We start from the raw sequence: 144,179 nt of genomic DNA, 5'->3' as shown, positions 1-144,179 counted from the left end.
TGTTATGGGGTCTGTTAATCTTCTCATTCACCTTGTGTACCTCTCTTTCTAGCATGAGGAGTATTTGGGAATTAGGGTCAATTGCAGAAATCTTATCTGTTAAGGAATTCAAATGAGAAAGAGATAAATTCTGTGTAATCTAACCTGTCATCAGGCATCATGTCACATTCAATGAGAGTGTGAGGTTTTATGTGTGTTTTCCCATTAACAGACTGGACAATGAAGTTACATGTCCTACTCCTAGTTTTTCCCTTAATACCTGAACATGTTTTCAGTGTGTATTTTCAAACAATTTTGAGGACAAGCTTTAGGGGAGTGTCCCCTTCTTGAGGTCAAAGCAGTACTGATCACAAAGGTATAGCAGAATGTAAGAAGAGATGTAGGGGGATGTAAAAAAAAAAAAAAAAAAAGGAAGAGAACAGAGATAAGATACAGCAAAAGCAAAGTCTGGGGGGGGGGGGGGGGGGAACAACACTCACAGAGGCAGTCATGCTTGAGGTGATAAAACTGTTGGATAATGATTGAGGAATCCCATATCCAAATTCAGGCCGTTATCTCTTGTGTCAAATAGAATTATCCTTCTTAGTTCAAAAGTTTCTTTCCTGAATGGATTTGAAATTTACATCCCCTACATCTCTTCTTACATTCTGCTATACCTTTGTGATCAGTACTGCTTTGACCTGAAGAAAGGGACACTCCCCGAAAGCTTGTCCTCAAAATTGTTTGTTAGTGCAAATAAAAAACGTATCACGGACAGTACTCAATTGTTTCTACCACTAATGTTAAACACATTAAAGAACTCTGACTTGGCTAATGAGCATTTACTTTGATCATCTAACACTGCATTACATTTACACATATATTTCACAGAAAAGTCAAGTTTGTTAGAGAGGTATACAGTCACTAAACAAATCTTGGAGCATGATATGGTCCTTGTCCTTCCGCAGTTGATGAGGTAGGTTCATCTTCCTCCCCACCTTACTCTTTGTTGGTCACCTGAGTCTTGGTTGCCCAAGGGGCTGGGCCCGGATGCAGTGCTGAGGTATGCTGATCACTACTGCACTCTGCATCTTATATTGACCTTGCAGTCTTTAGCAATGTGTTTGGTGTATGCCCAACATCTGAAGTAATTAGCATTTTCTTTCAAGTAAGCTTTACATTCATCGAATGCATTGGGCATGAATGCTCTGGGTCCATGGACTTCTTTTCAGAGCTGTTAAGATGTAAAGCTGCATCAGCGACTGACACCATTGTCTAACTACCACCGATGGGCTGTTGCCATGCTTTGCTCCTATATTCCTTGTGTTTGCTGACATCTGGTTACAGCACTTCGAGAATATAAAGCTTGGGTCATTTCTAGTCTTTGCTTGGTTGACGACAGGGGCGGACTGACCATTTGGAAACTCGGGCACTGCCCGAGGGCTCGGGGTCAGTAGGGGGCCCATGAGATGCCCCTGGTACCTTTTTCATAGGCTTTTTTGAGTTTGGGCAAGGACACAGGGGCTCCATGATCCCCTATTGCCCGGGGGCCCCATGAGTTGTCAGTCCACCCCTGGTTGATGATAAACATGGTGAAGAAACTAAATGGTGGGAAGGAGTTGAGATGATCCATTTATCTTGTAGACTGTATGGGAGCTTTTCAATTATTGGTTTAAACCAGGCCTCAAAATTTCCACTTGCCTGCTCGCATATGGTGAGTGGAAATAACGTGGGGGTGAGTTTGCCCCACAGGGCCGCCTGTACATCGGTACTGGCAGCTGTCAGACTGCTGGATACACTGAGCAAAGTGAAAGCAAATGGAGGGGGAGTGTCTGCTGTGCTCTCTACTTTGATGGTAATGTGCTGCAAGTTTTTATAGGGCTGTATACATGTGTTTGTATGTGTGTTTGTGTGTGTACATGTGTCTGAATGTGTGTTTGTACATGTATCTGCATGTGTGTGTGTGTATGTACGTGTGTCTGTATGTGTGTGTACATGTGTGTATATGTGTGTGTACATGTGTCTGTGTGTATGTACATGTATCTGTATGTCTGTGTGTAAGCATATGAGTGGTTTTGACAGGTTCAGGATTATGTGGTTATTATGGGTGGCATAGTTTGGGACATTTGAGGTACTGCTGGGTTGGATAGAAGGTAGGATATGGTTGGTGGAGTTATGGTTTGGTGAGCGAGAGATTATGTGGGGTTATGGTTGTATGTGGTGCATTGTCTAAGTATGATGGAGTTTTTAGGGGGATATTGGGGACCTTGATATAATGTGGGGGGACTCTGATGTAATGTGGGGGGAATCTGGGGACCCTGATGTAATTTGGGGGAACTTTAGGGACCCTGATGTAATGCGGCGAGGACTCTGGTGACCGTGATGTAATGCGGGGAGTCTCTGGGGACCCTGATGAAATGTGGGCAACATTTAACAGTTTAATTTCATGAGATAATTTTGGAGGGCGTGTATAGTGGCGGAATTGGGGGCGGGTAGGACAACTGGTGGTGTGTAACTCTTAAGGCCTGGCTAGTAGCTCAGGACTTGAAATTTTGAGCCCTGGTTTAAACCCATGTGCTGTGTCTAGGTATCCTTCAGTCTTGGCTGAGCTGACCTCCGACAACATGTTACCAAATTCTCTTAACTTCACGTTGTCTTTGTTAGAGATTTTAAGGAAGTCTTCCATTTTCTTCAATAGAGCATTCTCAATAGCTTCAAGACTGCCTTAAGAGTTCTCTAATCTCTGCCATACCATTTTAACCCCAGCAGCTGGATCATGAATGTGCACAGACCTGATTCTCTTGGCCTGTCAAGATGACTCTGGCCTGAGCCACTTTGTTAGCAGACCTAGCTCTTTTCTAGCTGTAAGCTTGAGATCTCTGATGATGCCTTGGAAAGAGGTCTTCCATGCCCAATAGTTCTCAGGGCGATCATCAAATGATATTAGCCTGGTGCTTACTAATTTTTGCTGCATTAGGTGTTTTGCTAGATCAGATGTCCTTGAAGTACCTAATGGATCCGGTCACCGGCTGTGTACTTTGGACACAGCCGATGACAGATCTGTGTACTGGCCTGTTGCCAGTACTATGTGACCTGCTCTGACCAATCACAGCAGGTCACATGACAATTGTAAACAATGGATGGCTTCCTTTCATGCCATCCATTGTATACAATTGTGTCACTAGCTCTAATTGGTCACAGTGATCACATGTACAGTCTGAGCCAATCACAGCCCACCTGTGTCATGTGATTAGCCGTGGCCAATTACAGCTAATCATAAACAAAAAAAACCTAAATTAATCGATTTTATTCAGTGAAATGCTTGCTTATAGCAAAGAAATTCTTTGCTATAAGCAATCATAATGTGTTAAAAAAAATAAAAATATTGATCACTTCCCCAAAGAAGTACAATTTTTTCATAATACACTGTGACCAGAGTAGTATAATAATCTCTTAAAAAAAATTTTTTTTTCTCTTCATACCAGTCACTTTCTCTGATCACCGCCACACCAGTTATATGATGATGGTGTACTGCACTCAAAAACATTTTCCAAACAATTTTGACAAAAAAAATTACAACTTAAAAAAGTCTCGCCATGCGTCTTACTAAATACCTTGGACTGTCTACTTTGCAAAAAGCGGTCATTTGGGGGATATCTGAAAATTAAATTGGCCGTCAGTACTTCAGGATTGATCAATTTTCAGATATACTGTATACCATAGTTTGTGAACTCTACCTTTCCTACAGATGAAATAATAAATACTGATTTGGGTTATTTTCACCAAAGAAATGTAGCAGAATACATCTTGGCCTACATTTATGAAGAACATTTATTTATCTGCAAAATTTTATAACAAAAACAAAGAAAAATGTGTTTTTTTTAAGATTTTCAGTCTTTTTTTAATTAATTTAGCAAAAATAAAACCCTAGTGGTGATTAAATACCACCAAAAGAAAGCTCTAGTTATGTGAACAAAATGATCAAAATTTAGTTTGGGTACAACACTACACTACCGCGAAATTACATAGTTAGTCTGGCTAAAAAAAAAAAAAAAAAAAGACAAAAGTCCATCCAGTTCAACCATAGAAAAAAAAAAAGTTATAATCCTACACCCACAGTTGATCCAGAGGAAGGCAAAAAAAAACAGCACAGAATGATAGTTTGCTCCTGCAGGGGAACAAATGCCTTCCTGGTCCCCCGAGAGGCAATCGGATATTCCCTGGATCAACTTTACCTATAAATGTTAGTATCCAGTTATATTATGTATATCTAGGAAAGAATCCAGACCTTTTTTAAAGCAATCCACTGAGCTGGCCAGAACCAACTCTTGAGGGAGTCTATTCCACATTTTCACAGCTCTTACTGTGAAGAAACCTTTCCGTGTTTGGAGATTAAATCTTATTTCCTTCCAACATAAAGAGTGCCCCCTTGTCCTCTGTAATAACCTCAAGGTGAATAACTCTGCACCGAGTTCACTATATGAACCACTGATATATTTATACATGTTGATCATATCCCCCTTAATCTCCTCTTCTCAAGAGAGTAAATACAGTTCCTCTAATCTTTCCTCATAGCTGAGCTCCTCCATGCCTCTTATCAGTTTGGTTCCCCTTCTCTGTACTTTCTCCAGTTCCCCAATGTACATTTTTTGTGTTTTGGATAGAGTGGAGAGGGATTAGAACAGCTGTCAGTTTTTATTGCTGTCTGTGCCCCTGTTAGGGAGAGTAACCCTCTCTATTTGTCCTAGTGACTATTATCACCAAAGTGAAAAGAAATCCCAAATATTGGGTTGTCACCAGAACAGGAATGGAGGGGAAATCTTCCAATAGGGATACTAGTTCTGGTGAAAAGGAGGGATCCCCTCACTTGAGAGTGATTTCCTCTCAATTCCTGTTTTAGCTGTAGATCAGGAAAGGAAGGTAAATCTCCCCAATGGGACACAGATGGAAAAAAAAACCCTTATTCTACTAATTTAGCAGTATCAATATGGGACACCTTCACCCCCTTCTTGCCCTGGCCAATTTTTAGATTTCAGTGCTGTCATATTTTGAATAACAATTACTAAGTAATGCAACACTGTACCCAAATTAATTTTTAAAAATCATTTTTAGACAGAGCTCTCTTTGATGGTAATTAATCACCACTGGTTTTTTTTTGCTCTATAAAAAGGAAAAAAAAAAAATACAGAAAATTTTGAAATATATGTTTCTGTTAAAAAAATTTTGCAAGCAAATAATCTTTCTTCATTAATCTGGACCATAATGTGTTATTCTACATTTCATTGGTAAAAATACCCCAAATCAGTATATAGTACAGTATTTAATCTGTGTAAAAGTCAGAGTTTACAAACTATGGTATAAATATTTGAAAATTGATCAGTCCTGATGTACCGACTGTCTATCTCTTTTCTTGAGGCCCTACAATGCCAGGACAGTACAAATACCTCCCAAATGACCCCTTTTTGGAAAGCAAGCAGTCCAAGGTACTGTATTTAGTAAGAGGCATAGTGAGTTTTTTGAAGTTGTAATTTTGTGTTACAATTTTTTGAAAAATGAAGAAATTAAATAAAATGTGTTTTTTCATAAATTTTTGCATATACTGTGGACAATTCACTAAAGGTTATCGCATGCGTTATGTCGGTTAGGTGACCACATATCACATGCAATACTGAAAATGTCAGTTCATAGTTACATAAATATTCCGTCTGAAAAAAGACAAAAAGTCCATCTAGTTCAACCAGGAACAAAAAAAAAAAAAAAAAAGTTATCAAGCTATACCCACGGTGGATCCAGAGGAAGGCAAAAAAAAAACCTTGCAAAGCATGGTCCAAATTGCTCCTGCAGGGGAAAAAAAATTCCTTCCTGATCTCGCGAGTGGCAATCAAATATTCCCTGGATCAACTTTATCTATAAATGTTAATATCCAGTTATATTCTGTATATCTAGGAAAGAATCCAGACCTTTTTAAAAGCAATCTATTGAGCTGACCAGAACCAACTCTTGAAGAAATCTATTCCACATTTTCACAGCTCTTACTTTGAAGAAATCTGTAAGGGAATTCCCGTGAGACGGCTGGCGAATAGACGCGCGCATGCACACAGAAATGCACGATCACGCACATGCATGGCGAAGATTGGCGCCAGACGGACTATTTAAAAAGGTACCTCTGCCTGTGCTGAGTGCTGACTGGTCTTCAGCTGTTCCCTGTGTGATTTCCTTGTTGCTGACCCAGCTTGTTCCTGACCTTACTCTGATTACTCTCCTGCTTGATTGATACTGGTTCCTGAATTCGGCTCTGCTCCTGACTTTGCTTGCTTATGATTTGGTGCCTCGCTGTCCGCCGTTGATGACCCTGGCTATTCCTTTGACACTGCTCCTGTCTCCCTTCCCTGCTTCCTGCCTTGCTCTGGTGCACACCTGCCGACCTACCATACCAGCTATGCATTTCGCTACTGTGCCTGAATCGGAGGTTCATCAGTCTTCCAAAGACTCCAACTGCAAGAGCTGCAAACAACATCTGGTGGCGCTCTTGTCCCCCTGGTCCCTAGATACCCTCTGTTCCACTTCCAGTGGGGGTCAGGGCTAGTGACACAAGTGAGGCCGACCTCGTCATTTCAGTCTCCAATCAGGTACATGACAAAATCTTTCCGTATTCGGAGATTAAATCTCTTGTCCTCCAGACATAAAGAGTGCCCCCCTTGTCCTCTGTGATGACCTCAGGGTGAATAACTCTCATCCTCAGCTGGGCGTGCCAAAGGGACGCGACCTGGTTCCAGCTTTCTGTAAGCCCATCCCCACCATCAGGGGCCCTGGTGAAGAAGCAGGCTGGGGCTTAGACTCTGTGCCCTGGGGAATGAGTTGGCAATCTACAAGGGCTCACTACCACAGACACTTGACAGTGTGCCCAGGCCATGAGCTCCTCAGAGACACCACAGCCTCTTCTGGAACAACTTCAGTGTTTGGTGCAGAAAGTTGATGTCCAGAAGTCCTATCAAGAACAAATTATGCAGTGTCTGCAGGACCTGTCGCAAATGTGCGCACCAGAGACTGACGCAGTCCGCCATTTTGTTAAGAATCTTCATTTTTTCCCCTCATTCTCCCTCTCCCCTCACTCTGAGAGTCACAGTGACAGTGTATGTGTGTGTTAAAAAATGTCACAGGAGGGTCATAGGAGCTATAAAGCCCCCCCCCAGGGAGCCGGGGCCTAGCTGTTGGAGAACCTGTGCCATTTCACACCTCGGAAGAAATAAGCCAAGCTTTCCCAAGAGTTGAAAGAGATTCTGACTTAATAAACCTAACTCAGCATAGGTGACAGAATCAGATAACACTTCTCAAAATCCATTTCTCCCCTATGTCTCATATCTTGGAATATAAAAGACTTACATACAAACTGGACAAATCTTCAGATGGACGATGAGCAGGCGAACAGTTTGATGGGTCACTCGCCTTGTCTCGGACACACAGGAAAGCAGAAAAATAGATCTCGTGAACCGTTCAGTGTACACTTTCATAATTCATATCTAATCAATCCTCAGACTTGTCTGCATAATAATCTACCCGCGGGTGGAATGTCACTTGTGCAGATGGAAAGTTATAGGCCAAAATATGAGTTACGGGAGATTTTTGCTCTAGTTGAGGCATCCACCCATATCTCCACGCCCTAAGCGGAGATTGGTCCTTGACTTCAGAGCCACCCCCTGCTGGGGACTACAAAACAGGCTATCAGGCCTAAGAGTGGGAAGTTGAAGACGTCTCCCATTTTAACATCAATACCATCTGGGGAGACCTGTGCCCTTTTGCTCTGAAACTTGGATCTGCTAACCCAGGACTTTGGCAAGTACCTTAACCCTTTCACTTCTCGGATATCTCTTTGCTGTGCTGTTAGTCTCTGTATATATATATATATATATATATACATATATCTCAGTTACATCTTTTTTCTGTAAATATTTTTATTGCACCAGTTTGACCTTTTAGTAATAAATCTTACCTTCTGAAATTGATGGTTTCTATAGAGCTTTATTGCAATTTACGAATTCCTGCCTCTAAAGAGAACACTACTGTGTTTGTTTCACCCTCTGTATAACCGTTGTGGGAACTCGCTTCAAAATGGTAGAGCTTTTCTTGTTAAAGCACACAGCAACTCGCTTCTTTAAGGGCCTTTTGCCCAATTTTATTTAAAAGAAAAGGTTCCATAAACACAAATGCTTCCCACGCAGGGGTATCCACCATCAAACCAATTCAGCCTTCTGGCTCTTTCAGCTATACCGCTTTATATCTGTCTCCTACAGACTCCTTCCACAAGGTTGTTTTTGCACACAGCAAACCTCTAGCACACAGCTATTCTGGCTTCCACCTCTCCTTGGTGAAGCCCACCTGACTCCAAGGCAGAGACCTCCTGTTTGCCAGGGTGGAGCCCTCCTGACTCCTGTCTGCCAAGGTGGAGCCCAGAATCATGGCCTGTCCTCCACAAAGAGGCCTGCACACACCTGTGTAATCAGCGCGCTGGCTGCTCTCAAAACATGGGCCCAGGATTGGAGATTTCACCCCTCCCAAATCTCTTAGAAATCTCCAGGCTACAGGTCCCAAAACAGGCTTTACAAACCAGAGGAAACTTATAAACCAGTTTCCTCTGCATTATGAGAACTGCCTGGAGCCCCTCAACCTGTATGGTTGAGAATCCTGGGTCTCCATCGTGATTTCCACCGTGACAGGATACCGCACTGCCACATATCCCCCCTTTGTTTTGATCCCTTAGGGGGCAGAACACACAAGCCCAAAAACTCTTAAATTTGGCACCTCTGTGCCAGCTGTCACCCATATGAGCCCATTCCTGACTGACATCACTTTCAAAGGGAAACTTTCCTTCCTGTCTTACGAGGCGACTTTCCCTGTGTTCTCCTACTACATGGATGTGGCCACTATAAAGACACTGTGCCTTTTTACGGGTTCGCTTCCAAAAGCATTGCCTCTCTATGTTCCTTGGGGCCACCCAAGTCACCTTCCCATTAAGGAATTTCCAAAATGTGGTACTTTTCTGAGAATGAGGTTGACGCCTGAGTTTTAGGAGTCGGATAACGTTAAAGCTACGCTGCACTTTCAATAGCCAGTTTCCCTTTCCCTTTGAAGGGGTCACGCTTTTAAGCACAAAAAGTGTGGGCTCTTTTATTGAGGTTACCTTAGACCCACGCTGCATTCTATGTACATGCATCCTCTTACTGACCAAACTTAGCTCTGCTTGTTTCCACCCGTACACTGCATGCTTCCTTTTGTCCCCGACATTCTCAGACGACAGCAATGTCCTACTCTCTTTCTGAAGGACAGACCGGTTGTCTTGCCCTTCAGAGGTTTTTATGTCAGGGGACCTCTTTAAATAATCCACTTCCTTCAAGTTTTCCCTCGGGAGAGATAAGCCATTTTAAAGTTTCCCTTCCCAGACTACCCTCCTGACTCTGTAGGGGGCCTAATTCTACTGCAGCTTTTACCTCAGCTGTGTCTACCACATCATATGTTTCAGGGTTATCAGCACGCAGGTCCACATGACCATCAGGTCCATCATTGGGCGTATGGTCACCCACAGAAACTAAATGATCAACATTTACTAGTGCCTCGCACTTTCCCTCATCATATTTAGCAACATTTACCAGTGCCTTGCACTTTCTCATATTTTACAACATTTACCAGTGCCTCACACTTTTCCTCATCATCATAAATATCAAAATTTACAAGGGCCTTGCATTTTTCCTCATGGTCAGAAACATCCACACCTTTGACAGAATTCATTTCAATGTATGGCAGGGCAGTATCTAGAGACCAAGCGCACACAGCGGAGTGGTTGTCTCCCATGGCAACATCACTATACACCAGCTCCACTGGCACATGAACCTCTTCCAGCAACTGTCCTGACACCTGACCATCATAACATAATTCCACATGGTTTACTGACCCCAATCACTTGATTTGTGCCATCCGACACTTCCACCAACACCAGCTCATTTGGTATCACACTATTCATTCCCACACCATTGGATCCTCTGTGGTTTGTGGGCACGATCTCTGCTATGTGCTCAATCTCACTTGGCCCTTCCATTTTGGGAGGGAGACCATCTGGCGCAACAGCAAGTGCGCTCTTGTCTATAAGCTGCTCTGCAGTCCCTCCATTTAGCACAGCAGAAGTCGTGTGCACTCCACTGTTGGAAGCAGAGGTCCCATTCAACAAAGCCAACAGGTTTTCAGCCCATCTGTCCCAGTCTACTTTCTCTGCGCTCCAATCAGGAGGTACTACGCAGTACTGCACCAACTGCCGGAGGAGACACAGGACAGAGTGGCTCAGCAGACACATCACATATATCACTTTTGTTCAAACTAAACTGTGGCACTAAATTTTTAACCTCAACAGGTTGCAATACCACACCCTCACCACCGTACTCTGATGGCGCTTCATTCAACTCAGGAACACTTCCATACATATTGTCAGTACTGACAGACTCAGTTAACCCATTATCACCATGAGCATTTTCAAATATTTCAGTTTTAGCATTTAACTTATCACTAGATTCAAGTACTCTTGTCCAGAGCAGCACCATAGTTTTCCCAGGCAACCTCTGGCTCCAACACACAGAGCTCCCAGGAGGTTTCCATGGACACCTTTGCAGCCCTGGATACTGTTGCCAAGGCCAACAACATATCTTTACTCCTATTCACATCAACACTGTTATCTTTAGTGAGCTGTGCTAGCCCATCACCAACCATAACATTACATTTACCAACAGTAACACTTTTGTCGGCATGACCATCAGCATTCTCATTGCATATAGACATGACTGCGGCTTTTGCGGGTAGTCCCTGGCCATTACCCAGCTTAGCAGCCTGTGAGCCATGCCTCACAGCACTCTCTCTCTCTCTCTCTAAAGTAGCACCATTTTCAGTTTTAGCAGCTCCATAGCTGACCTGGGAAATCCTCTGCTCTGTCACTGTGGGCTCCTGAGAGGTTTCCCTGGGCATCTCTGCAGCACCTATCACTAGGGAACACTGTGCCAGGACAGTTTTGGTCACCCCTAGTCTAACTTCCCTAGCCATCTGCTGGATTATAGTAGGCACCTGCAGAGTCCCCATGCCCTGTTCCATATTTAGTTCTGCTAATCGTTGGGCTGTTCCCTGTGCCTCCCCACTACTCAGGGTAGCACACAGCAGCCAGTCCATGTCCATCTGTATTGTGGAACTCCCTGAAGGACACACTCTCACTTCCTTGGACTCAGTCCCACAAACTGAAACAGTCTTACCATTTCCTGAAGCAGGTGTCATAGTCTTCACTTGAGTGCGTAGTCTCTCCTCTGTGGTTTCTCCACAGGCTGACTTCCTCATGTGGTCACGGGGCAACACTGCAGCCATTCCGGACCAACTTACACCCCCTGCAGGCAACACAAGATCCCTGTTGCTAGGGGTAACAGTAGACTCACTCTCAAAAGGCAATTGGCTATGTAGGTAGCATGGGTTGCATGTAATCAGAGGCCCAGAACTCAGCACCTCTCACCATAGACTTTACATTGCAGCTATTGCTATGAGCAACCACACGCCTCTCAAACTTGTGGTCAGCCTGTCGCTCATTCCTTGCACTCAGAGACAGCTTGCCAAACACAGTCCTTTGCTTTGCAACTTTGCAATGGAGGCTGAGACAAAGGGCATTTGGAGACAGTGTGCCCCCACTCCCTGCCCCACAAGCATCGCTCTTGCCAGCGTGTTTTGTCCAGGCTCCCCACATTGCAGCCTGTTTCCAGCTTAGGACTCTGCACATTCATAGCTGGTCTCCTTTCACCAGTGTTGCCAGGGGCAAGAGCAGCAGTTTCCCACTGTGGCAACCTCTGTTCAGCCATGTATGGGGCTTGTTCTGGTGATAACAACCCCTCCAGCCACTGGGCTCTGTCTCTCATTTTCGCAAATCTTGCTTCTTTTCTTTGCTTTGAGCGCCCCATCTTCACAGTCACTTCACAAAACGTTTGCACAGTCCAGCAACCAAGAAATGAAGCACTGTCCCTTTAAGGCAAGTTCCTTTTCTCTAACAGGTTCTTCTCACCTGCACACACAGATAGTGCTGTCCATTGCACATAAATACAGTTCATATAACTGATGAACTTACTTCTTTTGCAGGGATCTCCAATTCTGCCCACTGCATCCGCCACCATATGTGGGAACTCGCTTCAAAATGGTAGAGCTTTTCTTGTTAAAGCACACAGCAACTCGTTTCTTTAAAGGGCCTTTTGCCCAATTTTATTTAAAAGAAAAGGTTCCATAAACACAAATGCTTCCCACGCAGGGGTATCCACCATCAAACCAATTCAGCCTTCTGGCTTTCAGCTATACCGCTTTATATCTGTCTCCTACAGACTCCTTCCACAAGGTTGTTTTTGCACACAGCAAACCTCTAGCACACAGCTATTCTGGCTTCCACCTCTCCTTGGTGAAGCCCACCTGACTCCAAGGCAGAGACCTCCTGTCTGCCAAGGTGGAGCCCAGAATCATGGCCTGGCCTCCACAAAAAGGCCTGCACACACCTGTGCAATCAGCACACTGGCTGCTCTCAAAACATGGGCCCAGGATTGGATATTTCATCCCTCCCAAAGCTCTTAGAAATCTCCAGGCTACAAGTCCCAAAACAGGCTTTACAAACCAAAGAGAAAACTTATAAACCAGTTTCCTCTGCATTATGAGAACTGCCTGGAGCCCCTCAACCTGTATGGTTGAGAATCCTGGGTCTCCATCGTGATTTCCATCGCCGCAGGATACCACACTGCCACACCCTGTTATGCAGACGATTACCTCAACCATTATAGTGTTAATGCTGAAATTGCCGAGTTTCCTCTTTCTCTGTACAAAAAGGAGGTGGTGGCAGTGTGAAGGGTTAATTGTGTAATTAACCTGACCCAGTAACAATCGCTCAGGCTGCCGATACATTGATTGTGGTCCATTAGCTGAAAAATTGTGCAGGGTGCAGCTGGGTGTGGCATTGTTACGCACGTGACATCGCGGTTTTTAGATTGGCTAGTCCTTCGGTCACGAGTTTGGTGAGAAGTACTGGGGTCTGACGCCGCGTTCGTCAAATATTGAACGTCACGATCGTGGGATTGTCGCAGGTTGGTGGCAGCGATCTTGCGATCGTGAAATATTGGCTGGCAGCGTATGTGGGATAGTTGCATTAACCTCTTGCCGTCCGCCTGCTGTTTATAAACGGCAGGGCGGTGGCAGTCCAGGGGCGGGTTGCCGTTCATAAACGGCACCCGCCTTTTCTAGCTGTGCGCGCTCCCTGGGAGCGCGCAGCACCGCGATCCGGTCGTGGGATCGTCGCAGGTTGGTGGCAGCGATCTTGCGATTGTGAAATATTGGCTGGCAGCGTACGTGGGATAGTTGCATTAACCTCTTGCCGTCCGCCTGCTGTTTATAAACGGCAGGGCGGTGGCAGTCCAGGGGCGGGTTGCCGTTCATAAACGGCACCCGCCTTTTCTAGCTGTGCGCGCTCCCTGGGACACAGTGAAACACCGATCATTGGACTGGACCTCTGTACGAGGTCCCGATCATTTGATCACTGATTGGCGAATCAGTGATCACATGCAAAGTAGTAAGCAAGATGTCACTTGTGACATCATTGCTTACTACGTGTGACTTCTGTGAATGATCACAGAGGTCACATGGTACAAGGCTATTCACAACAGCCTTGTACCACGTGACAAGCTGTGACCAATCACAGCTCACTCAGTACTTCTCAATGACTGCAAGAATGCAGACAGAGAGAAAGAGAAATGATTGCTTTTACATCCTATATGGGTGTAAAAGCAATCAGTGTAAAAAAAAATAAAAAAAATCTTCATCACCCCCCACAAGTAGTACAGTGTCACCATGGTGACACTATACTGCTAGGGTGACAGTATGTAAAAAAAAAACCAATAATAATATAAAAAAATAAAATAAAAATGTAAAAAAAAATGTTTACTAAAAAAATAACGGAATACATTTTGGCCAAGATTTATGATGAAATATTATTTATTTGCAAAATTTTACATTTACATAGTAAAAAAAATAAAAATCCCAGCGGTGAATAAACACCACCAAAATAAAGCTTTATCTGTCTCAAAAAAATGGTAAAAAATTCATATGGGTACAGTATTGCATGACCGTGCAATTGTCATTCAAAGTGTGATAGCGCTGAAAGCTGAAAAGTGTCCGGACAGTGGTTAAGAGCTTCAGTGCAGTGTTAAAAATTGGCTCTGCACTGAAGGATTGTAACCTTTGTGGAAATAGTCCTTGGAAACAAGCGGTGCATATTTTATATATATACAGAGAGAGAGAGAGAGAGAGAGAGAGATAGCAACAGCTCCTTCCTTTTCCTACTTTCTATTCTATCTTTGCTTGCAATCATGCCTGGTGCAGCAGGATACGAGAAAATGAGCAAAGGTGATTTGAAGGCAGAATGTACCTCACGAGAATTGGACGTTGGTTGCAAAAATTGTGAAGATTTGATTAGTGATCTAGTGGAGTATGATATCCGAGCAGATCAGAACTCGGGGGAACTTGAACATGAAGGGGTTCCCGCTACCCACATTCCCAGTGGTTCAGAGACGGCCTCGCAGGATGGGCATACAGAGACTGACACTGGAAGATCACCGAATGGTATCGTCACACCACACACGGGCCAGCACCGGAGTGCCTGTAACCAGCAGAGACTCTCCTCAGATGCAGGAAGCCCTGAAACGCCTCATGGAGACAGATCTTGAGACATACCTGTGGTTCCTTGAACATCAGGCTGACAGAGAAACTGCGAAACGCCAGGCTGACAGAGAGGAACACCAAGGGAAGCTGATCGTCGGCACGAACTGGAGATGGCGAGGCTCCAGCCACGACAGAGCCAGAATCTCGGGTCCCTAGAGCACAGGGACGCCTCTCTGGCCATGGGCGCAGCCAAATTTCCAGTGATGGAAAAAGATAGTGACATTGACACGTACTTACTGTCATTTGAAGAAACGTGCCAGCAGTACCATGTGCCCCCAACTCAATGGGCTCGGTACCTGACACCAGGGCTACAAGGGAAGGCCCTGGATGCATTTGTTGAATTGCCAGAGGGGCAAGACGATAATTACGAAGTTTTAAAAGATGCCATTGTCCGGAAGTACCAGATGACAGCTGAAGTGTACCGCAATCGGTTCAGGTCCATGCAAAAGGGACCTGGGGACTCTTACACGGATGTGGCGAGTCGCTTATGCACCACATTCCGACAGTGGACTAAGGGACTGAAAGCTGACTCCTACGAGTCTTTAGAAGATCTCATAATCCGAGACCAACTCCTACACATCTGCCCGGCTGACATCAGACAGTTTGTCTTGGAGAGAGAGCCAGCATCTACTAAAGCTGCAGCCGATTTGGCTGATACCTAAGTTCATACGTGGGTGTCTGACCCTCGCAAGGCTCCTCCGAACGGCTGGAAAGGGGGGAAATCGCCCATAGCAGCCTCTCCTATGTCGGTGAGTCAAGCTTCCCCTCCGCCCACACTTGCAGCCCCTGGGGCCAAGTCATTCCTGACTGACAACCGCAGATGTTTCACCTGTGGGAAAGCCGGACAACTCAGGATGCAGTGTCCTGAGCAGAAGAAGATGACATCATCGGGCCAACTGGCCCGCAACTCTTCCTCCGTGCTGTTGGTCAGTGGTAAACCTTGGGGACCCAGCACCAACCTACAGCCAGTCATAGTCGGCAACCGGTTTCCATGACAAAGAAGCTGAAGTCACCTTAGTCCGACCAGAGGTGATAGAGGACAAGGACATCACTCCTGACCCTCACTGGAGTGGGTGGAACCCGTTCCCGCATACCCCGTGCCTATGTGTTCATCGATTGGGGTGCAGGGATGGGGATGAGGGAGGTGGGAGTCTCAGATGAAATCCCCACAGCTGTCCTATTGGGGCTGATCTGGGCACCCTTATCTCTTATTATGCCCCTGTTAAGGACTCTCCGGATGCCCCCTGGAACTCTCGGGACCTACCAAGGTACTGTGTGCAGATGTTGGGGTAATATCTGGGCAGCCTGTGGATGGACAGAGGGAGGGGGCTGGGAAGGGAGTGGGGTGGCAAGATTCTCCATTAGCTGGAGAACGAGAAGAAATCCCCTTACCTGGGGAGATAACGAACTCATGTGTCATTGACAGTAGAAGCGCAACTGTTGATAATTATGATGACAATGATGCTGATGTTGATAATGTCAGTAAGGTTGATGATAATGTGGGTAATGCTAGTGATGATGATGATGGTTATGATGATACTACTGGGGCCTCACTAACATTAGTGGTCACCCGCAGTGCGGCAAGGGCGGCTGAGGCACGGGCTCTGGCCTCAGAACAGCAGGAGGATGTCCCTGACCCCTCCCCTTGTTCTGACCCAGTGGACTCTGCCTCCAGTGAGTCTCAACAGCTGGCAGTGTTTGCTACAGGACCGCTGGCTGGGACCTGTAGTTCCACCTTTGAGGCCACACTGCAGACAGTCCAGACTCTAGAGCAGCTCTAAAGTCTGGCTAATCGCCCCCCTGCAGAGAAGGACAAACAAAAGATTTACTGGGAACAGAGAAGGCTGTATAGGGAGGGCTTGCCCACTGAGGGGAGGGGGGCTGACATTGGTAGAAGACAGCTTGTCATGCCTCATCCCTTTAGGGGACAGCTGCTGAAGGTAGCTCATGAAATTCCTCTGGCAGGGCACCTAGGGATCACTAAGACAAGAGCCCGTTTGGTTCATAAATTCTTCTGGCCCACTATGCTCACGGACATAGCGGATTACTGTCGGTCCTGTGTAACCTGCCAGCGAGTGGGCAAGGCAGGAGATTACAACCTTTGCCTGTGATTGACGAACCTTTTAAGAGGGTGGCAGTAGACATCGTGGGGCCTCTAGCCATCCATAGCAGCTCATGCAAACGTTATATCCTGACAGTGGTCGAACGTCATTTCCGGTGAGTGGAACGCACGCCGAGGGATGTGTTCCAGGCGGTCTTTTTTTTGACGAGCAAAGAAAGTTCGTAAGAAAGTTCGCAAGAAAGTTCGTTTGTTATGGAGGCTGTCATCCTGCTGTATACAAGGCTGTGAGTTCCTAGGAGCTGTGGAAATTCGTATTTGTTGCTCGAAAATTCGTATGATGTCCTTAAATAAATGCTGGTTTTTATCCTTTGAAATGTGAGTGGTTTGGCATGAATTAATTATAAAAGGGGCATAACAGTATCACACTATTAGTATTTTTTTTTTTCTCCCTTTTGGAACTTGGTGGTGTGGCGAGGAGACGATTGAAGAATCACCCATAGGTTTGAGGTGGAAAATAGAGGAGTCCTCAAAGGGGGTCCAGGAGCCCTAAATAATCCTGAAAGGTGTTTTACTCACCAATATCTGGTGAGTGTGGTTTATGTTGGTTTTTGGCACTGGTGGATGGTGGAAGAATTATTTGAAGCACTGCAGTTTATTATATTTTTTAAGAAAGTTTTTTTTAGATCACTGGACTTTTATATATATATTTTTTTTAGATTTTTGTGTCACGGTATTGTGGTCACTTATTTTCATCACTGGACTTTGAAAATTATTTTATATTTATTTATTATTTATTAATTGTGTTTTGCGCTGGTTTATATTGGAATATTTGTTTTGGTTTATATACCTATGCACAGCAGCATTTCACTTATAACTGTTTGTCAATAGATTGGTCCTGGTCGCTGTGGTTTTTTCTGATTTAAATTTTAAGGTTGAGGATCTTCACCAGAGTGGGGTTTCCGGCCGAGCTCATTAGTGATCAAGGGCCCCAGTTTGTGTCAGACCTGATGCAAGCTCTCTGTCAGAAGATACAGATGATGCACATCATGGCCAGTCCTTACCATCCACAGACAAATGGCTTGTGCGAACGTTTCAAAGGCACCTTGAAACAGATGTTGCACACCTGGAGTCCCAGGGGAAGGACTGGGAACGATACCTGCCTCATCTGCTATTCGCTTACAGAGAGGTGCCTCAGGAGTCCACCGGGTTTTCGCCCTTTGAACTTCTATGCGGGCGGAGGGTGAAAGGGCCTCTGGACCTAATCCGTGAGACCTGGGAGGGCAAAATTGTTGACCCTGAGGTCTCTGTGGTGGATAACGTGCTCAAGTTCAGGGATAAAATGGAGACGCTGGTGGGGATAGTACGGGAAAATATGGCCCAGACCAGGCAGAAGCGTTGGTATGACCGTAATGCCAGGGAGCGGACATACAACGTTGGGCAGCAGGTGTATGTTCTGCTCCCCTTGCGGCAGAACAAACTGCAGGCTGCCTGGGAAGGCCCGTACACCATCACCCAGAGCCTGAACAATGTGACCTATCTGGTCAGGTTGGGGGAAGGGAGCAGACGGCAGAAGGCCTTCCATGTTAATATGATCAAAGCCCACCATGAACGTACGGCCTATGTCATGCCAGTCTGCAGCCAACAGGAGTCCAAGGAGGCTGACCCCCTCCTAGACCTACTCGCTGACACTAGGGAAGAGGATGCAGCCCTCCTGATCAACCCCCTCCTTACCCCCACTCAGGTACCTGGGCTGGAGAGAGTGCTAGCAGTACATGGGAGTAGGTTTACTGGGAAGCCTGGGAGAACATACCTCGCTGCCCACAAAGTGGACACAGGGGTCCATCCTCCTATTAAACAATCAGCCTATCGTGTCTCTTTAGAGGTGCTGGCTGATATCAAAAAGGAGGTGGAGGAAATGCTGCAGTTGGGAGTGATTCAGAAGTCCCACAGTGCCTGGGCATCTCCTGTAGTCCTGGTCCCCAAAAAGGACTGGACGACCAGGTTCTGTGTGGACTATCGGAATCTGAACGCCATCACCACTGCAGACGCCTACCCCATGCCCCAGATCGATGAATTGTTGGATAGGCTGGCGGCTGCCTGCTATCTCACAATCATGGATCTGAGCAGGGGGTACTGGCAAATTCCTCTGGCGCTTGAGGCCCGGAAAAAGTCTGCCTTCATCACCCCATTCAGCTTGTTCGAATTCACGGTCATGCCCTTTGGGATGAAGAATGCCCCAGCTACCTTCCAGAGGGTCATGAATGACTTGTTGGAGGGGCTGGAACAATGCGCAGTAGCCTACCTGTACGACATCGCCGTGTTCAGCCCCACCTGGGAAGAACATCTGGTGCATCTGTCACAGGTTCTGGACAAACTGACAGCCGCCAATCTGACAGTCAAACCCAGCAAGTGTCAGATAGGCATGACAGATGTCCAGTACTTGGGACACCAGGTAGGAGGAGGCACCCTGAGGCCCGAAACAGGGAAGGTGGAGGCCATCCTGGCCTGGCCTACCCCACAAACCAAGAAACAGGTCATGTCATTCCTGGGGACAGATAGTTACTATTGGAAGTTTGTATGTAACTATAGTAGCCTGGCGAAACCCTTGACTGACCTGACCAAGAAGAAACTACCCAAGGTGGTGTCGTGGACACCCAATTGTCCTGGACACCCGATTGAAGGAGGCGTTGCCCAGCGCCCCTGTGCTACAGGCTCCAGACCTCACCTGTCGTTTCCTAGTGCAGACGGATGCCTCTGAATATGGATTGGGTGCTGTCCTGAGTCAGCTGGATGGTGCAGGAGAGGAACATCCCATCCTCTACCTGAGCCAGAAGCTGCTCCCGAGGGAGGTAGCATACGCCACGATCGAAAAGGAGTGTCTGGCGATCGTGTGGGCGCTCCAGAAGTTACAAATGTACCTTTATGGGTAGCACTTCACCGTGATCACTGATCACAATCCTCTGAGATGGCTAAATCGTGTTGCTGGGGAGAATGGCAAACTACTTCGGTGGAGCCTAATTCTTCAGCAATACGATTTCACCATACAGCATAAGAAGGGCAGCACCCATGGCAATGCTGATCAGTTATCAAATTGTAAAAATGCTGATCAGTTATCAAATTGTAGAAATTGTAGTTCCCTCCCATGCAACCATCTGAGGGGGAGGTGTCGCAAACGTGCGCACCAGAGACTGACGCAGTCCGCCATTTTGTTAAGAATCTCCATTTTCTCCCCTCATTCTCCCTCCCCCCTCACTCTGAGAGTCACAGTGACAGTGTATGTGTGTGTGTTAAAAAATGTCACAGGAGGGTCATAGGAGCTATAAAGCCCCCCCCAGGGAGCCGGGGCCTAGCTGTTGGAGAACCGGTGCCATTTCACACCTCGGAAGAGATAAGGCAAGCTTTCCCAAGAGTTGAAAGAGATTCTGACCTAATAAACCTAACTCAGCATAGGTGACAAAATCAGATAACACTTCTCAAAATCCATTTCTCTAGTTGAGGCATCCACCCATATCTCCACGCCCTAAGCGGAGATTGGTCCTTGACTTCAGAGCCACCCCCTGCTGGGGACTACAAAACAGGCTGTCAGGCCTAAGAGTGGGAAGTTGAAGACGTCTCCCATTTTAACATCAATACCACCTGGGGAGATCCGTGCCCTTTTGCTCTGAAACTTGGATCTGCTAACCCAGGACTTTGGCAAGTACCTTAACCCTTTCACTTCTCTCTGATATCTCTTTGCTGTGCTGTTAGTCTCTGTATATTTATATATATACTGTATCTTAGTTACATCTTTTTCTGTAAATATTTTTATTGCAACCGTTTGACTTTTTAGTAATAAATCTTACCTTCTGACAGTGTTGAACTGTTTCTGTAGCGCTTTATTGCAATTTACGAATTCCTGCCTCTAAAGAGAACGCTACTGTGTTTGTTTAACCCTCTGTATAACCATGTTATGCAGACAATTTCCTCAACCATTATAGTGTTATTGCTGAGATTGCCGAGTTTTCTCTTTCTCTGTACAAAAAGGAGGTGGTGGCAGTGTGAAGGATTAATTGCGTAATTAATTTGACCCAGTAACAATCACTCAGGCTGCCGATACATCGATTGTGGTCCATTAGCTGGAAAATTGTTGTGCAGGGTACAGCTGGGTGTGGCATTGTTATGCACATGACATCGTGGTTTTTAGATTGGCTAGTCCTTCAGTCATGAGTTTGGTGAGAAGGGCTGGGGTCTGACACCACGTTCGTCACATATTGGACGTCGCAATCGTGGGATCGTCTCAGGTTGGTGGCAGCGATCTTGTGATCGTGACACTTTCCTCCCATCCCATTCCCCTCATCCTCTAGTGGAACACAGTCCTTCAAAACTCAAGCTACCTCCACCGCCTTGCTTCTCTGGTTTTCCCAAAGCTTGTAGGGGCTTCATCAATCAGTGCTCAATTCACTTTAAGCTAGCAGCCCACCGTTTTCCTACTGACCATTCCAAGGTGGTGTACATGATTTCACTCCTTTCTGGTGAAGCTCTAGCTTGGGCCTCGCCACTGTGGGAGCATCAAGATCCTACTATTTCCAGTATCTCAGCCTTCCAGCAAGCTTATTGTAAAACCTTCGATGTGCCCAGCAGGACTTCATCTGCTGCGGGAACTCTTCTTCGGCTTTGTCAAGGTAGCTTGACTCTTGGTCAATATGCAGTTCAGTTTCGCATCTTAGCTTTGGAACGCCATGGAATAATGAGGCCCTTTTTGCAACCTTTTGGCTGGGTCTAGCGAACCGTATTAAGGATGAACTAGCTGGAAGAACCATACCCACTACCCTGGATGACTTGTTTACTCTTAGCATCCACATCGATGTCCGTTTCCAGGAGCGAGATCTGGAAAGGGCTAGTCCACCTTGCCCCCCAGTGGGTTGTTTAGCTCCTGTTTTCCAGAAATTCCCTGACCAATCTACCTCTGCAACTGTACCAGCATCTGAAAAGCCTATACAGTTAGGCCGAACATGCCTCACTCCACAAGAGCGATCGCGTTGCCTAAGACTTGGTATATGGCTTTACTGTGGGGCTGAAGGTCATATAATAAAGTCCTGTTCTGTCCGAGAAACTCTTGAGACTAGGTCACTCTGAGGGAAGTGATCTTGACCCGAACCTAAATTCCGCCACCTTCCCTCGATTTATCATACTTGTCTCCATTCATTGGGCATTGAACTCGTATCAGGCTTCTACATATGTGGACTCTGGGGCAGCCGGGAACTTCATCAAGAAATAATTGGCCGCTGAAATTGGGCATTCCTCTTGTCCCCTTGACAACGCCTCTATCGGTATCTGCAGTTGATGGCTCTACCTTGGCCTTTCCTACATTTTCATTCAAGTCCCATTATTCTTGGAGTTCCATGGTTGCAGAAACACACCCTATCTAGACTGGAACTCCGGCCAAGTATTGTCATGGAGGTCACAATGCCATCAGACTTGTCTCTCTAAGGTGCTCCCACCTCTTTGTGTACCCGTGGCTGAGGTCACCACCTCTCCAATGCTTCCTCCACAGTATCAAGACGTCTTTTGTAAAAAAAGCTGTTGACAGTTTGCCTCCTCACCGTCCCTACGATTGATCTTTTTTTTTTTAAATTATATATCTTATTAATTTCATCATTACACAAAACCAACACAATATCCATCATTACAAAAGAAAACATTTTCCTATACATACTTCCCCCATTACCCTCCCTTCATAACCCCAACCCCCCCCCACCAAAACCCCCTGTATTTGCTCTCTATTTTCTCTTTTCTTCGTATTCTTCCTGTTCCTCAAATACTCTCTGTAACTTTCTTCTCCTCATTTCTTTCCTCCTTCCTTTCTTTTCCCTTCCTTTTATGAGATTATTATTTCTTCTCTTCATTCAAGGCTCCTATCAGTTCTACGTATCTCTTTTAAACTCATTCCATCTTTCCCATGTCTTTTTAAATTTCTCCATTTTATCTTCTACAATATGGTATAATTCCTCCATCCTATATATATAGTCCACCCTATATATCCAATCTTTTATTTTTGGTATCTCCTGGGCCTGCCAGAATTAAGGTATCAATCCTTTTGCTGCATTTATTAAATGGAATATCATCATATTCTTATATTGTTTCACTGGGACCTCTGTATTATTGAATAAACATACCCATGGATCCTTCGAAATACTAATACCCACAATCTCCTGTATTTGGTAAATTATCTCCTCCCAATACTCCCGTATCTTGGGGCACTCCCACCATATACAGTTGCAAGAAAAAGTATGTGAACCCCTTGGGATTACGTGGAGTTTTGCATGAATTGGGCATAAAAAGTGCTCTGAACGTCATCTAAGTCACAACAATAGAAGAACACAATCTGCTGAACATAATACTACACAAACATTAGATGTTGCCATGGTTTAATTGCACATAACATGTAAACATTCACAGTGCAGGGAGGAAAAAGTATGTGAACCTTTGGACTTAATAACTGGTTGACCCTCCTTTGGCAGCAATAACCTCAACCAAACGTTTCCTGTAGTTGCAGATCAGACCTGCACAACGATCTGGAGTCATTTTGGACCACTCCTCTTCACAAAACTGTTTCAGTGTAGCAATATTCTTGGGATGTCTGGTGTGAATCGCTCTCTTAAGGTCATGCCACAGCATTTCAATCGGGTTGAGGTCAGGACTCTGACTGGGCCACTCCAGAAGGCGTATTCTGTGCTGTTGCAGCCATTGTTTTGTTGAATTACTTCTATGCTTTGGGTCATTGTCCTGTTGCATCACCCATTCTCTGCGGAGCTTCAGTTGGCGGACAGATGGTCGTACGTTTTCCTGCAAAATGTCTTGATAAACTCTGGAATTAATTTTCCCATCAATGACAACAATCCGTCCAGGCCCTGAGGCAGCAAAGCAGCCCCAAACCATGATGCTCCCTCCGCCATGTTTTACAGTGGGGATGAGGTTTTGATGTTGGTGTGCTGTGCCTTTTTTTCTCCACACATAGTGTTGTGTGTTCTTCCCAAACAACTCAATCTTGGTTTCATCTGTCCACAGTATATTTTGCCAGTAGTGCTGTGGAACATCCAGGTGCTCTTTTGCAAACTTCAAACGTGCTGCAATATTCTTTTTGGACAGCAATGGCTTCCTCCGTGGTGTCCTCCCATGTACTCCATTCTTGTTTAATGTTTTCCTTATTGTAGATGTGTCAACAAAAATGTTAGCATGTGCCAGAGATTTCTGTAGGTCTTTAGCTGACACTCTGCGATTCTTCTTTACCTCATGCAGCATTCTGCGCTGTGCTCTTGTAGTCATTTTTACAGGATGACCACGCCTAGGGAGAGTAGCAACAGTGCTAAACTTTCTCCATTTGTAGACAGTCTGTCTTACCATGGACACATGAACATCAAGGCTTTTGGAGATACTTTTGTAACCCTTTTTAGCTTCATGCAAGTCAACGATTCTTGATCGGAGGTCTTCTGAGAGCTCTTTTCTGCGAGGCATGGTTCACATCAGACAGTGCTTCTTAAAACCAGTAAACCCAAAACAGGTGTGTGTTTTTTAAGGGCAGGACAGCTGTCAGCAACACATCCAATATCATCACACTGATTGGAGTCAAGGTTGGCTCACTCCTGGCTCCAAATAGCTCTGAGAGAAGTCATTAAGCTAGGGCCTCACATACTTTTTCCTCCCTGCACTGTGAATGTTTACATGTTATGTGCAATTAAACCATGGCAACATCTAATGCTTGTGTAGTATTATGTTCAGCAGACTGTGTTCTTCTATTGTTGTGACTTAGATGACGTTCAGAGCACATTTTATGCCCAATTCGTGCAAAACTCCACGTAATCCCAAGGGGTTCAAATACTTTTTCTTGCAACTGTATGTGCCATTGTACCCTTAATCCCATACCCATCCAAAATAAAGGTGATTTCTTTACTTGTTGCTTATGTGCAACATTAGGTGTAATATACCATTTTGCTAAACACTTATAATAATAATTTTTTGCGGTTCATTCAATGGTATTCCAAGCTCCATTTCCCACTTCTCCACAAACAGTAGGGAAGTGGGACCAACTATTGCTGTGAGGATCTTATAATTACAGGAAGTACTATGTTTTCCTATCATACTTACACTAAACATTTGTTTAAATGGATTCAAATCCTCCAAATAATTTTTTTCGGTTCATTCAATGGTATTCCAAGCTCCATTTCCCACTTCTCCACAAACAGTAGGGAAGTGGGACCAACTATTGCTGTGAGGATCTTATAATTACAGGAAGTACTATGTTTTCGTATCATACTTACACTAAACATTTGTTCAAATGGATTCAAATCCTCCACCGACCTTAATGGCTGTGGGAGCATGTCAGCAAAGTGTTGAAAATATTGCCATTCGCCTAACATAAAAAACAATTCCTTTTTATTTTTTAATTCCTGAAAGCTGCATATTTCTCCTTTTCTCATTATATCTTTTAACTGTGCATTACCATTTTTTATCCATTTACCAGAAACATTCTCTTTCCCTGGCGGGAAATAGTTTGTTCCCACCAAGGGTATTAACGGTGAATTATACTTCCAACCCATTTGTTTATAAATTACATCCCATATTCTAATTACATTCCTTGTAAAAGTGCTTGTAGTTTCCGTAAACATACAATCTGTGTCTCACCTAATGTGTTTTCTATTTTAACCCAACTTTTCCCCTATGCATTATATATCCAATCAAATATTTGTGATATTAGTACTGAGTAATAATATCTCTTAAAATCTTTTACGTTTAAACCCCCATTTTCTCTATCCTTGCACAACAATTCCTATTTTATTCTAGGTTTTTTATTCCCTCATATATATCTCAATATTTTTTTAAACAATTTTAAAATAAGTTCCCTTTAGGTATATTTGTAGCATATAAAATTTATATAGGATTTTTGGAACTATCAACATCTTTACCATATTTATTTGTTCTATCCAAGAAAGTGATTCTATAGAGATTCTCTTCAGTTCATCTTTTATCTCATTTATTAATGGAATGTACTTTATCTGGTATAAGTTCTTGAGGGACAAGGCTAATTTTATTCCTAAATATCTTAAATATTCCTCCCCAAGCGAATTCTCTCTGTAAGGCTTTTTTCTCTGTTATCGGGACATTAATATTTAAAATTTCTGATTTTGAGATTAATTTTTAAATTTGATAAATCTCCATAATATTTTAATATTCTCATTAAATTGGGTAGTGTCAACCTAGGGTTTACAACATTGTTGGATGATGGATTGAACAGTGCTCCATGAGATGTTTAAAGTCTGGGATATTTTTTTAAAACCTAACCCTGCTTTAAACTTCTCCATAACTTTATCCCTGACCTGTCTGCTGTGTTCATTGGCCTTCATGATGCTGTTTGATCTCTAATGTTCTCTAACAAACCTCTGAGAGATTCACAGAACAACTGTATTTATACTGAGATTAAATTACATACAAGTGGACTCTATTTACTAATGAAGTGAAGGCAATTTAATTAGGGGTATCAGAGTAAATGGGGCTGAATTCAAATGCATGCTAGACTTTTCACATATTTATTTGTAAAAAATTTTGAAAACCATTTATCATTTTCCTTCCACTTCACAATTATGTGCCATTTTGTGTTGGTCTATCACATAAAATCCCAATAAAACACATTGATGTCTGTGGTTGCAACATGACAAAATGTGGAAAATTTCAAGGGGTATGAATACTTTTTCAAGGCACTATATAGTAGAGCTTACCAGGTAAAATGAATATCTCTAAAACATGCACCGTTTAGGAGGTATTCTCTCTTTTTTAGAGCCGGAGCCTGCGCTCTGAAGGAACAGGATACCCGTGCTATTCCTGCAGAGTACTGTGCCGTGGCCCAGGACTCCCGTGCGCATGCATAGGAGTAACGTCATCGTGGCCCGGCCTGTCAGATGGCCAGTGTTCAAAAACCTGGAAGGAAGACCAGGGGAAGATGGAAGCCTCTGCAGCGGAGGGCTTCATCTTAAGGTAAGTCCTACATAATGTGCTAGTACGCAATGCATATTAGCACACTATGACATTACCTTGCAGGGTGACTTCTTTTTTTACCTACAGTTTACTACTTCTTTAAATCTGCTCTCCCATTGTATAAAGCCTCTTACAGCTGCCAAGGATGTCCTACTAAATTTAACAAAGTCTAGTCATTGTAGTTGAAGAATCCAAACACAGCTACCCCATCTTGATGTTGCCAAATCTCAATAGTGGTTACCCTATCAGTAGAATATTTTTTTCCCTTCCCTTTTGGGCCAGTGCGTCCCACTCTCTTAGACTGGCCTTAATATTTCATGACAAGCCTCTTACCCTTGCACATCATCTGCTGCTGCGTTGGTAACATTCGGATTCGGGTCCTGAAAATGGTATTCCTGTTTTAGTAAACAATCACATGTATAGTCAATGCACTTACATCCTTGTACCTCTTTTGGTAGTTATACATTTCAGAACTGTATTGTAAGTGTGGAGCCTATTTTATTTTCTTTCTTTTACTGTCAGTGTTTGTTTTTACACTGCCTACTGTTTCTTTGTATTGTAATTGCACTTTTACAAAACTAATAAAAAAATGATTTCTCAAAAAAGAAAGAACGAAAAAAGAGTGAGAGCAATAATTATAGTGCTGGTTAAAGTGGAACTAAACCTACCAATTTAACAGTTTTCCAAAACACTAACATTTAAGGCATGCCAAGAATGATGACTGTCATAGTCTCTTGTGCTCTCAACCAAACTGACAAGCCATCAAATAACTGGTATCGTAAATGAGCACATGTGCAGTAACAAAGCAGCTACAGATCAGACAGAGGCTTAGATGGTAGTATCCTTGGTCTGGGGACCCTGATTTAAGGAGGAGGGGTTCTTGGGAACCCTGATGTAAGGTGGGAGGACTCAATTCGTCCCAGAGCTTCTGATCTTTTGTGCTGCCATCTTGCATTTGGTTGCTGGCTAGCACTTCCTGATCACTTACAGATGACCCCCTACTGCACATGTGAGAGATCATAGACTACAGAGAGATTGGACCTAGCCTACTGTTTGATGCGTATCCTAGGAGGCTGCGGGCTGGCCATGGGAACATCATCCTTGCCTAGGCAAGGAATGACGAAGTGGGAGCTACTCCTCCTTAAAAGCATATGATAAGTCCCGAGGAAGCAATTGTGTGAAACACATTGACCATCATCAGTTGCAGTGGAAAAAAAGTGGTTGCACTGTACAGCAAGGATGCCTAGAACACAAGACTTGCTAACAGAATAACATCTAATAAATCTTTAGCAAGAATATGGAAGAGTGGCAACAGGAGCATTAGGAAGCCTGGAGAGTGCTACTATCCATTGGTTTTTACAAAGCCTGTCACTGCTTCCAAAGGGTAAGTATCCATTGTTGCACCAGTTGGAGGAGATCACTTTATTTTTCACCATCATTGAGTGTTCACTACTAGAGATTGGGTATATGGAAATATGACCACAGGAGTGGTATATAGCCTGGAGAGTTATATCACTTTCTGACCTAAGTATTTGGTTAAGCCTGGCATTTCTTCCTTAGGGTAATTATTTATTCTCACTATTTGGAGGTGATCACAAATTTTTCATTGTTTGGAGTTGGAGTGTTCACTATTTGATTATATTCACGTGTGGATTTATATATTGGGATATTGATATATTTAAATAGTTATATTATAATTTTTATATTATCTTTTTTTTCCCTCTCACGTGTGAGTAGAGTGTACACGATATGCAGTTTGCATGATACACTATTTGTTTCACTTTTTGTATTTATGTTTAGTTCAAAGGTAATACACTATCATAAGTTTATATTTTTTGAGGTTCATGAAGAATTTAAAAGAATTTTGGAATTTCTACACTGGATTAATAAAGAGTGATACAATTTTGATTTGGAGGTTGGAAATACACCTTTCAACAGAGACATTTTGGACATTTATTTTTGGGACATTTATTATATTTTGTTATTATTGGGACATTTATTATATTTAGTTATTTATGTATTAGTTCATGTTAAGATTGGGATAGATTTGTTTATGTTGCAAAGAAGAGTTTAGTTACATTGAAGTTGGATCTACTTCGGCGGACATTTATTTTTCGTTTTTTAATAAAGGACTTCTCAAAAACTGGTGGTGTTTTTTCTAACTTTTTACACTTTTTTGGTGAATGAGTAGGATACGTATTCACATGGGGGGCCAGGATCGGGGGGCCACCTTGTTAAAGGGGGCTTCTAGATTCCAATAAGCCCCCCATTCACAAACCCGCACAACTACCGCCCAGGGTTGTGGGGAAGAGACACTTGTCCCTATCAACATGGGGCCAAGGTGCTTTGGGTGGAGCCCCTCTACCCCAAAGCACCCCCCCATATTAAGGGCATGTGGCCTGGTATGGTCCAGGAGAGGAGCTTGTCTCCCCCCTTTCCTTACCTGCCGGGCTGGATGCTCGAATAAGGGCCTAGTATGGATTTTGGGTGGGACACCACGCCGTTTTTTAAGAAAATTTGTTACTATTGTTATTCGGAAATTTGAATGCATAAAAATATCCGAATAACCAAAAATTTGTCCGAATTTAGATTCAGACCTAAACGAATTGCACGTGTCTATTGCTGACAAAATACTGAACAGCATGGATACCTCAAAAGTGATATCCATCCCATTATGCTCTGATTCAGCAAGAGATCTGCTCACGGACACCCTGCTGAACAGAGCAGAGTGTGCTATGTGAAAGGATCCTTACTGTGCAATCTGAGCAGGTGTAAAGGGCATTATTTTGTGTTGGGCAGTGCACTCAAAAAATTTTTTTAAGCTTTTAAAAATTGTGTCATAAATAACTTAAATAAATTATCTATTGTGGATCGCTGTTCAGAGGGCATTTGACAGGTGGTGGGGAGGTATTAATGTTGACTTCTTGATGCTTGTTTTAACCACTTCCTGTCCGGACACTTTTACCCCTTCCTGTCCAGGGCAATTTTTAGCTTTCAGCGCTATCACACTTTGAATGACAATTGCGCGGTCATGCAATACTGTACCCATATGAATTTTTTACCATTTTTTTGAGACAGATAAAGCTTTATTTTGGTGGTATTTATTCACCGCTGAGATTTTTATTTTTTTTACTATGTAAAGGAAAAAGTTCAAAAATTTTGAAAAAAAGTGTTTTTTTAAATAAATAATATTTTGCAAATAAATAATATTTCATCATAAATCTTAGCCAAAATGTATTCCGTTATTTTTTTAGTAAAAAAAAAAAAAAATCCAAATTAGTTTATAACCAAAATTTATCATTTTTAAACATTTTTTTTTACATTTTATTTTATTTTTTTTATATTATTATTTTTTTATTTTTTTTACATACTGTCACCCTAGCAGTACACTGTCACCATGGTGACACTGTACTACTTGTGGAGGGTGATGAAGATTTTTTTTTTTTTTTTTTTTACACTGTTTGCTTTTACACCCATATAGGATGTAAAAGCAATCATTTCTCTTTCTCTCTGTCTGCATTCTTGCAGTCATTGAGAATTACTGAGTGAGCTGTGAGTGGTCACAGCTTGTCACATGGTACAAGGCTGTTGTGAATAGCCTTGTACCATGTGACCTCTGTGATCATTCACAGATTTCACACATAGTAAGCAATGATGTCATAAGTGACATCCTGCTTACTACTTTGCATGTGATCACTGATTCGCCAATCAGTGATCACATGATCGGGACCTCGTACAGAGCTCCCGTCCGACGATCGGTGTTTCACTGTGTCCGGAGGACACAGTGGGCACCGGATCGCGGTGGTGCGCGCTCCCAGGGAGCGCGCACAGCTAGAAAAGGCGGGTGCCGTTTATGGACGGCAACCCGACCCTGGACTGCCACCGCCCTGCCGTTTATAAACAGCAGGCGGACGGCAAGAGGTTAACACTTAAAAATCTGCACTACCGCACTGCAACGCAACTATGTGGTGAATGAGTAGTGTTTGGTGGGTGCTACTGTCCATTGAGATTGGGTACTCCTGTATGTTGCATTTGCAGCTTAAGAGGGAACAGTTGGGGGGTTGGTAAAAAAAACAGTCCAGCTGCAAGCTGAACCCCCCAAAAAAAATTTCTATGGCCCTGGTCCACTGATCTACTGACTGACACTGTCCACTTTTAAGGTAGGCTAAGTTTACATTTTTACAGTGATATGTGTTTTATTATATTTTTCTAAGTTTTCCTTACTATTTAGGCCTTGCTAGTTAATTTCTTAAAAAAAACCCTGGTGATCTTTGATCTCTCATCTTGTTCATGTGGAGCTTGACCTCTCAAAGGCTGCCTACCCCTGGTCTACGGTGTCTAAAGTCATTCTACCACAATGGAAACAATTGGAAGTTCAGAACAATGTGCTAGAAGATTGTTGCGCTTGTATACCTACTGAGCAGAGGGACATCTTGCAGATTGTGGTCCCCCGTCAACATCCTAGAAATCTGTTGTGCAATGTGTGTGGTTATCGGACACTTTGGGGTAGATTGCACAGATGCCAAAGTCAGGAGATATTTTTACTGCCCTGGGTTATCAGAGGTACAGATAGCCTGACAAAATGTAATTTTTTAGCTTCAAAACTTTCCTTAAAAAGTGAGCTCTTTTTTTAATTGTGGTGAGTGGTATTTTTATCTTTTCATTTATATGAAAGGTATATACAGTATTTTAGGGCCTTTCTAAGTTTAGGTCTCTCACAGCAGAACATTCAATTGTTGCACACAAAACAAAGTCTGTATAAAAAAATGCTCAATATGAACGTTTTTCTCTTTTGTGTGCCGGTGTTTTGCCAGTGTTTAGCTGGTTGCTAAATAAACTAATGGGCGAGGGACACCCCATGATGTCACCTGGTGACCTTGCCCCCTTGTGACGGCATTGACTGGGGGCATGTTGAAAACAAACCTGGATACTGGCATTTAGGAGCTTTTATGAGCATTAAGGGATGATTCACACCACATGCCGTCCAGTGTGTTTTTTTATCTGCATCAGGTGATTGTAGCCGTATTAGTGCATTTGCGACAGAAACAATTGAGTACTGTCCGTGATACTTTTTTTTATTTGCACTAACATACAATTTTGAGGACAAGCTTTCGGGGACTGCTTGGACCTTGAAGAAGGGGACACTCCCCAAAAGCTTGTCCTCAAAATTGTATGTTAGTGCAAATAAAAAAGTATCACGGACAGTACTCAATTGTTTTTATCTGCATCAAAAATGCATGCACAGTGTTTGTCATGTATTCCAATGGCCCTAGTTCATGCCAGTGCAGTCAGTTCCAGTCAGTTTCTAGTGATGAAAAAAAGGAGAACATTCTGCTTTTTTTCTGCACAGAACTGTACTGGAACATAGCAAAACGCATCAAAAATGTACGGAAATGTAGTGTGGTATGAACTGTAAGCAAAAATGCATGCGGAATGCATCCAGAGTGCGCTTTTTTTGGTGTGAACTGACCCTCAAAAACAATTCGCTCCCAAAAACATTTTTTCTTCTGCTCTCAGAAGCTGAAGCTTCAAAAATGGTGCTAGACTAAAAGAGTGTGCATAGACACATAGGATAACACTATTTGTTTCTAGAGGGAAGAATACAAAATGCTCAAAACAACTTATAGGAACTTATTTTTAAACTAGTATGCATGGAGCTTCGATGTTTGCAGGATTGCACTGCGTCATTTGAAAGAAAAAAAAGGGAAAGTGCAAAAACAGTGTGCATCTGAACCACCTCACTTTATATCTCTCACATTCATACCCCTCCCCCCCATCTTCATAGTAAAATTAAAAGCTGGACCTATACTGGTTAGACCTATTCTTACTGATTAAAACTGCCACTTGCCACTGAACAACTTTACACGGCTCCAGCAAATACAGGCTAATGCTGTTAATTCTTGCATAAAATACACCGTCCTGTGCTTTTGGCTTTACATTTTGGGTTAGTCTTGCTAATTAAAGCTGTAATGTCACTGGCCAGTTTTTACATCTGAAGTTTTTTTATTCCATCTCCCTGTGCACTTTGCCTCTAGTAAGTTTCAGCTCGGTCTTACTCATTCGATCTGTCCTTTTGCTGGCTGATTTTTACACTGCTACTGTATTTCAACTGTGGTCACTTTATTCTTGAATAAAAACACCTGCCTGTGCCCTATACCTCTATTGCATTTGGGCATGGTCTTGCTCATTATAATACAGGATTTATATAGCACCAACAGTTTGCTCAGCGCTTTACAATATAAATGGGGAGACAGTAAAATTACAATACATTTTGGTACAGAAGGAATGGAGCTTACAATCTAAAGGAAGGGGGAGGTGGTATAGAAGGAGATTGCTGTAGGCAATGATCTGATGGAGGTGGCTCAAGTACAGTTCTTAGGTGGAGGTGGGGTAGGCTTCCCTGAATAAGTGAGTTTTCAAAGATCGCCTAAAGGCAGACAGGATGGGGGCTGACCGGACATACTGCAGTATGGGAGGATGGGAGAGGCTCTGGAGAAGTCATGGAGGCCAGATTGGGAGGAGGTGACAAGGGAGCTATAAAGCAAGATGTCTTGGGAGGAGCGGAGCGGGCGATTTGGATGTTATCTGCGGATGAGGTTGGTCATGTAACTGGGGGCAGTGTTGTGGATGGCTTTGTGTATTATGGTTAGTATTTTTAATTTCATACGTTGGGTTAGTGGAAGCCAATGAAGGGATTGGCAGAGAGGGGCAGCAGTCGCTGATCGGTTGGTAATGTGTATGACTCGATCAGTAGCATTCATAATAGACTAAAGGGGGGATAGCCTGTGTAACGGTAGGCCAGTGAGGAGGGAGTTGCAGTAATCGAGGCAGGATATAACCAAGGCATGGATTAGTTGTTTTGTGGTGTCATTAGTCAGAAAGGGGCGGATTTTGGAAATGTTGTGGAGATTGAGGTGGCAGGATTTAGCCAGTGATTGGATGTGGGGCCCAAAGGAGAGGTCACTGTCTAGGATTATGCCTAGTACCCTGGCATCAGGGGAAGGACCAATGGTTATGCTGTTGATCTTAATGGTAAAGTCATGAGTGGGGGAACAGGGGGGGGGGAGGAAATATTACAAGCTCAGTTTTGGAAAGATTTAGTTTAAGGTAGTGGTGTGACATCCATGCTGATACGTCGCTTAGTATATTTGTGATATGTGAGGAGATTGAGGGGGTGAGCTGGGGAGTGGAGAGATAGATCTGGATGTCATCAGCAAAGAGGTGGTATTGGAAGCCATGGGAGGTTATCAATTGGCCAAGGGAGGAGGTGTAGAGAGAGAAAAGGAGGGGCCCAAGGACAGAGCGTTGGGGTACCCCAACAGAAAGAGAAAGAGGAATGGCGGAGGAGTTGTTGTATGTGATGCTCATTAAGGCTCCACTGGCAGTTTTTATTAAGCTAAAAAAAAGCTGGAAAAAATGCTGGATAAAAAAACGCTGGTAATAGCATTTGTTAGTAGCGTTTTTGGATCGTTAGCATTTTATTAGCATTTTTACAGTACAGATGCATAAAAAGCTAGAAAAAAGCTGTTAGCAGCGTGTTTAGCAGGGGTTTTTTTTTTTAGGCTCAATGTACACTGGGTGTTTTAATAACGCTGGTAACGTTAGCTGTGCAAAGTCATGTTAAAAGTTTTTCAGTGTTTTTGTATTAGTGTTTAGCCGAATTTTTTACAGTTTTTTTGAGAAAAAAATGGTTTTTTTTGGTCAAACGAAAATTAAAAAACGCTGGTTTGCCACAATTTACCACATTTTTCAGCATTAGAGCATTTTACGGCTAAAAAAACTCCTCTAGAAACCCACTAGTTCTGGGTTTTTTTCCCAGCCAAAAAACGCCCCTGCCAAAAAAAGCTGATCATAGTCTATGTGTGCATGGACACATAGGATAACATGTTGGGGAGTTTACTAGCTGTAGAACAAAACGTCAAAAGCCAAAAACAGCAGCTGTAAAAACGTCTAGTGTGCATGAGGACTTAAGGAAAAACAAATTTTTTCTGCTCCTAGACGCTGAAGATCAAAAAACGCTAATATCCTAAAGTAGTGTGCATGAACACATAGGATAATAATATTTAGCTTCTAGGAGCAGAAACAAATGCTAATAACAGCTTCTAGGAGCGGAAACAAATACTAATAACAGCTTCTAGGAGCTTAAAAAACACTAGTGTGCATGGAGCCTACTTTGCTTCTGATTTACTTTCTTGCTACTTATTATATGCAGTCTCCTAATTCTAAAGGAACAAATGCTGCTTGCACTCTTCTGGACAAACATGTCACTAATATTGGAGAATAACATGAATGTACCTGTGTATGGCTTTTTTAACAGTTTAAAATTTGCTATTTGCCAGTGATGTTGACTAAATATGAACATGTGTTTATGTCACTGTATCATGAGAGTACAGTACATATATATTTGGAAACAGGCACAATTTTCATACTTTTGGCTCTGTATGCCACCAGAATAAACTAAAATGAAACAATCCAAATGAATTTGAAGTGCAGTCAGCTTTAATTCAAGGAGTTGAACATAAATATCAAGTACAAATTTTAGGAACTGCAACCATTTTTATACACAGTCCCTCCATTTTCAGCGGCTCAAATGGAATTGAACAAATTAATATAATCCTAAATAAAATGTTCATTTGTAATATTTTGTTGAGAATCCTTTACTGGTAATGACTGCCTGAAGTCTGGAACCCATGGACATTACTAAAGACTGGGTTTCCTCCTTTCTGATACTTTGCCAGGCTCTGACTGCAGCTGTCTTCAGTTGTTTTGTGTTTGTGGGTGTTTCTGCCTTTAGTTTTGCCTTCAGCAAGTGAAATGCATGCTCAGTTGGGTTGAGATCAGGTGATTGACTCGGCCATTGCAGAATATTCTACTTCCACTTTCCTTCAAAAGCTCCTGGGTTGCTATTGCAGTGTGTTTTGGATCACTGTCCATCTGTGCTGTGAAGCATCGTCCAATCAACTTTTCTGCATTTGGTTGAAAGTATATCTCTAAAAACACTGCAGAATTCATCCGGCTACTTCTGTTTTCTGACCCAGTGCCACTGGAAGCCATGCATGCCCATACCATCACGCTGCCTCCACCATGTTTTACAGATGACGTTGTGTGCTTTGGATCATGAACTGTTCCAAGCCTTCTTCACACTTTTTTCTTCCCGTCATTCTGGTACAGATTAATCTGTACATCCAACTAATGCTTTTCCAGAACTGGTCTGGCTTTCGTAGATGTTTTTTGGCAAAGCCTAATCTGGCTTTTCTATTCTTTAGTTTGCACATTGAATGGTTTGCAGCTTGTGGTGAACTCTCTGTATTTGCTCTCGTGAAGTCTTCTTTTGATTGTAGACTTGACAATGATACTCCCACCTCCTGGAGAGTGTCCTTCACTTGTTTGGATGTTGTGAATGGGTTTTTCTTTACCGTAGAGAGGATCTTGCGATCATCCACCACTGTTGTCTTCCATGGACGTCCATGCCTTTTTATGTTGCTGAGCTCACCAGTGCATTCTTCTTTCCTTAGAATGTACCAAACTGTTGATTGGGCACCCCTAATGTTGCTGCTATCTCTCTGATGGATTTGTTTAGTCTTTGAAGTCTTAGAATGGTCTGTTTCACTTGCATGGACAGCTCCTTTGAACGCATGATGTAGCAATAGATTCCAAATGCAAATACCACACTTAGAATCAACTCCAGACCTTTTACCTGCTTAACTGATGAAAAATAACGAAGGAGTAGCCCACACCTGGCCATGAAACAGCTTTTAATTCAATTGTCAAATTACTTTTGGCCCCTTGAAAAAAGGGGGATAGGTACTCTTAAGAGCTGTAATTCCTAAACCCTTCCTCCAATTTTGATGTACATACCCTCAAATTAAACCGGAGAGTGTGCATATCCAGCCCATATCCATTATATAACTATAGCTTGAATATGTTTTGGTAAATACTTGAAAAAAACTAAATTGTGCCTGTGTCCAAATATATATGCACCTAACTGTATATCTAAACCTAAAACCCCATATAAGCCTTAAAATATTGAAATAATTTCAAAAGCTGTTTTCAGTTTTTTTAAAGCTGCAATTTTCACTAGAAGAAAATCTGCTCATCCCATGATGGTCCTCGTTTAGGCAATATTAATTATAGTGTAACCCAGTTATATTTGGGAGTCCCAGTCTCTCCCTTCACATGCCTGGTTGAGACTGTGCCAACACACATTGGCAGGCATGGTCCACCATTGTCAACAGGGAATTCATAACCCCAAACAGCCTGCCCCCCCTCCACCCCACACAGAAAAGGAACTTTAACACCCTCCCGTCCGGCCGTTGTATATAAACGGCTGGACGGTGGCAGTGCAGGGGCGGGTGGTCGTTTATAAACGGCCTCCCTGCCCCCTGCTTGTGCGCGCTCTCTGGGAGCGCGCAGCACCACGATCCGGTGCCCGCTGTGTCCTCCGGACACAGTGGAACACCGATCGTCATACTGGACCTCTGTGTCAGGTCCCGATCATGTGATCACTGATTGACCAATCAGTGATCACATGCAGAATAGTAAGCAAGATGTCACTTCTGACATCATTGCTTGCTACGTGTGAAATCTGTGAATGATCACAGAGGTCACATGGTACAAGGCTATTCACAAAAGCCTTGTACCATGTGACAAGCTGTGGCCAATCACAGCTCACACAGTATTTCTCAATGGCTGCAAGAATGCAGCCAGAGAGAAAGAGAAATGATTGCTTTTACAGCCTTTATGGGTGTAAAAGCAATCAGTGTAAAAAAAAAAAAAAATCTTCATCACCCACCACAAGTAGTACACTGTCACCATGGTGACACTGTACTGCTAGGGTGACAGTATGTAAAAAAACCCCCATAAATAATATATAATATAATAAAAATATATAATATAAAAATAAAATAAAAATGTAAAACATATTTTTTTTAATTATAATTTTTGGTTATAAACTAATTTGGTTTATTTTTTTTTTTTTACTAAAAAGATAACTGAATAAATTTTGGCAAAGATTTATGATGAAATATTATTTATTTGCAAAATTTTATAAGAAAAACACTTTTTACAAAGTTTTTTGGACTTTTTCATTTATATAGCAAAAAAAAATAAAAATCCCAGCTGTGAATAAATAACACCAAAATAAAGCTTTATCTGTCTCAAAAATGCTAATAAATTCATATGGGTACAGTGTTGCATGACCGTGCAATTGTCATTCAAAGTGTGATAGCGCTGAAAGCTTAAAATTGGCCTGAACAGGAAGGGGGTAAAAGTGTCCGACCTTGAAGTGGTTAATTACATGCACGTAGTCCCATCAGCTGTGGCTACCATCAATTAAATTGGTTCACAGGGCACATCAGTTCAGCATCAGGAGCATAGGTCAGAGAGGGGACGATTTTTGGGATCAAGCGGAGTAATCCTTCTCCTATATAAATCCATCCTCCTGATGGATTGATATAGAAAAAAGATCCTGGAACTTTAATTTATTAATGGGAGCTGCAACATTGACAACTACTCTGGAAAATGAGTAAATAGCTCCTCTTTGCCCCTGGCCCCTGCTGTTAAATTGATGGGGCCTTGGAAACTTTCAATTCATTTCTGGAAGCTGTGGCTTGTGAGGTCAATGTGGATACATCCAAAAGTATTTAGAGAGTCCCCTCTCTGCCCCTGGGCCCCCTGCTGAACTGATCAGGCCTGGGCCTGGTACAGGAGGGCCTGCTCTACCCCCCCTAACAATGGCCCTGGTTGGCAATTATTTATGGTAAATAGTGTTTTAACACACAAACCCAGTTAGGATATAGATCTATTTTTATTTTCTGTTCCAAGCCCATAAATATACATTTTTTATTGATAAATAAAGACTTCAGATTATTCTATAGCATGTTACTTTTTTCAGTGGGTGGAAGTCAGAGTGCATTTGTTATCATGAATGTGTCAAAATCATTTATTCAGTATTGTATCTAGACTTGTTTTTATTTATGTTCTCATTGGACACACAGGATATAATCTGGCTGAATAATTTGTATGTACAGCGAATGCCATAGTAAGGAATATATCATCCAACTATAGTATTACAAACAGGCAGATCCTTTCAGCAGGGTCAGGAATCCTTTGGGTTGTTAATTTTCATCCAGAGTTCTGGTACTAAGGGACTTCATGGCTCTGAAAAAACAGAGGTTTGAAAAGTGAATGACAACTAATACAGATATATGCTCCCTCCACTGCTGGCTCTGGCTCCATGTACTCTGATGCTCTGGGATGGCGATGGCAGCCTGCAATTTGAGTTTGCTCAACCACCATTCCAGAGCACGAGGTTGTGGTCTACATCAGAGAGACCTGCAGGCTACAGGTTGAGCACCACTGTTTTAGATAATTTCTAATGTAAGATTCCAATGGCAGGTCATATCTAGAATAGTGTTTCCCAATCCTTTTTTAGTCAAGGCACTCTTCAAATTCTGCACAGTCTCAAGGCACCACATTCTTAAATGTAAAAAACTAAACTAAGTTTTACATAATGCAGCGACATCCACACATCCATTTATTCTTACAAAGCAAATACAACTTTTCACATTGGTATTGATTTGTATTCCAATGTTTCTTTTCTCTCTCAGTTGCTCTTCCTCACTCAGCTAATGTGAACCCAGTGCTGATGTAGAGAGGGGCACACAAGGATGCTGTGCCATTGCCCAATGTCCTTCCTATCAACCAATGATGTTATTGTTAGAAATTGAAAAAAAACCCTCTAGATGTGGGAGTTTAGAGGCACAAGTTGTACACATGTGTATATAAAACAATGAAAATCTTTATTGTACAAAATATAATAAAATCACATAACAGATGGTCAGCAGGTGTAGGTTTTACAGCAAACACCGTTTCTCATAAAAACTTTACACAAGTAGAAGGGCAGGACAGCTGATGCGTTTCAAGACAAACACTCTTTTTTGGTGGTGCCTGTGATAGAAATATATAGTTATATTGCTTATACAATCTAGTAAATATATAGGATACTGACCCTTCTGTGAGGTAATTTATGCAAAAACAACCGCCATATTAAAATATGAAAGTATAAATGTTGCCATCTCAATAAAAAGCCCCTCAGGATTGCGAAAATGCACACTGGGTGGCCCAAAAAAAGGGGCACAACCAAAGAATCTTGGATTTAATTGCTGGCAAATTATTATTATACAGTATTTATAAAGCGCCAATAGTTCGCTGAGCGCTGTACATTACAAAGGGGGACAGAACATGTGACAAAACAACAATACAATGCAAAACATGAGGGTATCGAGGTCCCTGCTCTTTCGAGCTTAAAATCTAGGAGGGAGGGGATGGTGGCACAGGAGGAGATAGCTGTGGGGGACGGGGTGGTAGGAAGAGTGGAGGAGGTTGGCAAGTTAGCAGGGGGTGGGGTAGGCTTCCCTGAAGAGGTGGGTTTTCAGAGTGCGCCTAAAGGAGAGGAGAGTAGGTGATAATCTGATGGGTTGGGGCAGGGAGTTCCAGAGGATGGGTGACACCCTGGAGAAGTCCTGGAAGCGGGCATGGGAGGAGGAGACCAGGGAACTAGAGAAAAGGAGGTCTTGTGAGGAGCGGAGTGTGCGTGCTGGGTGGTACTTGGATATTAGGTCAGTGATGTAGTTCGGGGCAGTATGGTGGACGGCTTTGTACATCAGTGTTAGGATTTTGAATTTGATCCGTTGCGCAATCGGAAGCCAGTGGAGGGATTGGCAGAGGGGGGTGGCGGAAATGGAGCGGTTGGAAAGGTGAATGAGTCTGGCAGCCGTATTCAGGATCGACTGAAGCGGGGATAGCCAGCGGTGAGGCAGGCCAGTAAGGAGGGAGTTGCAGTAATCGAGTCCTGTTATGATGAGGGAGTGGATGAGCTGTTTAGTGGTTTCTAGGGTTAGGAACGTGCGTATTTTGGCGATGTTGTGGAGGTGGAGTTTGCACGGGTTTGTTAAAGATTGGACTTGGGGCTGGTTTGATGGTGGCGTTGTTGGATGTGATGGAGAAGTCAATGGGGGGTGGTGTCTGGGCTGGGGGGAAGACAAGAAACTCGGTTTTGGAGAGGTTCAGTTTAAGAAAGTGGAGAGACATCCAGTCTGATATGTCGCTCAGTAGGTGTGTGATTCGGGCAGAGACTGAGGTGGTGAGGTGGGGGGTTGAGAGATAAATTTGTGTGTCGTCGGCATATAGATGGTAGTTGAAGCCGTGAGAGTGTATGAGTTGGCCAAGGGAGAAGGTGTAGATGGAGAAGAGAAGGGGCCTGAGGACGGAGCCTTGAGGGACCCCAACAGAGAGGGGGAGTGAGGGGGAGGTGGTAGCATTATAGGTAATGCTGAAAGAGCGTTGTGACAGGTAGGATGAGAGCCAGGAGAGAGCAGAATCTCTGAGGCCAAGGGAGTGTAGTTTTTTGAGGAGGAGGGGGTGGTCGACTGTGTCGAAGGCCGCAGAGAGGTCAAGGAGTAGGAGCACTGAATAGTGGCCATTAGCTTTGGTGGTTAGCAGGTCGTTGGAAAGTTTAAGTAAGGAAGTTTCGGTGGAGTGTAGGGGACGGAAGCCGGACTGTAGGGGATCGAGGAGGTTGTTGTCGTTGAGGTGAGAGCTTAGGCGGGTGTAGACTAGGCGCTCGAGGAGTTTGGATGTAAATGGGAGCAGGGAGATGGGTCTGAGGTTGTTCGGGTCATTGGGGTCCAGGGAGGGCTTTTTAAGTATGGCGGATGATGTGTGAATGTTTCAGAGGGGAGGGGAAAGTGCCGGAGGAGAGGGAGAGATTAAAGATGTGGGTGAGGGAGCGTAGAATGGACGGGGAGGGAGGTTGTAGGAGTTGTGAGGGGATAGGGTCGAGGGGGCAGGTGGTGAGGCGGGCATCAGAGAGGATCTTGGAGACTTCCTCAATGGTAGTAAGGTCAAAGGTGCGGAGTGTTGGGGGGGCTTCAGTATGAGGAATGTAGGGTGGGGTGAAAGTGGAGGTCAGAGCAGTGGAAGGGCCATGGTAGAGGGGTGATGAGGGGGTAGCTGAGTGAGGGGGAACGGGGTTGGAGGGAGTTTGAGCAGCGATGAAGTCCCTGAGGGTTATGTCAAGGGAGAGGGGGGATGAGGGGGTAGCTGTGTGAGAGGGGACGGGTTGAGAGGGCGTGTGAGTTGCGGTGATGTCCTTGCGAATTGTGTCAATCTTGTTTTTGAAGTGATTGGCAATCACAAGGGCGGTGAGTGAGGTGCTGGGTGGAGGTGGGGATGGCGAGAGTAGAGAGTTGAAGGTGGAGAAGAGTCGGCAAGGATTGGAGGAGAGGGCCTTGATGAGGGTCAGGAAGTAGGCTTGTTTGGCTGCGTGGAGGGAGGAGGTGTAGGTGTGGAAGGCAGATATGTAGCGGGTGAAGGCTTGTTGGGATTTGGTTTTGTGCCATAGTCGCTCCAGGGCACGACTGTGTCGTTTGAGGGTTTTGGTGTGATCAGTCTGCCAGGGCTGGAGCGGTCTGGGTCTGATGTTGCGTGTGGTTAAAGGCGCTAGTGAGTCAAGGGCTGTTGACAGTGCGTTGTTATAGGCAGTCATAGCCAAGTCGGGGCAGGACAGGGAAAGGATACTGTCATAGAGTTGATCAGTTGCAGAGTGGAGGGGGGCAGGGTTAAGGTTGCGGAGGTTACAGCTGGTAGCAGTGTGACATTTGGAGGGGTAGGCGTTGGAGGATGAGGAGATAGAGAATGTAATCAGGTAGTGGTCAGAGAGAGGGAAGGGGGTGTTAGTGAGGTTGTGGGGAGCGCAGCGGTTGGAGAAGACAAGATCAAGCATATTACCGTCAGAGTGGGTGGTGGATTGTATGCACTGTGCAAGTGCAAAGGAGGAGGTTAAGTGGAGGAGATGGGATGTGTCCGGGTTGTCGAGGTTGACAGGGATGTTGAAATCCCCAAGGATGATGGTGGGTAGCTCAGAGGAGAGGAAGAAGGGTAGCCAGGAGGAAAAGTCATCCAGGAAGTGGGATATGGATCCAGGAGGCCGGTATATCACAGCAATCTTCAGGAGGGTTGGAGAGAATAGTCGGACGCAGTGGGCCTCAAAGGAGGAGAAGGATAGAGAGGGGGGGTTTTGGAGGACTCGGAAGGTGCTCTGTGGTGACAGGAGCAGACCAACCCCACCACCTTTACGACCGTTGGGCCTGGGTGAGTGGGTCCAGGTGAGACCTCCGTAGAAGAGTGCAGCAGGGGAGGTAGAGTCAGTGGCCTGGATCCAGGTTTCCGTGATCGCTAGGAGGTTGAGGGAGTGGGAAACAAAGAGGTCGTGGATGGCGGTAAGCTTGTTGCACACCGATCGGGCGTTCAGGAGTGCACATGAAAACGGGGGGGAGATTTTAGGGAGCAGGGGGACAGATACTAAGTTGGGGGGGTTGCAGCAGGATGTGGAGGCGGGAGGGTGTTGTGTGGGTGAGGGAGGTGGTGGAGGGCCAGGATTCGGGGAGATGTCCCCCGCGGTTAGGAGGAGGAGAAGGGTGAGAAAGGTGGCATGGGAGCGGGATGTGCAGGAGCGTGAGAAACTAATAGTGGAAGTGTTCGGGTCAGTGGGAGAGTGCAGTAATAGGAGGAGGTGGTGGGTGCCGTAGAGGGATGAAGGAAGCAGTGAGGACACAATATACAATTGTTTGGGAGGAGCAGAGGGATATAGTGAATGGATTTTGGGAACGGAGGAGAGGAAAATGAGAAGGAGTGGAAGAGGCATTTTGGGTAGGTGCCCGGGAGGGTGGATAGGAGTGGTCACAAATCACATAAAAAAGAGGTATAAGCAAATGTAAGGTGCTAGGGTAATGTGTCTATATAGTTCTTTTAATACTTCAGAGGGAGCAAAAAGCAAAATATATAGAACTTAGTGAAAAGACCAGACAGATGATAAGCTGAATGAAACACGTATTCCATGCAGTCAGGCTCCCCATATATGAATTGACAAATATATAGGACACTACTGCAACACAAAGTATATATACATCAGTGCAAAAAGAGATTTAAATCAAAAGGGGTCCATCTAATGTTGTAGATATCAAAAGAGATTAACATGAAAGCTTTTGTGTCCAGTTAAACAAAGAAGATGGATGGATACCTGGTCTGCTTGGATATTCAGTTAGTCCAATTCTGGTACAGCTGCATAGTTACATAGTTATAGTTAGTCTGACTGAAAAAAGACAAAAGTCCATCCAGTTCAACCATAAAAACAAAAACAAAAAAAAGTTATAATCCTACACCCACAGTTGATCCAGAGGAAGGCAAAAACCCCAGCAAAGCATGATCCAATTTGCTCCTGCAGGGGAAAAAATTCCTTCCTGACCCCCTGAGAGGCCATCGGATATTCCCTGGATCAACTTTACCTATAAATGTTAGCTGCAAAGCCTAAGTTCTCAATTGCGCTTTATAAAGGCAGCAAAGGATTGAAAATTTACCAATTAGCTGGCAAGGTCTGGGACCACAATGTCCTCAGCCTATCGGTGACCATACCACCTCCCGGCCCAAGGATGCGCAGTGTAGCCATGTCCATCGGTCGTGATAATGCCACGTGCCATCTGGCCACCAGCACAGAAATTGGCCAGTTAGGATAGATGGAACCAGAATGAGGCCTGGATAACCTAGCCTCATTGAGGATGGTGCACAAAACGATCCCATCTTGAGACCTGGCCAATGAAGGCCGCCGATTGTACCTCTTTTTTATGTGATTTGGCAGCAATTATATTCAAGACACTTGGGCTGTGCCCCTTTTTCTAGTCACCCCAGTGAGTGTTGACTCACAGTGTGCATTTTCACAGTCCAGAGAGTTTTTTTTTTTATTCAGATGGCGACAGTTAATACTTTCATATTTTAACATGGTGTTGTTTTTGCATCAATTACCTCACAGAAGGGTCAATATCATACATAATATAGAAATGTGTTAAATTTTGACCATTTAATTACCAGATTATATATGCAATATATTTATAAATATGTTTATATCACAGCCACCTCTGAAAAAGAGACTTTTTGTCTCAAAACACATCAGATGTCCTTCTCTTCTACTTGTGGCCATTTATTATGTGACTTTATTATATTTTGTACGATAAAGATTTTCATTGTTTTGTATACACGGGTATACAACTTGTGTCTCTAAAGTCCCACATCCAGGGTTTTTGTTTTCAATTTCCATTTAACTTAGGGATGATGTCACTGTCCAGCACCGCACCAACACTTACCCAATAATGTCATTGTTAAGATGCCGGCAACTAGAAGGTTGTATTGGTAGAAAATCTGTGGCTTTATGTTTCTAAAAGGCAGGTTTGATCCACCCGCTGGCTTGTATACAATTGCTGGGGAATTTTTAAGTATTTTTCCAAGGCACCTCTGAATAACCCTGAAGGCACCCTGCTTGAAAAAGGCTGATCTGGGAGTCTACCAGGAACATATACTATAGAGGTAGTGAGAGCTTTTAGTGATAGGAAACGTTACAATACTAAGGCTCTGTTTACACTTGGCGTGCATGTTTTTTGCGTGTTTAGGCGCAATGTGTTTGGGGCAACACATACATTTCAATGGTCTGTCCTATGCATGACATCACACAAAAGCAGTGTGGACTCCTTTTTATTTTTTTAAATCACATTGCACTACAATGCATAGTAATAAATTAGCATGTGTAGAAGTGCAATTTAGCACATGTGCATTGGCTGGTGCCATTAGGAATGAGTTGCATTGCATAATACCTGTTGGAACATAGCGTGTTTTCATTCATTGCAGGAACGCATGCAACATTGCACATGTTTTCACGTTGAGTATGAATGTCTCCTTAGGGGTGGAGAGAATATGCTGCAAAACATTATTATACAACATATAATTGGAAAGGTTATATTTCAAAATATTAGAATGTTGATGAAGAGGGAGGGAAGGAGGAAGGCAAAATCTAATCAGATTGAAGTGAAAAATTTGAAAACGTGACCTAACACTGAACTCCCTCCCCTGGCAATCTTGAGCTGTCAGGGCTCCCACAAGCTGCTCCACTGGTCAGGGATTTGGAATCCCTGCCTCTTTCTCTCATCCAGCGCTGCAAGGATGAACCAGATGGATTCTGATTGGTCAGCGCTGTCACATGGACAGCGCTGACCAATCAGAGCCCATCGGGCCTGTCCTTGCATTGCTGGATGGAGAGCTAGAATCGTGGGAGGGAAGGTGGTCCGATATTAGGTCACCCTTACAGATTTTCTTTTAAGGTGCACCAACACATTAAGCTTCATCTTTAGTTTTCTCGATTATTTTTATAGTAAATTTCTCTAGTTGCGTGTTTACATTACTAATACTTTACGACTCTGTTTACACTAGTGCGATTTCAGATGCGACTTGAGTTGCACAAAATCACATGACAATGGAAATCACATTGTTTTCAATGATGACATTCACATCAATGTAACTCAGTGTAGCAAGTAAATAAAACTTCCCAGTAATGCTATTACTAGGCTGCAGCTAGGGAGAGCTCTAATGATTTGTAGTGTGTTTTCAGTAGACTAATACCAACAAGCTCACATTAAACTTGGAATGAGAAAGTGAGCAACATGTGTTTTGTGATCTCCTCTTGATACAGGTTGATCCCACTTTGTTTATGCTAACTTTGTTCAGTGTTGTATTTGTTCTGACATTCACTTTCTCTGTTTAGTATTCTATATGTTAGTAATGGTAACTCTCTAATATAAATTGATTTGCTTTTCCATGTCGCCTGTGCCACTATAAAGAAAGTAATTATCTGTATAATGTGATCCTTTTCTCTTTAACACATTCAACTCTGAAAAAGTAAGTGAGCAACATGTGTTTTGCACTCTCCTCTTGATATAGATACTGCAGGCTGCATCTTTCTCATACCTCACACTCAGATCAATGATAATCATGTAACATTAGCATGGTGTGATTCTGGAAAAGGTTCCTGTACTATTTTGCTGTGATTGCAGTGCAGTTTTAGATCCATAGAATATGCAAACCACATCCAAGTTGCACTGAAAAATGAGACAAAAATTGTATTGCAGCAGAGTGAATCTAGCCTAATAAAGGGTAAATTAAATCAAAGGAGTTCTGGTAACTCAGGAACATATTATACAGTACTGTATTCCTGTCCATTAAAGTGGAAGTAAATCCTTCAAAAAGGCTTACCTGTAGGTACTGTAAATATCTCCTAAATGTGCAATGTTTAGGAGAGATTTACTGCAGCAGCATGAGCACTGCTTCGAATGCATGGGAGTGACGTCATTGCGGCTCAGCCAGTCAAACAGCTGCTGTCCACGAACAAGGAAGGAAGACCGGGTGGAAGCATCGGGGAGCCGTGACAGCACTCTGCTGGAGGGCTTTGTTTTCAGGTAAGTATTTTATAATGTGCTAGTATGCGATGCACATTATGCTTTTAACTTGCAGGGAGAAGTTGTTTTAAATTTTTTTTGCAGTTTACTACCACTTTAACCAGCATGCTAACACATAAGAAGTAGTAGGCTCTATCCATTCCTGTTATTCTCACCGTTTTTGTTTTTTGTGTCTTTTGACGGATACACTTATTGTGGTAATGACGAATACTAAAAAGAGAATTCCCACTACAGCAGCCAGTCCAACCGTTGCCTGGAAAATTACATTGGGCAAACCATATACTGTGGCATCTGGAAACAAAGTATTTAAACAAATGAAAATTCGGATTAGATAACACAATATTATTACCATCTGCAATTTAAAAAAAAAAGTTTTATTGTAAAGGCAAATGCAGAAAACACATCTGGCCAATGGTTTTGAATTTAGTATGGTCCCCTGCAGAAAACAGGGGTGTGCAAAATTGAGCGCTAATTGGCAAGCTGCTGTATACACCAAAAAGGCACCAAATCAACCTTTTGAGACCAAATATCAAAATAGGGTGCAGCGCTAAATACTATACAACTTCAAAATACAATAGAATGCAATAATACAAATATAATACAAAATCATAAGTCCATAAATTGGTCATCAATAATCATATATCAAGAAGTGCCACTATTAGTGATGTAATGGTATAAAGTGACAAAGTGCAAATAATTCTCAGGGTGGTCAAAGGTGTAATTATAGTGACAGAGTTCTCTTATAACAGGTAGACATGAAGTCTCAGATGAGGGTGATCCTCTAAAGATTCTTCTGGTGATAATCAAAATAAAATAAAATTACGCACTCACAGGATACGCAATAATGTTGCGCATTTGAGAACATAAATATCTTATTTGGTCAGCTCGATCATATTATGGACATCTATCCCTGGTATGGACTCCCTTCTCCGTCTTCAATAGTGATGTAGCACCTCACACCTCTTCTTATGATAGGCTCTGTGGGTGGTAAGGCTCAAACAAGAGCCCCCTTTTGCTGCTGGGAAGAAATAACTGCTCCTTTCACCAGACTCCCTTGGTCCCAAGGTATTCATTCCCTTGGAATTTAAAAAAATTTTTTTGTTGAACATTGAATCTTATTGTATTCAACTGTTTCTATTAAATACCGATGAACAAAAATATACTCCTAAAGTGGTAAAAGGTAAAGTGGCATTCAACCCAAAAACAAAAAAATATGTCTCAGCTCACCAATCCTTAAATATGGTTAATTTAGTTTTCCTTCTTTTTTTATTTCACCTCGTTGATCTGAGCAGTAACACACTTCCTGTCTTAGGGTGTCTCTACTGTGAATAGAGAGACACCTTTGGACAGCAGCATTGTCAAACTGGGGAGTGGGTAGTGTTAGATTCACTAACAGATTTCGATGGACTTAACAAATTGAAGCTGAACCTCAGCTAACACATTTTAAACAGTTAAAACCACAGGTTTTTTTTTCATTTTGGGATAAAGATTTTACGTAAATGAATAAAAACTTGATCATTGTAAGCACCCCTGTCAGTGGTGAATGATTTGTCTCAACCATCTAACTGCTACTTTTGTTGAACAGCTTGGTCTGTTTGTCAAGGTCCTACCTTTCCTCAGGGCTTGTGCTGCTCCATGTGCTGCCATCCATCTTTGGTGTCTGCAAAGCATTGTGGGATCCTTTATGCTTTCAGCCCTCTGCGGCTCCTCCCAGGAGGTGGCAGCTTATCACATTTAAGTCTGCTGTTCGCAGCTCTCCATTGCATTCGTGTCCTGTCTGTTGCACAGCAGCAAGCTCCTGTTCAGTTTACTCCTTGCTCTCCTGGATACCGACTCGGCTTTGGCAAAGACTCCTCCTGGCTACTGACCCCGGCTCTGGCGACCATTCCTCCTGGCTTCTGACCCCGGCTCTGGCGACCATTCTTCCTGGCTTCTGACCCCGGCTCTGGCGACCATTCCTCCTGGCTTCTGACCGCAGCTTTGGCTACGATTCCCGCTGGTTCTTTTGCTGTCGGACTTGCATAGACTCTTACCTTGTTTTTGTGTAAATAAACCTACCTTTAATTGCACCTCCTTGTGTGTCTGGCTCCTCGCTCCCTGACACTACACGAATGCCATGAATCCTGATGGTGCAGGTATGCCCTCGCTCCCTATGTTGGTTGCCAGACTTGATCAGCAGGATCTCTTGTTGGATTAGTTCGCTCAGGCGTTGCAGACGCTGCTTGCACACACAGCGCACCTTGCTTCTGGTGCAATTAGGCCGGTTGTCACTCCTGTGGTCGCTCCCGCTGCTGCTCCGGTTGTTGCGCCTACCTCTGCATCTGCTGCTGCACCTGCAGTGCCCAGAGGTATGACTGGTTCAGCCCCCCTTCCACAGCGTTTTGGGGGTGAGCCGAGTCAGTGTCGGGGTTTCCTTAACCAAGTGGGCATATATTTTGAGTTGATACCCCACGCTTTTCCTACTGAGAGGTCAAAGGTGGGCTTCCTAATCTCGCTGCTCTTGGACAAGGCCTTGGTGTCAAGGTCCTACCTTTTCCCTGAGGTTATGTTACTCCATGTGCTGGCGTCCATCTTGGATTCTGCTGTGCATGATGGGAATCCTTTTATGCCTTCAGGTCTCTGTGGTCCATCCCCAGAGGGGTGTGGCTGATGACATATAAGCCTGTGGCCCGCACATGCTCTTTGCACTTGTGTCTTGTGTCTTTGTGTTGCTATTACTCTGTTCTGACTCTCGTGACTCTCCTGGTATCTGATTCGGCTTGTGACTTGACTATTCTTTGTATTCTCCCTTGATCTGACCCTCTGTTGCTGAACCCGGCTCGTGACCTGTAATTCTTGTCTGCTGTCCTGTACTGTTTTGTCCTGTTGTTGTTGACCCGGCTTGTCTGACTACTCTTTTGTCTCTTCCACCAGCTACATGCCATTGGCGGCGGCCATTACCGCAGCTGAGGTGTCTCGGGGGCCGCGACCTGGTTCCTGGCTGCGTCAAGTCCATCCCCACCATCAGGGGCCCTGGTGAAGGGCAGCCTGGGACTTAGACTCCGCGCCCTGAGGGACTTCGGTCTGTGGGTAGTGGTTGTCGTCAGCCAGTGCGTTACATTGTTAGGCCTGCCTGTCCGTTCCTCGGCCCCTGCCCTGACATTTGGCCTGGGCAAATCCCTTATGGGAGAATGATAACCCTGTGATTCACGAGTTTGCCGGTTTTGTTGCCTCCTTCCATAGGGTATTCGATGTGCCTGCTCATTCCGCCTCTGCTGCCAAGCTGCTCATGTCCATGCATCAGGGTTCACGGACCATTGCCGAGTACGCCATAGAATTTCGTACCCTGGCAGCAGAGGTGGGTTGGAACAATGGGGCTCTGGTGGCTGCTTTCTCTCATGGTCTCTCAGATGTGTTGAAGGATGAGATTGCAGCCAAAGAACTGCCTGTGGAGCTCGAAGCACTCATTTCCTTCCTAATCCTGATTGACACCAGGCTCAGGGAGAGGCTTTCACTTAAGGAGTGTCTGCGGAGGCCTTCTAACCGATTGGCGCCTACGTTTTCTGTCCCACCCATTCCTCCCTCTCCTCCCACACCTCCTGGGGATGGCTTGTCTGGCGGTGAGCCCATGCAGCTGGGGTTTGCTCGCCTTTCCGAGGGGGAGCAGGCCTCTCGGCGTCGGGAGGGTCGCTGCCTGTACTGTGGTCTCGGTGGGCATTTTTGGCAGTCCTGTCCGGTCCGTCCGGGAAACGCTCGCACCTGAGATCCTGTCGGGGGCAGATCTTGGGTGAAGTCTCCTCGTCCCCGGTGTCCCGCAAAGATAAACCGCTAATCACCGTTGTCCTCTCTTGGGCGGAACGGGTGACGGCCCAGGCGTTGGTAGACTCTGGTGCTGGCGGGTTGTTTATGGAAAGCTCATTTGCTGCCCAGTACTCCATTCCTCTGCAGGCTCGAGTTACTCCATTGGTTCTCAAGGCGATAGATGGCAGGCCCCTGCAACCGCCGCAGGTTACCCACGAGACCCTGCCGGTTGAAGTAGCTATTGGGGCTGTTCACAGGGAGTTGGCCTGTTTCCAGGTAATTTCTTCTCCGCACTACATGGTTTTGGGATATCCCTGGCTTCAGAAGCACAATCCGACCTTTAATTGGCGGTCGGCCGAGATTCTCTCGTGGTCTCCACAGTGTGGGGCCGGTTGCATCCGTGGACCTGTTAAGGTGTTGTGTGCCTCCTCGGACTCTGTGTTGCCCACTGACTATGGGGAGTACCTGGACGTGTTTGACAAGGTGCGCGCTGGTGCTCTGCCTCCTCATCGTCCAAACGATTGTGCCATAGCATTGCAACCCGGTGCCACTCCTCCTTGTGGCAGGGTATATCCTCTTTCGGTTGCGGAGAATCAGGCCATGGAGGAGTACGTTGCAGGTGCGCTTTCCCGGGGGAACATTCGCAAGTCTACTTCTCCAGCAGGAGCTGGCTTTTTCTTTGTGAAAAAGAAGGGTGGTGAATTGAGGCCTTGCATTGATTATAGGGGTCTCAATCGAATCACGATTAAGAATGCTTACCCAATTCCGTTGATTACCGAGTTGTTCGACCGCCTCAAGGGAGCAACGGTCTTTACTAAACTCGACCTTAGGGCTGCGTACAACCTCGTACGGATCAAGGAGGGCGACGAGTGGAAGACCGCGTTCAACACCAGAACCGGCCACTATGAATCCCTGGTTATGCCCTTCAGGTTGTGTAACACGCCCGCGGTCTTTCAGGAGTTCATTAATGATGTCTTTCATGACTTGTTGCAGCAGTGCGTGGTGGTTTACTTGGACGACATCCTGGTATACTCTGCGTCTATGGAGTCTCAAATCCAGAATGTCAAGCGGGTGCTGCAACGGTTACGTGAGAACGAGCTTTTCTCTAAGCTTGAGAAGTGTGAATTTCACCGATCCCAGGTTGCCTTTTTAGGCTACATCATTTCCGCTGTGGGATTTTCCATGGACCCTCAGAAGGTTTCGGCGGTTCTGCAGTGGCCTCGTCCCAGTGGTCTTCGGTCCATTCAGCGCTTTTTGGGATTCACCAACTATTATCGGACGTTTATCAGGAAATTCTCCACGCAGGCCAAGCCTCTCTCAGATCTGACCAAGAAGGGCAGTAATCCAGTCATCCGAGGCCATCTTAGCTTTTGAAGCTCTGAAATCTGCCTTTGCTTCGGCTCCGATACTGTCTCATCCCAATCCTGGGTTGCCCTTTGTCCTCGAGGTTGATGCATCTGAGACAGGAGTAGGCGCCCTCCTGTCTCAGCGTCGGTCGCCCGATGGACCCCTACTTCCCTGTGGGTTCTACTCCAGGAAGCTTTCCTCCGCAGAATGCAACTACCAGATTGGAGACAGGGAATTGTTGGCCATTATTCAGGCTCTCAAGGAATGGAGGCACCTGCTCGAGGGTTCTGCGGTTCCAGTTCTCATTCTCACTGACTACAAGAACCTGACGTATCTCTCGGAGGCTAAGAGGTTGACGCCCCGTCAGGCCAGATGGGCTCTGTTCTTGTCGCGTTTTAACTATGTGGTCTCCTATTTGGCTGGCTCCAAGAATGTCAGGGCTGATGCCTTGTCGAGGCAATACTCTGAGCTCTCCAGGAAGTACTCTGATCCGACCTCGGTCCTGCCTCCGGATCAGATCCTGGCTGCCATTCATACCAACCTGACCTTTCCCCTTGGGGAGCAGATTTTGGCGGCTCAAACTGATGCTCCCTCTGAGAGACCAGCTGGCAGATGTTTCATACCTGAGGGATTGCGCACCCGCCTGCTGCGTACCTACCATAATTCCAAGACTGACGGTCATCCGGGGAGGAACCAGTTGTCCTGGGTCGTTTCTCGTCTATTCTGGTGGCCATCTCTCCGTTCCGACATCGCCTCATATGTAGCGGCATGTTCTGTCTGTGCCCAGAATAAATCTGCTCGGCATCTTCCATTGGGCATTCTGCAACCCATTCCCAATGAACAATTCCTTCGCTGCTATATCTCAGACCATCAAGACAATTGGGTCGATCTCCTGCCATGGGCAGAGTTTGCGAAGAACTCGGCTGTCAACTCCTCCTCTGGGATGTATCCCTTCATGGCCAACTATGGGTTCCAACCCGCTGTATTGCCTGAGTTGTTCTCACCATAGGACATTCCGGCTGTGGATAACCATCTTTCTGCCCTGCGTTCTTCGTGGGGGCAGATCCAGAGGTCCTTGAAGGACTCAGCACAGCGCCAGAAGCTCCAGGCTGATCGTAGATGGTTGCCCGCTCCTTCATACCAGGTTGGAGATCAGGTCTGGTTGTCCACTCGTAACCTCAATCTTCGGGTGCCCGCACCGATACTGGCTCCCCGTTTTGTTGGTTCTTTCCACATCCTCCGCAGGGTAAACCCAGTTGCCTATGCCCTTGCTCTTCCTCCTGGGATGCGTATCTCCAATGTCTTCCACGTATCCCTGTTGAAGCCTCTGGTCTGCAATTGCTTTACTGCCTCACTGCCTTCGCCCCATCCTATCTGGGTTGACAGTCATGAGGAGTATGAGGTGAGCCACATCATGGACTCTCGGTTGGTCCACGGTCGGGTGCAGTTCCTGGTCCATTGGTGTGGTTATGGTCCCGAGGAGCGTTCCTGGGTTCCTTCCGCGGATGTTCATGCTCCTGCCCTCCTCCGCGCTTTTCACGCCCGCTTTCCCCAGAAGCCTTATGTTGAGCCGTGGATGGGGAGGGGCCCTTGAGGAAGAGGTACTGTCAAGGTCCTACCTTTCCTCAGGGCTTGTGCTGCTCCATGTGCTGGCATCTATCTTAGGTGTCTGCAAAGCATTGTGGGATCCTTTATGCTTTCAGCCCTCTGTGGCTCCTCCCAGGAGGTGGCGGCTTATCACATTTAAGTCTGCTGTTTGCAGCTGTCCATTGCATTCGTGTCCTGTCTGTTGCACAGCAGAAAGCTCCTGTTCAGTTTACTCCTTGCTCTTCTGGATACCGACTCGGCTTTGGCAAAGACTCCTCCTGGCTTCTGACCCCGGCTCTGGCGACCATTCCTCCTGGCTTCTGACCCCGGCTCTGGCGACCATTCCTCCTGGCTTCTGACCCCGGCTCTGGCGACTATTCCTCCTGGCTTCTGACCCCGGCTCTGGCGACCATTCTTCCTGGCTTCTGACCCCGGTTTTGGCTACGATTCCCACTGGTTCTTTTGCTGTCAAACTTGCATAGACTCTTACCTTGTTTTTGTGTAAATAAACCTACCTTCAATTGTGTCTGGCTCCTCGCTCCCCGACACTGTTAAAAGAAGTTGAAAAATAACAGTTTTACTGGCTGGATCACCAGATGAATTTAAAAAAGCCTAAAAAAGAAAAACTTATGTAGCCACCACATCTATGAATTGGCAAACTGCAGTATTATAGAAAATTGTTATCAAATACTTACCATAATTTTCCTTTCCTAGAGTCTCCTCATGAAAGCATACCTCGGGTCAGCTCTGCTTCCATGGACCCCAGAAGGACCACCATAGTAGCACATAAAATAGCATAACCATCCCTTACCCAGCATTCTATCTTTAGTCTTGCAACAGGACACTGGGTGGGAAATATGCTGTCATGAGGAGACTCCAGGAAAGGAAAATTATGGTATGTACCTGTATTTAATAACAATTCTCTGTATTCCTGGGTCTCTTCATGACAGCATACCTCGGGACATAACTAGCAATATACAAAACAAGTGAGGGAAAAAAACTACACTTGTAAAACTAAAATGCTGCATAAATATTGTTTACTTTCGGTAACAAGCAGAGAAAAGAACAGTTTCGCCAAAATGGCAGAGAGTGGAAGACATCACATCCAGTTCATGATGCTTAATTAATGTATTTGGTGAGCTCCAGCTGGCTGCCTTGCATATGATTTTCATCAAGACCTTGGTGTGAGACACCCAAGATGCCAATACTTCCCATGTTGAATGAGCTCTCAATTCTTGTGGTGGTGGCAGGCCTTTAGTAGAGTATGAGAAGCATAATGCTGCCATTTACTTCCAAGCTCCTTGAGCGCTTAGTCTACAATCGCCTAAGCGCCCACCTCACTGACAACAACCTCCTCGATCCACTACAGTCTGGCTTCCGTCCTCTACACTCCACCGAAACCGCCCTACTCAAAATCACTAATGACCTGCTAAAGCTAATGGCCACTACTCAGTCCTCTTACTCCTCGACCTCTCTGCGGCCTTCGACACAGTTGACCACCCCCTCCTCCATTAACTACACTCCCTCGGCATCAGAGACTCCGCTCTCTCCTGGCTCTCCTCCTATCTATCCCAACGCTCCTTCAGCGTTACCTATAATGCTACCACCTCCCCCTCTCTCCCCCTCTGTTGGGGTCCCCCAAGGCTCTGTCCTCGGGCCCCTTCTCTTCTCCATCTACACCTCCTCCCTCGGCAAACTGATACACTCCTACGGCTGCAACTATCACCTCTACGTCGTTGACATACAAATTTACCTCTCCACCCCTCGCCTCACCCCCTCAGTCTCCGCCCATATCACCCACCTACTGAACGACATATCAGACTGGATGTTGCTCCATTTCCTCAAATTGAACCTTTACAAAACCGAGCTCCTGATTTTCCCCCCAGCCCACCCCCCCCCCCCACCCTCTCCATCACGACCAACAACGCCACCACCAGTCCCACCCCACAAGCCAAAGTCCTAGGTGTCACTCTAGACTCAAACCTTTCCTTCCAACCCCATGTCCAATCGTTGGCAAACTCATACAGGCTCCACCTCCGCAACATCTCCAAAATACGTACGTTCCTAACCCCAGACACTACCAAGCAACTTGTTCACTCCCTTATTTTCTCACGTCTGGACTACTGCAACTCCCTTCTCACCGGCCTCTCTCATCACAGACTATCCCCGCTTCAGTTTATCCTCAACTCAGCGGCCAGACTCATCCACCTTACCAACCACTCTGCTTCTGCCACCCCCCTCTGTCATTCCCTCCACTAGCTCCCGATTGCCCAACGCATTAAATTCAAACTACTAACACAGACATACAAAGCCATTCATAACGCAGCCCCAAATTACCTCACCGACCTGATACCCAAATACCACCCAACCCGTACTCTTCGCTTCTCACAAGACCTCCTACTTTCTAGCTCCCTGGTCTCCACCTCCCACGCCCTACTGCAGGACTTTTCCAGGACTTCCCCATCCTCTGGAACTCACTACCCCAATCCATCAGACTGTCACCTACCCTCCTCACCTTTAGGCGCACCCTGAAAACCCATCTCTTCAGGGAAGCCTACCCTGCTCCTACCTAACAGCCAATCTCTTCCACTCCTCCTACCACTCCATCACCCACAGCCACTTCCTCCTGTACCACTATCCCTACCCTCCTAGATTGTAAGCTCGAAAGAGAAGGGCCCAAAACGTGTTTTGTTTTGTTACTGTATTGTCTCATGTTTTGTCCCCACTATAATGTACAGCGCTGAGCAAACCTTTTAGCGCTACATAAATTCTGTATAATAATAATAATGTATTTCCTATCCAAGTAGTGATGACTCTCACAGAGACTGATTTTCTTTTATTTGGGCCTTTCGGATAGACAAAGACATTTTTATCGATTCAGAATTCCTTGTCTTCATGAGGTAGGCCACAGAAATATTTTGAACCCTGAGGCTCCTCTGGTAGTGAGGGTAGAACTGCTTCCCAATTATAATGGGAAGAGGTAGAGACTTTGGGTTAGCATTCCGGAGAAGGCCGAAGAAGGACTTTGTCCAGTTGGATGATGCAGAATGGTTCCTCTGAGGAGAGCTCCCTAAGTTGAGAAGCTATCTGAGCCAAAATTATAGCAGTTAGGAAGACCATCTGCTAAGTGAGCTGTTCCATGGAGCATCATTCAGTAGGGTGATATGGAAAATTTGAGAACCTCCAATACCAGAGTTAAATCCCAAGAGGGAAAGAGCGTTTGTAATGGTGGTCTTAGTTTCATGGCTGTTTGGAGAAATTGCTGCACCAAAGTTTCTTCAACCCACTGCCTTCCAGTCAGGGCTGACAAAGCCGAGATTTGAACTTTTAAGCTGTTGTAACTGAGCTAAAGAAAGTAAGTTTTTCCGCATTCAATGGTAAGGGACATTCGTGGAAGATTTTCTTGCTTGAAGCATAGTTTGCACAAGAGATAGAGGACAACCTCCTGCTAATAATCTCTCCCTTTCAATAAGAACACAGCCAGGCTCAGCCTCTGTGGGTTGGGACACTGCCAATGCCTTTGGAGCAACAGGACAATTTGTCCCATGTCGAACACCAGATCATTTCTTGGTGAAGAGAATGGAGGATGAGGGTTCTTTGGTCCAGAGATGAACGATTCTATTGCCAAAGGAAAGAATTCTGAAGGCGCCTCATATGCCATAGGGCCCACGGGACTGCAGGTCTGGCCGCTGTCAGCATACGCAGTAGCACCATGCAGTCCTCTGCACTCAGAGATGGGGATTCCATGACCATCTTGGGACAGGTCATTAACGGTGTATATTTTCAGCTGGGGCAGAAACAACCTTTCCCTTACTGTATCGAAGATGAGGCCCAAATATTCCATTGACTGTCCGGGAGACTGTTGGCTTTTTTGGTAATTGATTAGCCAGCCAAACCTTGCTAGGGTACATATTACCAAGATTTTGCGTGACCTCATGGTCTGTGGAGATTTTGCCAAGATGAGGACATCGTCCAGATAATGGTACATGCTTACATTGCGCAGAAGCAGAAGGGCTATTACCAACACAAAAGCCTTTGAAAAGGTATGAGGGGCAGTAGACATAAGCCAAATGGGAGACAGGTAAATTGGTAATGCTGACTGGCAATCATAAACCGTAAACACTTCTGATGACTGCTTGCTATAGGAACATGAAGATAAGCATTGGAAAGATAGAGATCATCCAGCCTTTTTTCTTCACATTACTGTCATTATCATCTGCAAAGACTCCCTGTGTAAATTACTGACTCTGATAAACCTGTTGAGATCTTTAAGATCGAGAACTGGTCTGTAGCCTCCTCACCATTTTTTCCCCCCAAAACATTCTCGAATAGAAAGCAGAGGCCTCCTCACCCAACAGAACTGGAACAATGGCCTTTTCTTCCAATAATTCTCTTACATAAGATTCAATTCTTTTCTGGATGCTTGGGCACCAAGGTTTCCACAATGCAATCTTGGTGCAGGGGGGGAGAATTCCATCCTGTAGTCTCATCTTTTTGTCAAAACCACCCAAGCACCCGAAATCTCCTTGCTCCAAATGTCCAAAATATGAGACAGCCTGGCACCTACTGGGGATGCTTGGGTAGTCACCCCATCAGAAAGATTTTTCTGCAGGCTTGGCTGCCTGTGCTGCCTTTGACTTGACATTGTGCAGGCAGGAGGACTGTATTCCTCTCCACTGAGGGTGAGAAAAATCACATCCCCTAAAGGCTCTGGATTCACAAAAACCTTCCCTATATCTTTTGTGGGGGGGGGCTGCTTTCCTCCAGTGACCCTACTAATGGCTCCTTCCAGAGGCTTGTCAGTCTAAACAGCCACAATGCTCTTTGAGGTTATACAATGTCCCATCATCCTGGCTGAGAAGCAAATAATATCTAGTGAGGATTCAGCTAGAAAGTCCAAAGACAATTTCATTTCCTCCAACGCTGTGATGACTGACTTGGCATCTACACCTGCTCTGACAACCTGCTCCACGTTATCACCGGGCGACAGAGCAATCCTGCTGTAACATAGGTTTTCTTGAGGTCTCCGTCTATACGATGATCCATTGGATCCTTAAAGACAACAGAATTATCCATGGGCAGAGTCACATGCCTTGCTAGCCTCTGAAGAGCCATGTCCACCCCAGGCAGAGTTTCCCATAGCTGTGTATCCGAAGCTCAAAAGGGATATATTTTAGTAAAACAATTCTGACCCAAGGACCTCTTATCCGGCCTTTCCCATTCTTCTTTGATTAGATTTTTATGCCAGGACCATCTTGAGAGGAAGCCAACACGGTGAACGCGTGTAAGAGTGATGATGGTGACGCAAGCCAGGTGAGGGCAAAATATATATATATATATATATATATATACAGTCAGGTCCATAAATATTGGGACATCGACACAATTCTAACATTTGTGGCCCTATACACCACCACAATGGATTTGAAATGAAATGAACAAGATGTGCTTTAACTGCAGACTGTCAGCTTTAATTTGAGGGTATTTACATCCAAATCAGGTGAACGGTGTAGGAATTACAACAGTTTGCATATGTGCCTCCCACTTGTTAAGGGACCAAAAGTAATGGGACAGAATAATAATCACAAATCAAACTTTCACTTTTTAATACTTGGTTGCAAATCCTTTGCAGTCAATTACAGCCTGAAGTCTGGAACGCATAGACATCACCAGATGCTGGGTTTCATCCCTGGTGATGCTCTGCCAGGCCTCTACTGCAACTGTCTTCAGTTCCTGCTGGTTCTTGGGGCATTTTCCCTTCAGTTTTGTCTTCAGCAAGTGAAATGCATGCTCAATCGGATTCAGGTCAGGTGATTGACTTGGCCATTGCATAACATTCCACTTCTTTCCCTTAAAAAATTCTTTGGTTGCTTTTGCAGTATGCTTTGGGTCATTGTCCATCTGCACTGTGAAGCGGCGTCCAATGAGTTGTGAAGCATTTGGCTGAATATGAGCAGATAATATTCCCGAAACACTTCACAATTCATCCGGCTGCTTTTGTCAGCAGTCACATCATCAATAAATACAAGAGAACCAGTTCCATTGGCAGCCATACATGCCCACGCCATGACACTATCACCACCATGCTTCTCTGATGAGGTGGTATGCTTAGGATCATGAGCAGTTCCTTTCCTTCTCCATACTCTTCTCTTCCCATCACTCTGGTACAAGTTGATCTTTGTCTCATCTGTCCATAGGATGTTGTTCCAGAACTGTGAAGGCTTTTTTAGTTGTCGTTTGGCAAACTCTAATCTGGCCTTCCTGTTTTTGAGGATCACCAATGGTTTCCATCTTGTGGTGAACCCTCTGTATTCACTCTGGTGAAGTCTTCTCTTGATTGCTGACTGACACAAATACACCTACCTCCTGGAGAGTGTTCTTGATCTGGCCAACTGTTGTGAAGGGTGTTTTCTTCACCAGGGAAAGAATTCTTCGCTCATCCACCACAGCTGTTTTCCGTGGTCTTCCGGGTCTTTTGGTGTTGCTGAGCTCACCAGTGCGTTCCTTCTTTTTAAGAATGTTCCAAACAGTTGTTTTGGCCACGCCTAATGTTTTTGCTATCTCTCTGATGAGTTTGTTTTGTTTTTTTAGCCTAATGATGGCTTGCTTCACTGATAGTGACAGCTCTTTGGATCCCATCTTGAGAGTTGACAGCAACAGATTCCAAATGCAAATAGCACACTTGAAATGAACTCTGGACCTTTTATCTGCTCATTGTAATTGGGATAATGAGGGAATAACACACACCTGGCCATGGAACAGCTGAGAAGCCAATTGTCCCATTACTTTTGGTCCCTTAACAAGTGGGAGGCACATATGCAAACTGTTGTAATTCCTACACCGTTCACCTGATTTGGATGTAAATACCCTCAAATTAAAGCTGACAGTCTGCAGTTAAAGCACATCTTGTTTGTTTCATTTCAAATCCATTGTGGTGGTGTATAGCGCCAAAAATGTTAGAATTGTGTCGATGTCCCAATATTTTTTGGACCTGACTGTATATATATATATATATATATATATATATTTTTTTTTTTAAAAGGAAAAAGATAGAAAATAAAAAATAATTTTCTTGTATCACTGCCTCATTTTTGATGCTTGAGACAAGGTACCAGGAGAGCTCATACTGCAAAGAAATAAAGAGTTAAAATGACCACTATATAGAGCTCCCACCTGCAGACATGCCTGAAGAATATACCCACACAGAGAAAGGGAATGCAAGGCAGCCAACCAAGGATAACTACAATAGGAACCTCCTGTGCTACTATTTAAGCAATAAATTCTAATAAGGGGGAGCTGCTAACACCTAACCATATACCAAGTGGAAACAAATAAATAAATAAACTGGTGCAGCACTACCCTGAATATAATCATATAAACATTACTGTATATCATAAAAATGGCAAAAAAATGTGCAAAGTGAATAAATACCACAATACCTTATTATCACTGAATTGATCCTCTCAAGGATCTACAGTGAGTAAGTAAATGTGACCTCCCCTGGTGTCAAGACCAGGAACCAGTGACAACAAAGCGTCCAAATGGGACCATAAGATTGTGAAAATAATAGTAAAGTGAATCCCTAAATGGGATCAATATACTTGTGTAAGTAGTGACCAAAATGGCTAAATTAAGTCATATACATTACAGACAGGTGACACTTGAGTGAATCCCTAAAAATGGGATCAAATATCACAATCGTGACAGGTGCCGATATAACACTCCAAGCAATTGATTCAATAAACATTTAGAAAATTGCATCAACAATCCTTAAACATAAATAATTACATAAAACAGTCCAAAAAAAGAAGGAAAAAGTCCAAAGGTGCGTGAACACCTAAAATATTCCAAAAGCTTTAGGTGCAAGTGATATTGTGGATTTGCATAACCACCGATTGGAAATAATCCATGTGTGGTTAAATTGCCCCCTCACCTCCTTGCAGCGACCCTAAAAGGGCCAAATCGCTTATTGGAGCTCAGACCGGGGATCTTCTAGGATTAGTTTCCCCTTGCGCAGTTGATACCCGTCCAGACTGGTGATACCCCCCTCAGTATTAAAGAGAAGCAGCCAGGTCTCCTCCAATATTGATATGGATAATGCAGCCAGCTCACATCACAAATAGGGCAAGGATAGAAAAAAGACCTCCCATAGTGTAAATCAGTTTTAATAACTCTTAAAATTAAATAGCAGCCAAATGCCGACTCACATTACATCAGATAAAACAAGCAGTAAACCTCATGCTATGGGTGTACTTGCATGGGTTAGTTGGGTGCAGCAAGATGGCGTCCGCTCCAGAAGTATGTCACCACGCTCACGTCCTATGCGTTACGTCACATTGTCATGTGACTTCATCAGGGCATCATTATGGGTGATAGGCGGACTTTATATAGGGAGTCAGTATGTCAATCATGGGAACCAGGGGCGGACCTCCCGCGGCCATTTTATTGAGGTCTGATACCGAGGACAGACCTATGCCCAGCACCTGCTTCTCAGGAATCTCCCGCGGCCAATATACAAAACAAAAAATGTATATACTATGCTACATTCCGTATGCTAAATCTAAACTAAAATAAATGGGAGTGCAATGGAGGCATGCAACCAAAAAGCCCTAAACAAAAATAAAAAAAATGTGGCCATTTAACCGAGGCTCTAAGGGGAAAATCACAATTAAATACATAACAATGAAAAATATATTTCCTCATAGAGGACCCACGACAGCCATACTAAAAAGCAAGAAAGCTTATTAACAACTAATAATAATCAATGACTGCACTAGTGAACCTCATCCATAATAATCATTTATTAAAATAAATCATCTAGACTTTATTAGAATATATTAAAAAATAATAATAAATAAATATAGAAACTAAACCCATAAAAAAACGCATGAGTCCAATAAGTACCCTTTACCCAAGGAATGGGGACCCCAAATCAATCTAAATATAAATGTAAATATATCATGGCTAATAAATTAATATTAAGATGAAACCTAATCTATACATTAATACGAATAAAATCTATAATGGGATAAAACCGAGATAAAAAAAAAACGGGATAAAAAAGGAAAGAGCCCCAACCTAATGCTCGATATTGTAATATGGGCGCATAATAAATGTGTTAAAATATTATAAGCAATTAATTGTAAATGTAAACACATATTAAAGTGTGTTTATACTAAAATAACCAAGCAAAAACACCCATACCATCAGTGCACATTGTATACAATGGTCAATGCATTTTATAATAAAACCTAAATAACAGTCAGGTAGCTATAATGTGTGATATAAATATACAACTCACTAATCTGGATTGGGAATACATATAATTATTATAAATATCAGTATCTTCATCATTAAAAACCAAGGGTGTTCAAAAATCACTAATAAAGCAATTGAGATCAAATTCCACATTTAAACCTCTCAGAACTTGTGTTTTCATGGAGAAAATCCATCTAGATTCTGCTTGGCTAAGAGTGCAGACCTTATTGCTTCCTCTCCAATGATTTTTATATTTTTCTATCCCCAAAAAGGTTAAAGGGGGGTCTCTATTATGATGTGTAGAGAAATGTTTGGAAACACTATGTTTGGGGAAGCCTTTTTTAATATTCTGAACATGTTCTCTTAGGCGTTTGCATAAGGGCCTCTTGGTCCTGCCAATATATTGTAAGCCACACTTGCATTGTAGTGCATAAATCACCCCTTCTGTTCTACAGGAGATGAAATCTCTAATCTGAAATTCCACCCGATTACTGTGGGTGGAAAATTTGCTATGCTTAGGATTTTGTCCTTTTGTGGCCTTGCAGGCAAAAACCTTTTTGATCCAGAAATGTGATATGGTTATGTGCTATAGGTGTATCCAGGACATTTTTAACCAACTTAGTCCTTAGGGTAGGGGCCAGTCTATAGATACATTTTGGTTTCTCTGGTAGCAGGCCTGATAGCTTTTGATCAGCCTTGAGTAATGACCAATGTCTCTTAAGATGTTTTCGATTTTTTTATAATGTACATTATAATCTAGAATAATAGCTAACTGATCTTCAAAATCAACCTTTTTAATCTTGTCATTTAAAAGTGTAATACAATCCATATTTGCAATCTCTTGTATTACTCCTACTTGGTCCTGCAGGTATCCCTTGTTTAGATAACGCTGACCTATAGTCTTCACTTGTTCCATATAATCTTCTTTGGAGGAACAATTTCTCCTAAGCCTTACACATTGTCCCTTAGGTATGTTCAATAGCCATGGGGTATAATGGCAACTGTCATGTTTCTTTAAATATTTTCTATATTTTGTTTCTGCTCCTCCCTTTCCTTTGGTTTAGTTAATGTTACATAGATAGCCCTCCCCCTTTCCCAGAGATGCATTGCAGCAAGCCTCATGGCATGGAGCAAGAAAGAGTAAGATCTTTTGATCTATCGAATGTTCATTGTTGTAAGATTCTCTCAGTTTATGGAATAAACTTCACAAGATCTACAAGATGTCTTATTGATTGAGTCAGTGACTGTGGTATCCAACTGAAGTTGAAGTTATTGCTAAATCATCACAACTGTAAGTTACAGAGATTACACTATCAATGCTTAGATTGTAGAGACAGAACAGTCAAAAGATCCGTGGAATGCTTCATATGAACCTGGCATTATTCTTGGGCTCTCTGTGAGCCTCACCATTCACAGAGGCCGTTTTAGAAGTGTCCTGAGGCAGTGATACCATTTGAGGGACCCTTAAAGGAACAGGAGCAGGAACCTGACCATACCTGGGAGTGATTGTTCTGGCTGATCGGATGAGACAAAAGTGATCTCAAATGCGTATTGATAGCGCACATCTGGTGAGTGCGCAATTCACTTATTTTCAGTCACATCATTTGTCATTCCTGAGGAATTGAGCACCTTAAGCAGAGATCTGCTACAATCTTCAAGTCTATTGCTTGGTCTCTCTCACTTACCTGCCACCATAACCACATATCCGTGGTCCTATATATGTTCTTTTGCACTTTAGTAATATTGCACCTATGCTATGGCAGTATGTGCATGATTTGCACTTTGTATGAATATAGCTATATCATTTTTTACGAGGAATTTTTATATATTTATCCAACAGCGCTGCACTGTCTTATATTACTATTTATTTTTAGAGGTTTTATGGTACCTTTTCGTGTCCTAGCAGCTGTTATGTTATAATAGCTGTCAGGGTCTGCCACGATCCGCGGCTCGGCGCAGGCGCAATGTGCCCGTTCACGCTAGTGTACGGGCACTAGGTCCTGGCCAGCCGCGGCTGAGACGAAGTCCGTGCATGCGCACTCGGAGCCAGGAGTGTGCGCCTGGCACCAATGACAGCGCAGGGCGCGATATCAGCCCTGCGCTGACAGGAATTGCCGAATGGTCTTTCCTGTATCCTGATCCTGTACCTGTGTTTTCTGATTACTGCTGCTGACCCGGATTGACTGACTTGCTGTATTCTCCTGCCCTGACCCTTGGCTTGCCTGACCTCTCTCCTGGATGCCCCTTTATGGATCTGACCTTCTGTTGCTGACCTGGCGTGTGACCCGACCATTCTTTGCCCGCTGCTTTGTACCGCACCGCTCCCACGGCTACCGACTCGGCTTGTCTGACCTTGCTCTCGCTCATCCATCCATCCATCCACCTGGCCTGGGCATATCCACCTCTTCACATCAGACTCTATTCCTGCAGGAGCCCCTGGCGGACTCCTCTACCATGGGTAGGTGTACTCCGGAGCCGCGACCTGGTCTCGGTTTACTCCAAGTCCATCCCCACCATCAGGGGCCCTGGTGAACAAGTGAAGTGGGACTTAGACTCCGCGCTCTGGGGGAACCTGTGCCATGGGTCACTAGAGGGGCAGCTAGACGGTTCATTACACTAGCGCTCGCATATTTCTACCTTTTAAGTCTCCCAGAAGTGTCTCCACTTGTAGAAGCTTACAGTATTCTCTCTTTTTTTAAGTGGCAGGCAAACATTTGGTTAACTACATCTCTGGATCTATTGAGCGGTGATATGCACTAAGCACACTCTGTGATTGATATACTAAAGGCAAATATACTGGACACTAAGCGTACCCGCAAGTGCAGTTGTTCTACAACTGAGGAGAAGCTCTGAAATGACGGGAAGCTCTGTTGATTTCTATCATCCATTCATGTGCAAACAAAAATTATGTTGTTTTTTTTTTAGTTTCCTTGTGTTTGGGTATTCTTTACAAAGTGTAGCTTTACCTCAATTACTAAGCTCTGGAGCAAGTGCACTTGCAGTTCACAGTATTTAATAAATCAACACCTCTGTGTTTATGCATTTTGCCATGCACTCATTTAATATCAACTATATGACCTGTAATTATGAAAATTTTAATGTAGTTGAAGAATTTCTACAAATCTTTGAGAAAAAAAAAGTAAATAGTACCAACCTGGATCATCTTCAGCAGTTTCATTGCTTGTAATTAGCATGTTTCTTGTAACATTCAATGATCCGTCATGTACTTCTGGTACTATTCCTAAGAGCTCGCACATCAATGCATAAACATGAACACTTTCAAAAGGTTCCACCACCAGACCTTGTTTGAATGAAGGGCCCACCGCTCGGAATATGGTTTTCATATCCATGACCTCATTATCAAATCCGTGTTCACCATTATTGAACTGGAACTTAGCATACTAGGACATAGTAAGGAATATTTGGTTAGGATACTGACTATGGTCATTCGATTTCCCATGAACCAATTGTATTTAACTGGTCTTTAAATTTACATAGCAGAGATTGCTGAATATATTGGTCAACAGTGGTTGTTCAGGTGTGGTTCACCTGTGCTTCTGTGTACAGATGTTTTAAATATACAGAAGGGAAAAAATGTTACAAGACTGGCTTTCCTTTGGCAATAAAAGTGACACTAAATGCTATAATTTTCTCATAGCATCCATATGGGACTTAATATTTCTGGCTTTGCTTAAAACTGCTAAAATAGTTGCAGCTTTCTATCAGTCTTCCGAAATATCACAAAGCCTGTCTTTTCTGCACAGCCCCTCTACGGCAATTCTCTGATAACTCTATAAGACTCCCCATTCCCCTAGGCTCTGATTGAACCCTTCCCCACTTCAGTTTGAGAACTTGAGTCAGGGATATGTACACAATGTCAGAAGATGACCCAGAGCTGCATGTTGGAGCCTTCTCTCCCAATCTATTCCACTTCACAGACCCACCTTTAGCTTGGGTCCCTATTTACCCAGAGGCTCGAAGACCATAGTAGGGCCAAGAAATACAACACTACATTGAAGAGTGTACACAATAATGCTTTCTTGTTCAATAAATGATGGCAGGCTAGTGAGGGTTTCCATGCTCTAGCTAATCTGTCCATCTAGTTTTCATCCAGCAATACTAAGGGATCCAGTAAGCACTGAGCACATTCTCTACAGCACTTCTCAGTCCCATATTGGAGTGTTGGGATTGGCTATATACTGTGGAATAGGGTAGTTAGCTCTCATGGTAGATGCATCTATATAGTGAGTCCACGGCAGACAGGAACTATTTTTCAGGGCCTGGTAGCCCACTTTTATTTAAAAGAAAGCAAAAGTTTACAAATGAATAACTTCCTACACAGAGAATTTACTTCAGCTTCAGCAAAAAAACACTAGCAAAGGCCGAGCCACTTGGCTCAAAAGCCCACTTAGCTTCAGTTGCAGTACCTCTCCAGGATACTTGGCTCTCTAGCCTTTAGTCACAGAACCCTGCTGCACAGCCCACCTCTGGCCCATGGATTGGGGTTCTCCTGACACCCTATTAGGAGCCTCACCAGACCTCTGTTTCTTGGCTTCTGGCTGGGTCCTCTGATCCCTCAGTGAGACCTTACAATTACGCCACTGGGAGCAGTCTCCACACTGGGAGCTCTGAGCTATCCTCAGATCTATATATGGACACCTCACACCGGTGTACTCTGTGTAACTGTGTCTGGTTGCAGGTGTCTAGCAAAACCTGGACACAGGATTGAATGTTCCGATCTAGAGCTGCAGAATCCAGAAAAAACAAATCCACACTTTCTCTGCCCAGAAACACTAGTTTGGATTGCTTCACCCTGTGTCACATTTTCCTATCTTCTCACAGTGACAGTCTCATCCTGTCACAGTACCTGTGACAAATAGCAAACATGTCAGACTTACCTGCTCTGTTCACTGGTTTTGCACAGAGCATCCCTGATCCTCCTCTTCTTGGGTTCCCTGCTCCTGGCTACTCTGCCCTGCTGACTGTCCCCATAGCAAGCCACTTGCTTCGGGGGTACTTGTGTGTGCCAACTCCCAAGTAGCCAATGGCTCCCACTGCTATGTCCGAGCCAATGCCTTAGTGCACATTGCTGCATTGGGATTGGACTTAGGTAAGTAATGGGGGGGGGATGAGGGGAAAGCTGCACACTGATGATTTTTTGAAAAACCATCAGTCCTTAGAACCACTAAAAGACAATAACAGTTTGCATGACTTCCTTAAAAGTAAAACTAAAGGCTAATTTTTTTTGTAAGTAACACAAATGTTATATTCACCTACTCAGTGCAATGGTTTTGCACAGAGCGACCCAGATTGCCCCCCCCCCGTTGGTGCTCCTGGCCCCTTCTCTTGCAGCAGCAAAAACTTGCATTACTTTGCTACTTCACACAGATATTCTTTTCTTTCCTGAAATGAAAAGAAACCGTGTGAGCTGAGCTGAATGCTCCAATGCCTTAATGTGATGGCATTGCTCCCTGACCAGCCAATTGCCAACCACAAACCTTAAAAATGTATCTATTTATTACAGAAATGTATATTGCACTGACCGTTTATGCAGCACATTACACATATATTGTAAACTCACATCTGTCCCTGCCCTCAAGGAATCTAAGGTCCTCAATGTTCTCTTTGGGAATTGGTGCCCGGAACTGAACTGCATATTCCAGATAAGGTCTTACTAATGATTTGTACCGGGGTAATATGATATCTCTCTCTCTGGAGTCTATACCTCTTTTAATACAAGAGAGGATTTTGTTCACTTTAGAAACTGCAGCTTGGCATTGCATGCCATTATTAAGTTTATGATCTACCAGAACTCCCAGATCCTTCTCCACCATTGATTCCCCCAGTTGTACCCCCCTAGTATGTATGATGCATGCATATTCTTAGCCCCCAAGTGCATAACCTTACGTTTATCAACATTAAACCTAATTTGCCTCATAGTTGCCCAATTAAATAGTGCATTGAGGTCGGCTTGTAAGTTGAAGACATCCTGTAAGGACGTTATTCCACTGCACAGCTTGGTGTCATCTGCAAAGACTGAAACTGTATTTTTAATCCCAGACCTTATATCATTTATAAATATATTAAAAAGTAAGGGTCCCAACACTGAACCCTGGGGTACACCACTGATGACTCCAGACCATTCAGTGTATGAATCATTAACCAATACTCTCTGAATATGATCTTTTAGCCAGTTTTCTATGCATTTACATACGGATTTTTCTAAGCCTGTAGACTTTACCTTACACATTAGCTGTGTGTGGAGAACTGTGTCAAACATTTTTGCAAAATCCAAGTATACCACGTCCACTGCCACCCCTCTGTCCAAGGTTTTGCTCAACTCCACATAAAAAGAAATCAGATTTGTTTGACAACTTTGATCTTTCATGAATCCATGCTGTCTGTTGCTTAAAATATTTTTTTCCAGCAAGAACTCATCTATGTGGTCTTTTATTAAACTCTCCAGTATCTTCCACACTATAGATGTTAAACTAACAGGTCTGTAATTACTTGGTAAAGATTTTGACATCTTTTTAAATATTAGGCACCACATTACGCCAGTCCAGTGGTACTATGCCAGTCATTAAAGTGTCCCTAAAAATTAGAAACAATGACAGAGCGCAGTTCTTTAAGGACCCATGGGTGTATGCCATCCAGTCCAGGTGCTTTATTCACCTTAATTCTGTCCAGATATTTCTGGATCACATCAGTTGTGAGCCAATGTGGATCATCTGGGGCTGTGTCAATACCATGCCCATTATGGACATGAGCTCCCCCATGCTCCTTTGTATACACAGAGCTGAAGAAAGTATTTATTAAATTTGCCTTCTTTGTCCCCAGTTATGCTCACAAAGATCCATTTTAAATTGACCGTTTTTGAAAATGAGTGGACAGCTGAATGTGTTTTACAATTAAAGTGGTTGTAAAGGATCAAGGTTTTTGACCTTCTGTGTGCAGCAGCCCTTTCAGACCACTCTAATACTTACTTGAGCTCCATAGAGATCCAGTGCTGTGCATGAAAGCCTTGGCTCTCTGGGGACTCTCCCTTCTCATTGGCTAAGACAACAGGAGGAACCATTGGCTCCCATTGCTGTCAATCACAGACAGTGAGCCAATAAGGAGAGGGCAGAGGTCTTTGGGGGCACTTGGTGGGATGGAGGAGCCAAGAGTGCTGGCGGGGGATTCAAGAAGAGGAGGATCGGGGCAAAACCACTGCTCAGAGCAGGGAAGTATAGCACTACCCCCTTAAGAGTCGCTAGAGATTTGGGTCCCCCTATAGTCCAGCACAGTCAGGCAACACTCATTTTCACAGACTTGCATCCAGGAGTCAGTAACCAGTCTTTGAGCTTTGCTTTTGTGATTTTATCAGGGGATTAGATAGGGTAAGGGGTTACGGGATGCCCAATGGAATTGTAAGGACAATTTTCCTGAGCTATGTACAAGTCTTTACACAAAAATCTTCTTGGTGAGTTAGCCAGCATCTCCGGTTGTACCACCGTAGACCCCAGATGAATTCTCCTGTGATCCAGCTATCTGAGGGTAATCCCTGAACAGAGCATCCAGTGCCTGACATTTTAAAAGAAGACAGTCAGAGGTAGTTGCTAATCTAGTTTCCCACCAGTGTGCCCCTATCTGATCCAGGGGGTGCAAGTTTACTCCCTTAGTCATTCTCCCGTGTTGCTGGTGAGTCGGTGGCTGCTACCAGGTCTTTTAGCTGAGCCGCTCCTTCCCTACCACACAAGTGGTCCCCTCTCAGGGGGCTGTCGAAGTCCCATGTTTTTCTCCTTCCAAGGACCTCCTGCCTGGAGGTGAGCCCCTCTCCACCTAGGCTACCTTCCAGGCTCCTGCTCTCCAGCCTTGCTTCCTCATCTTCCACCCGAACCCTCCAACTCTCCTACTGCTGAGCAGGCTCAGTTATTCTTAAAGGCTGTCCTGGACTCTTGCCAAGCCTCCTGTTGGGGATTGGCCAGGATTCCAAAGGAGTACAGACTAGCCACTCCTCAGATCCACCCACTGCTTCTAGCTCTTTCTCCAAAGTCCTAGAGCAGGGGGAAATTCCAGAGAGCTAGTCTGCAGAGCCTCTCAGCTCTGCGCCAATTTGACCCCTGCTAGCTATTACACCCAGGCTGCTACTCAGCCCTCCTGGCTAACAATTGTAGTCTAGCTACCCCTAGGTGACTAGGAGGGTGCAACATTAGAAAGACATGTTTGTTATTTTTATTTTTTTTTAAAGATGCCTTTAATATCATTTTAAACATCAACATATGACTGTATGGCATCATTTTTCTAGTAGTTCTGTAGATCTTTATGTAGAAATATACACTGTTCGAATTGTCATATTTTTCTGATCCACACAACACACCCTTTATATGACAGATGTGACATTTAATGGCAGTACCAAGAAAACTGAAGACTCTTACCCCATGAATGACATAGCCAGGATCGCCATATAAGACTAAGGGACTGATTCTCTCATGTTTTGAGTAATGCAGCCTGTCTGGCACTTCTTCCTTCTTGTAGACATTTAGTTTAGGGTGTGCATCTTTCAGAGTCTGATATACTTTTTCCAGATTTCCTTCTTTAGGGACCAGAAGTCCAGATGGCCCATAATCTACCAAGTGGAACTGAAGTTCAGAGAATGCAAAGCCTGGAATTGTTCTAAGCACAATCTCATCTTGGCCTTTCTGAACGGTAGTCATTCCATGGTCTGCTATGATGATAATATTGAGCCTAGGTTCCAGGCCATAGTGCTGTACCCTACGTCGTATGTAACCAACCATGCGATCCACTTGACTGACCATGTTTTTGCGTTCCAGAGTTTCTGGTCCATACTTGTGTCCTGTAACATCTGGTTCTCCAAAGTACAGAGCTACAAAGTCCAGATCTTCTTCAGTAAACCACTTCATCACCGTTTCTACATTTTCTTCCCACTCTGTCTCATTGCTATAGTTGTGATTACTACGTTCCACTTTTTTCACATTTACATTTTCACCTCTGTAGGTTGCATTACCACCAGGAAAAAAGAGTGATCCAGTTTTCAATCCCTGTCAGGACAAAATCATTAATTAGTATGATATACATGTTAAAAGTATATAGCATCTACAGACGCAAGAAATTAAATAATTACAACTGGCAAATTTTTCAAACTAAAAAGTTAAGGAACTAATGCATAATAGAGAACATTTTTAGATTAAATGAACCTTTGGAGGGACACTTTTAGTTAAAGAATGATCTCCTTCAAACACAAATATTGCTAGCTGTTGATAATTTACTCCAAAGCATTGGTTTAATTCTCAGTGACATTTGAAATGCTCCCCATTTTGTCCTGAAAGCCTTCCCAGCCTACCCTGTTCTCATGCATCCTTTTCCACAGGGAACTGTGTTATCAGGTACATCCCAGTGGCAGGAATCTACTGATTCCTGCTGCAAGGTTTGACAGCTGCGAGTTGCTAGCTGTGGCCGCTGAGCCCATAATGACAGGCTGTCAGTGGCTGGAACTATTTGTGGCTGTTCACTGCATGCAACAGGATGCACTTTCCCTAGTTTCCCTAGTGAGTGATTGCCAAGTGCTCCCTGGGGAGTGACTGCTGGACATTCCCTATTGAGTAACTGCTAAGAGTTCCATGGTGAGTGACTACTAAGTGTTCCTTATTGAGTAACTGCTAAGAGTTCCATGGTGAGTGACTGTTAATTGTTCCCTATTGAGTAACTGCTAAGAGTTCCCTGGTGAGTGACTACTAAGTGTTCCTTATTGAGTAATTGCTAAGAGTTCCATGGTGAGTGACTGCTAATTGTTCCCTATTGAGTAACTGCTAAGAGTTCCCTGGTGAGTGACTTCTAAGTGTTCCTTATTGAGTAATTGCTAAGAGTTCCCTGGTGAGTGACTGCTAATTGTTTCCTTGGCGAATGATTTCTAAGTGTTCCTTGGTGAGTGACTGCTAAGAGTTCCCTGGTGAGTGACTGCTAAGAGTTCCCTGGTGAGTGACTGATAGCGTTAAGTGTGGATGACCTCTTAATATATTTGTCCAATCCTAGAATATGGGATACTTGGCGCTAATAGAATTAATTTGCAAAAAGCTGAGGTAATAGATGTGTCCCTATCCTATAATGAGTTACTTTATGCCTAGTATAATTTCTCCTTTAAGTTGAAAGCGGATATTACATACTTAGGGGTGCATATATCTCCAACGTGACTAATTTATATGAGCTTAATTATAAACCTTTACTTGAAAATATATGTGCTAAATTACAGTTATGCTGAAAAATCACCAGCATACTTTGTTTGGGAGAGCTGCTACTGTATCTTTTACCTAAATGATTATAATTATTTCAGACAATTCCACTTCGCCTCCCTAAAGCTTTTTTTGCTGCATTAAAGTGATAGTAAAGTCCCGTTTTTTTTCCCTTTAACTTACAGGTAAGCCTATAATAGGGCTTACCTGTAGGTACAGTAAATATCTCCTAAACTAGCACTATTTTGGCGATGGACTCCACTCCCAACTTTATAATTTTTACGGGCATAATTTTGACGACATGGAAACAGATATTAGTTAATTTCCAGCTTGCTACAATTAATGGTCCATTAACACCTATAATGGAAAATACTGCTTTCCCATTGGCATGTAAACATGCACCATTTTTATGCTGGCAAATGGCTTAACCAAGTTATATTATTCAATCTGTAGCACCCTCTTAGTTTAGCTAGGGAGTGCTAGATCATAATGTTTAGACAGGAGCTGGTTAGCAGCTCAGGTGTAATAGCCAGAGGGGTCAAATTGTGGTCAGGGCTGGGAGACTCTGCAGGCCAGCCCCTCCGGAATTTCCCCTTGCTCTGAGGCTTTTGGAGGATGGCCTTGGAGGCAGTGGGTGGATCTGAGTTGTGGCTGGCTGCACTCTTGAGGGACTTCAACCAATCCCCAACAGAATGCTTGGCAAGGTGCTGGGAATCCCCTAAAAATTTAGGAGCCTGCTCAGTAGCAGGAGCGTGGAGTGTAGAGTGTGGAGAGTCGGGTGGAAGGAGTAGGAAGATGTGAAGCTGGAGGAGGAAGGCTGCCAGGAGACCTAGTGGGATGGGGCCTGCCTGCGAGCCTGGAGCTGGAAAGGCAGAAAACTCACTGGCCCCATGAGCGAGGACCACCTGTATGGCAGGGATGGAGCAGCCCAGCTGATAGGCCTGGTAGCAGCAGCCAACCAGAAAGCGGTACAGGAGAGGATCTGAGTGAGTACACCTGCACCTCCTTGGAAGATAGGGGAAGGAGCATTCTGGTGGGAAACCAGATTAGTCCCGTACTAGTGACTGTTCACTCATTTAAAGTAACAGGAGCCAGGTCCCTTGCTCCGAATAAGTCTCCAGATTGTTGGGTGAAGAGGAGCTTATCTAGGGTCTGGGGTGGTACAACAAAGAGATGCTGGCTAGCTCTCCAACAGACTGTGTAACAGAAGAGAGGCTTGAGAATAGTTCCAGGAGGTTTGTCCTCAGTTTTTGGTTTCCTTGGACATTCTATACCCCCTTACCCTATTTCAGTTCAAATCCCCTCAATAAACAACAAAACAAAAGCTCAAGGACTGATTTTGTGGAGAATATTGATTGCCTGGCTGTGCAGGACTATAGGGGGACCCAAATCAACACATATGTCTGCAAAGAAGACAAATACAATCAATTCAGTAATAATTCCACCCCTTGGTTCCACCAAGAGGAGCTTGGTTTCAATATATGTGCATACAGATATGCAGTTCTGAGAAAATACCCCCCCATTTTATCTCTTTTTGTATAACTTATTACTTTCAAAACAACAACTGGAGAAGGTATACTATTTAAGAGTATAGGAAAGGGAACTAAATGTTTGCTTAACAGAACAAGATATATCTAGATGTTTCTTACTTACACATAAATTGTAAGTAAGTGACTAATTGTTGCCTTGGTGTGCGACTGCTAAGCGTTCCCCAGCGAGTGACTGCTAAGGGTTCCCCAGCGAGTGACTGCTAAGCGTTCCCCAGCGAGTGACTGTTAAGCATTCCCCAGCGAGTGACTGCTAAGCGTTCCCTGGTGAGTGACTTCTAGGAATTCCTTGGTGATTGACTGCTAAGAGTTTCCTGGTGATAAATATCAAGAGGGGAGTGCCTCTTTTTTCGGGAACATCACATTTTATCAGTGCAAACTGTGGAATTAGTTATTAGCATTTGCAATACAAACTTGCAAAATAAAAACAGAACTATTAGTCCGGATTCTTAATGGATATTCATATACTGTATGTCTGCCCATCGATTGCATACGAATAAGCATATTGTATTTTTATGGCATCTAGTGTTGTGTAACTAGGTGGCATGTCTGAGTGATATACAGTATGTAGCCAACTGGAGTTCTGGGGCTCAAACCACCTTATTGTTACATTAGTAAAGGGACACCCTGAGAGCAACCCAACTTTTAAACAAAGGGCCAGTTTACTGTCATTCAAAATTAAGGGGGGCCGAACTGTGGCCAGTGGGAGTAAATAATGCCCCATCTTTGGTATTGGGGAGGAATAGTGCCACATCATTGGTATTAGGGAAGAAATAGTGCTTCATCATTGGTGTAAGTGGGACGAATAGTGCCCGATCATTGGTTTCAGTGGGTAAAATAGTACCCCATTTTTGGGGTCAATGAAAAGAATAGTGCCCCATCATTGTTATTATGTGGAAGAATAGTGCCCCATCATTGTTATCAGTGGAAGGAATACTGTCTCATCGTAGGTGTCAGTGGGAGGAATAGTGACCCATCACTGGTGGCAGTGGGAGAAATAGTGTCCCATCATTGGTGTAAGTGGGAGGAATAGTGCCCCATCGTTGATGTCAGTAGGAGAAATAGTGCCCTATCGTTGGTGTCAGTGGGAGGAATAGTGGCCCATTGTCAGTGTCCGTAACTATGCACCACTGTTGCTGACAATGGAGGCTAAAAATGCCCAAAGGCCAAGATAAAAGCATCTGGCCCCCAGACCACAGTTTGGTGACTGCTAGACTAAACTAATAATTTAAACATATAATTCTGCCACTAATGGGGCAACAGCACATCTCTTTAACAGTGGCAAACAGTTCACAACATGATAGTAACATAGAGAGGGAGGCCTATTTCTACCATGGGAGGGGTGTCTGTAAATCCAAATATCCCTTCAAAGGGGAATGCATATAATCCCAGTTGGAAAGGTCCATAGATTTCCCCCCTAAGGAGAAGCTAAATTGTGCTGATTTACTGCTCCCATACTGTCTCCCAGATGCAAATAAGGCTTTCCCAATGGTAGCTTACCCCGGAAGCCTCCCGCCATCCTATGTATATTCTATTCCAAGGTACCCCCCCCCGCAACTGGCAGCTGCAGAGTTGTCATGTTACCCAGGTGCCTCTGAAAGCTGAGAATCACTCTTTGGTGGTAGCGACATCTTGTGGCCAAATGGGGGAATTAGATAAGTGCCTTATCCATCCACCAGAAACCTCCAAACTATGGCCCTCCAGGAACTGCAAGTCCCATTAGGCCTTGCAAGAGGGCCATAGTTTGGAGACCACTGCCCCACAAGAAGGTCACATGCTCCCCCATACTCAGAAGTACCATGAAGGTCAGTGTGTGAATGGGGCAGAGAGAACTGAACAGAAGGTTTTTGTAAAAGCTACGAGGGCCAACTGTCCTTTTAATATTGTTGGTACATATCATTAACATTATCATTCACCAATCATTATTTTCCACAATTTTCTTCCCTTATATTTTATTTGGTACTTTAGATGTATTACAGTTGCCATCCACGTTATGCCTGGTTTATCAGATTACTCCTGAGCGCTGAGATTTGTCTGGGCTTGACAAGCTCATTCATGTGCATATTTTTCTTTTTGCAGTTTTTCACTTTTATTGCTTATAATAATGATGATCACTGTTATAAGCAACAGTTTTAGCTATCATGAATGGCTTTCATTCATGACAGCTTACTTACTATTGTGATCTGTGAATGGGTACAGTTAACATGGTACAGGGTGCCAGGATGACTGTTTTCTTTACTTTGTAATTATGTGATCAATATAAAATCTAAAATAAATTGAATAACTCAAGTGCTAACTATGGTGAAAAAAAAACAAACATTTGCAATTAAATGCTGTAGCAGCTTGTGCACACAACCCATGTCTCAGTGGGGCAAATTATACAATCATAACGTGAAGTGAAAAAATACTGCGCTGCATGAAACAATGGTACAAACCATTATATAACCAAAAAACAAAGTGAAGAAATAAATATATATTAGAAGAAAGAAATAGTAGAAAAAATATTAATATTAAATTAAAAAAAAAATTATATATATATGTGTATACAAAACACACCAAAAATAATGTTTTATATTTATGAATTTTTATGAATCAAATAAAAGTCATTCAAAAAATCAAGTTCAAATCAATAAAGTGTTCATTCAATAAAGTGTTCATTCAGTGAACCCTCCTTTGGATAATGAAAAATATGTGCATCTGTCATCAATTCCCATACAAAGACATCCTCCACCATATATCTGCTCACCTCATGCAGTGTGACCTCACATTATATAATGTTACAGTCTAACGGCACTTTTGGTCCCATATGGACTTAGAAGATCAGCTTGCTGAATAAAGACTCCAAAGTAAACTCCCTCCTGATAAGCATCTTTGTATCAGCCGTATTCCTCGTTAAAAAGAACTCGACATAGTGCTTTATCCTTTTAAACTTTTATTCATCAAGTAAAACATATTAAATACATTCACATTCCGGAGGTGTATTTTGCACCAGGTATGAAGAAGATCCAGTGATGTACTGATTAAACACAAGATGGCAGTATCATCTCAGCAGCAGAGTCCTGTACATGCTCAAAACTGACACCATCCGTAATGTAATTCACGTTCCTGCGTTCAAAATTTGATTTTTTGAATGAGTTTTATTTGATTCATACTTAAAATATTCTTTATTTTTGGTATGTGTGTGTGTGTATATATATATATATATATATATATATATATATATATATATTTATAAATTTATATTTTTATTTCAATATTAATATTTTTCTACTATTTTCTCTTCTGATATATATTTATTTCTTCACTTTGTTTTTTGGTTATATAATGGTTTGTACCATTTCATGTAGTGCAGCATTTTTTCGCTTCACATTCACATTTTTTCGCTTCACATTATGATTGTATGTGATCAATATGAACAATCATATTGATCACATGATACCCGGCTGCTCACAGTCGCTGAGCACTGAGCACCTTGATCCCACAGGCCACGGGATTGCCCTGCTATGCGGCCCAGGTGGCTCACTAGTGCGCATGTGCTAGGTGATGTACAGGTACGTCACTAGCCTGGCTGTGCCGCCTACCTGCAGTAAATGTACTGTGGGTGGGCAGCAAGCGGTTAATGTACAGTGTTCAACCCCACCCCCATGCATGTGTACAATCCAAACGCACACGTTCCTGTGTTAAAAATGACTGTGTATAAGTGGGTGCTGCAGCGACCGCAGGCTGGAACTGAACAGAATCAGCACTGGAAAATGTCACCAGCACACCCAAGATCACCAATATGGGTCCAAAATTTTAATGAACTATCACATAGTTACACCAAGGCAATGTTTTGGAGTCTCGCAGGACCCCTTCATCAGGCATGTCACTAGGTGAATAATGTGCACTGTGTTCCCTGTGCCTCCTGGTATATGCATGTCACATATCCCTGAGTCATAGTGCTCCACAAAAGGGCCTAGTAGCACATCATCAAGAGACCCACCAGGGAAAACCTGGAAGATCCGGCAGCCTCCTGATGATGTCACAAAGAACATGGTGGCACAGGACCCAATCGATGGCAGAAGAGAAGAGGATTCTGCAAGACCAAGACAACACTGGATTGGTGAGTATCTGAACCTTGCAGAACCTACAATCCAGTCAGAAGGTCTTTAAAAAACTGGGGGGGGGGAGGGGGTGAAGATCTACTTTACATAAGGCTTAAATATGCAAGTTTCCCCTATATTTTGCTATCTGTACATCTGTACATTAACCACTAGGGGCAGCTTTTAGTGGCTCTCTCTCTAAAACAACTGTTGAGTTAGGATATAAGCTACACCCCTCCTCAATCCATACTTCCAAGATACCATGAGAATTCTACATTCCTCACACTGCCAAAGTACAATTGGTTTACCTACATTGGTTGGTTCTTCCTTTAAACTAGAGTCTGAGGTTTATGCTGCTAGCTGCCTATTTTTGTATTGCAGAGCAATACAAAGCAGCATCCTGGTGCTGACAGTGGAGAGATCTGTATTGTTTACATACAGACCTCCTCTGTCACTGTTCCATGGCAATCACCGGGTGCTGGCAGAGATTTTCCGGACAGGACCCGGTGATCGACAACTGAAGCCGCCAATGGCAGCACGGGTAGGGCGGAGCAGGTTAGGGCGGTGTGCGCATGTCTTGTACCGGGAAATGCAAAATCGCGTATATATACACACACGTGATTTTGCGCAGCCTTGCCACTCTGTAGCAGTACTTCTGTGGGAAGTGGTTAAGATGAACAGTCCCAGGTAAGGAGCTAATCAGGTTTCCCACCAGAGTGTTATTTTACCCATAGCTGGCCCAGGGGGTGTAGGATTACTCATTCTTTCCTATGAGCTGGTTTAGGTAGGTGGCTGCCTTTAGGCCTTCTGCTGGGCTGGCTCTTTTCCTGGCTCCACAGGGAGTCCTGAGTGATCCTCCTATCCAGTTCCCAGCCTGTTGGTAGGCCCCTTCCCACTGGGCCTCCTCCCAGGCTCCTGCATCTCTTCCTCTCTCACATCTTCCACCCCAACTCTCCTGCTGCTGAGCAGGCTCAATCACACTTAAAGGCTGCCCTGGCCCCATGGCAAGCCTCCTGCTTGGGGATTGGCCAGAGTCCTCAAAGTGTGCAGGCCAGCCACTCCTCATCCCCGCTCACTGTTTCTAGAATCTTCTCCAAGATTCTCCAAGGTATCGGGGAACTGATCTGCAGAGCCTCTCAGCCCTGATCCAAATTTGACCCTGCTGACTATTTCCCCAGGCTTCTGCTCAGCCTCTTTACCTAAAAACTAGCTCCCCCCGGGAGTCACTTTGGGTGGGGGGCCCATGGAACCCATCTCACTTTAGAGAGGTGGGGAGACCCCCGTCTCAGCTCCCAGGAAGTAAGGGAAAGTATCCCTCTGATGGAGTCATAGGGACAGGACGTGAGGGGAAATATCCCTCTGGTGAGGTAATAGGGACAGGAAGTGAGGGGAAGTCTCCTTCCATTGGGGTCACAGGGATAGCAAGTGAGGGAAGGGAAGTCACAGGCAGTAGTGTATTTAGATTTTGTGCTTCCCTAAGCAACAAAAAAATTTTGTGCACCCCCCCCCTCCCCATGAGAGAGCGAGAGAGTTCAATAAGTGTGTGTATGTATACGTATATGATTCTCCCTCTCTCTTCCCCCCTCTGCCTCAGATCGTATGGGACCACACGCAGCCCCCCTCCCTCTCCAAGGGCTGCTGATCTCCAGGCAGCTGGAAGGGGGGGAGGTGTGTGCAGTCCCATACGATATGTCAGCGTGCAATGTACTGGATGGATGACAGGAAGGAGAGCCCACAGAAGACAACACAGCTCACCTCCTCCGGGCTCTTTCCTTCTCCTCTCCCTGCTCCAGGCTGTCTCCGGGTCCTGGCTCGTCAGCTGCTGGAGGGAGAAGTACACGACTGTTGCCCTGCAACTGCCCTCCCCCACGCCCCACCACATCAATCTTCCTGCTGTCTGCCGCTGCTCAAAAGGTCCCTTCTTCCGGGGGCGGTGGCGCCCCCCCCCTAAAAATTACTGCCCTAGGCAAACGCCTTGTTTGCCTTGTGGTAGATATGCCCCTGGTCACAGGGAAAGGCACTATTACATCAGAGGCAAAGGCAGATCAGCATGCAGCCAGCAACGAAAACACAGTCAGATGAAACAGTGCCACATGTAGCAGATGGTGAGGCTTACTAGACCCGCTCAGTGTGTCTTCCCCTGGTCTTCCCAGGCAACAGCCACCATTCCAAATACTGACAAATACTTGCATTTGCTTGTTGCAGATGACAGTTTCCAAATATGTGAAAAGTTACCTGGAAATTACCTATAGAGATCCTCATCTCTAAAGGACCCTTTGGTCCATAGTCACTATTTGTTATTATTTTGATACCGCAAAATATCACTCAATGAGACATTTAAAAAAAAACACAAGCAATTTCTCGAGAAACTGAGGCTCCATGTACACGGGGCACTTCTGAATGATGGAAACTGACTGCTGGAAAACGTAGGTTAAAAAACATCTGTTTATGCGCATGTATGAGCGTTTGCATTTAGAAGTGTTTTTTAAAGATAACCTCAGGAGACCTTCTAAAATTCCCAGAATGCACTGAAAAACAGTAAAGTAACTATTTCAGACATTGAGAAAAAAAGAGAGCAGAAACAGAGAAAGCAGTAATTGTTGAGATTAGCGGTCTTTTTTTGTAGTGTTTGGATGTGTTCCAGCTCATTTCTGTGCAGAAATTATTGCAGCAGTGTCTAACATTTCTTTCATGCGAAACCTCAAAAGTATGGTGTACCAGGTCCATTTGAGTACCGGAAAAACACTTTGCATGCATTTTTCATGATGAGTTAAAAAAAATTTCCAAATGCAAATGCTTATAAACACAGTTAGCCGCATTTAGCAGCGTTTACAAGCGTTTGGAGTTTGAAGCGCTGATAAAATCTACTCCTGAATGCAAGTTTGGTGCGTTCAAAAAAACTACTGTAAACTCAACTGTCTGTAAACAACATAATGTACATGAACACATTGGAAAACATTAGGGTGAGTTCAGGGGCTGCTGAAAAAACACTGAACAGCTCCTAAATGTGAGTTTATCAGCTGCAGTGTACATGGAGCCTAAGTGTCTTTTCTTTACAATAGACCATTTAAACAAGAGATGCTCAAAATTGTTGACCGACCAGGTACACATAAGAACAAGGTGATGTTAACCAAACACTATGTTGACTGAATTTAAATGGCCTATTTAACTCAGGATTGAGAAGAAGAAACACAATGGGTACACACAGCCCTGACCAGAAATAACCTGGCCAGTGTTGACCAAAAGTCATAAATGTTCATTGTGAAGACACGGCATCTATGTACCTGGATTAAGAGCGAAATAACAAGTAAAGACAATAAGAGACCTTGAGAATGGTTCTTCCTAAATAACCTTATTAACTAAGTAAAGCTTCCAATAAATTTTTGTTAAATAGGACAAGGATATGGACGTGTTGGGAAATGTAACACTCATTATCAACAAAGTCAAATATCTTCTGGGATATCAACTGAGTGTTTGCCAATGAGCCACATAGACAATGGCCCTCTCAAGGATGAATAGATCCAGCTACACTTACAATCCTCAGGTGTTTACACAAGATGTAAAATTATTTAGTTCTTAATTTCAAACTTCTTAATTAAGCAATATACTCAGCTGTTAGAGGGTCAAGCAGATGTATATATATGTATATATATATATTATGGTCACAGGATACAATCCCATCAGTTTTGCAACTACAAAATCATGTCAAGTATTAACCAAATATCAACCAGTTTCCAATAGCATATGCTATGGATTGTGATTATGGGTAGACTGTTTGAGAAATATTAAAACAAATGATTTACTAACAATATGTACCTACATATCAGAGTGCAAAAAGATATGAGATATATGATATGATGGACTGAAATAACGCATGTGCATCATCTGATAAAGTACCTTGACAAATTATGGGAACATTCTTCTTAATATCAACTATCTTCATAATACTTGATAACCACAGAAATATAATTCTCATTTAATAAAGATGGTTCACAATACTTAAACCAACTCAAACAAATGGACGTTATCAAGAGGGATATCTATGAGAGCCACTTTGATATTTCATCATGACCCATATTTCATTAATGCAACACTACTTAAGATTTGACATAAATAAGAAATAAAATTTTCAATCATGGAACACGACTGCCTCTAGTGGACAGGTAAAGAACATCTAGAATAAACAGCATACTCGGATTCACCAATCAACATGTACTATGGGTGGACCCAACAGACAATGGATCCCCACAGTATTTATTCAGGAGGAGAGAAAAAAACTATTTTAATTTTCTGTTTGAAGGACCTTAACTTTTTGTTTGAAAAACAAGAACTTTTTGTGTGATAGACACACAACTTTTTGCTGGAGAGAATCCCTTTGACAAAACAACTTTTGCTTGCTTACTAAAATATCCTGGACATTGTTGGTACACCTGTTGGTGGATGCCCTACTCTTTAGCTGTAAAGAAACTAGTATTTTTGATGACTTCACTTCTAAGAAGTGGAAGATTTATCATGGGTAATTCCATATTATAAGTTGGCTTTTATGGAGAACAAAAAAAGAGGGTGAGCCTGAACATGGTGCTGTGAGGCTGCATTTAGCAGGAGCTTAAGATGCCCACCAGTGGATTCAAATTAAAGCTGCCTAGACCCTACCTGATGACCCAGATGGTGCGGTGTTCCCGTGGTGTCTCTGTGGATCGAGGGCCCTCATGGCAGCCGGTGGATTTCCAGGCCGGAGGGGCTAGTTGCTGTGCACTGGAGCGGAGCTAGGTGGCTGGTGATTGGAGGTGGCTGGCAGAGTTCCAAGAGCCCGGAGGACCTGGAGCTGGAGGCGGAGGCATCCGAGGAGAGGGAGATGCTGTGAGTGCTTGAGTGACTGCCCGTTTAAAGGTAGCCAGATGTCCAAGTGGCTGGTGAGTGTGGAAATGTACAGTGGAGGAAGAGGAAGCCGTGCTTGCTGTGGAGAATCCCCACTTTACCAAGGCATCATATTCTGGAGACCCTGAGACATTCCAAGATATGGAACATTTGGAGACCCCCATCAGGTATATTTGATAACCTGGATCTGAGGTCCTGGCAGGAGCAGAAGAGTGCACAGAGATGGAGGGGTCCCGTACTTCAGGCACAGAAGGCGGTGAGTTGCCATGGGTAGCGACAAGACACTTAAGCTTTTACTGTATCTGATGTAAATAATGTATTGGGGTGGTCGGAAGGTTATACTGCTGGGTGATATCAGAGGTCGGAAGAACTGTCAATTTGCTTTTGCTCCCAAAGTAACATAGTTGAGATCGTAAAAGACACCAGGAGAAAAGGAGGGTTTTTTATCGTGGGGACGATTGCAGTTAAGCATTATAAGAAACCAGCGGCAAAGCTTAAATTACATGAAAAGCAGACCTGCCAAAGGGGGGGGGGGTTCAAAAACCTCCCAAATGTAAACACCACCACAATAGGAAAATACATGCCATTGCAGGATAAAAGCCCAGAAAACCAAATTCTGGAGAAACAACGGGAAAGAAGTAGAAAATATGATGGAGACCAATCCAGATTGTCATTTGGGACTCGGGAAGGGTACCAGACTACTGAATCTATAATTGTGGACAGGGTAATAGAACAAAGTGTCACAGAACATGGAACTATGTCACAAATACCTACAAAAATTTAGATGGCGGAAATGTTTGCAAAACTGGAGATGTCCATGAAAAATGAAATGGCGGTGATACAGAATGACCTGGGATGAATGTTAACACGAGTTGAAGAAGTAGAGGGGAAAATGGAGACACAATTGATTATTAAACTAGAAACACAGGTGGAAGAGATGTGAAGAGAAGAGAGAAAGATCTTATTTAAATTAAAAGATCAAGAGAATAGAGATAGAAGAAATAATATAAGGATCCGGGGCTTACCAGAAGATTCTCAAGGAGAGGACTTACGGGATAAAATAAGGAGGGTTCAATCCAATGATAGGCAGACCAGGAACAGAACACTTGAAAATTGAGAGTACATAGGTCCAGGTGTCCGCAAGGAGTGACATCAGAACTCCCCAGAGATGTGATAGCCTGCTTTCATCATTGTGAGGATAAAGAAAGAATGAATATGGAAAAAATTGTGCGAGATCCCTCAAATAAAATATGGAGAAACAAAGTTGCAAGTTTTCGCAGACCGAATCTAAAACATTAGCCAGAAGAAGATCTCTGAAACCGTTGTTGGAACAGATGAGGGAGAAAAAAGTTAAACATAACTGGGGATTTCCAGCATGCTTGATTGGGTGGAAAGATGGGAAATCAGCAAGGCTGAGATTCCCAAAAGAACTTGGTGACTTCTGTGAAAAATTAGATTTACAGAAAATGGACATTGCACGGTGGTCAGAGGGATCTAAAGAGAATGTAGGGCTGGGAAAAGAAAAGGACAATGTAGGCAGATCTGGGGGGAGGGGAGGGGGATGTAGAAGGGGGTGGTGAGGGAGAGAAGAAGGGTAGAGGAGAGTGGGGAACTCCCCAACCTGTCTTTGGCCTCAAGTGTTTTTTTTCCCCTCTCTCCTCCCCCCTCTCCAGTGTCACGATTCCCCTGCCCCGATTTTTCCAAGGAACCCTGAAGAAGGGAGATAGGAAATGGCGGGATGTCTGGAGGCCAAACATGCTATTAAAGTAGGCGTGCTTGTTTAGAGTCTCACCCCAAAATAGGAATTGTTAGTGGGAATAAACCATGACAGATTCCAGGGCAATATGTAGGCCATGGGTTTTTTAAGAGTAATGGAGGCAAGGAGAAGGTTGGGTGGAAAGAGTGGGGGAGGGTGGGAAGGAGGGGGGAGGGGCAGAGGGGGTAGGAAGAATGTCCACATTCTAAATTGTCTATGTCTCTATCCTCCTGAATGGAAATCTAGAGGAGAAGAGAAATATTAAAATGAGTCTGACTAATTTTATAACTTATAACGTGAAAGGATTAAACTCTCCGACCAAAAGACACAAGATACTTAGCGAAATTCGCCAATACTCTATAGATGTGGTGTTTCAACAAGAGACACATATATCCTATGATACAAATATTAAGCTATACTCAAGGTATTATCCAACCTGGTATTATGCTGATTCACCGATAAAGAGGACTAAAGAAGTAGCAATTGGGTCCTCAAAAAATATGGGTTTCACTTTGGAGGAGAGACTGGTGGATCCAGGAGGTCGGTTTCTGTTTCTGAGAGGAAAACTACAGGGATATGAATGTATGTTAGTTAACATTTATTGCCCGAATAAAAACCCAGGAGTATTCCTTGAAGGTGTGTTAAGAAAACTCATGGATTTCAAAAGGGGTAGTCTGATTGTGGCAGGAGAATTTCATTTTTGTTTGGATTAATGGATGGACACGTCATCGAGTGCACAGAGAGAGGAAGGTAAAAAAATTAAAATCGGTGAAAAAGATGTTACATCAATGTCAATTAATAGACACGTGGATAGTGAAACACCCAAGAGAAAGATTATACTTTCTTCTCTACAGCACACAGATTGTATTCACGATTGGATTATATAATGATCGAGCATAGACAATTGGAGTCACTGGTTAAAGCAAACATAGAAGTTATGTCTATATCTGATCATGCTCATGTCACAGTGAAACTAAGGGTAGGGAGGGGAATGGAATAAAATGACTGTGTGGAGAGAAAACGAGATGCTTATACAAGACCCTGAAATAGCGAAAGGGTAAAGGAAGGAAATAGAGCAATTTGTTGTGTCAAATTTTTTGTGTTGAGGTAGTATCGGTTGCTACAATCTGGGAGGCACATAAGGCATATATCAGGGGAATCCTGATTTTGTTAGGGGCCAAATAGAAAGATTGGGAGGAAAAAATAAGGCTGGTGACAGAGGAGTTATATAAATTAGAACAGGCACATAAAAAAAAACTTAGATATACATCAGAAGATAACTCTCAAAAGAGAAGAATTAAAAGATCTTATGGAGCAGGAAATGAGGAGGATTTTCAATAGGGTCTCAAAGGAAAGATACCAATGGGGGAATAGACCAGGAAAATATCTAATAAAAGATTAAGGGAAAATAAATCGAAGAGTCTTATAGAAAAATTTAAAGAGTTGAAAGAATTGGTGTACTCCACCACTGATATGATACTAATACTTTTCAAAAATATTACAGCAGGTTGTATGGTATAAATCTTAAGAACCAGAAAGGAATAGAGGATGAAAAGAAGGGGAAAAGACAGGAATATTTAAAGGAGGTTAATTTGCCAAGAGTATCAGAAGAAGTTAGTGGCCTTAGAAAGTGCTATCTCCCAGGAGGAAATCATTTCAGGACTGAAGAGTACGGCAGGAGGAAAGAGCCCAGGCTCTGATGGATACACTGTAGGCTATTATAGGAAATGTAAAGTTTTATTAGTCCCTAAAATATGCACATATATGAATGCATTAGGAGAGGGGTTGGGAATGAGAGAAGAATCACTCCAAGCATATGTAACAATTATTCTTAAAGAAGGGAAGGATGGCTCACAATGTGTTAGCTACAGACCTATATTATCATTAAATATAGACACAAAGATATACTCTAACGTTTTAGCAACTAGGATGAAAGAGCTGATGCTGGAATGGATACATTTGGACCAAGTGGGATTTATTCCTGGTAGAGAAGGGAGGGACAATAGACTAAGAACATTGCTCCTTCTACAAAAAGCACAGAGAGAGAAGTTGCCGCCAATAATGCTGTCGATTGATGCTGAAAAAGCTATTGACAGGGTAGACTGGGGATTTATGATAGATACGCTAGAGGCTTTAGGATTTGGGCCCAAAATATCAATGTGGATAAAAGGGGCTTTATAATGGCCCGTCAGCAGCTGTAAAGGTTAATGGGTCCCTTTCCCAGTTTTTAAAAATGTATAACGGTACAAGACAGGGATGTCCACTATCCCCATTGTTATTTGTAATATTGCTGGAATCACTTTTAGCAAGGGTAAGAAAGAGTATAGACATCACAGAATTTAAGATAGGCGAAGTGGAACATAAAATCGCAGCATACGTAGGATGATATGCGGTTTTATATTGTGAACCCCAAATTAACGTTGCCTAACCTAATGGGATTATTAAAATATTATGGAGAGTTATTATACCTGAAAATAAATCCCTCAAAGTCAGAGATTCTGAATATTAACGTCTCAAAGACAGAAGCAGATCTTAAAAAAAACTTCCCATTCACATGGAGGGAAAGGGAACTAAGTTATTTAGGAATAAAGTTAACTCCCTCAATAAAGAACCTATACCAGGTAAACTATATCCTTTTAATAAATTAAATAAAGGATAAGTTGAGGAGACTCTCAATGGGATAGGTTTCCTAGATAGGTCGTATAAATTTGGTAAAGATGGTGATAGTACCAAAAATCTTGTATAAGTTTCACATGCTCCCAGTACATATACCAGGGTCCTTTGGGAAAATAAAAAAAATTATACTCAGGTTTATATGGGCAAATAAGAAACCAATAATAACATTTGAGGTTTTGTGTAATAATAAAGGGAAAGGGGATTTAAACTTGCCTAATTTTAGGAAATACTATTATTATCACAAATTGTAGATTGTACATATAACTCACAAGGGAAATGTTGGGTCAAGGTGGAAGGTATATTAGGTAATGCACAATTAGAGAGGATCATTTGCATACCACATAAGTTTCATTTAATGGATGAAAATATTAGCACGTTGACATGGAAGGTATTAAGAGTTTGGGGCACAATGCATAAGCAAATGGGATGGAAGTATAATTCAATATTAATTCTTCTGGTGGGAATGGAGTATTTTCCACCAGGGAAAGATAATATTTTGGGGAAATGGATTAATGATAGAAAAGCATGTTTAAAGGATATACTAGATAAGGGGAAGTTGCACACTTTTCAAGATTTAAAGAGTAAAAAAGATTTATTTTTCACATTAGGCGAATGGAGGTATTATCAGTTAGGATGTTTTGTCTCAGCTCTTCCCCAACCACTGAGGATGCCCGGAGGACTTGTATCCATTCGAAAAAATGTTGAGTTCAAATATAGTCCACGCACATGCTACATCTAGGATTTATAAAATCCTTATAGAATTAGTGGGATCTGATTCTCTGCTGTTCTTAGGGAAATGGGAAAGGGAGCTGGGAACAAAATTGAATGAGCAATAAAAAAAGAAGATATTTAAATTAGCACATGGGGTGATGAATACGTACACAGTTGAAATTAACTAAATGCTTAGCGAGATGGTATATTACACCGAGTGTGGCACATAAACAACGTTTAGAAGAGTCACCTTTATGTTGAAGGGGGTGTGGGAATAAAGGAACAATCGCACATACATGGTGGGATTGTCCTAAAATACAGGAATTATGGCAAGATATAATCCAGTATTTACAGGAGATTCCGGGGATTACCATACAGAAGGATCCGTGAGTTTGTGTATTTCATATATCCGAGACTTCAGTGAAACAATATAAAAATAATGTATTATATCATCTAATTAGTGCAGCAAAAGGACTTATTCCCAAATTCTGGCAAGCCCAAGAGCCCCCAAGAATAAAGGACTGCATAAATAGGGTTGAGTATATAAATAAGATGGAAAAGTTATATGGAAAAAAATTAGGAAAGTGAGGAGCAGATGGTACAACTTTAAAACATCCAAAAGATACTTGAAAGGAGTAGGAGTATAAGGTGATAAGAGTAGGGTGAGTTTAATCGAATAGCTGAAGAGTTCTGCATGAGGATAAGATAGAGGTGGGAGGAGAAAAAGGGACATAGATATAGATAGGAAATATCGAAGGAATCTGATGTAAAGAATATGGAATATGGACAGGGGAAATTTAATGGGGGGGGGGGGGGGATGGTTTACATGGAAATATGTGTTTCTTACAGGTTTTTGACATAATGATGTTTGTAATGGAAAGATTTTATAAAAGATATAATGAAGAAAAAAAGAAAGTTGACTTTTTAGTCCTGCCTTAGATAAGACTTTTAATTGTCTCTTTTTTTGCAGTAGTAATAATTAATAGTTAAAAAAAACAATATGTAGCGCTTATTCACCCCGCTCTTACACAAATTGTAATATGGCAATAAATTAGTCCTCAGAAAAGTCCATAAAATGTGACTATATTTTATATAAAGCCCATATCCTTGGAAAGGTGATGTGCCGCCAAAAAGAAGAAAAGAGGATCCTCCATCGTCACCACTCACAGCCTCTTACCAGAGAATATGACCACAGGTCATGCGGTCAAAAACAGCAAGTATGGGGAATCAATGGATGTAATGGATCCTAAATGAATCTTCTCCACTAAAGACAATTCCACAACTGGTAATTTGATGGTAAAGATCCAGTGTTATACCTCAGAGATAATGGGATGTATGCAAAGAGAACAAAGGCTCCTCATAGTGTAGTATTTAAAATAATCCAGAATTTAATAAGAATATTGCACGTACAAACAGAAGAAGAAACCAACATGTAAAATCAGTAAAGATTCCAACCAACAAAATGGCCGTAGTGCGTAGCATAATGAATTCATAAGTCGTAGCTCTACCCCACGTGTTTCATCATAAGAAATCAGGGGCGTGGCCTACGACCTCCATCACACTAAAAATAGTCCCAGAGAAGAAACAAGCCTGTGTTACTGAACTTAGTGTAGAGCTATTCACCCCGAGGTCATCACAGAGGACAAGGGGGCACTCTTTACGTCTGGAGGAAAAGAAATTTAATCTCCAAAAACGGAAAGGTTTCTTCACAGTGAGAGTTGTGAAAATGTGGAATAGACTCCTTCAAGAGTTGGTTCTGGCCAGCTCAGTGGATTGCTTTAAAAAAGGCCTGGATTTTTTCTTAGATACACAGAATATAACTGGATACTAACATTTATAGGTAAAGTTGATCCAGGGAATATCCTATTGCCTCTTGGGGGATCAGGAAGGAATTGTTTTTCCCGGCAGGAGCAAATTGCATCATGCTTTGCTGTTTTTTTTGCCTTTCTCTGGATCAACTGTGGATATAGGATTATAACTTTTTTTTTTTATGGTTGAACTGGATAGACTTTTGTCTTTTCAGCCACATTATGTCAGGGCTCCCAGGTATGACCAGAGGTGTGTGACTGAAGCAGGGAAACGCAGACCTCAGATATGTTATAAACAATATAATTTATTAACACTAACAGTACAAACATAAACGCAGTGCAATACTAAAACACAATACAGTGCAACCAAACCAAACCAACCACCCACAGATAACAGTACATACAAGCAAGCGTCGTCAGGCAGGCCGGGTCAATATCAATTGGGCAGGTAGGTACAGGGGGAGCAAGCGGAGAATGGTCGGGGTCACAGGCCAGGTTCAGCAGGTAGCAAGCAGCATAGTACAGAGGGTCAGGCAGAGGGATGGTCCGGGTCACAAGCCAGGGATCAGAACAGGTAGCAAGCAGCGTAGTACAGAGGGTCAGACAGAGGGATGGTCAGGGTCACAAGCCAGGATCAGAGCAGGAGAAGTCAGCAAAGGAACAGAAACAGGATGCAGGACAGATACAGGGCCCAGGACAAACACAACACCAAGGCAGAGTCTGCAAGTCTGGCCATCCCTTAAATACACCAGTATCATCAGTTCCAGGTGTTAGCTGGCTGAAAGGTTGAGTCTCTGATTGCTGGGAGCACCCGCTGGCCAGCCCTGGTACTGCAGATCAAAAGGCAGGTGAGTCCCACCATTGCTGGCCAGTCCATTCCTAACAGTACCCCCCCCTCAAGGAGCGGCCTCAGGACGCTCCAAACAGTCCTAGCTGGGCAAAATGTTCCACCGCCCGGGTCTGGCAACTGGCGGGATATCAAAGACTGGCACACCAGGCAGGACTCCGGGCAGCGGCACACCGGGCTGGACTCCGGGCAGCGGCACATCGAGCAGAGGCACACCGGGCAGAGGCACATCGGGCAGGACTCCGGGCAGAGGCACATCGGGCAGGACTCCGGGCAGAGGCACATCGGGCAGGACTCCGGGCAGAGGCACATCGGGCAGGACTCCGGGCAGAGGCACATCGGGCAGGACTCCGGGCAGAGGCACATCGGGCAGGACTCCGGGCAGAGGCACATCGGGCAGGACTCCGGGCAGAGGCACATCGGGCAGAGGCACATCGGGCAGGACTCCGGGCAGAGGCACATCGGGCAGGACTCCGGGCAGAGGCACATCGGGCAGGACTCCGGGCAGAGGCACATCGGGCAGGACTCCGGGCAGAGGCACATCGGGCAGGACTCCGGGCAGAGGCACATCGGGCAGGACTCCGGGCAGAGGCACATCGGGCAGGACTCCGGGCAGAGGCACATCGGATTACCAGGCGAAGCAGCAGGCAGCGGGCCACCAGGCGGAGCGGCAGGCACCGGGCCCCCGGGCGGAGCGGCAGGCACCGGGCCCCCGGGCGGAGCGGCAGGCACCGGGCCCCCGGGCGGAGCGGCAGGCACCGGGCCCCCGGGCGGGGCGGCAGGCACCGGGCCCCCGGGCGGGGCGGCAGGCACCGGGCCCCCGGGCGGGGCGGCAGGCACCGGGCCCCCGGGCGGAGCGGCAGGCACCGGGCCCCCGGGCGGAGCGGCAGGCACCGGGCCCCCGGGACGGAGCGGCAGGCACCGGGCCCCCGGGCGGAGCGGCAGGCACCGGGCCCCCGGGCGGAGCGGCAGGCACCGGGCCCCCGGGCGGGGCGGCAGGCACCGGGCCCCCGGGCGGGGCGACAGGCACCGGGCCCCCGGGCGGGGCGACAGGCACCGGGCCCCCAAGCGGGGCGACAGGCATCGTGCCCCCAAGCGGGGCGACAGGCACCGGGCCCCCAGGCGGGGCGACAGGCATCGGGCCCCCAGGCGGGGCAACAGGCATCGTGCCCCCAGGCGGGGCAACAGGCATCGTGCCCCCAGGCGGGGCGACAGGCATCGTGCCCCCAGGCGGAGCGGCGGGCGCCGGACCTCCAGATGGAGCGACAGGTCTCGGGCCCTCAGGCGGAGCGGCGGGCGCCGGACCCCCAGGAGGAGCGGCAGGTCTCGGGCCCTCAGGCGGAGCGGCGGGCGCCGGACCCCCAGGTGGAGCGACAGGTCTCGGGCCCTCAGGCGGAGCGACAGGCGCCGGACCCCCAGGCGGAGCGACAGGTCTCGGGCCCTCAGGCGGAGCGACAGGCGCCGGACCCCCAGGAGGAGCGACAGGTCTCGGGCCCTCAGGCGGAGCGGCGGGCGCCGGACCCCCAGATGGAGCGACAGGTCTCGGGCCCTCAGGCGGAGCGGCGGGCGCCGGACCCCCAGGTGGAGCGACAGGTCTCGGGCCCTCAGGCGGAGCGGCAGGCGCCGGACCCCCAGGCGGAGCGACAGGTCTCGGGCCCTCAGGCGGAGCGGCGGGCGCCGGACCCCCAGGAGGAGCGACAGGTCTCGGGCCCTCAGGCGGAGCGGCGGGCGCCGGACCCCCAGGAGGAGCGACAGGTCTCGGGCCCTCAGGCGGAGCGGCGGGCGCCGGACCCCCAGATGGAGCGACAGGTCTCGGGCCCTCAGGCGGAGCGGCGGGCGCCGGACCCCCAGGAGGAGCGACAGGTCTCGGGCCCTCAAGCGGAGTGGCAGGTGCCGGACCCCCAGGCGGAGCGACAGGTCTCGGGCCCTCAGGCGGAGCGACAGGTCTCGGGCCCCCAGGCGGAGCGGCGGGCGCCGGATCCCCAGGCGGAGCGGCGGGCGCTGGACCCCCAAGCGGAGCAACAGGTCTCGGGCCCCCAGGCGGAGCGGCGGGCACCGAGACACCAGGCACGACAGTGGGCTCCGAGTCAACTGGTATGACCGCAGGCACTGGGTCAGACATTGGATGGTCTGGCTGGACAGCGGGCATCGGGTCACCAGGCATCAGGTCATTTGGCTCGACAGCGGGCACCGCGTCATCTGGCAAGGCAGTGGGCTCCGAGTCAACTGGTATGACCGCGGGCACTGGGTCAGACATTGGATCGTCTGGCTGGACAGCGGGCATCGGGTCACCAGGCATCAGGTCATTTGGCTCGACCGCGGGCACCGCGTCATCTGGCAAGGCAGTGGGCTCCGAGTCAACTGGTATGACCGCGGGCACTGGGTCAGACATTGGATCGTCTGACTGGACAGCGGGCATCGGGTCACCAGGCATCAGGTCATTTGGCTCGACAGCGGGCACCGCGTCATCTGGCAAGGCAGTGGTCTCCGAGTCAACAGGCACGACAGTGGGCACCGGGTCATCAGGTACCGGATTGTCTGGCTCGACAGCGGGCATCGGGTCATCAGGTATGACAGCGGACACTAGGTCACCAGGCATCAGGTCATTTGGCTTGCCAGCGGGCACCGCGTCATCTGGCAAGGCAGTGGGCACCGAGTCACCAGGTACGACAGCGGGCTCTGAGTCAATTGGCACGACAGCGGGCACCGGATCAGGTACCGGATCATCTGGATCAACAGCGGGCATCGAGTCAACTGGCCTAATAGGATCGTCAGGCTGGATCAGTTCATCATGCTGGGTAGAGGCATTAGGCCGAGTAGAGGCTTCAGGCCGAGTAGAGGCATCAGGCCGAAGAGAGGCTTCAGGCCGAGTAGAGGCTTCAGGCCGAGTAGAGGCTTCAGGCCGAGTAGAGGCTTCAGGCCGAGGAGAGGCTTCAGGCCGAGGAGAGGCTTCAGGCCGAGGAGAGGCTTCAGGCCGCGTAGAGGCTTCAGGCCGCGTAGAGGCTTCAGGCCGCGGAGAGGCATCAGGCCGAGGAGAGGCATCAGGCCGAGGAGAGGCATCAGGCCGAGGAGAGGCTTCAGGCCGCGGAGAGGCTTCAGGCCGAGTAGAGGCATCAGGCTGCGTACAGGCATCAGTCTGAACCACGGAAGGCAGGCTCACCGGTTTGGATACTGGCAGGATGGTATTGGTTGGAAAGAATTTTCGCTTTTTCTGGTTTTAACTACTGGAGCACTGCAAGTAAACGCAGGTCTGCAAACGAATGGAGCAGCTGGAGACAGAGAAGAACTGGAGGATGGAACAGGAGAGGGAGCAGTTGCTACAGAGGGCTTTTTTACAGGGTTAAAGGCAGGATAGGTGCAGCGAGTGGGAACAGGGGACTGACATGCGGTAGATAGCCAAGTATACTGGGCTGTAACTGGAGGAGCTGGTGGGAATACAGGAGTAGAGTTAGAAGCAGGACTGGGTCTTTGTAAGCTGACTGAGGCTGGGTGCAACAAATCTGTCCATGTCTGCAGTAGGGGTTGAACAAAGCTGAGCTTACACAAAGTCTGTCTGGTCAATGACTGCACTGCGTTTATACAATCTCTCAGTGTCTGTGGTGAACATGTGGAATAACGCTCCAGAAAGTAACCCACATCATCCTCTAATAACCACACCAGGGACTCTACCTGGTCTGCACTAAATGGTGGCAAAAATTCATCCCTGCATTCGGGGGAACCAGATGAAACCAACTCTGCACAAACCTCAATCAATGGCTGCACCTCAGAGAACTCTGTGCCCTGATCCACTAGAACATGAGCGAGCCGTATACATTCTAGCAATTAATCCAGGGTATACTCCTTCAGAGTTTGATAAGCATACTCCCTGTCATCAAACACTAGCAGATATAAATACTCAACCTCCTCAAGATCCATCCTTCCCATCAACAAGCCAAGATGGCTTCCCTGTGCAGCCACTTCTGGTCAGGATTGGCCTTGGTGTAATGTCAGGGCTCCCAGGTATGACCAGAGGTGTGTGACTGAAGCAGGGAAACGCAGACCTCAGATATGTTATAAACAATATAATTTATTAACACTAACAGTACAAACATAAACGCAGTGCAATACTAAAACACAATACAGTGCAACCAAACCAAACCAACCACCCACAGATAACAGTACATACAAGCAAGCGTCGTCAGGCAGGCCGGGTCAATATCAATTGGGCAGGTAGGTACAGGGGGAGCAAGCGGAGAATGGTCGGGGTCACAGGCCAGGTTCAGCAGGTAGCAAGCAGCATAGTACAGAGGGTCAGGCAGAGGGATGGTCCGGGTCACAAGCCAGGGATCAGAACAGGTAGCAAGCAGCGTAGAACAGAGGGTCAGACAGAGGGATGGTCAGGGTCACAAGCCAGGATCAGAGCAGGAGAAGTCAGCAAAGGAACAGAAACAGGATGCAGGACAGATACAGGGCCCAGGACAAACACAACACCAAGGCAGAGTCTGCAAGTCTGGCCATCCCTTAAATACCCCAGTATCATCAGTTCCAGGTGTTAGCTGGCTGAAAGGTTGAGTCTCTGATTGCTGGGAGCACCCGCTGGCCAGCCCTGGTACTGCAGATCAAAAGGCAGGTGAGTCCCACCATTGCTGGCCAGTCCATTCCTAACACATTAACTATGTAACTATGTAACTATATTGTTTACAAATATATTAAAAAGTAAGGGTCCCAACACTTAACCTTAGGGTACACCAATGACAACCCTAGAGTCATTAGCTACTACTCTCTGAATACCTCTGACCCCTGTCTAACTACCCTGTTATAATGTAATTCTCCCTCCCCACTCGATCCTAGTTTAAATACTCCTCCAGCCTTCCCATACACCTCTCCCGCAGCACAGCAGACCCCCTTTCCATTTAGGTGCAAACCATCTCTAGCATATAGGCTGCACCCCAATGAAAAGTCAGCCCAGTGCTCTAGAAACCCAAATCCTTTCCTGTTATACCAGGTCTTTAGCCATGCATTGAGTTCTCTGATCTCCCCCTGTCTTTCCTGAGTTGTGCATGGCACAGGTAACATTTCAGATTATATCACCTCGGAGGTCCTTCTCTTCAACTTGCAGCCTAGTTCTTTTAATTGATTCTTAAGGAGCCTTCACCTTCCATGTATTCCAAGATGGTCTGCCCTCCCGGCTGTTAGGGATAGCAGTGACATCCAGGGCTGCTACCCCTGAGCTTGCCACATCTTCACCCAACTTGGGAAATCTGTTTGGGTGCACAAACCCAGGGCCAGGTTTCCTTTTCTGTGAGCCCCTACCTCTTGTTACAGTAACCCATCTTCCTATCTGATAATCATGATTAGCCCCTCCACATCAATACCATTAGCTACCTGCTCAGAGAGCAGAAGACCCCTTTCAAGATTGTCGGTTCTGCCCAGTGTTGCAACTTGCTTCTCCAGATCTCTAATGCTAGTTTCCAGAAGTGCAACCTGCTCACATCTGTTGCAGCAGTATCCATCCTGGAGCTGTTGCTCCATTGTTGCATACATGTGGCACACTGTGCACTGCACAAAACCTTCAACCCTGCTAGCACACATTATTCCAGTTACAATATTAATAGGAAATGTAAGTTGTCACTTACAGGTTAGTAGACTCCTGTTATAATCTCCTGTTTTCCACTCCGGTTTTTTAACTCCACTTATCAAAGATCCAGCAAGCAAAATACAGGCAAGATCAAGAATAACCAAGCTCAGAGTGAGCACTATAGCAAGTTATATACTACCTGTATCACTTGTGACCAGTTAACCCCTCCCCTTAATTAGCAGACTAAAGGAAGACAAGGAAAGGAAGAAAAAAAATGCTATTTAAAAAATGACAGAAAAAGTAATTTAAAAAAGTAAAAGCTTTTAGCTAGGCTCAAAGAAGAAAATAAACCAACTACAAGCACCAGCAATCACCAGCAGTCAAAAGTAAAACCTTTTCACTTTCCACTCACATTTCACTCTTTTTAGCTGTCAGCCAGCAATAAAATTAAATTAATTTTATTTGTACATTTATTTACTGATTTATTAATTCAATATGTTAGGTTAATATGTGTTTTATTGATGGGTGGAGGTTATTAAATGTCACTTGTTATTTTATATTTTATGTATGGTTTCTGTATAATGTTTTCCAACCACAAGATGGTGCTGCATAGTTGTTATATTATTTTATAGTTTCCAACCACTAGACGGCATGTAATTGAGTCATATAGTTCATCAATTATAATTTATGACATTTATGTAAGATTGATGATAAATTTTATAACCATTTTTCAGCTGGTCTGTCATATTGATTGATTTAATTCTGGCTCCCCCCTTTTTGGTTCCATGGTGTTGTTATGACATTCGGCTTGTCTATGGCCTTATGGATCTGGTCTGTGGAGCGCAAGTTACACAGGCTCACTTCCATGGTGTCGTTATGACATCCAGTTTGTTTATCTGCTTGTGGTTTCGGGCTGTGGAGCGCAAGTGACACAGGCTCGTTTCCGCTCTGGGACTATTTATAGCATGATGGATGTCATGGGCCACGCCTTAGATGACATCTTTCTATGATGAAATGCATAGGGTAGAGCTACAGCTTATGACGTCATCACGCCATGCACCGAGGCCATTTTGTTGGTTGGAAACTTTACTGATTTTACATGCTGATTTCTTCTTCTGTCTGTAAGTGCAATATTCTTATTAAATTCTGAATATTTTAAATACTACACTATGAGGAGCCTTTGTTCTCTTTGCATACATCCCATTATCCCTGAGGTATAACACTGAATCTTTACCATCGAGTTACCAGTTGTGGAATTGTCTTTGGTGGAGAAGATTCATTTAGGATCCATTACATCCATTGATTCCCCATACTTGCTGTTTTTGACCGCATGACCTGTGGTCATATTGTCTGGTAAGAGGCTGTGAGTGGTGACGATGGAGGATCCTCTTTTCTTCTTTTTGGCGGCACATTCCCTTTCCAAGGATATGGGCTTTAATATAGTCACATTTTATTACATACATTATCATTATTATTACATCATATTACATACATTATTATCATATTACAGTTTGTGTAAGAGCGAGGTGAATAAGCGCTACATATTGGTTTTTGTAATTATTTTATATGCTGCCTGCATTTCTGTGTTAGTTACTTTTTCACCATATATCTGGCATTTAGCGCAGGTATATATAATTATTATTAAAATAAGTAATAGAAATAAGTATTTCCTCGTCTATGATTTTTTTCAGAATAGTTTGGATGCAGATTTTGTCCCTTCTCTGGTATGCTAACCCCCCTGTGCATGGTCATACGGGTGCCTGGATCTCTCTTTTTCACTTTCTCTTTATCTGGTAATATGGCTTTAAGCAGCCCTGGTAAGAAAGGCCTTTCAGGAGATCCAATGTGATTATATGTAATTATATGAGAGACATGTGTTACTATTGTTTGTTTATATAATGCATTTATGTGTAATTGCGGGTTTTCTGTTTCTAATGGCAACTAATGCAGTAATTTGTAATCTCCTGAACAGGGCTTTATTTCTCAGGCATTGTTAAATATCATGAATGCATTATGCACAGAGTACAGAAGTACACTACATACAGAGTGCTAGAGTCAAGAGTGTGCTACATACAGGGTGCAGAACTCAGGAGTGTGCTGTGTACAGGGTATAGGACATATATGTGTGCTAAAAACAGGGTGCAGAACTCAGGAGTGTGCTGTGTACAGGGTATAGGACATATGTGTGTGCTACAAACAGGGTGCAGAACTCAGGAGCGTGCTACATACAGGATGCAGAACTCAGGAGTGCGCTATGTACAGGGTGCAGAACTCAGGAGCGTGCTACAAACAGGGAGCAGAACTCAGGAGTGCGCTGCGCACAGGGTGCAGAAATCAGAGGAGTGTGCTACATACAGGGTGCAGAACTAAGGAGTGCGCTACGTACAGGGTGCAGGACTCAGGAGTGCACTATGTACAGGGTGTGGAACTTAAGGGTGCACTTTGTACAGAGTATAGGACTCAGGAGTGCGCTATGTACAGGGCGTAGGACTTAGGGGTGCGGTATGTGCAGGGTGCAGGACTTAGGGGTGTGCTACGTACAGGGGTACAGGACTTAGGGGTGTTTGTATTGTCCTGGCATTTTAGGGTCTCAAGAATTACAGGCTCCCTCAAGAGTTCTGGCCAGCTCAATGGATTGCTTTAAAAAAGGCCTGGATTCTGTCTTTACTAACATTACTAACATTTATAGGTAAAGTTGATCCAGGGAATATCCAATTGCCTCTCGGGGGATCAGGAAGGAATTTTTTCCCCTGCATGAGCAAATTGGATCATGCTTTGCTGGGTTTTTTTGCCTTCCTCTGGATCAACTGTGAGTGTAGGATTATAATTTTCTTTTTTTTTCTATGTTTGTAGATTCTATAACTTTCACACAGACTAAATAATATATACTGATTTTGGTTATTTTACCAGGGAAATGTAGCAGAATACATTTTGACCTAAAATTAGAAGGTTAACTTTTACTGCCCCCAAACACTAACCACTTTAGCTGCAGAGACAGTGGTCAGTGGCAGGGGCGGACTGACAACTCATGGGGCCCCCGGGCAATAGGGGATCATGGGGCCCCTGTGTCCTTGCCCAAACTCAAAAAAGCCTATGAAAAAGGTACCAGGGGCATCTCATGGGGCCCCCTACTGACCCCGGGCCCTCTGGCAGTGCCGAGTTTCCAAAAGGTCAGTTTGCCCCTTGTCAGGGGTTGTACACATGGTGCAACCACGATGCCTTGCTGATGCAGCAGGAATGACACTCCTTGATGCTTTCAGCAACAGTGAATGGTGCCATTCTGCAAGCTCGCCGCAATTGCATGCAAAGGGGATAAGCTCTCATGCACACTTGATGTTTTTACATCTGCTGTTTTTGGCTTTTAACATTTTTTTCTACAGCCAGTAAACCCCCTGCATGTTATCCTATGTGTCCATGCACACATAGACTGTAATCAACGTTTTTGGCAGGAAAAAACCTCAGGATTAGTGCGTTTCTAGAGAAGGTTTTTAGCTGTAAAAATGCTCACATGCTGAAAAACGTGGCAAGATGCGGTAAAATGCCGCAAACCGGCATTTTTGGACTTTTTTTTACCAAAAATAAAAATATTTTTTGGCAAAAAAACTAAAACATGCAAACCCGTAAAAACACAGTTTTTAACATGACTTTACACAGCTAACATTACCAGCGTTATCAAATTGTCAAGTGTGCATGAGGGCTAAAGCAGGCAGTGAGGAGGCGATACCACACCTCTACACCACCTGTCAAATGCTCTCTGAAAAGCAATCTGAATGCAGATTGCCCTTCAGAGACTAAAGCTAATGTAACATGCCCTTAGCACTGCTTTTACAAAGGGGTCTGACACATATGGTAAATATGTTTCCAACTGAGGATAAGACCCAGGTCGCATTGGGTGCGACTTGGCATGTGATTTACAAGCTACGTGTCTTGCAAATCATATGCCAAGTCACACCCTATTGTCTGCAATTACAGCAGTCGGAACTGTACTGATTCCTAAAGTAGTACATGCACTAATTTTTGTGTGATGTCCATAGACATCTGTGTCAGACGTCTTGCAAATTGCACCTGAAATTGGCATGTCCGACTTTGAAAATTGCGACTTAACTGTAATTCGTACAATTTCAAAGTCTGGCTTGGTGTGACCAGATATTAATTCTTTGGTAATAGAAGACACAATTAGCAGATTCTGGGGTGAATTTTGCACTGGTGTGTATAGGATTCTCTGATTTATACCCAGGCTTTACACCTTTTATTTTCCATATATTTCTTGCACAGACTGCTATATATGAACTTTGTATGAGAGTTTACACATGGTTTTATGATTACTTATTCCATTTGCTATATATTTTGATGATGTATGAATATTTCACATTATTTAGCAATTGGTACTGAAGTGATTTTTGCAGATTGGTTGGCATCATTTAGCAAATTATTTGTCAATGAGCGCTTCATGCTGAAGCACTTTTTGCACGTTAGCTTTAGGCAGGTTTAGTGCTGTATAACATTGTTTTACCCGTTTCAATGGTGAAATACAGCTGCTTTATTGATAAGTATTTTTGTTAGTAGCAATGCCGTGATCCTCCTGTGATTAATCCAGACTTGTGCAGACAAATTAGAATTTAAAGGCCTGTACACACGGTAAGAAAATTGGACAAAAATGTTGGCAAGAGGAATGATCGGACAAGTAATCTGTTCATACTGCTTTCGACAGCCGATTCCAACTGTTCGGATGAAAAAAAAAAGCTGCAAGCTAGAAAATGTTTTCTCATAGGTTAACATAACATCTGATTTTTGTTCAATATGATTTTTGTTCAATTGATTTTTTAAGTTTGAGATTTTTGGAGCTTCGAGCCTCAGTCCTCATGTACACTTGACGTTTTTACAGCTGCTATTTTTGGATTTTGACATTTTTTTCTACAGCTAGTAAACCCCCCAGTATTTAATCCAATGTGTCAATGCACACATAGACTGTAATCAACATTTTTTGGCTGGGACGTTTTTTGACTGGAAAAAAATCCCAGGACTAGTGGGTTTCTAGAGGAGTTTTTTAGCTGAAAAAACACTCTAATGCTGAAAAACGCAGAAAAACACGGTAAAATGCTGCAAACCGGCATTTTTGAACTTTTTTTACCCCAAAAACATTTTTGTTTTGGTAAAAAAAACTGCTAAAAAATGCAAACACTGGAAAATACAGCTAAATGCTGCAAAACAAAGCTAAACACTAATGCAAAAATGCTAAAAAAAGCTGAAAAACTCAAATTTTTAACGTGACTTTACATAGCTAACGTTACCAGCGTTATCAAAACGTCCAGTGTGCATGAGGTCTCAAGCTTCAAGCTACAAAACAATCAAGTGTGAATGCAGCCTTAAAGAGATGTGGTGGCATCCCTAGCTTACAGGTCATGCTGCAACATTGTGAGGGAGATATGCTTGCAGATTTACTCTCATACCCCAGCTCTGGAAATAAAAAATTGCAAGATATCTGCAGATATCTCCTCCATAAATGGTGATCCTGCCACGCAATATATGTTTATGCATCTGTGCCATTTGTATACTGTCTGAATAAGCAAGGTTTTCACAATACTGACACCTTTTAGTTAGCATGTAAATGATAATAATGTACAAGTGCCATGCAAAAACTAAAGTGACTTCTTTACCTGTCTTTGAGCTGTAATCCATATAGGGAGGGTTCCATTGTCCCACCATTCAGAAATGCCCTGTGTTGGAAGATAGGTTGACTTTTGTCCAGTGGTAACATTGAAAAACATGTTATGAATAACACCATGATTTTCAATATATCGTCCTGCAATGAAACAGAAAAAAACAATTTTGTTTGTTCCTTTGAAAGGGCAGTTCTTTGCGCTATTTAATCCAATCTACCCCTCCCTTTTTGTTATATCAACAACTGGGGTACCTGGCAGAGTCAAGTATCTCAGAAGATACCTATCAACAATAAGGTGAGGAAATCACTGAAGATTATATAGATAAGCTATAGATTGTATACAATGCAGTTCTGCTGCAAGTTCTTATTTTATTATCTATTGTATCTTTTCATATAAAGCTTTTACTTTTTACAAAGGGATGACGGTGACATAAACATTCAGTGTGTAATCAGGGCCCATTCACACATATCTGTTCCTGTGCCATGTGTTAACATACACTGGCAGAGATTTAATAAACTGGCGTACAGAGAATCTGCTGCAGCTTTGCACAGTAACAAATTCTAACTTTAGCTTGTTCAATTAAGTTTTGACAATAAGCCCTGGTTGACAGTGTCAAATCACATGGCAAGTTGAACCCTATGATTGGCAAAGGAACTGCTCTAAGCTGTGCGACTCCAACTAATCGTGCCTATTTGAAAAGTAGTTCCTGCACTATTTTTGCCAATTTCACTCGAAGTCATACGATTTCAAAGTCGCAGGTCATTGTGAGTTCAGGTGCCACTTGCACGACATCTGTGCAACTTCAAGCACAGATGTCAATGCAAGTCTCACCAGAAATCAGCAAAAGTTGTGCAGGAACTACTTTTTTTACTTTTCATCTGAGTTTTTACGACTCCGACGAAGCCACCCATTGCCGATCATAGGGTGCAATTTGAACTGTCAAATCACATGGCAAGTCACATCAGTGTGAACAGGGGCTCAAGCTCACACATTCATTATTTTAAAATATTTTATACAATGGCTTTTTGTTCAGTCTTGGAATGTTTCCCATCAGGTGGGTCTCAGCAAATCACATCCATGCCTGTGGAATTACCAAGGACTCTTCAAACAGGGCATGCAAAGCTTATCATTATCCTTTGCCCTTGGTATGTGGCCTTTGGTCTCAGAAGATGGTTAAAACAGATAGGGCTTCCAGCCAGCTGGCACCACCAGTAGATGTATCCTCATGAATGCCCCAGGTGGTCAAACTGTCCTTTGTGCCATTGACCTTCAGGCATTCATCCAATAATCAGTGAAAATGCCCATACTGCTCTATTGGCTGTTTTATGATCTTCATCAGCCTCAGCATAAAGCTCTTTATAGTCTGCTTGCCAGAAGATATATTTTCGTTTATATCAAAGCTGCATATATAATAATGTGCAGTGGGTCAAGGCAATCAGCTATTGTTTTCACTGTTTATTGCTTTTTAAATGTAGTACAACTGCAAAAAGCCTACTACATTTTTCACAAAACCTAAGGAAACCAATACAGTCTTATGTCCTTACAAACGTGTTAACAGTAATTACAGTAGTGACTTCCACAATGACAGTGGTGTTAGATGTATTCACATATAAGATGTGTATGACGAGAGAAACCGAAGATTGTGGTCTCCTGAGGACCATGTTGGGGTTAGGTCTTGGGAGGGAAACAGGTCAAAATGCCCCAGATCTTGTTGACACTCATAGAGGATCATCTAGTACTGTAGGTGAGTTGTAAGAGTAGGACGGAGTTAAATATTTTCTTTCACTTGGACAAAGTTGGATGAAGCTGTTGTTTCCAGGTAATTAAATTGATCTTTTTGGAATGAAAGTATGGCCTCTTAATAGTCTTTTGGTGTGTGAGTTAATGGGAAGATGCTCCACCAGCCCTAGAAGACATGACTTGGATCATTTGAATTTAGCAGATTCAATAAATCTGCACACCTGCATCCAGAATAATTGTATTTTGGGGAAAGGTCATATAGCATGAAGAAAGTCCATTTCATGATCACAAAGATAGAAACACAGTGAAGAGTGTCTAATTTTTAAATAATACAGCTGCAGAGGTCTGTAGTAAGTCTGATGATAGAGTTTAAAATTGATGTGTCTTGGAAAGAGAAAAATTAAAACACGTAGATTTTCTCAGCATCTTCCTATTCTTCCATCCACAATTGTGGAATTATATCATGTCATTTGAGGAGTACAGGTTGATTTGGTCAACCTGTCATGAATGAGTGGTTGGTGCACAGTTCCAAAGTGAATAGTGTAGGGACAGTATCCCTGCTGCTTAGGGACTGCATACTTGGCCCTTGGAAAAGGCTTCTGGTGAGGAGGGACAGACTAGGGACACCATGGTCCACTCTGCTCAACTTCTGGGCCATTGTGCTGGGAAATGAACTTGCATCACTATTCTACTGCTGTTTGTACCTCACTGTGCCTATCAACCTCCCCTTCTCAGAAGCTGCACTGGTAACAAATGATGTATCTAAGGAACTTTGCTGCTGGAAATTTGCAATTGTGTGCCAATTTTTTAGACATTCCACACCTACAGTATGTGCTTGTGTTCTGGTACCACTGTTGCCATATTGCCTTGGAACTGTCAAATAGTTGACACAATGCCAGTGCTTGTGGTTGCAGTTGGTGCTCCTGTTGTTATCTTCCACTTAACCAAATAATAATTTGTCCTGCTCTGGTGTGCTCCCTACATTTTGTATATAGTTAGGTTATTATTTGTTTGTTTTTTGCACTGTCATGTTTATTTGTCAATTGCATTGTTTATGGTTTACTGGTGTTATAAGTGTATTATTTGTCTTAATAACCTATTTTAACCTTATCCAGTGTGGTTCCTGATTCCTTAACCACTTGCCCTTCTGAGGATTTCCCCCCCTTCCTGACCAGGCCATTTTTTGCGTTACGGCGCTGCGTTATTTTAACTGACAATTGCGCGGTCATGCAACACTGCACCCAAATGAAATTTACCTCCTGTTTGTCCTATGAATTGAGCTTTCTTTCAGTGGTATTTGATTGCCTGTGCAGTTTTTTATTTTTTGCGCTATAAAGAAAAGACCGACAATTTTGAGAAAAAACAATATTTTTGACTTTTTGCTCTTAAACATGTCCAGTAAAAAAATTTTAAAGATCAAATGTCATCATAAATTTAGGCCAAAATGTATTCTGCTACATGTCTTTATTAATAATGGTGGTGATCAGCGACTTATAGCGGACTTCAGAACTATGGCGGGCATTCTGACACTGGGGGGAAGTGACCTGGTTTCACTGACATCTCCAGTGGCACCAATACAGTGATCAGTGTTAAAAAAAAGCACTGGCACTGTACTAATGGAACTGAGCAGGAAGGGGTTAACATGAGGGGCGATCAAAGGGTTAACTGTGTGCTGGGAGTGTTTTACGGGGGGCGGTGTATTGGTGCTTTACTGTAAGCACACTGCTTTGGGTGGCTGTGCTGTGCACAGCCATCTAGAGCAGTGCCCAAGCTGACAGGGAGGAGGACTGTTAGTAAACAAAGCAGTCCTCCTTCCCGTCGGAGGTGCTCGGTAATTACCGGATGCTGGCAGGTATTCACCGTCCGGGACCCGGTGATTGTCAGCTGAATGGTGGTGCAGGTAGGGGTGCATGCGCGCCCCCTACCCAGACATGCAAAATCACGTATATGTGATTTTGCACACCCCTGCTGCCCTGTATCGGTATATCTGCTATAGGGCAGCAGGAAAGCGATTAAGGTACAGCCAACTAATCTGATCATCCTTGCTTGATGCCTGAATGTGGTATCCTTGACATAATACTGAAGCCTCTAACGACCAGATCATCTGCACCTGGGAATTAGGTCTCAGCGTTTGCTAATTGCTGCAAGATGCATTTGAGGGAGTTTTGTACTATGCATTGGTTGTAACAGAAGATATGGGATATTGCCGCCAAATTTTGAAACAATTGTTGGAATGTATCCTTCTGGCCAGGGGCGGACTGACAACTCATGGGGCCCCCGGCAATAGGGGATCATGGGGCCCCTGTGTCCTTGCCCAAACTCAAAAAAGCCTATGAAAAAGGTACCAGGGACATCTCATGGGGCCCCCTACTGACCCTGGGCCCTCGGGCAGTGCCCAAGTTTCCAAATGGTCAGTCCGCCCCTGCTTCTGGCTCATTCTCTTGTTGATTAAGGCAGAGTTGTGTTTGGAGAAATTCAGCCACTCATTCAAATCTGTTCAGAGTTGGCTTTGTCTAGTATCCGTAAGGGTGGTGATAATTATTCTCCTTCTTTTAGTGTGTCTCAGGTGGAGTCTCTGTGGACTCAACTAGCTGCACATTTCTGGCATTTAATCCAGTGAAAACCACTTCTACTACTCCATTGTCCCTGGCAACCCCTCAGAAATCCTCCTCTGTAACTGCCCCTCCTTTTCCACTATATCTCAGTGCTGCTAGTACTCCTCCATCGGCTGCACAATTTGTTCATAGCCCTGCAATCACTCGCAAGTTTCCAGTGTCCAAACTTAAAAAGATACCTAAATCTTTCTCAACCCATGTAATTCTGCCTCTGTCCTCTTCTGCCTCCATGCATGTTGTTTCGGACCAGTCAGCCTCCACACCAGCAATTCCAGTGCTGCCTGCCATGACGCCAGGTGGCCTGTTACCGCCTGCCACAATGCAACTTGCTCTGGTCCAGCCTGACATGACACCACCTGCTCTGGACAAGCTCTGGAGAGCTCAAGCTGTCACTCCAGTCCAGCCCTTGTTAATTAAACCTTCTGCTTCAGACCTGCCTGTCACTACTTCAACTGTGGGTCATTCCACTCCTGACTTATCCTCAGTCCTGCCTTCTGTCTTTTCATATTTGGGATTCTCAGCAACCAGGCCTCACCCTACGGCAATTACATCTGCTTAATCCTGTCTTAGGATTTCCATCCATCCTTTGGACAGACTGCCTCATTCAACCAGGTGGGGCCCTTGTCCTTTTCTCCAAGCCACCCTGTATTCAGCCTGTGTTCCAGCGACCCAGCCTTACTTCAATAATATGTCACCCGCTATCCAGCCTGAAATTACTGATGCTCTGTCCACTGTCAAGTTTGGCTACATAGACTCTTTGCTGACTAATCAAACTGACCTCCCTGATTCTCTGACCATTGTCTAGCCTGATGGCATGGTGCCTACTAATGGGATCCAGTGCCCCTCTATACTGCCTACTGATGGGGTTCAACCGGCCTCCATGCTTGGCAGCAGGGTTCAGTCTGCCACTGGTGCCCTGCTGTCCACTGAAAAATCTCTCTAGTGATCTGCTATCTTCTGTCAAGCTTGCTTCTGATGCTCCCTTGCCTGTTGTCCAGCTTTGTTGTCTTGTGTCTACTGATCAGCCAGAGGATCCTGTTCATGATGTTCACCCTGGTGGTCCTGTTCTTGATGTCCAGCCTGAGGGTTCTTTTCCTGATGCCCAGCCTGAGGGTTCTGTTCCTGATGCCCAGCCTGGTGGTCCTGTTCCTGATGCCCAGCCTGGTGGTCCTGTTCCTGATGCCCAGCCAGAGAGTCCCATGGTCCTGTGTCTGATGATCCACCAGCCTTGGGTGGTCCTGTGCCAAACAGCCTGCCTGCCTGCCTTTGATGGTCCTAAACCTGATGACCTGCCTGACCTTGCTGGTCCTGCTTCCGCTTCCCAGCCTGATGGTCCTGCTCTTGCTGCCCAGCCTGATAGTCCAGTTCCCTACTGCACAGCCTGATTGTTTTTGTTAGGAATGGACTGGCCAGCAATGGTGGGACTCACCTGCCTTTTGATCTGCAGTACCAGGGCTGGCCAGCGGGTGCTCCCAGCAATCAGAGACTCAACCTTTCAGCCAGCTAACACCTGGAACTGATGATACTGGTGTATTTAAGGGATGGCCAGACTTGCAGACTCTGCCTTGGTGTTGTGTTTGTCCTGGGCCCTGTATCTGTCCTGCATCCTGTTTCTGTTCCTTTGCTGACTTCTCCTGCTCTGATCCTGGCTTGTGACCCTGACCATCCCTCTGTCTGACCCTCTGTACTACGCTGCTTGCTACCTGTTCTGATCCCTGGCTTGTGACCCGGACCATCCCTCTGCCTGACCCTCTGTACTATGCTGCTTGCTACCTGCTGAACCTGGCCTGTGACCCCGACCATTCTCCGCTTGCTCCCCCTGTACCTACCTGCCCAATTGATATTGACCCGGCCTGCCTGACGACGCTTGCTTGTATGTACTGTTATCTGTGGGTGGTTTGGTTTGGTTTGTTTGCACTGTATTATGTTTTAGTATTTCACTGCGTTTATGTTTGTACTGTTAGTGTTAATAAATTATATTGTTTATAACATATCTGAGGTCTGCGTTTCCCTGCTTCAGTCACACACCTCTGGTCATACCTGGGAGCCCTGACATTACACCAAGGCCAATCCTGACCAGAAGTGGCTGCACAGGGAAGCCATCTTGGCTTGTTGATGGGAAGGATGGATCTTGAGGAGGTTGAGTATTTATATCTGCTAGTGTTTGATGACAGGGAGTATGCTTATCAAACTCTGAAGGAGTATCCCCGGGATGAATTGCTAGAATGTATACGGCTCGCTCATGTTCTAGTAGATCAGGGCACAGTGTTCTCTGAGGTGCAGCCATTGATTGAGGTTTGTGCAGAGTTGGTTTCATCTGGTTCCCCCGAATGCAGGGATGAATTTTTGCCACCATTTAGTGCAGACCAGGTAGAGTCCCTGGTGTGGTTATTAGAGGATGATGTGGGTTACTTTCTGGAGCGTTATTCCACATGTTCACCACAGACACTGAGAGATTGTATAAACGCAGTGCAGTCATTGACCAGACAGGCTTTGTGTAAGCTCAGCTTTGTTCAACCCCTACTGCAGACATGGACAGATTTGTTGCACCCAGCCTCAGTCCGCTTACAAAAACCCAGTCCTGCTTCTAACTCTACTCCTGTATTCCCACCAGCTCCTCCAGTTACAGCCCAGTATACTTGGCAATCTACCGCATGTCAGTACCCTGTTCCCACTCGCTGCACCTATCCTGCCTTTAACCCTGCAAAAAAGCCCTCTGTAGCAACTGCTCCCTCTCCTGTTCCATCCTCCAGTTCTTCTCTGTCTCCAGCTGCTCCATTCGTTTGCAGACCTGCGTTTACTTGCAGTGCTCCAGTAGTTAAAACCAGAAAAAAGCGAAAATTCTTTCCAACCAATACCATCCTGCCAGTATCCAAACCGGTGAGCCTGCCTTCCGTGGTTCAGACTGATGCCTGTACGCAGCCTGATGCCTCTACTCGGCCTGAAGCCTCTACTCGGCCTGAAGCCTCTCCGCGGCCTGAAGCCTCTCCTCGGCCTGATGCCTCTCCTCGGCCTGATGCCTCTACTCGGCCTGAAGCCTCTACGCGGCCTGAAGCCTCTACGCGGCCTGAAGCCTCTACGCGGCCTGAAGCCTCTCCTCGGCCTGAAGCCTCTACTCGGCCTGAAGCCTCTACTCGGCCTGAAGCCTCTACTCGGCCTGATGCCTCTACTCGGCCTGATGCCTCTCTTCAGCCTGAAGCCTCTACTCGGCCTGATGCCTCTACTCGGCCTGAAGCCTCTACTCGGCCTAATGCCTCTACCCAGCATGATGAACTGATCCAGCCTGACGATCCTATTAGGCCAGTTGACTCGATGCCCGCTGTTGATCCAGATGATCCGGTACCTGATCCGGTGCCCGCTGTCGTGCCAATTGACTCAGAGCCCGCTGTCGTACCTGGTGACTCGGTGCCCACTGCCTTGCCAGATGACGCGGTGCCCGCTGGCAAGCCAAATGACCTGATGCCTGGTGACCTAGTGTCCGCTGTCATACCTGATGACCCGATGCCCGCTGTCGAGCCAGACAATCCGGTACCTGATGACCCGGTGCCCACTGTCGTGCCAGTTGACTCGGAGCCCACTGCCTTGCCAGATGACGCGGTGCTCGCTGTCGAGCCAAATGACTTGATGCCTGGTGACCCGATGCCCGCTGTCCGGTCAGACGATCCAATGTCTGACCCAGTGCCCGCGGTCATACCAGTTGACTCGGAGCCCACTGCCTTGCCAGATGACGCGGTGCCCGCGGTCGAGCCAAATGACCTGATGCCTGGTGACCCGATGCCCGCTGTCCGGTCAGACGATCCAATGTCTGACCCAGTGCCCGCGGTCATACCAGTTGACTCGGAGCCCACTGCCTTGCCAGATGACGCGGTGCCCGCTGTCGAGCCAAATGACCTGATGCCTGGTGACCCGATGCCCGCTGTCCAGCCAGACCATCCAATGTCTGACCCAGTGCCTGCGGTCATACCAGTTGACTCAGAGCCCACTGTCGTGCCTGGTGACTCGGTGCCCGCCGCTCCGCCTGGGGGCCCGAGACCTGTTGCTCCGCTTGGGGGTCCAGCGCCCGCCGCTCCGCCTGGGGATCCGGCGCCCGCTGCCCCGCCTGAGGGCCCGAGACCTGTCGCTCCGCCTGGGGGCCCGAGACCTGTCACTCCTCCTGGGGGTCCGGCGCCCGCCGCTCCGCCTGAGGGCCCGAGACCTGTCGCTCCTCCTGGGGGTCCGGCGCCTGCCGCTCCGCCTGAGGGCCCGAGACCTGTCGCTCCGCCTGGGGGTCCGGCGCCCGCCGCTCCGCCTGGGGGCACGATGCCTGTCGCCCCGCCTGGGGGCACGATGCCTGTCGCCCCGCCTGGGGGCACGATGCCTGTCGCCCCTCCTGGGGGCCCGATGCCTGCCGCTCCGCCTGAGGGCCCGAGACCTGTCGCTCCACCTGGGGGTCCGGCGCCCGCCGCTCCGCCTGAGGGCCCAAGACCTGTCGCTCCTCCTGGGGGTCTGGCGCCTGCCGCTCCGCCTGAGGGCCCGAGACCTGTCGCTCCACCTGGGGGTCCGGCGCCCGCCGCTCCGCCTGAGGGCCCGAGACCTGTCGCTCCTCCTGGGGGTCCGGCGCCCGCCGCTCCGCCTGAGGGCCCGAGACTTGTCGCTCCGCCTGGGGGTCCGGTGCCTGCCGCTCCGCCCGGGGGCCCGGTGCCTGTAGCCCCGCCCGGGGGCCCGGTGCCTGTAGCCCCGCCCGGGGGCCCGGTGCCTGCTGCTCCACCTGGTGGCCCGCTGCCTGCTGCTTCGCCTGGTAATCCGATGAGCCTCTGCCCGGAGTCCTGCCCGATGTGCCTCTGCCCGGAGTCCTGCCCGATGTGCCTCTGCCCGGAGTCCTGCCCGATGTGCCTCTGCCCGGAGTCCTGCCCGATGTGCCTCTGCCCGGAGTCCTGCCCGATGTGCCTCTGCCCGGTGTGCCTCTGCCCGGTGTGCCTCTGCCCGGTGTGCCTCTGCCCGATGTGCCTCTGCCCGGAGTCCAGCCCGGTGTGCCGCTGCCCGGAGTCCTGCCCGGTGTGCCAGTCTTTGATATCCCGCCAGTTGCCAGACCCGGGCGGTGGAACATTTTGCCCAGCTAGGACTGTTTGGAGCGTCCTGAGGCCGCTCCTTGAGGGGGGGGTACTGTTAGGAATGGACTGGCCAGCAATGGTGGGACTCACCTGCCTTTTGATCTGCAGTACCAGGGCTGGCCAGCGGGTGCTCCCAGCAATCAGAGACTCAACCTTTCAGCCAGCTAACACCTGGAACTGATGATACTGGTGTATTTAAGGGATGGCCAGACTTGCAGACTCTGCCTTGGTGTTGTGTTTGTCCTGGGCCCTGTATCTGTCCTGCATCCTGTTTCTGTTCCTTTGCTGACTTCTCCTGCTCTGATCCTGGCTTGTGACCCGGACCATCCCTCTGCCTGACCCTCTGTACTATGCTGATTGCTACCTGCTGAACCTGGCCTGTGACCCCGACCATTCTCCGCTTGCTCCCCCTGTACCTACCTGCCCAATTGATATTGACCCGGCCTGCCTGACGACGCTTGCTTGTGTGTACTGTTATCTGTGGGTGGTTTGGTTTGGTTTGTTTGCACTGTATTATGTTTTAGTATTTCACTGCGTTTATGTTTGTACTGTTAGTGTTAATAAATTATATTGTTTATAACATATCTGAGGTCTGCGTTTCCCTGCTTCAGTCACACACCTCTGGTCATACCTGGGAGCCCTGACAGTTTTGTTTCTGCTGCCCAACTTGATGGTGCCATGCCTTCTGCCCAGCCCGATGGTCCAATTCCCACTGCTCAGCCTGATTGTTTTGTATCTGCTGCCCAGCCTGATGGTGCTTTGCCTGCTGCTCAGTCTAATGGTCCTTTGTATGCTGTCTAGCCTAATGGTCCTCTGCCTTTTGCCTGGCCTGCTTCTGATGTTCCTCTGCCTGCTACTCAGCCTGCCTCTGATGTTCCTCTGCCTGCTGCTCAACCTATCTCTGATGCTCCTCTGCCTGCTGCCCAGCCTGCCTCTGATGCTCCTGTGCTCGCTGCCCAGTCTACCTCTGATGGTTTTGTGCCCACTGCCAGTTAGTCTTCAGTACTAGAGTCTCATCCAATGTTGGGCTAATTTTGCTGCACTTCCAAGTTTGTGGCACGCCTGGTATGGACTACCTGTTCAGTCTAAGATCCCGATTGCTGCCCCTCCTGAGTCCCTCTTGCAGCCATTTGTTGCACCAATGTTTGATAGTCCAGATACCCACTTTGTAAGTAAGAACTGCATTCCTCAGTTCAGCTCCAGTAGTGGAGGCTTTCTGGGAAAGCCTTGCCCTGACCTAGATGGTATCTCTGCAATCCTAGGTGCATTAGGGGACTCTTGTTAGGTAACCAATGCTTTGGGTAGGCCTGTGTGGCTTTTTGAGGGTGGAGCAGTTTCTGTCAAACCAGATGTGGAAGGTCCAGTTGCGATGAGACACCCTGGTGTCAGGGTAATTGCATGGACTAGGGATTCCAGTGTTAAGCCTTCAGCTGGCCTTTGGGGTTCCAGCATTGGGACATGTGCTGCATTGGGGTCATGGAGATTTTGGATGTTGCGCCTCATCAGGGATCCAACCTGTTAGGAACCCAGACAGCTTTCTGACCCCGGTGGCAAGGTAATCAGTCATCTTCCAGACCATGGAGGTGGGGGCCCATGACCTATTACCAGACTTGGGTGGCACGCCTTCCAGCAGGTTAAAAGACTCTGGCCTGAATTGTGCAAGTGCGTGTGGGGATAGTGAAGGGAAACCTTTTTGGAATTGATCTGCACCCACATGGACTATCAGGTTAAAGGCAGAATACAGTGTCCAGAGGATGCTCCTCATAGGGAAGGGGGGGGGGGCTGTCAGGACCTATGCCATTACTTGGATCACCTGCTGGTGGCACTATTGTTCTTGGAATTGAAGAAGAGCGTAGTTCCGGAGGCCACCAGCTGGTGTCTCCCAGCAACTGGACTGTACTAGTAATTAGGCTGCACCTGATGTGGACTGCTGGGGAGTATATAAGCTCTCCCTTGACTGGAGGTTAGAGCTTCAGTATTCTTTCTGCAAGCCATGTCCCTGCCTGAGCCTTATCCTTGTTCCTCATCCTTGTACCTGACCCTGAGACCTGCTCCTTTGACCTGCTGCCTGTACCCTGCTTCCTGCTCCTTTTGTCTCCTGTCCCTGTCCTGACCTTGTCTTGCTCTTGTGTGCATTGTGTATATACAGTGGGTATAGAAAAGATTCACCTCCCGTAAAAATATTCACATTTTGTTGCTTTACAGCCTGAAATAAAGACAGACACAGTTTTTGTTTTATCCAGCTATGTTTACTCAGTGCAACTTATAACATCCAAATGAAAGATATAACACCAACATGTCAGAAAAAAATTCAAAAAATTGAAAAACAGAATCACTGAGTTGGAAAAACGATAACCCTCCTTGTGTCAGTATTTTGTTGAGCCACCTTTTGCTTTAACCCTTTACGCCTAAGGGTAAAAGAAATCTAAGTGCCTACGCACAAATTTGCAACTTTGACATGTGTTAGTAAAACCGTACATATCATCACAACTACTTTGTGCATCCAGGTGGATTATACCTTTTTTTTGCAGGACAAATTGGGCTTTTATTTGGTGATGAATGGTAATGGATATTTCCTGATTTTTTTTTATTATCAAAATGAAAACTGGCCCAAAATAGTAATAAAAAAAATATATTTTTTAAATTTAGCTGTAAATTTCTTGCTACTACCATAACCTACCACCAAAGAACTACTCAAAATAAATTCTCCTTAATAGTGCGCAGTTTTCTTTTTTTTTATTCTGCGTAAAATACACTGACACTAATTTCAAAATGAAAACAAAATCCTGACAAAAAAGAAAAATACTGTGTAAAAAAACTATAAAAAATCTGCGCTGGTTCAAACTATATAACAAGCTGCTAACACTAAATTCTGAAACAAGAATCTATCAAATATATATATATAAGTGTAGTGCTAAAAAAGAAAAATGTATGTGGTGGTGGTCTCTCTGCTAGAAAGGTACATAAATTAGTGGCCCCATGGAAAAAAGCCCAGTCCAGTGTGGCCGCATGTTTGCTTACGGTTGACATAAGGAGTTAATTACAGCCTTTAGTCTGTTGGGACATGTCTCTACTAACTTTGCACATCTACACTTTGGAATATTTGCCTTCTCTTCTTTGCAGATCTGCTCAGTTTAATTTGATGGTGACCATTTGTGGATTGCAGTCTTCAAGTAATTTCACAGATCTTCAATGAGCTTTAAGTCTGAACCCCTACTAGGCCATGCAAGGACATTCACCTTTTTCTCCTTCAACCACTGTGTGGTCATTTTTGCTGTGTGCTTTGGGTCATTGTCATGTTGGAAGGTAATCCTTCTTCCCTTTGACAACTGAGGGCATCAGATTTTCCTCAAATGTTTGATGGTATTTTGCAGCATCTATTTTTCCTTATATCCTGACAAGTGCTCCAGTCCCTGCTGCAGAGAAACACCCCTATAACAGGATATTACCACCTCCATGCTTTACTGAAGGATTGGTGTTATTTGGATGGTGAACTATATTGGATTTCTGCCAGACATATAATTTGGTGTTGAGGCCAAATAATTTTTAGTCTCATCTGAACATAACACCTTTTTCCATGTGGCCTCAGAATCTTCAAGGTGCATTTTGGCAAAGCTCAGTGATGACTGCATGTGACCCTTCTTGAGAAGTGGATTTTTTCTTGCAACCCTCATAAAAAAGCAATATTTGTGGAGAATTTCTGATATTGTCGCATGCACACAATAACCACTCTTTGTCATACATTTCTGCAACTGCTTCAGAGTTGCTGTAGGACTCTTGGTAGCCTCTCTGATGAGTTTCCTCATGGCTCTTTCATCCAGTTTGTAATGACATCCTGATCCAGGGAGGGTCTGTGTTGTACCAAATACTTTCCACTTCTTAATATTAGACTTCACTGTATTTCTAGGCATTGGTCAAGCCTTTGACATTTTTTTGTATCCATCTCCTGATTTGTGCCTTTCCACAACTTCACCTCAAAGATTTTTGACAATTCCTTGCGACTCATAGTTGATTGTTTGCTTCAGTTGCACCCCCAGAGACTGAAATGCTCCAGGAAATCTCTTTTCATGTTGAGTTAATCAAAATGACTGCAGCTAATCACAGTTGAAAGTCAAATGGCTTTGTGTGTTATTGAGAAGGTGATTAGCTACACCTGATTGAGTTTAAAAGTCATTTTTAGGAGGCGGTGATCCTTTTTCCAACAGTGATTCTTTTTTTGGAATTTTTAAAAAAAATTTCTGACATTTGGTGTTATTACTTTCACTTGGATGTTATAAGTTGTACTGAGATAGCTGGATAAAACCAAAACTGTGTCTGTCTTCATTTCAGGCTGCAAAGCAACAAAATGTGATTATTTTAAAGGGGGGTGATTCTTTTCTATACCCACTGTAGTTAGTTAGGATATTATTTGGGGTTTTTGCACTGTCACGTTTATTTGTCACTTGCATTATTTATGGTTTACTAGTATTGGTAGTGTGTAATTTGGTTTAATAAACTTACAGTTGTGACCAAAATTATTCAACCCCCAATGCTGTAAAGGGGTTTAGGGACTATAGTGTACATTTGGAATTGTATTCAGAATCAAATCCTACAAGGACGTTGTAACTACCCAAATGCAACTAAAATGACATCAATTGTTTATGTAATACAGTAGTAAATGGTTCTTATGTGGTTTCTTCATTGCCACAATTATTCAACCCCTTAAAGACTACCACTCTGAAGAACAGAGGTTCATACAGGTGCTTTCCATCAGGTATTGAAAACACCTGTGGATGTCACCGAGCAGCAATCAAGCATAATAAGCACCAATTAGGCAGCTTTAAAATGACTGTGATACTCAGCTCCTTCTAGACATTTACTGGTGTGGTTACAAACATGGTGAAGGCAAGAGAATGGTCCAGGAAGACAAGAGAAGAGGTGATTTCTCTTCACAGGAAGGGCAATGGCTATAAGAAGATTGCAAAGATGTTAAACATACCAAGAGACACCTTAGGAAGCATCATTCGCAAATTCAAGGCAAAGGGCACTGTTGAAACGCTACCTGGTCGTGGCAGAAAGAAGATGCTGACTTCGACTGCTGTGCGCTACCTGAAGCGTAGAGTGGAGAGAAGTCCCCGTGTGACTGCTGAGGAACTGAGAAAAGATTTGTCAGATGTGGGTACAGAAGTTTCAGCCCAGACAATAAGACGCACACTGCGTAATGAAGGCCTCCGTGCCAGAACTCCCAGGCGTACCCCCTTGCTGTCTCCAAAGAATAAGAAGAGTCGACTGCAGTATGCCAAAAGCCATGTGGACAAACCACAAAAGTTGTGGGATAGTGTTCTGTGGACTGATGAAACAAAATTAGAACTGTTTGGGCCCATGGATCAACGCTATGTTTGGAGGAGGAAGAACAAGGCCTATGATGAAAAGAACACCTTGCCTACTGTGAAGCATGGTGGAGGGTCAATCATGCTTTGGGGCTGTTTTGCTTCTGCAGGTACAGGGAAGCTTCAGCGTGTGCAAGGTACCATGAATTCTCTTCAGTACCAGGAGATATTGGATGGAAACGTGATGCAGTCCGTCACACACCTGAGGCTTGGGAGACGTTGGACCTTTCAACAGGACAATGATCCCAAGCATACCTCCAAGTCCACTAGAGCATGGTTGCAGAGGAAAGGCTGGAACATTTTGGAGTGGCCATCGCAGTCACCAGACTTAAATCCGATTGAGAACCTCTGGTGGGACTTAAAGAAAGCAGTTGCAGTGCGCAAGCCTAAGAATGTGACTGAACTGGAGGCCTTTGCCCATGAAGAATGGGCGAAGATACCCGTAGATCGCTGCAAGACACTTGTGTCAAGCTATGCTTCACGTTTAAAAGCTGTTATAACTGTAAAAGGATGCTGTACTAAGTACTAAGATTGAATGTCACTTGGGGGTTGAATAAAACTGATAATGCTGTGAGCACAGAAAAGACATTTGTGGTTATTTCATTATAACTGTTATGTTATATTTGTCTGACCTACAAGTGCCTCTTTAATGTAAATGTAAGCAAGATGACTGAATGATCAAAAGCAATGTCAAACTGGCCAAAACACTCAATTTCAGTGGGGGTTGAATAATTTTGGTCACAACTGTATTTTAACCTTATCCAGCCTAGTTCCTGATTCTTTAAGGTACAGCCAACTCATCTGACCATCCTTGTGTAACGCTACCCTCTCAAGGGCTGCTGACTTTTTGGGTCCCCCTAAGCTTTGCACAGCCAGGCAAAAAGCATTTTCCACACTTTCATCCAAAGTCAGTAAAACAGTCCTCGGGCTTGTTTTTTTTTCCTTTGCTTTTTGTTTTGTTAGGGGTGAATGACTTGGATGGGGTCTAGGGGTATATGGGATGTCCAATGGAACTGTTCTTTGGAGGACAAATGTCTTAACAAAAAGGACAAAATCAGCACACAGTCTTTGCAAAGAGCACTTGGTCCCCTTAGTGAACCTCCTCAGATCCCAGAAGAAACTCTCCTATTCCACCTGGCTGTCTTGAGCGTGTCTCTGAGCAAGGGATTCCGAGATCTACAGATGAAGTAGTCCTAAGGATAACTAGTTGAGTATTACACCTGACCGCCCTCTCCCTTCTTTGGCCCAGGGGATGTAGAATTGCTCACACTGTCCTGTTCCTGTAGCTTAATGGGTTGCATCTGCTTTACGGCCTTTCTCTGGGCAAGCTCTTTCCCTGCTTACAAGCTGTCTTTTCTAACTAGTCTGTGGGACAGTGGAAGTCCTTCTGTCAAGCTTCAGCATGCAGCCAGGCCCCCCTCCTCTGGGGCCCCCTCCCAGGCTCCACACCATCAGCACCTTCCCCACTCCATCTTCCACCCTACTCCAACTCCACCCTGCTGATCAGGCTCTCTCACATTTAAGGGTTGTCCTGGCCACCATGTCAGGCCTCCTGCCTGGGGATTAGCTAGGTTCCCTCAAATATGCAAATCTAGGCCTCCTATGCCCTTCTTCTAGAAGATGCCACAAGTTTCTAGAAGAGTGGGAAGGCTCCAGAAGCCCTGACGTGACCTGTAGAGCCTCCCAGCATAACCTGAAGTGACCTTGCTGACTCAAGCTGACCCATACCCAGGCTTTTAGCAAGCCTTTAACTAACCACAAAAAAACCCTACCTAAGCTAGAGGGTGCTACATCTGCTTGATGCCTGCATGTGGTGTCCTTGACACAGAGACTGTGAATAGTACTTAGGCAGCACTGTTGTTATTGTTGTTGCCTTGCCACTTACATTACAGCTCTTTTAAAAAATTTTATTTTTATTTATTTATTACAGGTACTTATATAGCGTTGTCAATTTACGCAGCACTTTACACATATATTGTACATTCACATCAGTCCGTAACCCCCAAGGGGTGTACAATCTAATGTCCCTAACTTACATTCATACATACACATACTAGGGTAAATTTAGACAGGATCCAGTTAACCTGCCAGCATGTCTTTGGAGTGTGGGAGGAAACCGGAGTACCCAAAGGAAACCCACACAGGGACAGGGAGAACATGCAAACTCCAGGCAGGTGGTGCCATGGTTGGGATGTGAACCAACAAACCTAGTGCTGCCAGGCGAAAGTGCTAACCATTTAGCCACTGTGCTAAATGGTAACATTATTCCTCCTGTTTGGCCATTTTGCAGGCACCTGTGAAGAATGAACATTTATCATCTTGGTAATTGGTGTCTCATATCAAACTATGTTTGTTCTACAGTTTTTCTTCCTTACCTAATCCTAGGACTTTGCCTCTTACAATAAAGCCTGTATAAAATGTTCAGATGTGTCAGTGCTCTCAGATACAGGGGTGGGTTATCATTGGAAAGCAGACAGAGGTACCCAAACAATCATAACACAGACTAATATATATATATATATATATATATATATATCTATCACCCTTCTATGTCGCTAGGGGGGCTGGGTGTAAAAGCCAAGTGGGTCAAATTCAAGTCAGAGCTGAGAGGCTCTGAAGACCAGCTCTCTGGAATTCCCCCCTCCTTTATGACTTTGGACTTTGGATAAAGATCTGAAAGCAGTGGGAGGCGAGGAGTGGCTGGTCTGGAGGAGGATCCTGGTCAGTCCCCAAAAGAAAAAATGGCAAGGGGCCAGGACAGCCTTTAAGAGTAACTGAGCCTGCTCAGCAGCAAGAGAGTTGCAGGAGAGTTCACGTGGAAGATTAGGATGTGAAGCTGGAGAAAAGGAGCCAGGCAGAGGGCCCAGATGGGAGAAGGGCTCACCTCACCTTCCCCAGCCCCCTGAGAGAGGACCACCTGTGTGGCAGGGAAGGAGCGGCCCAGATAGAAGGGCTGGTAGCAGCCACCAACCCACTGGCAACACAGAAGGACTAAGTGAGTAGACCTGCTCCCCCTGGACCGGATAGTGGAAGGAGCACTCTAGTGGGAAACCAGATTAGCAACTACCCAGGACTGTCCTACTTTAAAGTGGCAGGAACTGCATCCAATGCTCATGGATATCTCCCAGAACAGCTGAATTAAATGAGTCTGGGGTCTGGGGTAGTACTACTGGAGACGCTGGCTAGCTCTCCAAAAGAGACTGCTGTAAAAAAAACTGGTTTCACAGTTCCATTGGGCATCCTGTATACCCCTTACCCTATCCAATTTCTAAATCCCCTAATAAAATCCAAAAAACAAATTTCAAGAACTGGTTATTGTCTCCTGGATGCAAGGTATTGGGAAAATGTGTGTTGCCTGGCTGAGTAAGACTATAGGGGGACCAAAAACATTAGTGACTCCTAAGTGGGTAGTGCTATATATGTGTGTGTATACCCCTCAAAATCTTTGGATTCAGGTGTTTCAATCACCTCCATGGCCACAGGTATATAAAATCAAGAACCTAGGCTTGCAGACTGATTCTGCAAACATTTGTGAAAGAATGGGTCGCTCTCAGGAGCTCAATGAATTCAAGCGTGGTACTGTAATAGGTTGCCACCTGTGCAATAAGTCCATCCGTAAAATTTCCTTGCTACTAAATATTCCATGGTCAACTGTTAGTGGTATTATAACAAAGTGGAAGCAACTGGGAACAACTGCAACTCAATCACGAAGTGGTAGGCCACATAAAATGACAGAGCGGGGTCAGCGCACGCTGAAGCGCACAGTGTGCAGAAGTCGCCAACTGTCTGCAGAGTCAATAGCTAAAGACCTACAAACTATGTGGCCTTAAGATTAGCACAACAACAGTGCGTAGGGAACTTTATGGAATTGGATTCTATGGCCGAGCAGCTGCATCCAAGCCTTACATCACCAAGTGAAATGCAAAGCGTCAGATGCAGTGATGTAAAGCACACCACCACTGGACTCTAGAACAAATCATTCTGGCAATCAAATGGACGTGTCTGGGTCTGGTGGTTGCCAGGAGAACGGCATCTGCTGGACTGCATTGTGCCAAGTGTAAAGTTTGGTTGCTACTAAATATTCCATGATCAACTGTTAGTGGTATTATAACAAAGTGGAAGCAACTGGGAACAACAGCAACTCTGCCACAAAGTGGTAGGCCACATAAAGCGACAGAACAAGGCCAGCGCATGCTAAAGCGCACAGTGCGCAGATGTCGCCAACTGTCTGCAGAGTCAATAACTAAAGACCTCCAACCTTTGCGTGGCCTTCAGATTAGCACAAAAACAGTGCATAGAGAGCTTCATGGAATGGGTTTCCATGGCCGAGCAGCTGCATCCAAGCCTTATATCACCAAGTGCAATGCAAAGCGTCAGATGCACTGGATTCTAAAGCAGTGGAGAAGTGTTCTCTAGAGTGGCAATTCATGCTTCTCTGGCAATCCAATGGACATGTTTGGGCTTGGCGGTTTCCAGGAGAACGGTACTTACCTGACTGTGTTGTGCCAAGTGTAAAGTTTGGTGGAGGGGGGATTATGGTGTAGAGTTGTTTTTCAGGGGTTGGGCTTGGCCCTTTAGTTCCAGTGAAGGGAAATCTTAAAAAGCATCAGCATTCCAAGACATTTTGGATGATTTCATGCTCCCAACTTTGTGGGAACAGTTTAGAGATGGCCCGTTCGTGTTCCAACATGACTGTGCACCACTGTACAAAGCGAGGTCCACAAAGACATGGATGAGTGAGTTTGGGGTGGAGGAACTTGACTGGCCTGCACAAAACCTGACCTCAACCTGATAGAACAGCTTTAGGATAAACTAGAGTGGAGACTGAGAACCAGGCCTTCTCATCCGACATCAGTGCCTGATCTCACAAATGCGCTTCCGGAAGAATAGTCAGACATTCCCATAGACACATTCCTAAACCTTGTGGACAACCTTCCCAGAAGAGTTGAAGCTGTTATAGCTTCAAAGGCTGGGTCAACTCAATATTGAACCCTGCGAACTATGACTGGGATGCCATTAAAGTTCATGTGCGTGTAAAGGCAATACGTTTGGCAATATAGTGTGTATATTGTGGCAGTGCGGTATCCTGCCACGGTGGAAATCCCGGTGGTGACCCAGGATTTTCAACCATACAGGTTGAGGGGCTCCAGGCAGTTCTCATAATGCAGAGGAAACTGGTCTATCAGTTTCCTCTTTGGTTTGTAAAGCCTGTTTTGGGACCTGTAGCCTGGAGATTTCTAAGAAATTTGGGAGGGATGAAATCTCCAATCCTGGCAGGGGCGGACTGACCATTTGGAAACTCGGGCACTGCCCGAGGGCCCAGGGTCAGTAGGGGGCCCCATGAGATGCCCCTGGTACCTTTTTCATAGGCGTTTTTGAGTTTGGGCAAGGACATAGGGGCCCCATGATCCCCTATTGCCCGGGGGCCCCATGAGTTGTCAGTCCGCCCCTGAATCCTGGGTCCATATTTTGAGAGCAGTCAACGAACTGATTACACAGGTCTGTGCAGACCTTTTTGTGGAGGCCAGGCCATGATTCTGGGCTCCACCCTGGCAGACAGGAGGTCTCTGCCTTGCAGTCAGGAGGGCTTCACCAAGGAGAGGTGGAAGCCAGAGTAGCTGTGTGCGGAAAAGCCATTTAGAAAGAGTCTGCAGGAGATGGACGTAAGCCTGAAGTGGAAGACCAGAGGAAAATTGTGTGTACAAACCAGGATGCTAAATATTTGTTTGTTGGTGGATACCCCTGCGTGGGAAGCTTTATGGAACTTTTTCTTTAAATAAAAGTGGGCTAAAAAGGCCTTAAAAAGAAAGCGAGTTGCTGTGTGCTTTAAAAAAGCTCTACCATTTGAAGTGAGTTCTCACAATACACACACACACACATTGATTAAAGGAACAAATTGAAGTATCAGGAGAAAACGAGCCCTAGATCTATGTGACAGGAGCAGCTGGCATGAAAGGTAATAACCTCAAAAACCTTCTGTAACACACAAATATCATACACCATGCAGCGCTTAAATAGATCAACAATGTCCTTTGATTGTTGATTAAAGGAACACTTTGAAAACACATCAGATCTCAATGGGGAAAAATTAACTTTTCACACACATACAGTCATTTCTCTCCAAGTCCAAGCAGCACCCGAATGTAAGTTTGGATATGTGTTTGTTTAAGAAATTACATATTTTTTTTTTACTAATCCCTGCACTTTGGATACCTTGTTGTCTTCTATATGGCATTGAGAATTCCTCCCAGATCTGATGTGCCAAGCAGCAAAATTGCATTAGAGCTCTCCATCCGTCTTTATTCCATATGAACAATTATTATGGCTGCTGAATACTTGTACCCACCATCCCGAGCCAGGACTTTGTTAGATCATCAACTCTGGAGATCCCACCAATAGGAATTGGGAATAAGTATTATTAAATATTTATTTCACTGTTGTTCACGTACTAAGCTGTAAGCACTGAGAGACTTTTCTTTTTTTTTTTTTTTTAGGGTGGGAAACAGGGATGTGCAATTTTCTGTTTGTATGGCTTGGTTCACATATGTGCGGGTGGTGCCGCTGTGGATCCGCACGAAAATCCGTACCACCCGCACAGAGGAATGCAGTTCTAATGGCACACCGCCCGCACTGGGAAACGCAACCGTACTGGGAACCGAGGTTCCCGTGTGGGCTGCGTTTTCACAAGATGTGCAGGGACTTCTTCTCTGCGTGTCACGGGGCACGGGAGTCCATTCAAATGAATGGGCTCTCGTGCCCGCACAAAACGTGGCCCGCACGGCCGCATATATGTGAACCAGGGCTACTTGTTTGCAGTTTTGCCCGATTGCTAGAACTATGTCCTTTTCTATCCTATTCTTTTGCTGAGGAAAGGTAATTTTGTTTTTGGCTGAAAAAAGTGGACTTTATTTCACATTACTGACACCTGTTTTACACCCCCAGAATTAATACATCACAGATTAAAACTTTGCAGGCTCTAAAATCCACAAAAACAGTGAAAGAAGAACTGGTTAAGCACTGAACAATATGCAAGGTAACAGCTGCACAATAGCAGGCCTTGGCACAGTCAGTCATAGTCACAACCCAACAAGAAGGTAACTGCTGGCTGAACAAATGGTGGTCCTACAGATTGCAGTCACCCAGCAAGCTGTAAGGCTCCAAGATGGTTCTGGTATGCTGGCTGATTCATGGAAGGCTGTGCAGCAGGCCCTATAATGAATTCATGCTGCAGACAGTGTTGAAATGTATCTGCTACTTTTTGAGCAGATTGTCACTAGAGAAGAACTGTCTGAAACAGACTGGGTGGATGTTCTGGTCCCTTTTCTAATTGCAGGTCCCCAGCAGGCAAACTTTGACTTTGCCCTGAAAACAACATGTGACTACAAGGTGTTGAAAGCTGAAATTTTGACCAGACTATTGGTGACTTTTCCCATGGAGGCATGCTGTCTCCAAGCCTGGAGCTTTGGCAAGGCTAAATCTTTCTGTGAACGGCTGTATATACACCTATTCCACCTACACCTATTTCATGGCTGGTTGCAAGCTGATGTGCTTAACCTCGCTAAGATTGTAGCGTGGGGTACCCCTGTGTGCAGTCTTCATAAGGAACTGTATTTTGCTGGGTGTGTCTAGTTCTTGCATGAGATGGCAACTGTGGTAGAACAATACAACTGCACAAAGGCCCTTTCATCAACAAAAGAACTGGAACAAGAAGGTGCACCCTGGTGCCAAAGCATTGGTGGATAATTGCAGTATCTCTGTCCAGGGGCATAATACTCCTTCCAAAAACATCCCATCACTTAAACCTCCAAAAAGCTGGCAGGTTGATAGAGAACCCCACAAGGTTTGTTGCTGGACCTGCCACTAACTGGGCCACCTGGCAGATGGATAGACGATGGAATGGAACTTTGGCCAAGAATGCTCCATGTTTTTCAGCATGCACTGCTAAAATTGTAAATCTGTATGAGTGTGTGGTGTGGGTTAGTGGACAGGATAAAAAATTGTAACTCATTGATAATATATACTGTGAGAATATCAACTTATAAACTGCATCACCAAAATAAATCAAATTATATTCACGCAATGTATCATCAAAAATAAAAAACATACATAAATAAAAAATATTTAAATGAATCCAATTGTGATAATTTTGCAATATAAATAACTAATTAAAAATAAATAAATTCATAAAGTCCAGTGTGCAAATTGTGCAAAAAAAATATAAAGTTCAGCAGAACGTTATATATTTTTTTGCACAATTTGCACACTAATTAATTAATTAGTTATTATATTGCAAAATTATTACAATTGGATTCATTTAAATATTTTTTATTTATATATGTTTTTTATTTTTGATGATACATTGTGTGAATCTAATTTGGTTTATTTTGGTGATGCAGTTTATAAGTTGATATTCTCACAGTATATATTATCAATGAGTTACAATTTTTTATGCATATTTTATTGGCACGGTAGTATTAGAGCGCAGTAATTATTAATTGATTTTACATATAGCACACATCTTATGAGGGTGAGCAAGGATTCCAGCGACCTAATACACTGATTGTTCACTCCAGTGGCTCACAAGTCCATTCATATATTAGTGGACAGGATGTTGTGGCACTCATCAACTTTGAGGAACCAAAAAGCTGCATGGTAAGCCGATACCTGAAGAACAATTGGGTGCCTTCTGTGTGCACCGCAGTGTGAAAGACTACTCTGTGGCTTGTAAAACCCTGTCCACCCCTGTGGGAACTTCTTCAGTTAAGGGGTTGCAACAGGACTTGTTAACCAGATGAAACAGCTTCATATTCTGGGACTTAAATAGACAAAAGTTGAAGGTTTCAAAATCCTCTTTTAAGGAGAAACCTTTCATGAAATAACTCCAGCTTAACAATAAGGTTTATGTGCATTAGGGAGAATATCAACCTGCAGAGATTGACTGGGTCTGCTTGTGGCGTTTGCAGGATTAGAAGCTGCAGACAGCTCCCCTAAACCAGACCTGCCAGATTTGGAGGTCTATTGAGAAAATGTTCGTAGTGTCCACACTCTGATTCCAACTGGGGACTGGGTCACAGTGTTGATTGGTTAGCCACCTGTTTTACAGAGTCACCAAAGAGTTTGAGAAAGTGGTTCAACAACTGATGGTACCTCAGCAGTTTAGGCTCAAATAGTGACATTTGGCTCATGTGCTTGAAAGTCAGCTGGGGGACACCAATACATTTTAATGGTTGTTGACTATGACACTTGATATTTGATATGTCAGTCCCTTTAGGAAATACCCCATCCAAGGGTATCGAATAAGGAATTGTTGCACATGTTCAAGAGAACAGGGCTCCAGACTAAGAACCTTACTGAACAAGCAAGCTGTTTATGCCTAACATTTTGAAGGAGCTCTACAAACTGTTTAAAAACTAAAAGGGATAATGGAACAGTTCAACAAAATCCTTGAAAAAGATGGTGGTGATTGGAGCCTGTTTTTAAATTCTAAGATGTGAGTTACTACTTATCTTTCTATTAAATACCTTCACAGTACACACTTAGAGGAGCTGTGTTTCTTTGTTTCCCTTCTGCAGAGTTATGCTTCGCTCCTATGCAGCTTCCCCTTAGTGCCTACTGGACTACCTTTACCCCTGCCCATTTGGAACTGATCAAACATACATGAACTGCCACACCATGCATCTGTTATCCCTTTTGTATCCATGGGGTTCTTGCCCTTTATGTTGGTTTATGGGTGGAATCCCAGTGGGCAAATAGAAATGGGAACAAAAGACAACACTATCGGGCCTTAATGGAACATAAGTAGGAAAAATGCGATTCACATTTAAATGACACACGGGATAGTTATAGTCAGGGAGCGTTTACAAGCAGTACAAGGAGATCAAAGCAGACTGTACAACAGCTCACAGAGTTTCAGCCTCAGCCTCATGACTGAATCCTTGTGTTGGTGCCAACTGTTGAGAAAAAAAATTCTATCAAAATGGCAGTGACCCCTTGATGTAAATGAAAAGGTAGAAACAGTTAACTCTAAAGTCTATCAACCCACACACACACACACAGAAAGCCCTACCAAACCTATCATGGTAACCAGATCAAACCTTAGAAGGAAAGAGAAACTTTCACAGTAGACCAGAATGTTCAGGAAGATTCCAATTCCCAAACTAATGAAGTAGTAATAGCAGAAACCCTTTCCCGCTCTCAAAAATGGGAGTTCTGGGAATTCTTGCAGAGAAATCAAGAAACTTTTTCAAACTTTCCAGGCTTAGCTAGTGTAACTGATCATGATATGCATACAGACCCTGGGGTCCATGTGAATCCTAAAGAGTGTCTTCAGCCTGTTTAAAAAAATAAACTATTAAAAGGCAGTAGCTACAAATACCAAAAGTGGTAGAGGAGGAGATAAAGTGGAACTTCCCTTTCAGGTAAAGTTCCACTTTAAGCTCAAGCGTATTCCCAAAGCCCACCAAGTGATTGTATCAGCAGAGCCTAACATATGTTGGACCATTAAGGATTCCTCAAGTTCAAGCTCTATAGTCATAGTAACAAAAAATATATATTGTGATGAAGTGCCCAGCTTATACAGTGTATAAAAAACAATTAAGACATAAAATCCCTTCTAAAGTAATAATAAATATTGTGATAACAATAATGAATAATTGCTCACATACACATAAATTATACAAAAACCATTTATAAATAAATAGTGCCAATTCTCACTCCTATTAAGCCACCTAGTGGTCAACAAAACCAAGTGAAATATATAATGATGTGGTAACACTTGTTCTGTGCAAAGTGACAGGTGTATCCGATTAAATAAAATAAATTAAAAAACAGTCCAAATTACATGTGATACCAAACTGTGCAAATAATAAGTGTTCAGTACACAGTGATTCACAACTTCATTCCATGCTGCAAACGTGCTCCTAGTGACACTCTGATGTGACTCCCCTGGATTTAGCCAAAATGCCTCCTCACCTTCCAAATTCGACCCTTGAGGGTCATAAAGCCTTAAGTGTAAAGAATCTGAGCCTGGTTTTTATAATTCACTAACTCCACCGACTCAATTAAGGTCCCCCTCCAAGCAATGAATTCTACTCAGACCACTCTCCTCGCAATATGGACTCATAAATACAGGACGTATATGTAGAGACAAAGACAAACCTCCATAGTGCAACACTGTTTTAATGCACTTTAAAAGCTCCAAACAAATGAACACTTAAATATATATACATAAAATGCATATATATATATATATATATATATATATATATATATATATATATACAGTATATATATATCAACCCCCCAGGTGGATAAAGCACTACACCATAAATATATTAAACTCACAAATATGATAAGAATTAAAGAATGAGGAAGAAATACAAATTATTACATATATGATAATTCTATTTATATATAATTTTAATATAATCTAAATATATCTTATGTATCACCCATACCACATGTTTACATAAATAAAATTCATAAATATACAATATTTTAAAAGATTGGGAAATTAATAATAATCATAATTTATTAAGAATATTACAAATTTGTTAAAATTATGATAAAATCTAATTATTTGAGATAAATAACCAAGCAGTACTAAAAATCATTAATAAAACAATTGAGGTCAAACTCAATGTTTAGACCTCTAGGGGTCAGCGTTTGCATAAGAAAAATCCATTTCGACTCAGCCTGACTTATTGTTCTCACCTTGTGACTCCCTCTCCAATGTTTCCTATACTGTTCTTTCGCCCAGAATTTCAATCCCGAGGGATCCTTCCCATGATGGCTGGCAAAATGTTTGGATACGCTGTGTTTTGGGTTACCTTTTTGTATATTCTTAACATGTTCTCTTAATCTAACCCACAAGGGTCTTTTAGTACGCCCCACATATTGCAGGCCGCAGCTGCATTCTAAAATGTAGACAACCCCTTCAGTTTTACAAGTAATGAAATCTTTAATCTCAAACGACCTTCCATTACTGATGGACATAAATGCATTCTTTTTTTGATTCTGTCCTTTCGTAACTTTGCAAACACAGCATTTTTTGCAAGGAAAAAAACCTGTAAAATCAAACGGTATTCTTCCTATTAACAATAGGTGGATCTAACACATTCCTCATTACTTTATTCCTCAATGTGGGAGCTCTTCTATATATAAACTTAGGCTGCTCTGGTAATATATTGCCTAATATGGGATCTATCTTTAAAATCGGCCAATGTTTCCTAAAAATATTTTGAATCAATTTATATTGCAAATTAAAATCTAAAATGACCGCTAATTGATCAACCATATCCTTATCTCCATTCTTAACGTTATTTCCAAGGAGTGTATCTCTATCCAAATTAGGCACCTCTAATTTATTTTTCTCAAGACCTCACGCCAAATACCCTTTAGATAAAAATATTTTTTCCAAAACTGTGGCCTGGATGTCATAATCCTCTTTAAATGTACAATTCCTTCTCAACCTGATGAATTGACCCTTGGGGATGTTAAACAACCACGGTGGAAAATGACAACTCTCCACCGGGATGTATCCATTCCTATCCACATCTTTAAACTAAAGATTCTGTGGAGCACAGGGGGACCTTTTCTATATTTATCTATTTCAGCCTATTTGTACCAGTTTACCTCCTGTAGCAAACATGGAAGTTTTTGGATTTCTAGAAAATAGGACCATTAATTTGGAGGATGTATTCAATAAGGATGTGACTAGTAAGAATGGAGATCTTGATACCTTATTTAGGAAATTGGGCCACCTCATGGAGAAAAAAGTTACCACATGGTGGGATATGGCCACTCATGAAAGATATTTAAAGGATAGGTTGGTTCCCAGGAGATTAAGATGGGATGTTCCCATCAGTGATGGGCTTCTGGATGCAGACTCTGTGGAAGAATGGTTCTGTTTTTTTAATGAAAAAGGATTAGAACTAGTGCAATTTTTGCTTAAGAGAAAACAGAAAAAAATGAGGAATTTAGAGATGCAAATACAGGATATAAGGAAACAAATAGAACCATTGAAAGACACTCTGCAAATGGTTAATCTTATGAAAAGATTGAGTAAAGACCTCGAAAAGGTAGATGCAGAGGTGAAATATAGGAAAATGAAGAAATACCACAGAGATGTTAATGATTTTTCTAAGAACTTGTTATTTAAGTGGTAGTCTTCAGCCCCTAATCCTGATACAGGATCCACTAATTCTACACCAGTTAAGCCTGTAGAGATGAATAAAGTTCCCACTCCACATGTGTCATATAGGGAACCTGAGAGGGGTTCCTATAAAGAGAATCAGCAATATAATGATACACAATCCTATCCTACTCCCTATAATGGGTGGATACCTTGTAGGAGAGGAGGATTTTCTAATGGACCATCAGGGAGAGGAAGAAGAGATAGACCATATTATCAGCCCTATAGATCTAATCAGCCTAGATCAGATTATCAACAACCCAGGAGGTATTACCCACAACAAAGGGCGAACCATCAGCCTTATTATGAAAGAAGCCCTAGGAGTAATGATTGGTATCCACCTAGGTATGAGGATCAGAGTCCTGTTCCAACCCATTATAGGTTTGAACCTCTAAATAATTATCCTAGTAGAGATTTTTTAGAGAGGGGTAAAGGAGAAAAGAGTCCAATACCAGGGAAAAAGAAAAACCCAGGAAGAGAAGGGGCTGCAGAGGAAGTAAAAAACAAAAGGAAAAGAGACCAGTAGGGGAGGGAATTTTTAATATTAGTGGGACCTCCCTCTCTAAAGAAGAGATTATGGTCCTAGACCAGGGGTGGGCAAACTTTTTGACTTGAGGGCCGCAATGGGTTCATATATTGGACCCGGGGGCCGGACCAAGAGTAGATGAATGATGTGTATGTGTCATCCATAGTAAGTATAGTAATATTCCCCCATAGTAAGCATAGTAATTAATCCCCATATAGTAATTCATCCCCCATAGTAATTCATCCCCCATAGTAATTCATCCCCCATAGTAATTCATCCCCCATATAGTGATTCATCCCCCATATAGTAATTCATCCCCCATATAGTAATTCATCCCCCGTTTAGTAATTCATCCCCCATAGTAATTCATCCCCCATATAGTAATTCATCCCCCCTATTAATTCATCCCCCATATTAAGTCCCCCCTGTGTCAATTCACTTACCTTTGCTCTGCGCGTTCCTCTCGCCGTGTTCCCGCGCCGTTCCGGTGTAGCATGAAAATCTGTCTCCTATGAGGATCTGTCCCCCTCGACGTATCTGCGCATGTGCCAGTTTCAGGCATTAGCAGCCGATCGGCGATCTCCAGCACATGCGCAGATACGTCGAGGGGGACAGGTCCTCATAGGACACAGATTTTCATGCTACACCGGTCTTCAGGGCGGACTGTGAGAGGAGCCTAGCTCCCCTCGCGTTCGTCACGCTGCCCCGCCTACACACATCCTGACAGCCATCCTGACAGTATCACGCTCCGCGGGCCGGATTAAAAGGTCCGCCGGGCCGTATACGGCCCGCGGGCCGTAGTTTGCCCATTGCTGTCCTAGACAAAGGTTTAAAATTTGCTCCCCCTAAGAATGTGGATAAGTTCAGTACATATATAGACACACAGAAGTATATTAGGAAATTGAATTTGAAGAAATATTTTTTAGGGCTCTTGGGAGCCAAGAATAATGTTTTAAAGGTTTCTAATGATCTATTCACCCATACCTCATTGAAGAATAAATCTGTTTTAATCCCCAAATCAGTAATAATAACCAAGTGGAAGTTTTCAAAAAAATGGTCAATAAAGATTTAGAGAATTTACAGATTCCTAATAAAATGCCAAATCGTGGATTCCAAATAGGCATTAATAAGTTAGCTAAAAGGAAAGATATAGTAGTAAGACCGGCAGACAAGGGAGGAGGTATTGTTGTACTTTCTAAGGGCTAATTGTTTCTAAGGGCTATTGTAACGAATTGCAGGCGCAGTTGGATGATGAGAGTACTTACCAGAAATTAAAGAAGGACCCCACAAGGATATACAAAAAGGAATTGGAACAATTAATTAAAACAGGAGAAATGAAGAAAATAATAAATAATAAAGAGAGTAAATATTTGGTACCGGAATTGTGCCGTATACCTGTGATTTATACAATTCCGAAGATGCATAATGATCCTATTAATCCTCCATGGAGGCCAATCGGTATCGGGATTCAATCAGTATTGGCCAGATTAGGCATTTTTTTACAACCATTGGTTCAAAATACGGTATCCTACCTGAGAGATACCAAACATCTAATTCAAATGCTGGAAGAAGAAAAAGGGAGTACTAATATAATTTTGGCTAGTGCTGATGTATTCTCGTTATATATGATCATCAACCATGAAGATGCAATAGAAGCTACTGGTTGGGGTCTTAGAGAATTTAGTAATTTAAGCTGGACACAGAGAAGGTTTATTATCCAATGCCTTGATTTTAGTTTAAGCCACAATTATTTTTGGCATAATAATGTTTTTTTATAGGCAGATTAAAGGTGTGGCCATGGGAGCCCGTTTTGCTCCCAGTGTAGCGAATTTGTTTATGGCTCACTGGGAGCAAGAATCAGTATATAAAAATAAACCTGTTGAATTGGCAATGTATAAAATATTTATAGATGATGTATTCATCATATGGAAAGGGGATGAATTAAAATTAATGAATTTTTTGAATCAATTAAATGATAATAATAAAAATATTAAGTTTACATGGAAATTTAGCAACCAGTCAATTTTTGGACTTGGATATTCAACTACAAGGGGCAACCATTAGTACCAAAACGCACTTTAAAGATGTGGATAGGAATGGATACATCCCAGTGGAGAGTTGTCATTTTCCACCATGGTTGTTTAACATCTCCAAGGGTCAATTCATCAGGTTTAGAAGGAATTGTACATTTAAAGAGGATTATGACATCCAGGCCACAGTTTTGGAAAAAAGATTTTTATCCAAAGGGTATTTGGCGTCAGGTCTTGAGAAAAATGAATTAGAGGTGGCTAATTTGGATAGAGATACACTCCTTGCAAATAAAGTTAAGAATGGAGATGGTTGATCAATTAGCGGTCATTTTAGATTTTAATTTGCAGTATAAATTGATTCAAAATATTTTTAAGAAACATTGGCCGATTTTAAAGATGGATCCCATATTAGGCAATATATTACCAGAGCAGCCTAAGTTTATATATAGAAGAGCTCCCACGTTGAGTAATAAAGTAATGAGAATGTGTTAGATCCACCTATTGTTAATAGGAAGAATACCGTTTGATTTTACAGGTTTTTTTCCTTGCAAAAAATGCTGTGTTTGCAAAGTTACGAAAGGACAGAATCAAAAAAAGAATGCATTTATGTCCATCAGTAATGGAAGGTCGTTTGGGATTAAAGATTTCATTACTTGTAAAACTGAAGGGGTTGTCTACATTTGAGAATGCAGCTGCGACCTGCAATATGTGGGGCGTACTAAAAGACCCTTGTGGGTTAGATTAAGAGAACATGTTAAGAATATACAAAAAGGTAACCCAAAACACAGCGTATCCAAACATTTTGCCAGCCATCATGCGAAGGATCCCTCGGGATTGAAATTCTGGGGGATAGAACAGTATAGGAAACATTGGAGAGGGAGTCACAAGGTGAGAACAATAAGTCAGGCTGAGTCGAAATGGATTTTTCTTATGCAAACGCTGACCCCTAGAGGTCTAAACATTGACTTTGACCTCAATTGTTTTATTAATGATTTTAAGTACTGCTTGGTTATTTATCTCAAATAATTTGATTTTATCATAAATTTTAACAAATTTGTAATATTCTTAATAAATTATGATTATTATTAATTTCCCAATCTTTTAAAATATTGTATATTTATGAATTTTATTTATGTAAACATGTGGTATGGGTGATACATAGGATATATTTAAATTATATTAAAATTATATATAAATAGAATTATATATTTAATAATTAGTATTTCTTCCTCATTCTTTAATTTTTATCATATTTGTGAGTTTAATATATTTATGGTGTAGTGCTTTATCCACCTGGGGGGTTGATATATATATATATGCATTTTATGTATATATATTTAATATAGTTTTTATTTAACTTAATAGAATATATATTTTTTTACTTATTTAATAAAGTATTTTTATAATTGGTAAGTGAACACAATCGGCTTAGGAGTGCTATAGTAGATGTAATAGGTTACCAGGGGAAGTGTAGTCTTTATATGGCCGCCGTATGTATATTGGGCTTCAAGACGATGGAGGTTAATACACGCCCCTTGATGATTAACCTGATAATTTAAAAGGAAGTTCTGTTACTCAATGCGCCATCCTTAAGAAGCCACGTGACCGTGGCGCAACACGTCGACGCATTTCCGGACTAGCGGTGACGTACTTCCGGTTCCGGGTTCGGACGCCATTTTGGTACACCTATTCCTTAGTACACCCATATCACATGGGAAACTGTGTCTATCCATTGGAATACATGTGAGTGTTCATTTGTTTGGAGCTTTTAAAGTGCATTAAAACAGTGTTGCACTATGGAGGTTTGTACATACACGTCCTGTATTTATGAGACCACATTGCGAGGAGAGTGGTCTGAGAGGAATTCATTGCTCGGAGGGGGACCTTAATTGAGTCGGTGGAGTCAGTGAATTATAAAAACCAGGCTGAGATTGGAAGGTGAGAAGGCATTTTGGCTAAATCCAGGGGAGTCACATCAGAGTGTCACTAGGAGTACGTTTGCAGCATGGAATGAAGTTGTGAATCACTGTGTACTGAACACTTATTATTTGCACAGTTTGGTATCACATGTAATTTGGACTGTTTTTTCATTTATTTTATTTAATTGGATACACCTGTCACTTTGCACAGAACAAGTGTTACCACTTCATTATATATTTTACTTGGTTTTGTTGACCACTAGGTGGCTTAATAGGAGTGAGAATTGGCACTATTTATTTATAAATGGTTTTTGTATAATTTATGTGTATGTGAGCACTTATTCATTATTGTTATCATGATATTTATTATTATTTTAGAAGGGATTTTATGTATTAATTGTTTTTTATACACTGTATAAGCTGAGCGCTTCATCACAATATATATTTTTTGTTATTTGCACATATCCTATGGTATAGGGAAAAGGTGACAGCAGCTGGCTTTGACTAAAGATTCCGTGGAGCGCAGGGGGACCTTTTCTATATTTATCTATAGTCATAGTCCCCAAGCCAAATAGAACTTGCCAAATCTGTAATGATTTTCAAGAATTAAATGATGTTTCCAAGCTTTTCCAAGCTCTCCAATGCCTGGGGTGGATGAATTAAATTGAAAATAAGTTCCAGCCAAGTACACTACTCCTCTCAATTTAACTGGCAGTGCCAACTCTGCATACAAAAACTTCTACATTTTTGTATGACTATGAATGTGTTACATACCCCCGGACTTGAAAAGGTTAACTTGTTTCCTTTTTTTTCAAAATTTTTACAGCTTGCTGTATGTGGAGTACAAAAAGATGCTTCTCATTATACATGTGTGGGTATTTTCATATAAGTCAGTTCTTTTTGATGGCCCATTAATAAATAGTTTATAGGAAAAAAAACACCTTTCATTGTCATTTGATAACATTCAATTTTCTGATGCTTTATTAAATTGAAAGGATACCAAGCTGTCACTTTTTATCAAGCTGTAATAAAACAGTAATTTCCTGTTAACATTTGAGCCAATCTGAAACTCAAAAGTGAAATGTAATTTTGGCTAATATGAATTAACTTACTGAAAATTATACACTCTTGACCTTCTTGTCGAGATATTAAGGAAGACAATAAAAAGAAAACTATACAGGTTGTCATACCTGAAGCAACAAAAAAAAGTAACAATTTGGAAAGATTTTAGAGCAAACAAATATGAATTGTGTATAGGAGTGTTGGTGTTATGGTACTAGCATATAATATATTGTATTCTAACAGTTATTGCAGTAGTAATAATAACATATGATATATTGTATTATAACAATTCTTTAAATAACAATAACAATATATATCTTTATAACATTTATAGCAATAGGAGTACCAGTTTTTATTGTTATGTAACAGTTATCGCAACTGGAGTACCAGTATGTAATATATTGCATTATAACAGTTATTGCTATAGGAGTACCAGTGTGTATAATATATATATAAGACTCACCAGTTAAAAGGGTGAAGTGACAAGGACTTGTAATGGTGATATATGCTGGTGTCATATACTTAGCTTTTACACCATCTCTGCTCATAGTATCCAAATTGGGGGTATCTACATCCTGGTCATAATTCCAGCGGAAGCCATCAAAGGAGATGAGCAGGAGCTTGTGGGGAGCTCTCTGTGTCTTTGGAAGAGGGGCAGATGAAGTTAATATCACAAGAGCGGACAGCAGTGCACACAACGCTAACATCTTCATTGCAGCTGGGCAAGGGAAGAAAGTGAACAACTGATATTCAGGTTCATAAATTTATAATGTCCGAGAACAAAGTTTACACTGATATCTACCGGTAATCTGTTACAATCTTTACAATGCAGAGGAATCAATAACTATCTGCAACTAACATTTCACAAGTTTACTTTGTAAATGTTTTTTGCACAAGATGTTCCTGCTATGGTGTTATTTATAAGACTTGTATATCAGGAATAAAATCACAGTGAATTATTTATAAGGGTAAAACATGCTTTATGATCACATAATAGGAAGCCAATTTTTGTTGCAAGTTTCTTCTTTTTCTATTATTGAAATGCTTCCACTAGTGAAGGTAAGTACAATAAAACTGATCATGAATTGCAGCTCAGATAAGTAAAACTAAACTGATCATGAAAGGACAATCAGATAAGTCAAACTATATTGTTTACAAACTGCCACTCATAAGTCAAGTATAAAATTTAACTCAAATATCCTTTGCACTACCAATCAATCAAACTAATAAAACTATCTGTGTTGCAGCTGAATCATTGACTTGTGTTCCCGAAAAAAAAAAAAAAATAAATATAAATAAATGACATGATCTCCAAAGTAATCAATACTGTACATGTGTACATTCATGAATGCATATGATCTTATTCTGTAAACAAAAACACATTAAAGTCTATGCTCCTTTTTATATCAAAAGTCCAAAAAAGTGACTTTTGTGTATTTTTTTTAATTACACCACTGTGTTTCTCCTCCAATATAAATGTGTCACTTGTAGTAATATTCACCACCAGGACAATGTTCTTCCACCATCCACACAAACTGCTTATCTACTGTAATGGGAGTCACTTTGGGTGGGGGGCTCATGAAACCCAGCTTACTTTGCAGAGGTTGGGAGACCCCTGTCTCAGCTTCCCATATCCCTCTTATGTGTAAGTCACCCTGTGTCTCTTAGGGGCACAGGGTGACCAATGGATGCTGAGAATGTGGTTGGAATTACTTCAGATGGGACAGTAATATTTATGAGCCCTATGAAGACTATTCCTGGTTGTTGACTAGACATGTGATTTGAGTCTGCTCTATAGTGAGATCCTAATTTATCACACCATTGTCTAGGTGTGAATTCCCATTCACCTTTTGTTGGGGTCACCCAGCTAGCTAACCTAATTAACTTACTGTTTAGAGTGGTAAGTCTATTTCTGTATATAGCTGCGTTTGCATATGATCATGTGATCAGTCTCAGTGTGTATTGTATAAAAAGCCCATTTGAGTTTAAAATAAAGAGTTCCATGTTCAGACAGACTGGTGTCGTCTAGTCTTGTATGGTCGGCTGTGGTGTCTGTTGTCGGTGTTCGGACGGGGAAACAGTATTATAATTGAAGTACTCAAGTACAGTCTGGGTCATTTCTGTTACACCTATATACACTATTTTACCCACTATATAGTAAAGTCTAAATGCGCCTTGCCCTTTAAATAGGCTACTGCTCTTGTTTTCACCAGATGTATCAATCTTCTATATACCATGTGGTGTCAGTTCCTCCTCTGCAGTATCAGCTCAAGGAAATAAAACAACTCTCAGTGCAGTATATTGTATAAACCAATCCCATTTATTGAAACCAAGATAAAATAGTTCTCACAAAGCCAGTGCACACAGAATGATCGCTTCCTTAATAAATAGATTGCCCCCTTAACCCCTTCACGCCTAAGGGTAAAACAAATCTAAATGCCTAAGCACAATTCTGCAACGTTGACATGTGTTAGTAAAACCGTACATATCATCACAACTACTTTATACATCCAGGTGGATTATACCGCGTTTTTTTCAGGACAAATTGGGCTTTCATTTGGTGGTAAATGGTAATGGATAGCTCCTAATTTTTTTTTATTCTCAAAGGAAAACTGGCCCAAAATAGTAAAAAAAATAATTTTTTTTTAGCTCTGTGTTTCTTGTTACAACCATAACCTACCTCCATAAAACAACCCAAAATAAATTCTCCAGCTATTGACGATCGCAACAATACCATATATGTGTATGTTATTTGTTGTTTGTACCCGTAGTACAGCCCAGAAACAATAGTGCGCATTTTGTTTGTCTTTTGTTTTACTTAAAACACACTGACACTGACATTAACGTTAACTGACACTGATACCAATTTTTTTAAAATCCTGATCTTTGACCTTGACCTTTGACCTTGACCGTGACCCAAACACTAACCCTGGTACTGAACTAGATCAAACCTTGATCTAGCCATTTTTCTTTCTTTTTTTTTTAATATTTATTTATTTATCTTCTTTTTTTTTTTTTATTTTACAAACATTTTTTTTATCTCTCTATGTCAGGAGTTAGAGAGATACAATGTATCTCTCTTCCTCATTCATAGAGAGAGAAAAAACAAGGGGGCCGGGCTGCACAGTGACTGATCACTGTGATAGCCAATCAGAGGCTATCACAGCGATCATGTGACCTGGAATCGGGAGTCCCGGGTCCCGATCGGTAAAACGGGACCCGGGGCTCTCAGTGACATCGCGGTCTATGTGCTGGGAGCGCTCCGAGCGGCGAGCTCCCAGCACAAAGACAGATACACAAATATGCGGCCCCATGGAAAAAAGCCCAGTTCTGTGAGGCCGCATATTTGTGTGCTGTCGGCGTCAAGGGGTTAAGGAAAAGCATTAGCACCAGTTACATGTAGAAATGCCTCACTTCCAGTTCCACCTGTATGTGATGACATCAAGTGGCCATGCTTCTAATGCATTTCATCACCTGACCGTGACTTTTTCAAAGGGAAATTTTATTGATGTAAAAGGAACACGGACTTATACAAGGGTGTTCAAATCAAACCGGGACTTTTAATTTTACAGGTATAAAAAGGGATGTTAGCGTGGTGGTAGTACATGCAGTAGTAAGTGGCACGTGTGTCTTAATACTAATAGGGACCAGTCCAGAGACCATTAATCAAGATGGCAGACAACAGTGATTGTGCGTGCATGGAACAGCGTGTGGTGGCGAAGATGTAAAACCCGAGAATATCTAGAGAAGACTTCAAGCACAGTACAGTGATGAGACGCTCAGCTACAGTAAGACATTTGAATTGTGTAAACGTTTCAAAGATGGCCGTACGTCCATCAGTGACAATGCTGGCTATGGTGGTTCCCAGCCCACAGCAGTTATTCCTGTGAACATTCTGTGTGTGGAATGCCTGATCCTGGATAATCGACTTATAACCTGGTGTGAAATTGCACAAGAGACTATTCTGTCTGTGGTCAACATTTCATCACTGATGACAAAGTGAAGCATGCTGTACTAAGATGGTTCAGGTGTAGTGACAAATCTTTTTCTGTCAAAGCTTTCCAGGCATTAGTTAAATGCTGGGATAATTGTATAAATGTAGCAGGGGAGTAATGTTAGTATCCAGTTACATTATGTGTATCTAGGAAAGAATCCAGGCCTTTTTTAAAGCAATCCACTGAACTGGTCAGGCAGTCTATTCCAACATAAAATTAAACTAATCATATGTTACTACTCAGATAAGTAAAACTGAACTGTCACTGCTATGCAATTGCATCCTGACAGTAAGGATCTCTGTCAGAATACACAAATCAGCCATTGGCTGTATGCGCTGATCGAATGCTGGTTTTTCAGCAGGATTGTTTGACAGAAGCTGGTCTATCGACTGGCTCCTATTGAACACAGAGGGAGACACAAACAACATCGAAATTTGGCCAGTTCCTGCTGAATCTGCCTAATTTAATTTCCTGTATACTGTATTTAAGTGATAGTAAATTGATTGGGAACTGCCACTCAGTTAAGTCTAGAGTCAGTTTGCTGGTTTGAAGGAGGGAGGAGCAAGGAAGTACCTTGCCATCCTAGAATACGGGCTGTATTTATATTGATTCACACAGTGTGGAGAGATAGGACTCTTGTGTAGTATGGACTGTAACTTATAACTCCTGCCGAACTTCTTTCTTTTTTGCTGCTGTAGTCTGCTGCAGTGTGGACAGGGTTAAGCGGAGCATTCCTTAATGCAGAAGTACAGCAGCCATCTCTATGGAGACCACTTTGCAATGCTTGTCTATGGAGTGCCTCCAGTGCAGGGGGCAGCCATCTTGGCTGGGTATGGAATGATCCTGGAGGACTGGGATTGGCTGGAGGAGATCAAGAGAGGAAAGAGAGAGAAGAAAGCATTTGTGTGGGGAAAAGACTGGGCTTCTGGCTGAATGGAACCTTTCATAGCTGACCACAATTGGGTAAGACCTCAGGGAAGAAAGGATACTGCTTATTGTACAGGATCTTGCCTCAGAGACCGAGAACCTTCTCCCTGGGAGGGTGTGAAGTGTGATTTGGATGCCTGGTGTGATCAGGCTGTACTACAGAGCACTACCATCACTTGTAAAGGAAGAAAGAGGGACTCTCTCAGCAGTATTCAAAGAGAGAAATCACAGCACCTCTGTTCCTGCTGGAGGTCTTGAACTGAATAAGATGCATGTCTGGGGACCCAGAAGAGGGCGCCCTGGGTCTGGTAAAAGACTAAAATTGAACAAGTTAACCTGGTGTCTGCTTGGAACTGTTGTGCCTTCCTCAAGGGACCCAACTTTGCTGGCCAACAATCTTCTTTTTTTACTAATCACTGGCCAGTGGGATAAAACTGGGATGATTATAACAAGTTAGGACTGTCTTTATATACTGTCACTAGATAAATGCAGCTCAGATCTGTTCATTACTGTTAGAATACTGCAGGTGTCTACCCATATCTCTCAGAATAACGTTATTGTCTTATTGATGGTAGAAGTACACTTGCTAATCCTCTATTCTTTTAGGCTATTCTTGGCCTAATACATTTTATGAAATACCTCAGGATGTGTCAATGCTGGGTTAATGAGGTATGTCTTCTACAGGTGTGCAGGGAAATCACAAAACAATTCAGCAGGGGGGTAGCACCAAACAGGAAATCAAACCTGGGGCAGCGGTCATGCCACCCGCCTAAAATAGAATATGGGCAAGTATAGAAAGATAAGAAGCTGCATACTCGTAAGTGATTACATCATCTGCTGATATTGCTTAAAAACTGAGGGTTTAGTGTCACTTTAAGGTTGTCAGCATTTGCAGGAATTGGATTACAGATACAGTATATGTTTTCACGTTGCCTCTGTTAGTGCTTGTGTAATTAACTGTAATAACAACATACACACATGTAGTTTAAATGTGTCCCATGCCCAAGACAGCCAATAAGGCAGTAGAGCTGGCTCTCCTCTATAGGGCCCAAACCCCATCAGTTTGTTTCACTACCCCTGCAGGAACCACTTGGTAATATGGGCTCTTTATTCCGTGCCTCGACTCCAATAACACAACTCAGCCACTCTGACACACCTGGTTGAATGAAAGTTGCTGCAAGCACTCATAAGAACACAATTTATAGAGAGCTTTTTAATTTGGCTGTGAATTAGTACCAGGAAATAGGCACAAGACTCTTTAGTGCTAAATACACACAGGGCCGGTGCTTCTACTAAGCAAGCTAGTCAACCGCCTAGGGTGTACTGCCACTCTCTCTGTGTGGCCTATGGACTTCTTGTATGAATAGAGAGAAAACAGGTGGCGCACACACCTAGTGCATTATCCAAGGTTTATTGTAGGAATGAAATAATAAAAACATACTCACAGACGAAGCATGTATCTAAAAAGCATAGAAAAATGACAATGGCCACAACGGCGGGCAAGGTGTTCTCACTGTCAGTGCGGTCAAATGGCTGACGCGTTTCGGGGACGAATCCCTTTCCTCAGAGCTGATGACCAACACTTTAGAGTTGATTTGCCAAAACTGGAGAGTTCAGAATCTGGTGCAGCTCTGCCAAGCCGTCTGTGAGTATGTTTTTATTATTTCATTCCTACAATAAACCTTGGATAATGCACTAGGTGTGTGCGCCACCTGTTTTCTCTCTATCCAGTGGCTGATTTCCCCTTCTGAGGAGGGCTGCACCCCTGGAACATTTCCTTTGGTTGTCGCTGTCCTGGTACCCTTGGCTTCCCTTTTGGCTGTGCATATCCTGAGGCGCTGGAGAGTACATACGATATCTGGTTCTTGTATGAATACTTCATTGCTCTGCAGAGTCCCCCTCTCCTAATACACAGGGAATGATGGTATCTATACTCTGCACAATTGTCTCACAGCCTGTCCACACACACATGACATGACCATTTAGTACATATATATATATATATATATATATATATATACACAGTGGGGATCGAAAGTTTGGGCACCCCAGCTAAAAATTTGTATTAATGTGCTTAAAGAAGCCAAGGAAAGATGGAAAAATCTCCAAAAGGCATCAAATTACAGATTAGACATTCTTATAATAGGTCAACAAAAGTTAGATTTTATTTCCATCATTTACACTTTCAAAATAACAGAAAACAAAAAAATGGCGTCTTCAAAAGTTTGGGCACCCTGCAGAGTTAATATCTTGTACTGCCCCCTTTGGCAAGTATCACAGCTTGTAAACGCTTTTTGTAGCCAGCCAAGAGTCTTTCAATTCGTGTTTGAGGTATCTTTGCCCATTCTTCCTTATAAAAGTCTTCCAGTTCTTTGAGATTTCTGGGCTGTCTGTCATGCACTGCTCTTTTAAGGTCTATCCATAGATTTTCAATTATGTTGAGGTCAGGAGATTGTGAAGGCCATGGCAAAACCTTCAGTTTCGCCTCTTGATGTAATCCCCCGTGGATTTTGAGGTGTGTTTAGGATCATTATCCATTTGTAGAAGCCACCCTCTCTTTAACTTCAGCTTTTTCACAGATGGCATCAAGTTACCATCCAAAATTTGCTGAACTTTTATTGAATCCATTTTTCCTTCTACTCGTGAGATGTTCCCTGTGCCACTGGCTGCAACACAACCCCAAAGCATGATTGATCCAACCCCATGCTTAACAGTTGGACAGAGGTTCTTTTCATTAAATTCTGTGCCCCTTCTTCTCCAAACGTACCTTTGCTCATTCCGGCCAAAAAGTTCAATTTTAACCTCATCGGTCCACAGAACTTGTTTCCAAAATGCATCAG

General features: G+C 43.9%; 1 protein-coding gene across 1 annotated transcript; it reads right to left on the bottom strand.

The window, feature by feature from the left end:
- Nucleotides 1-38,596: 38,596 nt before the first annotated feature.
- On the bottom strand, nucleotides 38,597-137,154 carry ENPP7 (ectonucleotide pyrophosphatase/phosphodiesterase 7). The gene is made up of 7 exons (XM_089668702.1): nucleotides 136,881-137,154; nucleotides 102,869-103,014; nucleotides 71,538-72,161; nucleotides 66,272-66,518; nucleotides 54,375-54,407; nucleotides 47,301-47,436; nucleotides 38,597-38,968 (listed from the first exon to the last, which is right to left on the bottom strand). Exons 1-7 carry the CDS (start codon nucleotides 137,128-137,130, stop codon nucleotides 38,926-38,928), a joined length of 1,479 nt encoding a protein of 492 aa, XP_089524828.1. The 5' UTR covers nucleotides 137,131-137,154; the 3' UTR covers nucleotides 38,597-38,925.
- Between the last annotated feature and the right edge of the window lie 7,025 nt (nucleotides 137,155-144,179).

The sequence above is a fragment of the Staurois parvus genome, unplaced genomic scaffold (assembly GCF_062004578.1).
Source record: "Staurois parvus isolate SC_StPar_1 unplaced genomic scaffold, SC_StPar_1.0 ptg000008l, whole genome shotgun sequence".
NCBI classification, from domain to species: Eukaryota; Metazoa; Chordata; class Amphibia; order Anura; family Ranidae; genus Staurois; species Staurois parvus.
This window is presented reverse-complemented; position numbering and strand designations above follow the sequence as displayed.

Bases quoted from the DNA above. Each gene is read 5' to 3' on its own strand.
- ENPP7 (XM_089668702.1), bottom strand. From the start codon at position 137,130: ATGAAGATGTTAGCGTTGTGTGCACTGCTGTCCGCTCTTGTGATATTA. The intron at 72,162-102,868 runs GTAAAGAAGTCA...TTGTCCTGACAG, and splicing joins GGATTACAGCTCAAAGACAG to GGATTGAAAACTGGATCACT. The intron at 38,969-47,300 runs GTGAGAATAACA...CTGTTTTTTCAG, and splicing joins AGACACAAAAAACAAAAACG to AGCCATGAAGTCCCTTAGTA.